The 138,432-nt window shown below is 39.9% G+C and overlaps 2 protein-coding genes across 2 annotated transcripts; both read left to right on the top strand.

Annotated features, from left to right (window-relative positions):
* Window positions 1-17,064: 17,064 nt before the first annotated feature.
* On the top strand, window positions 17,065-66,566 carry LOC121870165 (tryptophan 5-hydroxylase 1-like). Its single transcript, XM_042371928.1, is given in 18 exon segments — window positions 17,065-17,232; window positions 17,458-17,656; window positions 40,760-40,915; window positions 41,345-41,454; window positions 41,456-41,553; window positions 43,470-43,570; window positions 50,182-50,249; window positions 53,316-53,345; window positions 53,347-53,364; window positions 54,790-54,888; window positions 55,327-55,360; window positions 55,362-55,374; window positions 55,952-56,087; window positions 57,377-57,503; window positions 63,482-63,520; window positions 64,594-64,784; window positions 65,152-65,308; window positions 66,241-66,566. Coding segments are annotated over 17 exon segments (1,542 nt in total). The 5' UTR covers window positions 17,065-17,232; window positions 17,458-17,575; the 3' UTR covers window positions 66,325-66,566.
* A 25,165-nt stretch (window positions 66,567-91,731) lies between these two features.
* LOC121870164 (tigger transposable element-derived protein 4-like) lies at window positions 91,732-100,526 on the top strand. Its single transcript, XM_042371927.1, has 2 exons — window positions 91,732-91,872; window positions 99,009-100,526. Exons 1-2 carry the CDS (start codon window positions 91,790-91,792, stop codon window positions 100,384-100,386), a joined length of 1,461 nt encoding a protein of 486 aa, XP_042227861.1. The 5' UTR covers window positions 91,732-91,789; the 3' UTR covers window positions 100,387-100,526.
* The last annotated feature ends 37,906 nt before the right edge of the window (window positions 100,527-138,432 follow it).

Below are 138,432 nucleotides of genomic sequence, written 5' to 3'. Positions count from 1 at the left end.
TTGACAGTATTTGCTCCTTCTATTATTGGCGCGCCAAGAATTTGCCAGTATTGAATCTTCATTTGCCATTTTACCACCACCTTGCAGTTTTATTTAAATCGTAGGGTATTTAACTTCCTCAACTAATCTGGGATGTCTTCATTTTGGTGTTATATATCCGTAGAAGTTATTAAATGTCATTTGATCCTGGTATCTGATCGTTTGTTGATTTGAACAAGAGGAAGCCCAGTATCGACCTCTTGGGGTAAACCTTTCTGCACTGGTTACAGTTGTCTCACTCTAGATTTCAATAATTCATTCATTGGATCTTCCAGGTTCTATCGGTAAATGGCAATTTTATCCTAATCCAAAATCCTCCTCGATAATTGCTGAGCTCTTAATCCTTCAGTAGTTCTGATGTGCATCTATCAAAACGCTTCTGCCAAGCCCATGCAAATAACAGATCAATCTTTTGCCACATTCATTCTTACTTCCGAAGACTCTCCTGGTAAAACGTCATTGATTTTGTACAAGATTTCTCTCAAACCTCTTTTGCTGAATCAGATAATTTGTTTTCTAAATGTGATCGGTATTATTTATTAGCACTCGATTCAAGAAATTTCCATCACTTTCACGTCAAACCACTAATCGGTCGGTAATTTGACGCTGATAGTTTCTGTCACTCCTTTTAACAGGTACTATTTGCTCTGTTTCATGAAGTCTGGCAGCGTTCCTGTGTCGAGCCATCTGTAAATAAATCTTGCTGAGGGGTCCGCTAATCTGTTCTTTTTACACTCGGCTTCAAAACTGAGGGAAAATTTCATCAGGCCCTGGATTTTATTCCTCTTTAATTTATTTATCTTCAAGAACATCCTTTCTGATAGTGATATTCTTTAATTTCTCTTCTTCATTCCCTAAACATTGCGAATATTCTATGGAAGGTCATAAATATTTTTTTCCCAACACAGCAAATAGATGTATATGGTCGAAAGTAAACTATTTATTTGACCATTATACTTCTTACTTGGATTCATGTAGTTAACTTTATAGCATGTGCTACATTATCTCATCGGTTTAGTGCTGGTCACTTTGACACTTGCAGATTGAGGTTAAAAGGAGTTACTTCCACCATCACTTACAAGACACTTCCTCACCGCAAACTAAATCCTGCATACAGCCTCACCACTATAAATACTTCTCTACCACCACCACTTCCACACCACCACCACTACAGACACTTCCCACTCATAGACACACTCTCCTTCCATTTCTCACCACCATCACAGACAGCTCCACCAATACAGACATTTCACCTACCACTATTCTCCTCAGTGACCAACTGATACCTAAGATGGATTCTCATTGTCTGCTGGCAATATTTGACTGGTTTAGTAACAAGGTAAATACCGCTTTTTATGACTGGGAGCAGAATCGTGCTCTTGGTTTGTCAAGAGGTACCATGAAATCACGAAGATGGTGGGCAGTGTTCTAATCTTATATCACCTGAAGATTTCCAGACCACCCCACACTCTCTCTCTTCACTCAATCACTCAAAAGTAACTTCTAAAGGACAAGTAAAATCTGATTAAAAATGCACCTTCACGTGTGACATTAAATGAGCTGAGTTTAATAAGTACTTGAGTGTTAGGTTTTGCATTATATACACAAGTTTTATTTCAAAAGTGCCTATATTTTATTCCTGTATGATATATAAGGATACAAAGTGGAAAATGCCTCTGGCTTGTATATCTTTATATCATTTGGTTATTAATTATGTAGCAGGTGCTATTACAGAACATGTATTTTTCACCTCTATACACGTATTTATTAAAAATTGTCATTATGTATATAATTATCAGCATTATACTTTATGTATTCAGTTTAGGAATGCTGGGCAACCAGATAGGCCAGTGGTAATACATAGATAGATGTGAAGTAGTTAAGACTGAGTCTCTAGTAAAGTCACAGGTTTCCTGGTGTCCACTGTAATATCTCCGCAGAGAATAGAACCTACTTTAAAGATAGTCAAAAGGTTTGTATATACCTCAGTAGTATAGAACATCTTGGGCATTCTGTATCAGCTAGATTCCTGACACAATCATAGACCATCAGAACACTTATGAATACACCAACAAGATCAATAAAGAATGCACATAGTTGAGACATCTCTGTTACGATGATTGGGGAACAATCTACCTTATAAGGTTTGGGACAGATTAGGTGTTAATCTAATGTCTAACTTCTGTGTCAAAAGTTGTTGACCTTATAAATGCTAAACCACCGATAATGTATTCTGATGATAATAGTCGGGTTAATTAGTGCGGTCCCTTTGTTCATACTTAACCTTAAACCTCTAAGCAACCAAAATGAAGTTGAAATGGATTTCACCCCAGTGAAGTTTGCCGAGACTATCTAGTATAACGGCCCTAGCCATCAAGATCTCCTATACAATTAATGTGGCCATCGAATTGATAATGGATTGAGAGAAATTGTTGTAAGGGTAATATACAGCGAAATACCTTATATTTTCAACAATTAACACACACATGATATGTCTGTATTTTTGGTAATCCCCATAGCTGGATGTATTAATTAGAAGCATTTGTAAACGCAATTTTAGCTCACACATCCACTAACTGGCCCTGACTGTCTCACTACTGGCTTGCCTCCATTCATGTCCCTGATTCAAAGTTTCCACATCTCCACTAACCACTGAACCATCTCCAGTACTCAACATATGCCCTTGTGTTGAAGACGCACAGGGTGCTGTCACTTGCGTAGTTTAGTAATAACACGACCGGATGGTTATGCAGTTATTTGTTTTGTTTAATGACACTCATAAGAATGTACTGATACTCCTTCCGAAAGGATAACTGAGAGCGCCTGACCTGTGACATTCTTCGAAACCACCCGCCTGAAAATTTCATCTAATTTGTAATGATAGGACCGGATATTGCATGTAAATGTTCACTAACAGAAAAATTGAGTTGCTTCTGCAGGAAATAATGGCCGTGAGACGTGAGTTAATGTTCGACTGATGACTCGCTATTTGCTCCCAGAGAATATCAAAATCATCAAATATTAATTTATTTTTCTTTCTAGGGTGTGTAGATGGGGTAGGGTGTGTAGGTTGGAGGTAGGGTGTGTGGATGGGGAGGTAGCGTGTGTGGATGCGGGAAAGGGTTTGTTATTTATTTTAGATTGTTTGGCTCTCTGAGGCTGGCTTGAGTTTTACGGCTGACTAGCTGAAGTGAACGGCTGGCTGGACTGAGGTGAATGGCTGGCTGGACTGAGGCAATTATCGGCCAACTAACCATCAACAAATAGTTTATCATTTAAAAAATGTTAACTCTGGTTTGTTTAATAATTATCCTGACAGTGTTACAGCCGAAAAAAGATCCATCAATCACAATCACCTTTACATACAACCTTCCTTTACCAAGTATTGCCAGGTAAAATTGCTAGCACGAGACCCAGGGTGGGGTCGGTGCAACTTTGACTGACTGTACGTACAGTGTTTCGCCTGGTAAAACTATTTATTTTCTCTAAAAAGACATTTCGTAAATAACTGGGATGCCTGTCATCTTTTTTCCTCTCAACCAGTAAAATACCTACTGCAATGCATCCTTCATGCCATGGTTTAAACCTTAAATAAGTTTGTAATGAAATGCAATATTTATCTACTCCATACTCCATCATAATTTTATACAGTAGCCTTACATTCTTGGACACATTGCCAAGATCTGTTCTTTCATTCAAGCACATTATTGTACGGGACAGCCTATTATCTCCTCTCCTAATGGTCCTAAGAGTTGCGGCTACAGCTAGTTCCTTTCCTCTATGTCCTATACTTGGTAAATCTAACTCCAGTCTCATTATTTCATTTCTAGTGTTCCGTTGACAACCTGAAACGATTCTCATGGCCTCGTTGTGTATCACTTTCGCTTTTTGAATAACTTTTCTTACTTCACATTATATGACGGAGCTGCATAGTCAATAACTGAAGGTATAGTACTGGATATAAACCATCCTTAAAATAGAATACCTGCGCCATTTCCCCTTCCCAAGCCAAGGCTCTTAAAGGTCTTAACGTGTCCTTTCATGCATTCTCCAGGCATTGCAGATCCTCATGTACTTCACTGCTACCTTATACACAATGTACATCCCAAGGTATTGCAAACATCAACCTTTTCAGCTTTAATCCATTCAAAATAATTCCCTTTTTTCATAATTCTGACCTGATATTTAGTTTTTTCATTGTTAATTACAAGGCCCATTCTACAACAAAGTGTACTCAATGCATTTAAAGCCTTCGTTTGTTTCTCATACCTTTACACTGTATATAAGTATATCATCAGCATATATTATAACCTGTGTGTTCCATGAAATTGTACCGAGACATTATGTTCATCAATATGTTAAAGAGAGTGGGGCTAAGAACACCTCCTGTGAGTCCCCAACAACACTACCTCTTCCTTCTAGTACCAACCCTAAACCATACTCTAGCCATTCTTGTTACTTAAGTAATCCACAACCATTTCAGCAACTTCCCAGAAACCCCTAAATTAATTAGTTCCTCAAGTATGAGTTCTTTATTTGCCCTATCAAAGGCCCCTTTTAAGTCTTCAAAAGTCCTACATGTAGCCTCGGAGTTCTTTAAACACTTCACAACACAGTTTGCAGTACTTCTCCCTTTCATAAATTTATGTAAATTGGGCGCCAAGAGATTCTCCACTTTATACAACAACCTGTTTAATAATATTCTTTCCATCATTTTACTAAAACAAGAGGTCAAAGATATTGGACGAAGATCTCCATTGTTCTTTGGTATTGGTACAATTACTGCTTTATTCCACTTAAGAGGGATGCAACCTCCATTACAAGACATATTAAACAAGTCTAACAGGGCCCCTTCTCTAATACCAGCCACACAGTTAAGGATATCATATGTTATTCCATCATCACCGGGTGCAGTAAACTTTCCCCCTTTAATCTCATATATAATAACTCGCCTCTCGTTATAGGCACACACGTATCATCCTCCAGTGTACACCGACTTTATACTAACTCACGCCTAAGTCTACTCTTACTTTGTAATGAGGCCTGCACACTCTGAGGTATCTGGCGTAGGTAAACTGGCAGTACCAGCCCATATTTCCTATAAGTTGGCTGGCCCTGCCCTGTGGGTCAGCGTAGCTGTTGCACTTTATTCACTTCCTTCCACATGTCACCCAAGGTCTTGCCTTTAGCGATTCTCCCTAAAAATGTCTGTCCAGTATTTACTCCTCACCTCTTGCTTGATTTCATTATCATTTGGATTTGCACTTCATTCTCTGCACCTTTCTCAGGAGTTTACTCCAGCCCTGAACCAGTTTGTCATTCACATACATATTACGTTTCCTAAGATTTATTTCTCCTTTATAACTACACTCACTTGTCGTCAAAACAGAATTAATAATATGTAATAAATCATCATAAAAGTTATCAACATCCTTTGGTTCATAATCTGTATACCGATCCTGTATAGTAGTGATCAGCTCCTGTTACGTGTCTTCCGGCAACCAATATCTTTTCCGCTTAATTAACTTCTGCATTTTGTATTCGTAATGCAAAATGACTACTAAGCAAAGCCCTAACAATGTCAGCGTTCGCTCTTATTCCACATGTATTAAAACATACTGCATAATCTAACCTTCCTCCATGTATGTGGGTAGGCTCATGATTCCCCAATATTTCAATATCATCAAACCTCCCAAGAAGTGTAACCACCTTCTTCCATTAATGTTGCTGGGTCCCATAGTACCCAGGACTTCGTGTCTAGCATTAATATCACCAACCATAACACAAGCATCATTAAATAGGCACTCAGGCATGTCATCAATATCCAAACCTTGAGGATGTACATAGCTGTTAACAATACATATAGACCTCCTTTGGACGTAGATTTTAACACAAACTTTCAACCCTATTCTGCTTGTCAGCTATTACCAATTCAACCGGTATTATTTCTATTTTTAGTTGGTAAACAGAAACATTGATAATCACGTAAATTCATCAAATTATCATCCTCCGTGTCCGTCTCTTGTAATGCTATACCATCCACCTTATATAACAGTTGTAGAGGCGCATGCAATATCAGTGGTCCTCGGACGTAAGCTTTTACATTCCATGAAAGTATACTTAAACTAGTGTCCTCCATTCTTCCTATTAACAACAGAAAGAACCCTATTCTCTCATTCACAAACTGTTCCATTACTTCTTTCACTCGAGCTAATACCTTATCATGTAATGCTTCGGGGATCTCACCCCACTTGCGGGTTATCTCTTCCCTTATGTCTACATTTCCGGTCCCCCAAATCAAAGATGGTTTGCCAGATTTTATTACTGTATTATACTCAACCTCATTTCCTTTTAGTTCAACATCCACATTTCTATGTTCACAAAAATGGGTAATTACCTTCTCGTTGCCCTCTACCTTTTTTCTAAGTATCTGAATTTCTTGCCTGAGTTGATCTACTACACCATACACATCACCAAACTTGTCATTTACCTTCTCATCGCTCAGGATTAAACACACTGCTCCTCTGCTCAGGAATACACACACTGCTCCTCTGCTCAGGATTAACACACTGCTCCTCTGCCAGGAATACACACTGCTCTGCTTAGGAACACACACACTGCTCCTCTGCTCCAGGAATACACACACTGCTCCTCTGCTTAGGAATACACACACTGCTCCTCTGCTCAGGAATACACACACTGCTCCTCTGCTCAGGAATACACACACTGCTCCTCTGCCAGGAATACACACTGCTCCTCTGCTCAGGAATACACACACTGCTCCTCTGCCTAGGAATACACACACTGCTCCTCTGCTCAGGAATACACACACTGCTCCTCTGCTCAGGAATACACACTGCTCCTCTGCTCAGGAATACACACTGCTCCTCTGCCCAGGAATACACACACTGCTCCTCTGCTCAGGAATACACACACTGCTCCTCTGCCCAGGAATACACACACTGCTCCTCTGCCCAGGAATACACACACTGCTCCTCTGCTCCAGGAATACACACACTGCTCCTCTGCTCAGGAATACACACACTGCTCCTCTGCCCAGGAATACACACACTGCTCCTCTGCTCAGGAATACACACTGCTCCTCTGCTTAGGAATACACACACTGCTCCTCTGCTGGAATACACACACTGCTCCTCTGCTCAGGAATACACACACTGCTCCTCTGCTTAGGAATACACACTGCTCCTCTGTAGGAATACACACACTGCTCCTCTGCTTAGGAATACACACACTGCTCCTCTGCTCAGGATTAAACACTGCTCCTCTGCTTAGGAATACACTGCTCCTCTGCTTAGGAATACACACACTGCTCCTCTGCTTAGAATACACACACCTCCTCTGCTCAGGATTAAACACACTGCTCCTCTGCTTAGGAATACACACTGCTCCTCTGCTTAGGAATACACACACTGCTCCTCTGCTCAGGAATACACACACTGCTCTCTGCTTAGGAATACACACACTGCTCCTCTGCTCAGGAATACACACACTGCTTCTCTGCTCAGGAATACACACACTGCTCCTCTGCCCAGGAATACACACACACAATGAGGGATCTTCTTGTATTCTTCAACTCCACTTCAGCATTATACAGTCTCTTAGGCTGGATCACTTCCAGTGCCTTGGAGGACCCTACCACAGGTTGTCCGGTTGTCTGGCTAATTTTCGTCTGCCTCCGCCTCTCCACTTACCTGTGTACAATACCTCGCATGGTTCTGCTCCGGAACTTCACATCCGCTGACCAATACCTGATCTGGATATTCATAAACCACTTGAGCACACAAACAAATATCCAGGCTACTGAATATGATCAAGTTTGTGACAATCACTTTTGAGGTGCCATTTCAGTCACATTCTTAAGTGTTGTCCATCAGCTGGTTTCTTTATCTCTCAGCTTTACTTCACTGCATACCCCACTCTCTCTCTTCCCCCAATTTACTCTACTTGCCATTCCTTTCCCCTCTGTCCGCCCCCTTTCCCTTCACTCCTGCTTCAACCATTCTTTCCTCCTCGCCCCTTTTCTCCACTTTCACTCCCCTTACCTCCTTCCTCCCCATATCCCCTTCCTCCTAGCTTCACCTGCCTCCCCTTACGTCAGGAGAAAGATCAATTGTGTCTTTTTCCACACCGTCGCGTCGCCTCCCGTGGGAACTTACCCAAAGAATCCGTCTTCACAAACTCACCTCGACTGTTTTAGATTAATGAAAAACCCGAGGATTACCCGAAACCTTACTGATGAAAGTACAAATATAGGAATGTTTCTACCCTTGGGGTCCAGAAATATTGTCTTATTTACTGTATATGGTCCAGCAACAAAACTCTGCATAATACATATTTATTTTGTTTAATTTTATCATCTTATTTTTAAAATATTGGGTTGTTGAACCATCTCAAGAAATAATATTTTATCCGTGTACATAATTATACTCATTTAAAATACTTGAAGTTCATCTCCTGGAAGCTTTTTGTGTTTGGTTGATGTAAGTCAACGGTTGAAGTGACAAGGTCAAAGGTCACTCGTCTGGTATCTTGATGACATAAACCACTGACTCTTCAGGCTTCTACGCCCTTGACTCTTGAGACATAAAGGCAAGCATGAACTTAGCATGCTTCCCTGTTGGGCGCTGTAAACGCTTCTGCGCTTCACCTTACACAAGGATGTAGGGGAGTGCCCAATAAAAAAATAGTGAAGATTGTTTAACATTGTGTGTTTAATGATAAAAGCAACATGACTAGCATACAACTGGAGAAATGTGTTGGGATGCTTTAATCATCATTAACTCGAATACGCTGGATAGCTTCAAACATAGGTTGGATGCTTATATGAGCAATAGGGGTTGGGTGTAAACGGGACTGCCCAGTATGGGCCAACAGGCCCGCTGCAGTTTCCTCCATTCTTATGTTCTTATTTAATGATTAGTTTAACAGTTCTGAGCGATTCTCACTCCTAAACCTTCTCTTCCTCCTACTGCACAGTGGACCGGGTGACCATGGTACACTCTCTGCTCCTCACTGGTGTCTCATTTCAAAAGTTTGTGTAAAAGTGACAGTTATTGTATCATAGCTTGAATCATGGTTTACTATTTCCTTCATTTTAAACGTCTAGTCATCACAAGTTTTTCTGTGATTTTGTCGGCCAACTGTCATATGCACACATGAACAATAACAGCAACAATACAATATATAACAACAAAAGCTTCAATAACAACAGCAATCATGCTATAAGAGACAAGCTAAGACTACCTCCTGGTGGTCAAGAAGTATTGTACACATAAATAAATCTCTCTGGTGTTGTAGATATGGTATTAAGAGTGATAGAGAAGCTGTTCCTGACATGTGTACCCAGCACAAGTAAACTAACACATTCTGTACACTGTATGTGTATGAAAATATAATAATCCTACTCGCTGCTTGGCGCCTCGTGATATTTACCGAAAAATACAAAATATTCGCTTTATGAAACACTCCGCCTCAAGACGTTGGACATCTATAGAGACACTGTAGACGGGTCTCAGCTCTCCTTGTGGTTATTTCTGCACTCCTGTATGTGAGTAACAGTAAAAAATAAGTTACAATTATTTACAATACTTAAATGGTCATGCTTAACATTGGCAATATAATTATTATTATGTCCAATGAATAGAAATGAAACTATAAAATATAAATTTATAAGATGATAATATAAGCGGCATTTCTTTAACTGACCTCCTCCAACGGCCTTAGCATGAACGACATGTGTCTTAACTCCACTTACTCCACCTCCCTCAGTATCACCCCAGTGACCGAGGCTCCTGCCAAAGCTGTGGGAGTCTCATGGCTTAACACCCATGTTTACATTCATTGTGTTATAAATATTTATCTTTTTGAGAATTTTTTTTAACTCGTGGAAAGTAAATACAGTAAGGCACTAAATTAAAAAAAAGTAATTTAGGTAATGTAAAACAGAAACGTCTAAGCCACGCATAAATTCCCTCTTTTTCCCAAATAAACACAAAAAGAAAAACATATAAAAAAGATACTACCGTCCATACGTCTATATGGTGAAGCAAAGCAAAAAACGGTGGTCAGCTGATAGTAGGAGGCTCTCACCATTAAGAGGGCTCCGTAATGTATACACCACCAGTCTCTAAATGATTCCCTCCCACTCCTGGAAAAAAAAATATTTTGGAAATATTCTTAAAATAGATTCAGTGTTATTTACTGTATACTTTAGAACGTTATTCAATAAGAAAACGTGAATATCATTAAAAATATTAAACATAAATATTACATTATACTGTACTGGCTCCTCCTCTTAAAGACTATATCTTGCGCTTGTGAGACCTCACTTGGATTACGCAGTTCAATTCTGGTCACCGTATTACAGAATTGATATAGAATCCTTGGAAAGAAAGAATTCAGAGGAGCATGACAAAACTAATCCCGGACATTAGGAACCTTGAGTACAGAGACAGGTTAAAGCGTCTTAATTTGCACTCCCTCGAGAGACGTAGAGCAGCGACATGATAGAGGTGTATAAATGGAAGACAGGGCTAAACAAAGGTGATATAACAAAGGTACTCAAACTATCCAACCAGGGCAAACTCCTAACAATGGTTTTAAATTAGACAAATTTAGATTTAGGCGCGAAATAGGTAAACATTGGTTTGGAAATAAAGTAGTGGACGAGTGGAACAAGTTACCAAATATCATCATTAACTCGAATACGCTGGATAGCTTCAAACATAGGTTGGATGCTTATATGAGCAATAGGGGTTGGGTGTAAATGGGACTGCCTAGTATGGGCCAATAGGCCCGCTGCAGTTTCATCCATTCTTATGTTCTAGACGCCGCCCAGGGGACACCTTCAGCACCTGTTATAACTCTGGTTACGTCATCAAAACAGAACATCGACCTACCAACCCTGAAATAAATATGTGTATAGTTATTGAACACTAGTTGCGGATTCACAAATGTTATGACATGGAGAGTTTACAATAAAAACAAAATTATGGGTAATAATAATAATAATAATAATAATAATAATAATGATATTGTTGTTGCTGTTGTAGTTGTTGTTATTATTATTATCATTATTATTTATATTATTATTATTATTATTATTATTATTTTATTATATTATATTCATATATATATATATTATTATTATTATTATTATTATTACTTTTCCCGATAATATTTTTAATTGTAAACTCTCTGCCTCCTGGAGAAAATCTCTTGCAAGAATGAAGAAAATATTACAGAAATTTCCCTTTGTTATTCAGAAGTCTGCACCAACCTGTTATTGTACTGAAAGAATACTATACGATACACACGAGTGCTTGTAAATATACACTTAAACGTATGGTAACTGATACTTACTCCTACACACATGTCCAGTACACTTACACAAAACACACAACCTTATACTACACATAGCCATGTAACCAAAACATGTAGATTAAATCACACACACACACACACACACACATACACACACACATCTCCACCACTATCCTCCTTATCCTTCCCTTATTTTTCTTCTTCCCTTTCTCCCATCCCAGGCCCCCTCTCTCCTTTCCTATGGTTGCATCATAACACAACCATCGTTGTATTATTTCACACAATAAGAGGCACCAGTATGACGCCACTGGCCATTCACAGCCTAGTTAGGCGAGTTAGAAATTCTAGCACCCACTGCCTCGCCTCACGCCACCTTATTATCCAACTTTGTATCCTCTTACGAGCCAACCAAAGAGCAAAGTCAGTCGCTCCCTGACAAGATTCTATTAGATCACTGATTATGTCATGGGTAGACTTGGGAACAAGGATTTCCAAATTGATGATGTTAATGATAAGTGATATGCTGTGTAGTCATAGAGTGAAGGAGCAAAACAGAGAGAGAAATTCTGATATTGTCTAGCAAAAACAGATCTACAGTTTATGTACAAAAAAAAGAAGAAGTGGTTTTTGGACACAAGAACTCTCTTAAGATGAGGATTATGTTGAATCCCAGCACATGCTCATGGGGAAGTCAAATAGAACCAGTGTAGTAGAATATATTATGTTTCTGAAGCTGTTGCTTTGGTCTACGAGTTCAGTGCCAATTTTTTTATATAAAATAAAACGAAACAACGCGACAGATAACATATTTTCATGATATAAAAATGAAACATCCATAAAAAACAAACAAAAAACATGAGATTGTCAGAAAGGAAACCAAGCACTCGACGAGGATTAACGAAAATCTCGAAAACACAACTAAGTATATCCAGTGAGTGACTTGTATGGTGCTAACACAATCATCTATACAGAACAAAGTATACCCTTCAGCTGTACATGTCCCTCTGTGATCTTAGTATCTTTCATAACATAAATGCAAGAGTTATTCTAACCATCAGAAACAAGGTCAAGGTTTACCCTGCCCAACAGGCGGGTGTCACTTTACTCTTGGGGTCCAATTTTCATTACATCAGAGGATCAGAGAAATGATATGGGTATTATTGAAAAGTGATGTGTACGTGGAACGAATCCAGGAAAAAAGTCACAAGAAAAAATCACATAAAAAGGCACGGAAAAACCTAACTTAACCTACGTGCAATGCCATCATATATATAGTGTGTGTTGTCAATGTGTACAAGTCATGTGACTTTTTTCCTGCAGACATTATTTGTCCACCCGTGGAACATAATTTTCTTCCTTCTAATATATAGACGACCAGATGTCTTGGGTTTACTTCTTTACATATCACTACCAAGATTAAATTAAATAGGCCATAGAATATTTTACTTTATTTGTATATGAAATTAAATCGTGTAACTAATATATATATATATATATATATATATATATATATATATATATATATATATATATATATATATATATATATATATATATATATATATATATATATATATATATATATATATATATATATATATATATATATGCATACAAATAAAAGAGAAAGATAGAAACAGAGAGGAGGTAAGTGGATTTGTATGTAGGTTTTCCACGTCGCTGTCAACAGTCACACATGCAACTCACCACAGCAGTACACAGTAACCATCAACACCACTTTAATACTCCATGTGTGTACAGTATATGTGCTCCCATACTGATCTCTGGTTACAATGTTCAGTCTAACTAGTTCATATCCTAAGAGAAGACAATATCGCTGTATATCCCATATGAAAGACAATGTAAAAAAATTGAGACATTAATGAATAAAATTTTGTTACAGGAGGCTTACCTCCACCTCACCCCGCCCGAAAACAACCTATTCACAACACAACTGCTAGATACTGTACCTAGCTTATATTTCTAATAAGAAGGGTTATGAGTCCGTTATGTTGTTCAGTTATAAATTGTGTAACTACTTTGATAATTGTTTCAAACACAGAATGCAAAGCATTGACTTGTCTTCTCTCTTAAGCAGGTCTGTTCTCGGTGCTGTCATTGTATACAGCCTTAACAACATCAACCTAGAGAAGTCGACTTGTGAAAGAGACCTAGGGTATTGTAAGCCCGGACCTACGGCCTAGAAAACAGTGCGTTAATGTTCGAAATAAGGCAAACAGAGTTTTGGTTTTATATCTAGAAGTGTAAGTAATAAGAGTGCAGAGGTCTTATTGCAACTATATCTTGCGCTAGTCACGCCGCACCTCGATTATGCGGTTCAGTTCTGGTCCCTTATTATAGAATGGATATCAATTCACTAGAGTCGGTGCAGCGAAGAATGACGAAAATGATTCCGACTTAGAAACCTTCCATATCAGGATAGGTTAAAGAAACTAAACTTGCATTCTAGAAAGACGAAGAGTGCGGGAGATATGATAGAAGTATTCAAGTGGGTGAAAGGAATCAATAAAGGTGATATAGATAAAGTTCTTATAATATCCGAGCAGGATAGACTTGGAGCAACGGATTCAAGTTGGATAAGTTTAGGCTTAGGAGGGAGATAGGAAGGAACTGGTTTACAAATAGGGTGGTGGACGAGTGGAACAAGCTTAGCAACTTTGTAGTAAGTGCTGGAACGCTGGAAAGTTTCAAAGGGGGCTGGATAGATTCATGGATGATAGAGAGTGGTAGTAAATCTCGACAGGAGCTGCCATGCACAGGCCAACCGGCCTATTGCAGACTCCTTATTTTCTTATGTTCTTCCCTCCGACTCACACTAGGGATCCCATTATTCTTCAACGAACGGAAATAAGTTTGTCTCGTACGTGGAAGCACGTTTAGTCCTGGTAGTAAGAGGTCGATATAATCATTATTAGTAAACTTTGTCCATAGTGTTTGTCCGAAACTGTTTATTTTCCACGTTGATGCATCACAAGTCGATGATTTGAGGGACAGGTAAAAGTTTAAGGATATCTTAAAAGGGAATTAAGTTAAACCAGCTTTTATTTTTGTTCTTTCGTTCACTTCCACTGACAGACATAGCTATGGCATGTATACCCGTTGCATGAGCTTATTGTGTTCAGAAAAAGAAAATGAAAAAGCATCGGTGGATGAAAGAGTGATACAGGAAGAGACATCACTATAGCCATGGAAAGTTGTTAAAGGATATGAGAGTCAGTGAACCACAGGATTTCAAAAATGTTATGTGTGCATAATACATTTGATGATTTACCTCAATAATTTCCAAAAAACACTGCCATTCGATGTCATCCGAATTCACTTTCCACAGTGCAGGTAAATCCCTATAATCTAATGCATTCCACTAGTAATCTCCGTTCATTGTCCTTGTGGCAGACACGTTGCTGCGGCGAAAGTAGCAGAAACACAGCCGGGTTATTGCGCAATATTGCACTCACATGAGACAGAAGTACACGCATTGGGCCATAAAAATCAAACCGATTTTGATTCCTTCAATATATTGTGTTAGTCTTCAATACTGACCCTTAACGATGAATATCATTGCGCAAAATGGGTTTTTGCGCAATAATATTGGTCGTTTAGGGCCGCATTTAATAACTATACTGGTACGTCACGTTAAAGAATATTGTCTTTATTTACGTACAAAAAACATATTTCAAATTCTTCTGTTGTTGTTCACATTAGTTTGCAAAAAAAAAATTAGGCCTATTTTACCTGAGCCATTTTAAAATTGTATTAAAAACTTTTTCTACATCTTATTCCATCATTCTGCTCCTCCTTCCCTGACATCGCTAACTGTCCCTCAGATATAACCATAGCCTTGGCTAAGGTATTCTTGTACTCACAATTCACCAGAAAATTTCTCATTTTTTTCTAACTCTATTTTCGATTATACGTTCATGTAAGTTTACAGTACAGTGATAATGGAGGACTCGCCCACTGTGTGATGAGCAAATATTATGAACATACCGTATGATAAGAATAAACTCCACGTGATGTTTCAGTTGTTTTGTAGTCAGTGTCCCAGGAGAGTCCAGCTGATCCTCAACAGCACAGTCCTTTATGATGTGTGAATGTCTGTGAGTTCTGCTGAACAGAACATTCTCCTCTACTTCAGGTTCTCTTCTGGGAAGTATCCTCCCTCAGGACTGTTATCATGTAAGTAATGTTTTCCTCTGAATAAAGTTCTGTTAGGAAGGTTCTCTTATAAGGAAGGTTCTCCTTTAGGAAGGTTTTGCTCTGAGAAAGGTTCTTTTCTCAAAGGCTCTACTCTAATGAAGGTTCATCTTTACAAGAGTTCTTCTCTATGGAAGGTTCTCTTCTAAAGAAAGTTTTTACTAGGGAGGTTCTTTAAGAAAGGTTCTTCTAGAAAGAATTCACTTTTAAGGAAGTTTCTCTGAAAAAATTTTCCTGTTTGGAAGGTTATCTCTAAAAACGATAATCAACTAAGGGAGCTCTCTAAGTTTGGTTTTCTTCAAAGGAATTTTTTTTCTCTGGCAACGTTTTTTCCCCGAGAAGGTTCTTCGGTTCACCTCGTAGAATATTATATTCTACGTAGTCGTCTTGTCTATGAAGGTTTTCCTCTTGAAAGGTTCTCTTTTAAGGTTTTCTTTTGAGAAGGTTACCCCCTCCCAAGGACTGGTCCCCTCTAGTGAAGACTCTCTTCAAATGGAAGTTTTCCTACAGAATCTATGGAAGTTTCTCATTAAAGGAAGGTTTCCTCTAAGAATGGTTTCACTCTAAGGATTTGCTCCCCTAGAAATGTTCTCCTATAAGCAAAGATATCATCTGGGAGGATTCTCAAATATAGACAGTTCTCCCCTGCAGGAGACACTCTTATTGTTAGGTTACCTACTTGTCAAGTTCTCCTGTTATAAGGTTTTCTTTTTGTAAGGTTCAACTCTGGGAAGGTTTTCCTCCTATAAGGTTCTTTTCTTGTAAGGTTCTAATTTAAGGTTACCTAACCAACTTAGAGTAGGTTAGGTTAGGTAAGGTTAGGTTTTGCCTTTTCATCTTATTTGTATATTGAAGTCCGCGCATATACCGTAGTTCATTTTATAATCTTTATGATAATTATCAATTCAGCAATTAGAGAAAAAAAGGGAAAAGGTCTTTTATTCACAGTATAAAATTGTTTGAACTTGACTTTTCACAGGGTGGCGAAAAGCTACTGTTCGTTTAATTGTTTCCAGTATGCGAGCGTGGGCTGTCGCACCTCACTAATGTGACCAATGAGGCACGCCTCCGTACCAAGAACACCAGCCAATCGGACACGCGCGATGACTCCTTTCCACCAATCACGACCCATCCCGATCGGGTCGTGCGTAGGCTGGAAGTCAATGCCAAAGTATCGTGAATTACGAAAAAAAATGTATTCTGCTTAATTGAGTCTTTATTCCATTCTTTATTTATATCGAAGTTATCTTTAAGTTGTATTACTTGGCTTATATGTATATATGCATAACAACTTTGAATTCCATCGAACAGATATATACAAAGAAGAATGCGGAAGACTATGCATTCCCGAAGTGACCAATGATGAGTGAAACATCGGGAGTGTTGAGGCGCGCGTGGGTGGTAGCAGGAGGCCAGCACAAGACCTGGTGGGGCTATCACCACCAGTTCCAGAGCTTGTGGCCTGAACTCAAGCAAGCCGGTCAGGCGCACCAACCACCTGTTGCGTCGAGGCCTCGCCGCCGCCACCGACCCACTCTTGTGTCAACTCTTGTAGTGTCCTCCCCAGCATCCACCACAGCCGGAGTCTCTATCCACTCCTCGTCCTTTGGAAGAAGTCTACGAGTGTTAACAAAAGTAAGAATTTACAGCTTAGTATTTTTAAAGTTGTATAATAGTTGATTAGCTCTGAAGAGTTGTGTCATACTTGGGTATTTTATTCTGGATAACGCCAGACGACTTTATTCAGCTGAAAGAAACCCGTTCATTTACTGGATTAATGCTGTAAATGTGTATTATATCAATTGTATCACTTAAGTGGTTAGAGTCAATGTTATACATGGGTGTTTCCTTTGCTTTCAGAGGTCATAAACACTGCCTCTTACACACGGAGAAACTCGAAATATCTTGACGTGCGGAACAGTATGAAAGAGGAAATAAAGTGTTTCTGAGAGAGGGGAAGTTGCTTCCTGAAGGAGGCATGAGTGCGTCCGGCAAAGGTTTTCTTGGCTTATGGCTGTACAAGACCGGGGAGGAATGGATGCTGAAGGATCCACTAAGAGTAAGTACTGTATTACCTCGTGTTTCCATACGATAAGAGAGGTCAATTATGACTCTATTTCCGCAATATGATTCTTATGATAGAGTCTTCGCCATATAATTTATCATTACAAGTTTTAAGCAATTGCGTTGGCAGTGAACAAACTTTCTTTTAAGAAGAATATATCAACAACAGACAAATAAGTTCCTTGACTGTATCACATGAGAGAAAACGGAAACCAAAAACCCAGATAGAGATGAGACCAGGAAATATGGAGGAACAATGGGCAGGGGACTGGTGTAGTGATATAGGCTGGTGATCATATATATATATGTATATAAAGAGAACATTAAAGAATTGGTGTCCCCGGAGAGGAGATCCACTACATATATCACATGACCCGCTGGTGGGTTACTCCAGCAGGTTTCTTTAAGCCTTCGAGGGTGTGTGAGAGTTAAATTTAAATGTAATTGTATATCTTTCTTTTTTTATGGGAGAAGTAGAAAAATATTACTTATTTTAGATAAAGAAATAATAATATAACAATAACTACTAAGAGCGAAATTGAGAGTAGTTATAAGAGTGTCCTAAGTGATTCATTGGCTACATCATCGTTGTCGTGTTGTTGTGGAAGTCTCGCGGTAGCCGGGTATTAAAGAGCGTTACCAAAGACACCATCTTGATACACTTATTGTCTTGTTTCTGACAAATGTAAACAATAATAGTTGTAAATCTTACGTAACAAAATTCTTATCGCTGTGAATAAATTGTTTGTAATTTATTGCTAAGTCGACGTTCCTGAACGAAATAAGATACATTAGTTGAATGTTACTTGTGATCTTAATGTTATCCTCGTGTCAGACACATTCAGAATATATTGTGTACACTGAGGCAAGGTGATTCGTTATGAGATTTTCTCACTGACATCACTGGTACAGGTTTACTTCTGTGAGGCGGTAAATACAGTTATCTATTGTTCCTCTTTGCATTTTATTTAATTTCGAAAATCCATCGCCGTCTTCCTTAATGCACCGACAATATTGTTAAAGGAAATTTTATTTAGAGTCCGTGTTCATCCATTAATCAGGCAGCCACGTCTGTACCTCCTCTCACAGGACGCGAGGACAATCCATCCTTGGAGGAGAAATAGTTTTCCCGCGATGTTCCTGAGCTGTCTATATATGCTACGAATGCCCCATATAACACACACGTTCTCTTAACTCCAGGAAGACTATAAGTGTAAACTAACAGAATGAATTACCAAAGATAACATGGGCACCTTTATAATACAAGGTTGTAGAGGTGGTGTGGGGCCAGGCATCCCACCCGGGGCTCTGGGGTAGTCCTGGGAGTGAATAATTGCTCAGCTGTGTTGCAGTAATTATCTTGCTCCCTCAGCCATAAATCCTCCTGCAAGAGATCGGAATCAGTTGTTCCTGAATTAAATCTGTCATCTTTATCAGTTCTATCGACATCAATGCAATAGTTACAGACCAGTTGTGCAGTCAGCCATATCGCTAAGTATTATTATAACATTGGTAATTATTTTCTCATCTACGTGTATTTATCTCACTCTCCCGAGACAACGATAATGTAAACTTTACTCGGGATACACCACATGAAGCTCACTAGATATCTACACTTTAACTCAACACACACATACAGTAAAGTGCTGATGACTTTTTCACGCCAATATTATTTATAACACACTTTACATGACAGATTATTAGCTTTACATGAATAACAATATTAATGTAAATTAACCAATTCAACTTATACATTTTCATCGTAAGATGTTCGTCTAGAAAATTTAGAAAGTAATATATAGGCCTACACTACAGTATATATTACGCTATATAGGGATAATTGCCGATAATCGTTAACGTCTGTATTTACTTTTAGGAAACTTTTGACCTTCCATAAACGTTCATGCAAAACAAAAATACATATAAATAAATAGTTTCATAAAAACCAAACCTAACCTAACCTAACCTAACCTTACTTAATGTAATCTAGATATAATTTTGTTAGCTTATGATAGTAAGCGACTCTTAAATGAAACAGAGCAAATTTTACCATATGCAAATTAATTTTGATTGAGTTATAGTAATAAACACCAAAAGTTATCCTTAAACTGTAAAAACTTCAGTAGCTCTCTAAAGGAGCAACGGCAATTATTCCTATTTAGTGTAACATATATTCTGAAACACTCAGTCTGGTGAATTATAAGATATTTTACCAACTACGTCTCTAAAGTAAGTTAGTCATCGTAACATAGTGAGCAGAAAATAGTTTGAATATACACTACTTGGTCTGGTGTTCGCTAAGTACTGTTGAGGACTTCACATGTTGAACTTTGACCTCACAATATTCTCGTTGTTGGTTATTCAAACTTTAGTGTATTTTTATATCGGGACATTTTTGGATATAAATTATTTTTTGTGATATGACTAATACGGTAAAAGGTTAATATTCGTTTAATGGCTGCGGCAAGATCTTAGGTTAGGTTAGGTGGGTGTGGTTGGTTAGGTTAGGTTAGGTGGGTGTGGTTGGTTAGGAGAACTTAATTATTAATACATGTTTGATAGAGGTTAGGTTAGTTTTGGTTAGATTAGGTTTCAACTGTGGTTTGGTAGTTGAATTCTAATAACAAAATGGAGCCACAACCATTAAACGAATATTTACCCGGTAAAGTTTACCTTAATACATTCTTGTCATGACACATCCTGTAATACATCGCACTGGGAGGCTCTGGTGTTGCAGTTTTCTGTCGGATATTCTAAGTTAGTACGTTACTACCGAGAGCCGGGACGTTCTTACAGTCAGACAAGAGGTAGTAATGGGCTCTCTGAAATGCCACTGAACGCAGCCAGTTACCTCCTCCAGTGCGGGTCTAATGCACGGGTCCTGTAACGCCATGATGGACGCGCGCCTCCTGACTCCTGCACAATGGATCAGTTGTCTACTGAGCCGGGACTCAGGGCATGTGAGGGCACGGATGTTGTTCATTGACTATTAACATTATCTTAACATGAAATATTCCTGAATACTTAACTGTCGTGCTGTTTGGGTCACTTATACTTTAGGTTTCTCGGTGCTTCAGCTAACAAACACTTCTGAATTGTCTTCTTCAGCCTCTCCCACACACAAGATTGACGTATACATATTTATTTTCTTCGATGTTTATTAAAAGCACAAGAACAGCCACCGTAACAGCAGGGAGGCTGTTAATAGAGATACAGTTTGTGTTGTAGTTAGACCTACTGTGAGACCTTGTAGACAGAGTGTAGCAACAATCTGAATTTGTTGCCATCTTGTTTCCTCCGAGGGAGATGGGTGATGTGGGGAGTCACACTGCTCGACGTGCGGCTCAGTGGAAATAAGATGACGTCAAATTCAGTATTGCAGAGCATTTCTTACATTATAATCAAAATAATGATGACTTCCCAAGTATCTTCCACTATTATAGGCAATCACCTGTTTCCCTCGGGAATATTACTCACCGTCATTTTCTATAGTGATAATTCCTAGATGAAGGAAGAGGAGGTAAGCAGCCTACTGTACGGCCATATAACTTATCCGACGCCAAGATGATGATGGTGTAAATTTTCAACCTAGACGACTGACTTTATTTTCACACACTCTCTTGTCTGACCTATTGCTACATCCAAATGCACAACTTCCTCTCATAATGTAGAGACAAATCACTCCACTATCCATCTAAAGCTGTGGTCAGATCGCAACTGACTTATGATCAGGTGGGCATGAAGGTGGACACAAAATGGCGTCCTGTGATCACGTGATGTTATTTTCCGGGACCTTCGATGACGTTACTCTCAGTAAATAGGGACTCTGGTTTGACCCACCTGATGGAAATCAGTGAAAACTTTCCCTGTGTGACATATAAACTTTTTACAAAGCGCGTAATGGAAACAAGCTAAGGTTAGGATTGGTCGTTGTTTGTATTTTCGTTTATGTGTCCACAGTAATATATTGTCAAGACCCAAAACTACTCTGGGCTCAACACTGATAGAGCTTTACATAAATGTTTCCAGGGTGATTTTTATTATTCGAGAACCCTAAATAACTCCCATTCACTAAAAAAAACCCCACATCAGTTAAGACGTGATATGATCCTAAGAATTATCAGATATGTGAGTAAAAGTTGTTCCCCGTAGATGATATTATAATGAAACATTAGTAAGGTTGAAATTTTGAATCTATTTACATTTATAATAGTTCTTAAATCGGGTAACTTCAGATATATACTGTATACGACGTCTTTATATAATCATTTTAATATCAGGAGAATATATGATGGTTTTGTTTCTTATTAACTGTGAACACATTTTAGCTAATGCTATGTTAGTACTTTATTATAGATTGTAGTTAAAGATATAAGGTATGAAAGAACAGAATACTCCCTAAGGTGATGGCTAATTAGGGAGCGACGCCAGGTATAGGTAATAGCACAGGGACGAGAAAGGTTGAGAAAGAGATGAAGAGAAGGGTATATGCGCCTCTGATCCACTGTACTGTGTCTTAACCTAACCTAACCTAACCAAACCTAACCTAACCCTACCAAACTGCCCTGATCCACTGTACTGTGTCTTAACCTAACCTAACCTAACCAAACTGCGCCTCTGATCCACTGTACTGTGTCTTAACCTAACCTAACCAAACCTAACCTAGCAACCAAACTAACCTAACCTAACCTAGCAAACCTAACCTAACCAAACCTAACCTAACCAAACCTAACTTATATATAACGAATGACCATTTCGAATGTGTCCCAGTCCTAAAGGTTAGATTTCGTTAGGTTAAGTTTGTTAGGGTTATGTTCGGTTGATTCAGGTTAGGTTAGCTAAGTTAAGTTTGGTTAGGTTAGGTTAAACTTGTGCCACAGTAGGACAAAGGCCTACTAGGATTGGAGCGTATTAAAATTGACCTGCAATTAAAAGGAAGGAGCCGATAGTAGGTAAGAAAAGCTGATAGAGCAGTAACAACGAAGCGGAGGCAGGAAATATGAGAAGTGTAAAGAGAAGTGGACAAAGACGGAATAAAGATGATGGACAGAAAAAAGGAAGGGAAAGAATTCTTTGGTATTGTAAAAGCAACACAACACACACGACATAAAGCTTCGTTCTCCTGGGTATGGATATCGACCAGCGCCCCTGTGAGACAACACTTTTTCCCCTCTCCTTCTCCTCCTCGTTCTTCTTCTTTTCACCTCACCACCATATTCTCACATTAATTCTTACTTGTATAATATTCTTATCTACTATTAACTTCCTTCTTTTCCTCCTCTTCTTTTCTTCCTCTTCTTATTCTTATCTACTATCTTAATTTTCTAATAATCTCATCCATCATTCTTCATCTTCTTTTGCCTATTCTTCATTATTATATTCAAAGCTCACCCCCTGGCCTTCAGTGGACACCGAGATAATCGTCGATAACACAACGTCTAAAACATGTAAAAAGTTCCATTGGATCAACTTTGTTCTAACCGTGAAATTTATTCTTACTGATATGTTTTCTTAGGTATGATTTTTAAGGATACTCTCACGTGTTAACACATTTAAAACATCACAATATGTGGCAAAATTATTATTATTTTTTTACTGTGCAAGTGTTTGGTGCAATAGTTGAGGGGTGAGTATTGTTTTTACGACAAGAAAAATTCACAGAAGATTGGGAGTTCACTGTCACCATAGCGACCATTACTAATATTTTGGCTGACACTCGGAAAGACTTTTCATTTCATGTACCTCTGTCCAGTTAACTGAAACAAAGCAAAACATGGCATGTGTATATAAGTAATGGAAAATCTATCTAAAATATCCTTTAGTCTCTTATATGAACACGCTAAATGTTGTGAGAAAGACATAATAGATGTTTAATATATATTAAGGGTGTGGAATACCATTACATTCCAGCAAATACATGTATTTTACGGTATCACAAGGTTAATTCAATGGGACTTTTTACATGTTACGCTAGCGGCTAAACCATTAAAAGTACTGTATATATAGTAACAAGACTAGCGAGGTCATCCTAAAACTGTATCTTGCGCTTGTGAGACCACACCTGGATTACGCAGTTCAGTTCTGGTCACCGTATTACAGAATGGATATAGAATCCTTGGAAAGAATTCAGAGGAGAATGACAAGACTAATCGGGCATTAGGAACCTTGAGTATAGAGACAGGTTAAAGCATCTTAATTTGCACTCCCTTGAGACGTAGAGCGAGGGCGACCTGATAGAGGTGTATAAGTGGAGCAGGGCTAAACAAAGGACATTAAAGGTACTCAAACTATAACCAGGAGCGAACTCGTAACAATGGTTTTAAATTAGACAAATTTAGATTTAGGCGTGAAATAGGCAAACACTGGTTTGGAAATAGAGTAGTGGACGAGTGGAACAAGTTCAAATATCATCATTAACTCGAATACGCTGAATTGCTTCAAACATAGGTTGGATGCTCATATGAGCAATAGGGGTTGGGTGTAAACGGGACTGCCCAGTATGGGCCAATAGGCCCGCTGCAGTTTCCTCCATTCTTATGTTCTTAAAATCACCTTTATGTATTATACGGGAGGGCTCCGCTCCATAAGCCACCAGAAAATTCTTGGGCTATAAATCAATTTTAAGAAAATAGTCGACTATGCTCTGACAACTAAATTTTGTTCATCGCCTTATAAGCAGACTTTGTGTTTTAGTGATACAATGAGCAGCTTACACACAATGATCTAGACAGAGAGTCATTATTGGCTGGATTCTTTGTTTTCTGTGATATTAATTGGTACTTGACAGGAATAGCTGCCCGGGGTAAGAGGGTTTAGTTCTGACATAACCCAGCTGATCCTGGACTGTTGCTGCAGATGCTGTGAGATGAATGAATGGTTCGGCATAGATGGTTACTGGATGGGAATGATCCTAAGTGAATGGTGGATGATGTATGGTGGATGGTGAAGGGTTGATGTTGGATGGTAGTGGATGGTGAATGGTAGTGGTGGTGAATGGTTGATGATGATTAGTAGTGGATGGTGAATGGTTGATGTTGGATGGTAGTGGATGGTGAATGGTTGATGATGGATGGTGAAGGGTTGATGTTGGATGGTAGTGGATGGTGAAGGGTTGATGTTGGATGGTAGTGGATGGTGAATGGTTGATGTTGAATGGTAGTGGATGGTGAATGGTTGATGATGAATGGTAGTGGATGGTGAATGGTTGATGTTGGATGGTAGTGGATGGTGAATGGTTGATGTTGGATGGTAGTGGATGGTGAAGGGTTGATGTTGGATGGTAGTGAATGTGAGTAAAAAATACTCTCCCTTTTTTCGCTATATCTATCTATTTAAGTGATGGCACCAAATTATTTTATAGACAAATTCTCTCCCGCGAATAAACACATCATTAAATTCTTGGCCAGTAAGAGTAATTTACTTAAGTTATCTTATTTAGGTATCTAAGCCTTTGCCCTTGTGTCCATTGTAAATTTGTTTGACACTCATCGATATAATTAATAGCATTCTTTTGATAAGACAGTTCTTAGCTTTATTTAGAATATATAAGTATATTTTTTATATCTTTAAAAGATGGGGAGCCTTAAATAATATTCCTTAATTTAATAACATCATGCAAGTAAATCACTGTAGGTGCGCGTGATCCAGGTATATGCTGATAACCACAAGGAAACAAGAAAACACGAAGTTCCCAAACGCTTTCGTGTAATTCACATCTTCAGGGGTGAGTACAGACTAAGGGGTAATACTTGACAAGGCTAATATATACAGTAGAGGAGAGTGAGATCAAGTCCCTAGGGGACAGCAGGGGTCCACAGTGTTCCGGTCATAAGGCAGTGACCCTTACTAATCTTCTTAATAAAAATATTGACCATGCCATCTCTAAGCACAGCAGCTGTCCGTAGTCAGGTCATAGGGTAAGATGACCAACCTTCTCACCTGGTTACAAATCTTCTTAATCACAAAATTATCCAGTTTGTCCATGCCATTACTCAAACTCATGTTGACATATTCGGTATGTTTAATGAGACTGGATTCTATAATGTTCCTACTGACAATTGAATTACAAGGTAATATTGAGGAGGCATTATCCCGGTCAATGCAATGCTTATTATCTCTCATATGAATGAACAGATCATTGGATCCCTGGCCTGTCCTAACACTATATTTATGTTGTTTAAGTCTAGTTATAAGATCTTTACCCATCTGGCCTAAGTAGAACATATTACATTCCTTGCAAGGAACCTTGCAGTGCATGAGTTTTTAAAATACATTAACGTTCCAGGTTTTCAGTTGTATAGGAATTTGAGAGAAATTTGTGTTAAATGGTAATACTAAGAGATTCTTATTGGCATGGGTGGGCTTGGGATCAGTTCTATAAAAAGATTTCTTAGTAATGTTAAGGCATTTGTCTATAAAAGATCTAGGGTACTTAATGTTCAAGCCAATATTATAGATATATTTATATTCCTCATCAATGAATTCCGGGCTGCATATTGATGAAAATACTGACTGTTTGACTCTATTATGGTGGGCAGAATAATAATGAAGATATGAACACACATTAGTAGGTTTCCTATAAATACTGAACTTAAAGGTGTTACCTATTCTGTGGATCAGACAGTCTAGGAATGGCAATTTGCAGTCATTCTCTAATTCCACAGTGAATTTGATCGACGGGGCTAAGTTGTTAAGTTGTGGTAGAAAAACTTTTAGGTCCTCATTACATGGCCAGAGACATATTACATCATCTACGTATCTAAACCAGACTGCTGAAGGTGGTAAAATATTACTTAATAGTTTCTTCTCACAGAAATCCATATAAGTTGCTTAATACTGGTGAAAGCGAATTACCCATTGCCATATCAAATTTTTGAGCATAATATTCTCCATTGAATTCAAATTTGCAATCCTTAATACATAGTTTGATAAGTTCGATGAAATCATCTTTCGAGACGGGCAATGAAATATTATCCAGGGAATCAGTGAGGAACTCCAGTAAATCATCAACTGGGACCTTTGTAAAGAGTGATGTTACATCAAGAGATTTTTTACTGAATAAGGTTAATATAAGTTTTGTTGAAAGTTTTATTAGCCAGATTAAGGGATTTTTTCAATGCAGGTTTTGGGATACTTCGAGTTAAATCCTTTTTTCCCATAAATTTCACTTATTTTATCATCCATAATGTAGACTATGTAGGGGTAGGGGCCAGAGGGACGACTGCTAGACGATTCCCCGTCAAGTCGTTTGCCCGTTACCACCAGTGAGGTTGACCCGTTCTCCGTCACCTCCAGTCGGTTCCCTGTCATTTGCCGGACGATTCTCCTAACTAAACCAGAGGTGACGAGAAACTGGTCGGGCTGGCTGGTGGTGACGGGAAAACCATTTGAAGTGGAATCATCTCGACTGTGGTTAAGAATGCAGGCTGTTTAACTCTTTTCTGGTGAGATGAATATAAGTGAACATATGAATACACTTTTGTTTTCTTCTGAAATATACTGATTGTGAATTCATTACCTTTTCCTGAAGAACACAATATAATAATGGCAAGGAAGGTTCAACTCTAGTCTTAAGAGTAAATTTAATTAAAATTACTTAACGCGGGAAGAAAAATATCAAGGTTTTATTTTTTTGGGCCACAAACCATTATGCAATAAGAGGTATTAGGTGCACTAAATAAAGCCCATAACAGAGATCACTTGATACAGGGCACAGCGGGACACAGTCTTATCTGATATACTGGTATAAGTGTAGTTCTTTCCTGTTTACACTCATATCTACAGCCATGATGCAACATACTTAACATGATACAGGATCGTGAACTAAAGGAACTAATCTATAATAGTTACTAGAGAAAACATGGATAACCTTAATTTGTTATTAATTATTTTATTATTATAAGTCCTTGGACTAAAACCTCGACGTTTGTACTGGGATGTGGTGTAAGTTTTGTCTACATCCTCAAAGAAAACAAAGGGACTGAAAGGTGCAGCAGCTAGAGCTTTGTGTGTACAGATTTTTTTTAGTGATGACGTCAACGTATACGCTAGGAACAGTATGTGGATTCACACCCAACCTTTCAAAATACTCTTCAAACTTTGCTCAAATAATATATATACCTGTATATACACATATATATATATACACACACATTAAAGACGCCAAACAATCCTCTCAACTATATATTCATCAGGATCTAACTTCGCATCGCGCGATTGAATCCCAACACCGTCAACAAACTCCTGGAAACTATAAACTACATAACCCGGCCTCCAAAGTTTGCCTCTACGAAGAGAAGAAGAGGGTCAATTAATGGCATTGGAAACCACACTTGAGGTGCTAATCCACTTAGATCACGTAAAAGGACATCGAAACCTTTCTCCTGTAATTGAACTTTCCTTCGTTTGTTTGTCTGTGACCATAGACGAGAAACAAGTGCTTTGGTCCTGATTGTCTTAGTCGGCAACTCACTCTCATGAGGTCTTTTGTTACATTTGTTGTTGTTTACGTACTTGGTATTTGTCGTTATTGGTATTACATTTGTAAACTTAAAAACTTCTTCTCTGTGTTTTTGTCATTTAGCTTTTATTTGTTTCTCTTCTCGTTCTTCTTTAGGTTAATACTTAAACTTATATTTTCTATATTTTTCCTACATATGACCTTACTTTTCATCCTACCGTCCGTCGTCCTTCTCTTTTTCCTCCTATTCTCACTATTTTCAGTCCTACTACTACACTACTACTACTACTACACTACTAGTGTACTATTAGACTACAACTACAAGTGTACTACTACTTTTTTTAATGACCTCCAGCCTCCCCCAATAGCCACACCTTCGCCCCCATTTTATTACCGTAAAATTAACTATCCTAATACATAAGTAGCTACCCTGACTGTGTTAGGCTGAGCCGCAGATCTATGGGGCATTCAGTGACTGTTGCCTCGTAGTCAATATCTGCAACTGTTGTCGGCTTTGGGGCCGATGCTCTCGTTCCCCTGAGGCAGAAAAGCAGACCTAAGGAGTGAAGGACAGTCGACATCTCATCCAGGTTATAACATAACTTCTGGGCTGCTGCTTCTGATCGGATAGCGCCTCCGCGAGTCTGGCGTAGAAACATCTTGCACTTGGTCCCATCCACCAGAGGTTGTGAACACTAGAGGAGTGAAGTTGCCTTGATCAACGTTCTGAATTCTCTCCCCTTATGCCCTGATCTTGTGCTGCATCGAGAGCTAGGCTACGGTGACATGCGGCCATGGGATCGAAAATCCTTATGTCAAAGAAGGCTCACTGTCCCCGCGTCCAGAATCCTCGAGCACTGACGTCCACACGGGCTTCGTTGGATGTGTTTGAAATCCTGTGATGGAAAATCTCAACGTCCAATGGAAGGAGGGTCGGGTCTACCCTGACATCATGGCAGATTTCCTTCAACATATTTGTTGTGAGATCCCTTACTTCGTCATACTACTACTACTACTACTACTACTACTACTTTTGTTTTTCGTGGCCTCCAGCCTCCCCCAATAGCCACCTTCGCCGCCATTTATTTACCTTAATATTAAATATCCTAATACATAAGTAGCTATCCTAGCTGTTAGGTCAGGTTAAGTATGGTTTTGCTTAGTTTAGTTTAGGATAGGTTAAGTTAGGTTAAGTTAAGTTAAGTTAAAAGTTAGGCTAGATTAGGTTATGATACTATGACAAACATTTTTAGCTACTATATATTTTCTAGTTAAGGAACACAAATAAAACACATATAAAGGGTGCTTCTGTCAGTGGGCGTGGCTCGTGCTGCCGCCGCCACCATCATAAGCTTCAGCGACCTTGACAAATCCTGTTAACAGGATATAGTAGGGTCGTTCGGGCAGGCTGGGATTAATAGGAGAGAGAGAGAGAGAGAGAGAGAGAGAGAGATCCCCCCCAGCCACTCTCACCCTCCTCAGCTCATTACGGTTCGTCTTGTTAGGTTTATAGTAGTAGTCTGAGAGGTAGCTGGTCGTCGTTTGTTGAATCCCTGGTCGTAGTTTGGTAGCTCTTCCCGTATAGTTTGTTAGTTTCCTGGTCGTAGTTTGTCACAGACTTGTTCGTAGTTTGATACGTACTGATTTGTTCGTTCGTGCAGGTACTTAATGGTAGTTGACTAACTCGCTCTCTGTGGCTTCTTGATGAGAGACTTAGATGAGGCAGCAGTGTTTGTATGTCTTGAGTGTCCATTTTGACCAAGAATCTAGACTTGATTTACCTTTCGTGTCAAATTCTTACATTTTGTGATATAAATTTCACTCCGAACCATAAAGAAATAAATTTAAACATTAATATTTTTCTTTGCAAAAACTCCAGTTATATATTGTCGGCGAAAATAAGGATTACGAATTGTAGTATTTACATTGTTGAGTGTAGTGATACTATAAAGGGCCAAGAGGAAGAGGAAAGAAGGAAGAAAAAGAAGCCCAGTAAGAGGCCAAGAGGAAGAGGAAAGAAGGAAGAAAAGAGCCCAGTAAGAGGCCAAGAGGAAGAGGAAAGAAGGAAGGAGACCATAAGTCGGTGGGATAATCGTGAAGGAATACCAGGTGTGAGGCCGAGGACACGACCCTCCCATCCTCCCCATCCTTCCTATCCTCCTCCAAGGTAGACTAGTGATCTATCCCTTCTATCCTCCCCTCAAGAGAGACTAGTGATCCGCCCTTCCTATCCTCCCCAAGGGAGACTAGTGATCTATCCTTCCAATCCTCCCCAAGGGAGACTAGAGATCCATCCTTCAATCCTCCCCAAGGGACACTAGTGATCCATCCTCCCCCCCTCTCTGTGTCTCTCTGGCTGTCTGTCTTGCTCTTGTAGCCTTCCATCTACCTGAGAGTATACCATAAAGTGCCTCCAGTATATCACAGATGAACGTCGGTCATCCAGCCTCCAGCATTTGGAGAACAAAATCAAGATTCACAGAGACGAGATGAAAATGCTTGTAGAAGACCCGCATCTCTATAAGACGATCACTGAGCCCTGAGTACTGTAACAACATAGGTTATCTTATTCAAAAGGCTAAGGCATCATATTTAAGGGATTATTTTAATCAAGGAATAATATCTCTAATTCACTGTATTCAATGGGTTAATATCGTACTCAGTGGGTTAGCATTGTATTCATGGGTTAGCATCATACTCAGGGGATAGCATTGTACTCATCGTGCTCAAAGGGTTAGCATAGTACGTAGTTAGCATCGTACTCAATGTGTTAGCATCGTACCCGAGGGGTGAGCATCGTAATTAAGGGCTAGCATCGTACCCGAGGGGTTATTATCATACTCATAGGGTTTCCATAATATTCTTTTGTTTACATACAGGAGTGAAGAAAATCATCTTTGTTTAAACTTCAGTTAATATTCACTACTTTTAGTTGGTAAATTCTCTTGGTCGTATAATAACAAACAAGATTCAATGACATTAATAACCTAACCTAAACTAACCTAACCTAACCTAACCTAACCTAACCTAACCTACTAATTCGTAAATTGAGGGAACTTATGACGACGCTCTTATACATCAAATAAACACCAATGAGAGTTTCATAACATTAATGCTAACTAACATTTACTGTTGTCTTTCTTAATTAAAAAAAATATATCTTATCCTGGGAGACTTTACTGGCTACTTAAAGAGCCTTAGTGTTTAAATCATTAAGAACTTCCTAGTCGAGAAATTCAGTGGTTCTTAGAGACGATGGGGAGGGTAAGAGAGCCTTAGTACCAGCCCTTATTGTGAGCCTCTGAGGACAGGCCAGGGGACGCCTCGCCTCCGGGAACACCAACACAAAAGATGGTTTAGTTCAGGAACACAAGATGTAAATTACCTGAGTTAAGCTGTTGGTGCTAAGGACGGAAGGGGGCGTGAAAGACAAGAGGGAGAGTGGTGGGGGAGGGTGATGAAAGACAAGAGAGGGGAGAGTGGGTGGGGGGCGTGAAAGACAAGAGAGGGAGAGTGGGTGGGGAGGGAGGAAACATCGGGAGAGGGGAAATTGATTTTTGATTCTGCCACTTACAGCGGCTAGTAAATTGTGCACCCCGTAATCATCCGTGAGCGATAGCGCAACAGGATTACAGAGTAGAGTTCATAAAGGGTCAGTATAACTAACCCCCGTAGTCAGGATATTATGGCGCTGAATGTTACAAGAATATTTCAAATAAATTCTTTGTTTAGTTCTGTATATAAAGGGTAACGTATTCGCAACTGCGTGAGTACAGGAGTGTGAGGCAATATGTCTGGCCGCACACTTTGTTATTCAGATTTGCGTGAGAGGTATTCAACCACATTGTGTGTTTGTTTCTATACATAGGAAATAATATAGCTACTAAGTACAAAAAAGTGGATACGATCTTAATATATCAGCTATCTTGCCATTAGAGATAAAGTGTTGTGCCATTTCACATGTGTTAATTTTAACCTAAAAGAAATATAAAGACAGAGCTTAGACAAGACCGAGAGAGGAAACATTGATGCAAAAACAGGAAAAGAAGACGGCCAATACGTCCTTCTTCACCGGGAAAATATAAACAACTCTTGCAATATCTGTAAAAAGAAAATTGAAGAAGGAGAAGGAAGTTAATGGGATGGACGTCAGGAGAGGAGACCCATCAGTTGAGAGGGTCATTGATGAGGTCGTTATGCTCGGGGTGGGGGCCAGGGTCGTGTTTGTCTTGTTATGCTAGGGTCGGGGCCAGGGTCGTAGTTTGTCTTGTTATGCTCGGGGTGGGGGCCAGGGTCGTAGTCTGTCTTGTTATGCTAGGGGTGGGCCGGTCGTACTGTCTTGTTATGCTGGGTGGCCAGGGTCGTAGTCGTCTTGTTATGCTCGGTGGGGCCAGGGTCTTCTGTTATCTAGGGGCCAGGGTCGTAGTCTGTCTTGTTATGCTAGGGGTGGGGCCAGGGTCGTAGTCTGTCTTGTTATGCTCGGGGTGGGGCCAGGGTCGTAGTCTGTCTTGTTATGCTAGGGGTGGGGGCCAGGGTCGTAGTCTGTCTTGTTATGCTAGGGGTGGGGCCAGGGTCGTAGTCTGTCTTGTTATGCTCGGGTGGGGCCAGGGTCGTAGTCTGTCTTGTTATGCTAGGGGTGGGGCCAGGGTCGTAGTCGTCTTGTTATGCTAGGGGTGGGGCCAGGGTCGTAGTCTGTCTTGTTATGCTAGGGGAGGTGGGGCCAGGGTCGTAGTCTGTCTTGTTATGCTAGGGGTGGGGCCAGGCCTCTGCCAGGTCGTAGTCTGTCTTGTTATACTAGGGTGGGGCCAGGTCGTAGTCTGTCTTGTTATGCTGGGGTGGGGCCAGGTCGTAGTCTGTCTTGTTATGCTAGGGGGTGGGGCCAGGGTCGTAGCTCTTCCCGGGACGGAGGAGAGCGTCTAAGTATATGACATTACTTTTAGATGAAAGTAATTGATGCATATCAAAACGTGGTCGAAGGTTGTACCATAATACTGGTGGTGGGTCATGATATATGTCATTATGCTCTTGTGGGGTCGGAACTTAGTGTCATTATGCTTGTGCGGCCGTAACTTATTGTCATTATGCTCTGGTGGGCCATAACGTAGTGTCATTATGCTCTGGTGGGCCATAACTTAGTGTCATTATGCTCTGGTGGGCCATAACTTAGTGTCATTATGCTCGGGATGGGGTCAGTGTTGTACCGTGACCTGACACGTGAAAAGTTTGGTACAGTGACGCCACATCAAGAATGAGGGATCAGTGACGTCACATGAAGGGCCTGGTTAGGTGACTTCATATATCTAGACAACACATCAAGGGCAATGTCTAATGATGTTATACCAAGACTTAAGTTCATTGACTTCTTGGTTTAGAGGGAGGGAGATGCAAGAGACGTTACTCCCCGATTACTAAAAATAAATATTCACCCCCATCTCAAATGACGTCATAAAAAGACGTAAGGATAAAAACAAAATCCCATCAACAATGACTTCAGACTGATAGTGAAACGGTGTGACATCTATATCAACAGTTAAGTTCTAATAATAATAATATAAAAGTGATGTAATTATCGCAGAATGACATCCTATCAAGAGTGACGTCAGTGTGAGCGTGGTTGAGACATCGGTGAAGTACAGTACATCAAAGGTTCGTGTCACAACAATCACATCGACTTCACAGTGAGGCAGCCGCAGTGGTGAGGTGGGGGTCTTGGAGGGAGTAGTGAGGGAGGGAGGAGTGGGGAGTGAGGAGGAAGGAGGCAGCTAGGAGGCGAGGGGCGTAATAAGGGAAGGAAAGGGAAGGAAAGGAAGGAAAAGTGGGATGGAGATGATGAAGGAAGGGATGTAGTGAGAAGGAAGGTGATGAAAGGCAAGGGGTGTAATAAGAGGAAAGGAAGAAAGGAAGGAGGGAGTGAGTGTAGAAGGGTAGGGGAATATGATTGTGCAAGAGACGAAGGGGACTAGAATGAGGGGGGGAAAGGAGGAGATCAGGAAAGTGAGGGGGTGAGGGACGAAGGGGAAGGGAAAGGGGCAACAGTGAGTGGAAGTAGTTGATTGAGGAAAGGAATAAAGGGGAGAATGGAGAGAGAACTGAGAGAAGGGGATGAGATGGGTCAGGGAGGTGGTAGATTGAGAGGGTAGGGGGTGTTAAGGTGGAGGACTCACATAGAGGTAGTACGTGGCTGGAGAGTTGCGTAAAGGTAATAATTGATTATATTAAAGATGACGAAATATACCGAAATAGTAAAAAAAAAGTCTCAATTTACTACCAGGAATGTAGAATTTGAGAGAGAGAGAGAGAGAGAGAGAGAGAGAGAGAGAGAGATTGCTAAAACAAATTACAAAGCTACCACTACCACCACCACCACTATACGACCCCTTACCAAGGTAGCCATTATTCAGGACTCGTCAAAGTGATTTACAAACTAACAATCATAACTACTTAAAGATCCATTGGGTTTATTATCTTAATTAAGTACGTCCCCTCCTCCAAGTCGTCAATACTCATGAGTCTCTGGTGATATACGACTCAAGTTATGACTTCCTCGACGCCCAGAGAATATTTATCTCAAGTTTGGGAAGCGTTATATTGCGTCAAATTAAGGAAGATGTAACTGGAGGCGCCTCAAGTAGCTCATTATGTTATTATTCTCAACTTTTGTATTTTCATCATTAATTTTCCTTTTTTATACATAACAAGATCCTTACAATGAGTTATTTACAACATTAAAGTAATGTCTAAAAGGAGAATGAGAATACACCTTTTTTATCATAAGACCCAAAAAAAGGCAATTAAAAATACGTATCTTTGAACCCTGTAATGTATTTAATCGAAGTTAATGACGATTTTTTTTTCTCCTCTGTCCATCATCACCATTATATAAATTGGCTTCCTGCAAACTGTTATCAATTTTTCTCTGATTTATAAGTTTACGGAGCGACCCACAAGTAAGGTCCTATCATGAAAACTCGATTAAGGAAGAAATTTATTGACTATACTTCTTGACGGCTTCCTCCTCCTCCCCCTCACCTCCCCGACTCCCTCCTCACCCCACTACTATACCACCTCACCCCTCCTTCATGCCCTCTACTCCCCCTCCTCCCATCACTCCCCCCCTTTAACCCTCTATTACCCCCCCACCCTCTGCCCCTCTCACCCCTCTACTCCACCTTATCCCTCAACTCCTCCTCCTCCCTCTACTCCCGTCACCCCCTCTACTCCCCCTCACCGTCCTGCTTCCTGTCACCTCCTCTACTCCCACACCAACCCCTACTCCCCACTCAACCCATCTACTCCCCACTCAACCCATCCACTCCTCCCTCTCCCCTCAACCTCTGACGGAGTACTGGAACACTTGGTGATAGTTGGCCTCTATTACCTCCCACTATAAAATGATTATATCTCTATTAAAGTATATATTACACTGTACCTATATTGATCTTCTCTATATCATCTTCCTCTGTAACAAATATGGTTTTTACCTTCATTTAATATACTGTACATCGAGCATTTGCCCTAAAGTATACTGTCTTCTTCAGCATCATGTAACGTCAAATATTATCTACCTGTAATATAGACAGTTTGTAAAGGTGTGTGAATGAGTGAGGGTTTTTTTTTTGGGTGTTTATGTGTATGTATTTTACTGTCCCTCACAACACCACTTTAACCCGGGCAGGAAGGAATACTGAGTCGACTCCTTTTTTTTTTTTTTTTGTAGAAGCCTTTTAATGGAAAACCGTCTGGGTGACCTTGATAGTAATCTGAACTGTATTGGAGAACTCTCGAGTATTTCCTTCGTTTATCGATCTTCTTATGGGTCATGGTTATGCACACACACACACCTGACTGTCTGGCACGGAAGCAGCCTGGGAGTCAACAGAAAACAATAACAATGAATAAAAATGGTGCATAAACAGTGAAATGGTTGGTGGAAACTCTGCGTTATTTCGGTCAGTGTTTACAATGTAGGTCCAGAGGTGCGATACCCGTGAGAACCACACCACCAATGAGGTAGGCCTACAACCACGTGTTTCCTCTCCAACACCACCAGTGAGGGAGGCCTACACGTGTTTCCTCTCCAACACCACCAGTGAGGGAGGCCTACAACCACGTGTTTTCTCTACAACACCAAATTATCAACAACTCCTATATATAACACCATGTTAACTCTTCGTCTCATTTTTGTGATGACGATTTTTGTTAAACATCTACTCCCTAATGTCACTGAACTGGCCTTAACCGTTGATTCTTGCTGGGTTAATGGGCTAAGACATGTAAAAGTATATAAGGTTTTAGTGCAAACCCAACTGTCTTTTCTGTATTAAGAAAATATATTATATACAGTTCCAAGTGTATATCACCGTAACTTAATCACTGTAGCTATGAGTGTTAAGAGGAGGACGGAGGCTATGGCCCTGTTAAGTACGTCCTGTCTATGATGAGATAGCTGAGTGAGAATGAGTAGGAACCCATCGAGGGAGAACGGAAATATATCCGAGGGAAGACGGAACCATCCACGATTGCTCTCAATAACGTCTTCCTCTAGGGAGTGATATCAAAACTGCTGTCCGCAAGAGGTGGCCAGAGAGCCGGTTACTTAATGCTTAACTCAGCACCAAGTGACGCAACTTCCCGTGGCCACACCTTAACACGTGCTGTGAACGCTACCTCATAGCTAGTGGAAAGTTACAGGGGATGATAGTTATACAAGTCTAATGTAATTAACCCATTTATATAAATGCTTCTACCTAGAAGACAGGAGCTAATATATCACTATACCTAGAACTGAATGAAAAATTTTGGAGGTACTACTGAGGGAGGAGAGTTATTCAGTAGTGACCATGACAACACACACACACACACACACATACAACAAGTGAGTGTGAATGTGTGTGAGCTGAATGTGAGTGCGTGCGAGTGGTAGTGTATGTGAGCGTGTATGAGTGTGCAAATGTGAGTATATGCGAGCGGAGTGTGAAGTGTGTGTGTGTGTGTGTGTGTGCGAATGTGTGTGTGTGTGTGTGGAATGTGTGTGAGTTTGTGTGTGTGTGTGTGTGTCACGGCCACTAATGAATAACTCCGTCAGCAATGCCTGAACTCATAGGCTCATTAATCAGACTTATGCCGCCTCTGGCTGACAGTTGAGGATGTCATTTAGTATAACTCAATTGTGAAGTCACATTCAAGAAGACCATTCATTAAATTGTGCAAAGTGAATCAGGAATCAAAGAAATACTAATTCATAATAATCAATAGCATAAATAATAGCATTGCATAGTCCTGTGACCCAAGTAGTTGAGTAATTTATCTTTTTAATCCCATAATATACTGTAGCTCTTCCCCATTCACAAAAGAATCACACCATCATTCACTCTTAACACTCATGGACAAATCAATGCCAAAACATAAGATGTATAATGGACGGAATACGATTACTGTTTTACTTTCCTGATCACACAGTTGTTTCTGAGCTCTCTTCCCTCCAGGGTAATAGAGTCCATTATTTTTTACATTGAATGTGAGTTATATTATTTCTATAATTTTATATTGAATATATAATATTGTACTTATAGTTTGTTATGAATATTTAGATGTACTGTTTGTTTACATTTCTGAGACCGAAATGTAAACAAACAGTACATCTTTTATAATTAGAATATTCATAACTTAAAATATCTTTATATAAGTACATAATATTATATGATTACAATAATATTAGAAATTATATAGAAATAATATAACTCACATTCAATGTAAAAAATAAATAAATTATTACAAAGGATATGCAGCTTTCATATTTGCTTCCTTCATAGAAAACCTCTCTTGGTGACTGACCCCAAATGAGTCTACAGCATACATCTTAATATTATGTAAATATATAGACATATGTAACATTGTGTGTGTAAGTGTGTGAGTGCTTGAACATATGTGCGTGTGGACACATTCACTCCAGTGTTCAGTAGTTGTTTTTTTCTAACCATCCACTGACCAAGAGTATGTTAAGAGTCTGTGGTATCGACCCAAACAGTGCCGTGGTGCCTGCTGGTCTGTAAAGATGCCAGGATGATTTGTTATTATTGGCACTCCACCGTCCACTGCTGCTGATAGTGCTGCTGCTGCTGTGGACATGCTGCACTTAATATTTAAACTGCTGTTCATTGCCGTTGTTATTGTTATTGCTAATTAAACTGATACTGAGTTTTGGGGATGTCTACAGCTGTCTTTTTACTGATAATACTGATGCTGATAGCTAGTTGTCACAGCCACTACTGAATAAGCCTTCTCTTTCAGCAGTGCTCCAACTCCTATGCCCATTAATCAGACTCATGTTCGCAAATAACAGCTTTGGTTAACAGACCAGAACCATGTAGACAAACCTTTGCTACCTCCAGCTGACAGTTGAAAATACGTCCGAAATTATCCATTAAATCTCGTCATCAGTTCAAAGTAATACCAGCTTATAACAATTAATATATATTGTATTAACGTAAAACAAAATAAAGAGTTAATACTACATGGTCTTGTGACCCAACTGATTTAGTAATTTATATATCTAATCTCATAATATGGCTCTTCCTCCATTCACAAGAGTATCACTTAGTATTTAGCCCAAATGCTGGTGATTAAATTAATGCCAAAATGTAGGATACACTGTGGTGAAACAAGATTACAATCACTTTCCTGGACTCACATCCACACCCTATATTCATCCATGGAGGAAGGCAGTTCCTAAACATAAACAAACAATACCTCTTTACAATTAGAATATTAACTCAAAACTTCTTCATATACGTACATAATATTATATGATTACAAAATATTAGAAATTACATTGAACCAATATAATTCACATTCAATACCAAAAATAAACTAATTATTACAAAGGACATACATCTATTATATCTCATTTCCTTTCATAGAAAACTGCTCTTGCAACAGTGACTGATACAAAAAGAATATACAGCACACATCTTAATATTATGTAAATACATAGACATATGTTACACTGTGTTGCTGGTCCTGTAGACGGTCTCGTCTTATTGCTGTTGTTGATGGCATTGTTTTTGAGTGTTGTTGCAACTAATCAATTACCCAGCAACACAATGCGAACCTTTGAAGCTACAATCTATTTATTTTGTCCAACAGCAGGAAGTTTCTGTGACAATTAAAGGCTACTGTAGCTCTCTCTTTCTAATTAGTAACATTTGGATAATCTCGTATGTAATTTACGTAGAAACAGTTTATCTGGATTCCCTCCTCTGATTATTCTGACTTGGCCTGGGTCCATCTTGTGAATTCAGGCCTTGAAGTACATCTTTAAAGTTGACAAACGTGCTAATTACTTATTCTATTTTATACTTACTAAAACTGAATACAATTTTAGAAAATGACAGTTCTCCATCTGAATCGGCACATTCGTTTGTGACGATATTACTGACCATTTTCAGGGCAGGATAGGTGTATTGTACGTACTTTACTTAAAGAGACCTCCTAGTGTAGGGCCGAAAGCGAACAAAATTCTAAAGAATATCGCCACACTGAAAAAGATATACTGGTTGTGTGAAGAGAAGTTTGTTAGGCTATAAAGATATTAGTGATGTATCCAGAATAAAGGCACCATATGAATAATGTTACTGCTGTGGAAAGGACTGCATCTGCAAATAACTCTCCACCTATACTGTGTTTATTATAATTATGAATAAACTATATATACTGGACGTGAAGGTTACACTCAGTCAGGTGTTCACTAGTAGACCTCTCCAACACAACGTTCGGTGTCTCCAGTGACTCATGAATCTAGTTCGTGTAATTTCTGTCTTAAAAAATACAAAAACAAAAACATTTACAGTGAATCAAATACATTACACTGTAGTTATAAAAATATATCGCGATGGCAGCTGTATACTCCCTGTATTTTGTTTTACTAATTTCTTACTCAGATTCTAAATAGTAATCAATAAAGATCTAGTCTGATTGTACATGGTTAAATTTATTCTTCACTTACGCAAATAAATATACCAAAAGAACTTAGTAATGTTCATCTTATCAGCTTGACATACATTAGCCACTTGTGACGTAGACTAGAAATTATACTCATTATTATTGATACACAAGATAATCCACAGCACAAGTCAATGTCAGTTGGGGGTCGGACAAAACCCCACGGACAAAAAGCGCAAAGCCATGGACAAAACCCCCTCAGTTAAAGTGCAAAGCAGGACAAAACCCCTTCAGTTAAAGGTGTAAAATGGGTTAGGTTAGATATGGTTCATAAACTGTAAACTGTAAATAATAAATAATAAAAATGATACAAAATTCTTATTATTATTTGTTATGGCCTTGTCCTCGGGGGGCTTTGTCCTTGGGGCTGTCCGGGGCTTTGTCCGGGGCTTTTGTCCTTGGGGGTTCTTGACCTTGGGGGCTTTTGTTCTAGGGGACTTGTGTCCTACACTCGAGTCAGTTACATACTTGATATACGATTCACTAAAGCTAATTAGCCTGAACACAACCTGATACAGGAACTATAATACACACCAATACAGATTATATACTGCACTCCAGTTTCTAATTTACACATTGTCTAATATTGGCACCAACTACAATTTCAAGTTACTAAACATCAATTGCTCTCGTCCACAGCAACAGAAGTTAGCTAAGTCCAGCACCTCGTCCCCGCCCAAGAAATCGAAGGCCCCGGAAACCAGCGATGAGGTGTACCATCCCGCCCACAACTCTGTCGTCTTCAATCTCAAGAACCAGATCGGAGGTCTCGCCAAGGCTCTCCAAGTTTTCCAGGTACTGTACGTTTAGGAAGACACTCTAAGAGATATTCAGGTACAGTTTGTTTCAGCATCTAGGCACCCATATGCAATGGGTTATGTTATGCTTTCAGTAAATTCTCTTTTGGGTAGCTACTGTACTATTAGAATACAGTATATCTGTATTTTTATCAAATGTTATGAAATATGTAATTTCTACTTCTTGAGGAGAAAGAAAAAGGAAATAGAGAAAATCAGAAATATAGAGAATCTTGGATTCCAATGAAGGTGGTGACGGTTTAAGTAAAAATGTGCATTTGGTTGGTGTTGTGTCTAAAGTTTCACACCGATCGTGTTTATCAAAATGATGATCTCCAGTAAACACATTACTTCACCTGTGTATGACGTGACAATGTTTATTACGTTAACGTCTATGTACTGTAAACATATCACCTTGTGACCCCAGGACCGCGGCATCAATGTGGTGCACATCGAGAGTCGTAAGTCTCGTCGTCGCAACTCAGAGTACGAGATTATGGTGGACATCGAGTGTGACAACTCCAAGATGGACGATCTGACAACTCCTCCAACGAAAGATGTCTTGTCTCAGCCTCCACGACTACGACAAGGGCGAGAATTTCCCCCCACCCACTCCCATGAGTCAGGAGAGCTTCGGTGAGTGATTCCACGAGTCATGAAGAATCAGATGATCAGGAGACCTTTGAGGATTTGTTACTAAAAGTCAATAAAGCTTTAGTAAGTATAGATTTAGATCAAATTGGGTGAGTATGATGGTCAAAATGATCAAAGAAAAAATCGCTGAGTCAAGCATATGATTTTTTTGTGTGTATGATGTAATAGGATGGCAGCTTAGTTTGTAAATGTTTTCTCTTTCCTGACGAATTCGAAGGTTGATTCTCTTTTTATCATAGAACATACATTAGCACTTCTGAGCATACATTATATTTTTGTTGATTGTTGATTTTATGAACTTTGGAAAAATGGGAAGTCTTCATATGTGTCTTAGTTTGTAAAGTAGAAAATCTGAAGAAATACTTCTTACTCGTGTGACAGCTCACAGGTAACTGAGACACAAGTTGGAACTTGTGTTTCCACGTGGCGAGGACCCACCGGCTCCCATCGACAGGATTTTTACCTGTAGACTTCGGTGGTCGGTCTTCTCTACCCCCCACCCCACACCTTGGCTGTTGCATATAGCCTGGTGTACTTGAAGTCTTGAAGCTCCGGCCGAAATAGCCTAAAGGCGAAGTGGCCAGTAATCCCCAAAACAAGTTCAAGTCTTGAACAGTTTGTGAGTAAAGCTGCACCTAACACCTCTCCTGCTCGTGGTCTTGCTCTCTGGGTCAACGTTTGATCAGTTTAATTTGAAACATTTATTTGTTGTACTTTACTGTGTAACATTCTCAGTGAGTGTTTGTTTTGTTGTTGTTATAATGTTATTACTGCACTTTGACAACTAAGGTCTTTTAGCGCATAACAAAGGTAGTAATTACATTTTTAACATAAAAACAATCACTTTTTAATTCCCAAATTGTTACCTAGTGGATGCATTTATGTCAGTAAAACAACATATAATGTGATAATTGCATTTTGTAATGCTTGGTTTAATTTAATGTCAGAAGAAATAAATAACTGCTTAATATTTTGTCCCAAATCGTGTTTAATTATGCCTTACAAGTTCATTAAGACTACGAGCTATATTTCACCATAGTCGTCAGTGTGATGATGTTAACAAAATTACCCAGGGCAACTTGATTGATCGGTCACTAAAACGCGACCCTAACAACTTTTTAATCGAAAACTATAAAGTAAATTTCAAACGTTTAATAGATCAATACTTCCCCAGCCATCACCCACGAGATATTCAGCTCCGTATTTGTTTCTTCTCCTTCCCTAAAACGAAAGCCTCGCACAAACTATGACACTTCAATAATAATAATAATCATTGTTTCTTCTCGAGACTTCATTAACAACTAACGGTAGCTAATATGATCATGGAAACTCCTCCTTCTCTCATGAGCGAAGATAATCTCGTCCATTTCCCCTTAGTAGGTTAATTAACTACAAAAGCTACGTAAGTTAGTTGATAGTCACTCAGTCTGGATTATCGAAGGTTTGTAATTTAAACTTTTTGTCCTTAAATTATGATGTAAGAAAGTATCTAACAGGCTTCTCAGAGTAAGACATCGAGATGGAGCAAATTAGCTTCAACATTGCTGTGTGTTAACCGAAACGAGATGGGTTCACTTAACACACATCAGGAGTAAATACACAGATCAAGAGACAGTGTTTACTGGCAGTGTCGTTAACCAGGAGTGACGACACGGGCCGTTCAGGTGTCGAATGATACTTCACATATTCTGGACGTATTAGTTTTCAAATTTGACCGGATGTGTATTAAAATTGACTTCTAATACGCAAACTGTTATTTTCTTAAAAAGGGAAGACCTTATATAATAAAACTTTTAACTAAAATAGGTCATATAATTTTCTGTACAATTATGTAAGGTATATTATACACGACTATAAGATGTATTATTCACTGTTATTTGTCTGTGCCGCTGATACAGACTTCAGTGACTTGTGCCCCTGGTTCCCCCGCAAGATCAGTGACCTCGACAACTTTCAGAAGGTTCTCATGTACGGCTCAGACCTCGACGCTGACCACCCGGTAAGTTACTCATTCATCGTGTATGTTGTAACAATGAGACAAAAATCTTTATCATATGTTTTTACAATAGTAGTGATATAAATATATAGATATAACTATTAATATGGGCCAGTAGCTCCGATGCCGATGATCTGTTTGTATTGCAAAGGAACAATAAAAGTGGTTAAATTTTTACTTGGTGATGATTTTTGAGGAAATAGTAAGGGATAACATCAATTATTCGAGTGGCAGTACAAATGAATAACGTTTTAATAAGGTTATAATCAATTACTTGACAATGATCATCACTTAACACTCGGCGAGCGACGGCTGCAAATTGGCCGCATCATCTTGTTAAATTTCATGAGGGATAACAAGAGTGATCTGCTGGATTTTATGTTTAAGGTTAGATTCGGTCATAGTAAGTTAGGAACACTTAGAGCCATAATAATTGTCTAGTCTCCACCTAGATACAAGTGGTATCAATACTTTCTGCCTGTTTTAATATATCCTTTTATGGTAAAGATGTTTAGGTCACATAGACTGGAATCACCAACAATTAATGGCGATTTATTAAAAGAATATATCTTTCATTTCTGGCGGAAATGAATAGCTATGGAGATAAGACCCAACCCCGCTACTTATGATTTTGAGTGTACAAAGTGACAAGGCTTTGAAGCCGAAGGAAATTGTGAGGTAAAATTGTTAAAAAAAACTGACTAAACCAAACCTAAAGAAACCTGACCTAACTTTCATAAGCGTAGCCTTACTTGACCTTTGTCTTGGCGATTTTGCGCCTTTATCCAAACCAAAAGAATTTACCTTCACGATAATAGCATCTGTACCACACATTGGACGCGAAACACCATGAAGTTTGAGAAGGTCAATAACAGCTGCAATATTGTCCGAAACACACTGAATGGTTCCCACTCACACCGCAGAACACCTCTAACACAACAACAAAATATTGAGACTGAAGATTTCCATTTCAAATTCTTAGGCACGTACAGATCTCTCATGGCAGATCGAGGCTGACCATGTGAAGTTTACTTGATTGAGAAGTAAACATTAAAATCAGCGAAATTTACGCCAGCAAACTGAAAACCCACCAAAGATGATAAAAATAACACTAAAACTATAAATTTCTGCCCAAAACGCAATAAAGTATCCCTATATGTTTAAGCTCTGTCATCCTAAAATTAATATTGGTTCCCGTCGATGAACTCTTTCGAATCTTTGCCCCTCTGACTTTTAATACATTTTCTTTAATCTCCTTTATTGTACACACCAATTTGCATCGTTTTTTTTTTCCTTGATGGTCGTATTCGTTTAAGGTTCATCTGCAAATCGAATGTATGCAAATTGTGCTGGGTAACCTCTGACGCGTTTCTTATGCTGTTTGTTCAGTAACATTATTGGCCGTCTTAATGAAACCAGCACTTCATTCTAGTGTCATAACCACTTGCTGAAGATCTATATTATTTACCAGTCGTGTGGTTGCGTGTGGCGTCATCAATACGGGGAGGCTATTTTCTAGGTATAAACGTTCGTCACTTTAAATGGAATTCATTTTGTTGCTGAATGTTAGCGAACTTGAACACTAGCGAATTTCAACACTGGTGGATTTGAACACTTGCGAATTTGGACACTGGCGGATTTAGTAGATTTTAAGCTCGGTGATTGCTGCCTAGTTGTATCAAGAAGTTTACAGGGGTTGGATAAATCACGAGTTTACATTAATAGCTTTATTTACAATGGATATTAAGATCATTAATTTACAGCGTCTTAGACTTTTTTTTTGACAAAGATAAATCACGTTTTCAATGTTTTTGATTTTCAGTCTAGTTTTATTTTGATGTTTCATAAGTTGTAGAAAACTCGACAATTAAATAAACTTACAAACTATTGAACATTAAGTATATGATTCAAGTTGTCTGTGTAAGTTTGTGTTTCCTTTCCTACCACATAACCTACTTTGGTTATGTGAAGTTGACTCGATCTTGATAGGCTAGGTTAGATCGGTTGGTTAATGATACGGATGTTGATTATTTTTTGGTTGGTTAAGTTAGATTAGCTACGTAATGATGGACGTCTACATAATGATGCTTGTGTAGTGCACATAAAAGTACTGTACAAGCTATCCTGTAGTGTACATATGTTACGTTGTATGAACACTCCAATTTAATTATTGTGGCTTTTTACTGTTTGTTCACTCCATTTTTAATAGTATTTCTGTGACATTTTACTGTTTTGAGAACTTTTAAAGTTTATGTGAACTCAATTGATTTGTTTGTTGTCCCTTAAAATTTTATATTTAAATGCTTAGTAATGTTTTTTTTTTGGCCATGATATGAATCTGTGTACAATTTTTCCTTATGTTTTATATTTTTTTAATATGTCAGTCAACAGATTAACTAAAACTGAACTATAAATCAAATATAGAGATTCCTTTGTTACTATTACTATCAGTCAGGTGGCAGGACCAGTGAAGGGGGTTATAAGGTATTTTGGTTGATGCTGAGACTCTTGAGTTGTTTGTTGCTGGAAACTACTTCAATAGTACCTTGTCGCCCCGGAGTAATTTTTTTGAGACAGTGAAATTCAAGATGCGCTTGTTAGCTATAGATCAATAAACTACAGTACTCCAGCACCGCCTGATGTGTTTCTTGATGACGCGTTCTATTAAAGGTTCCCCTATAAAATAAAACCCACTCCCCATTTTCTATATGAAACTCTTCATCCCATCAAACAGAAGGAGAGTTAATTTCACTTATAATCCCGTGTGATCGATCAGAGGACGTAGGAAGCCCCACACCATGGCCGCAGTCTGCTCAAGGGGCCTTTGATGTAGAGTTAGGGGCCTCCTGGCATTGATTAACCATATAGAAAGTTCTTGGTGGCTCCATAAACCTGAGAGTTTCAAGTATTAACAATAGTAGTACTGCACCGTCAACAGAGAAGCGGTAACTGGAGCTCACAGTTTCTCCATTTTGGGTATTTTCTCTGTTCGGGATTTTTCAGTTTATTTAAGTGAAGGTGTGAATATGTCGAGAATAAATAAAGGAATCCTAATAAGTGGATCACAACTTCTCACAATACTGCACTACTAAGGCACGAAAAGTAAAATATCCTGTAGAATTATATTGTAAAAAGTACTTTCACGCAGCTCTATACATAATGTTGATATATTCATAGTTATAATATTCTTATTAGAACAAAAAAATATACCTCTCACGAAAAACATAATATACTTCAGGGAAAAATCATACACAAACTAAGTCAGAACAAGACAACACTGTAATAGATTAAACATGGGTTTAATTTCTTGACAAAATAAAAGGAACAGAAAGTTCATTATCCTTTATAAAGGTAAAGAAACTCTTTTGTAAGACGTCCATAGAAGAAGTTTCCTGAATTATTAATTTACAATTAATCTTTCTTGATTTTAAGTAGGCATGCCGGTTCACACTTAGCTGTTCAAAGGAGCGAATCTCATTTAAAAATGCTGATTTTCCATTCAATATGCATTTCTAACACACACACACACACACACACACACACACACACACACACACACACACACACACACACACTACTACTACTTTGCTGTCACTAGGAATCAGATGACGATGATCGAGCTATGATATTATATGAGTTATTAAGGATGTCACCTAGGTTGATGAGTTCTGAAGTGACTAAAGAGGCCGATACGGGACCGGTAGTGTCGATCACAGATGTTGCACACGTGGGGGGCTACATCTAGTGGGGGAAGGGCAGCGGCAGCGTCTTTCCGGCAGGGTCTTGTCTACCTCGTTATGCAGTCGGGCTAACTCGAAAGTATTGACACACACACACACACACACACACACACACACACACACACAGAAGACAAACACACGTACAAGCAAGGATATCTCTCCCCCTCTCTCTCCCACATCTCCCCACTCCTCCCCTCCCCTCCAGACGGCGGGAGTAATACATCTAATACATCAACGGTGAATTGTGGCCACTGGCGGGGGATGTAGGTAGAGGACGGGGAGGACAAGGAAAGGTGCAGGAGGGAGAGGAGGGGCGAGAGAGAAAAAGAGGAGGAGAAAAGGAAGAAGGGGAGAGGGACGAGAGGGAGGAAAATAATGGAGGGATAGGAAATAGAAGAAACTGAAAAGGCGAGGAGAGGAGAAAGAGGAAAGAGCAAGGGAGGGAAGGAAGGAGGAGTAAGGGGAAGAGGAAAAAGAACGACAGGAAAAATAGGAGGAGAGGAGGTAGAGAGGGATAAGGGAGTAAAGGGGAGGATATGAAAGAGGGAATAGATGGAGAGGAGATAGGAAAGGAGGAGGAGAGAGTGGATAGAGAAATGGAAGAAAGATGAAGAAGAGGTGAAGCCTAAGATAAGGTCTACTCTTTATGGATGGACAGGGGAGAGAGAGAGAGAGAGAGAGAGAGAGAGAGAGAGAGAGAGAGAGAGAGAGGAGGGTTAAAACTGGGAGGAGGAAAGAAAGGGGTAAGGGCAATATATTGTGTGACAGGACAGGTATTATTCTTCTCTTATTCTACTTCTCTCTCTCTCTCTCTCTCTCTCTCTCTCCACCAGCTCTCTTTCTCTTTTGTCTTCAGGTCCTCTCTCATCTGTCTGTCTGTCTCTATTTCTCTCATCTGTCTGTCTGTCTCTATCTCTCTTTTGTCTGTCTGTCTGTCTTTTTTTTTCTCTTACGCTTCTCTTTCGTTTTTGTTTCCTTTTCTCTTTTGTTTATCTTTTTCTCTTCCTCCTTTCCACAAGCAAACATTCCTTTACCGGATTTAAGAGTAGTCTATTTTATTCAGACTCTCCACATTCCAGTTTCCAGCTACTGTACACTCATATTGCTGTGCCAAGCTGTTGTGATTAGCTGCTGTACACTCATATTGCTGTGCCAAGCTGCTGTGATTCTACTGTACACTCATATTGCTGTGCCAAGCTGTTGTGATTAGCTACTGTACACTCATATTGCTGTGCCAAGCTGTTGTGATTAGCTACTGTACACTCATATTGCTGTGCCAAGCTGTTGTGATTAGCTACTGTACACTCATATTGCTGTGCCAAGCTGTTGTGATTAGCTACTGTACACTCATATTGCTGTGCCAAGCTGCTGTGATTAGCTACTTGTACACTCATATTGCTGTGCCAAGCTGTTGTGATTAGCTGCTGTACACTCATATTGCTGTGCTTGAAGCTGCTGTGATGCAAACTTAACACAGTGATTTTTACCATCCTTCTATACGTTATCTGTACGTGAAATTCTTTTGAATTTAGCCTAAAGTATCGTTCAGAACTTAAGGTTGGAGAAGTGAGTGAATATTTGATTGTGGCTGAGAGAAAAAACAGTTTTAAATAATGGATATAATAGTGATATACTGTCACGATATAAAAATGTTTACATATTCTCACTATACAGAATATGTATTTACTGTACAGTGTATTAGAACCTGTGAAAGACTAAGTTGTATAAGTATTTTAGTGAACTTAATCATGTGCCTTATTTTATTATTATTATTACTCACTCAGTAATTTCACATGAGTTTCTACCACCTTAACTATGTATAAGGAACTATATCGATCGTAAACATTTTTATTTTTGACAATTCTTCGTTGCTTTAATGTATATCAGACTCTGAGTATAGACGTTATTTTTGTATTACATTATTTCTTAGATGGCCTCAATACTGAACTACTGCTCGTGCTTCAATGTTAAGGCTTCATGGTCCACCACAAACCTTTCAGCTGAGACAGGTGCAGGAGAACATGTTGAACGCTGGCAATAGTTACACAGATTTTTATACTTAAAGGAAAATAATATCCTCTGCTTACCTATATAAAAGTTAGTTACTTATTCAAATGGAATGTTGTTAACGCTATAATGTTATTACTGCACTTCAACAACTCATATCTTTAACCACATAACAAGTTTAGTAATTACAATTGTCTGTCAACTTTTAAAAACAATAGAACTCTCGGCTGAAAAAGTCAAGTAGGAGACAAGTTATTTATTTGACATTCGGAGAAAACATGACTGGCTTCAAGTAAATATAGCCTGTACCTCCACCGGGTCATATGTGCAGTATAAATACTCTAGTTTTGACCATTGGCCTATGTGGGGTTTGGTGACTAACAAATACTGTATACATGAAGCCAACCAAGTTTGTCTCTGAATGTCAAATAAGGTGTAACTGTCATACGAGGTTGAGGAAAGATATTTATAAATACTGAATGACCTATATTGGTTTTTAAATGGAAAGAAAATCACAGTACCATAACACAGTTCCCACGAATAAAAAAATACGATAAGGTGAATCAAATGAGTCTCAAGATAAATTTAACCAGAAGTTCGTGTTCGAATCGTAACTAATATAGTTACCCCTAATTATCTTTTAACACTCAAAGAAAACGGAAATAAAACAAGACTTACCGGGGATCAGAGGCTAAAACATTCCTACTTTGACATCCCATCTGGGTATACGAGGATGCATCTAATAAACATTGAAACATAGTGTGTAATAATGACATCTTAAATTTAGTGGGTTAGATATATTCTTAATTGTTTACTATTAATATTATACTTATCGTCATTATTTTTTCTCCTTCCTTCCTCATCTAGGGCTTCAAGGACCCAGTCTACAGGAAGAGAAGGCAGATCTTCTATGACGTGGCTATGAACTATAAATTGTAAGTACAAAATAGTTATGTCTGTCTGTGTTATTTCCCTTATGGTGAGTGTGTAGTATGTGGTATGTGGTGTGGAGTACGTGGTAAATGTAGTATCTTGTAGGTATGTTGAGTGTGATGTGGGTGTGTGTGGAGTGTATTACGTGTGGATAGTGTGTTGAGTGTGTGGACTTATATGGAGTGGAAATGTTGTGTATGTGGAATGGACAAATTGTATATGTGGAATGGACATGATGTGTATGTGGAATGGACATATTATGTATGTGGAGTGGACATGTTGTGTATGTGGAGTGGACATGGTTTCGTTCACTCTTCCTTCTGTTGGGTTCTCGACTAATAAAACTGTTTACCATGGAACGTTTTTAAAGTCTGGTTATTCTCAAATATCAGTGAAGCAAAACCAACAAGTAAAATAACTTAAAATAAATAATATAAAATATTTACAATGCATACAAGAAACAATAGGAAGTTTGTTCAGTTCGAGAATTTAGTCCTTGACAAAACAACAGTGTTAAACCTACAATTAAATCAATTACAATACACAGTACTTAACCTAACTGGAGCAGGAACATTTATAACACAAGTGAAGACAGTTCACATAATACAAATAACAATGTACTCATCACTGTGGAGGCGAAGGAGGTGAGACCCACAGCCGGCATCCATACTGGCCACAATCTGACTGGCTGTTCTCGGGTGGTTAGGTTAGGTTAACCCAACACCAAACCTCGAATGAATGAGACGAAACATTAACAAAAGCTTTAACTCATCCAGTATGGTCAATAAGACACTCATAAGACAGTCCAGTGTGGTGACTCTTGGCACTCCTCATCATACGTCTATACTTAGCCAATAAATGGAGACATCTACCAGAAAACCTTATGACTTGCGGTTTTATCACAATGATGAATGGATACACAGATTCAGTACACAATACAATAGGAACAAATATAACATCTCACACAAATGACACGCGAGTAGAAGTTCATCATTCCCCATAACACAACATACAAATAACAGAATATACATATGAATTTAAGTTGCGACTCTCGTAACATATTTGTGTATGTTGACTGAACATATTGTGTGTGTGATGTGGGTATGTTGAGTATATTGAATGGACATGTGTGTAGAGAGGACATGTTGTATACTGTGAAGTGGAGATGTTGTGCCGCCTCGTGTATGTCTGTTGTCATGCATGTATTTACGTATACATAGTATTTATCACTGCCTATACGTGTGTAAATACAACATTACAAGAAAATACAGACGCTTGGTCTTATTGAGTGGCCTTCATGCCATGACAATGGCATAGGGATTTTTTTGTCCGTCGTCTTGCATCATCGTTCTCGTTATCATTGTCGTCGTCGTCGTCGTTATCATCTTTATTGTCGTCGTCGTCGTTATCATCTTTATTGTCGTCGTCGTCGTTATCATCTTTATTGTCGTCGTCGTCGTCGTTATCATCTTTATTGTCGTCGTCGTCGTCGTTATCATCTTTATTGTCGTCGTCCTCGTTATCATCTTTATTGTCGTCGTCGTCGTCGTTATCATCTTTATTGTCGTCGTCGTCGTCGTTATCATCTTTATTGTCGTCGTCGTTATCATCTTTATTGTCGTCGTCGTCGTCGTTATCATCTTTATTGTCGTCGTCGTCGTCGTTATCATCTTTATTGTCGTCGTCGTCGTCCTTGGTATCAATGCTCCGAGAATCATCACTTTTAAACAGTTCCTCCTTGTTGCAGCTTTTGCAGAGTGACTCTGTTATTCCCAGTCTCTTGAGTGTGCCCGCCTCCCCCCTCTCTCTCAGGCCACTTAGGTCATAATGGACTGTAAATTCTCCTTCTTTAGGAAAGACTATTTTTCCTGCAAATTCTTCACGACAGTAGTAGTTACGTGGAAATGGCTGGGTAAATTGATGGATTTTATTTTTACACTTGATTTTCGCGTCTACTCTTTTTTATACGTAAATTGTTGAAGTCACCAGTAAACAAGGTTTACACGTTGACACACACATGGTGAAATAATTCTTTTCTTTGTTCACTTTATGTTCTGTTTTCTCTGGTTATGTAATCCGATATCATAGGAAGGTAAAGTGTTTTCGAGGTTATCTAGGCCCCAAGACACTTCAAGGTGTAGCCATGAGGGGCACTTTGGACACAGTCTCTCTCAATACAACACACAACATGGACGTCAATCAGCTGAGCAGTTATATTCTTTCTACACTAAAGCAGTGGTCAGGTGAATGAAAGAGAAGAGGTGTTATAAATCTTGAGTCCTTTATATAAGCTGTCAAAAGATCTTGGCCTTGCTTACGCGCAACAACAAGAAATAAATATGTTAAAGGAAGCAAATATTTCAGTGTAGATGGAGTCTGGGTGAGTATTATGCTGGGAGAGCAGGAGCAACAAATACGGAACACACATAAGGAGTTGTGGAGGTGATATGAGTGTTGGAAAGAAAGTCGACCAGGTGGCTGGGAAGCAATAAAGGAATGAGAGGGAAATAATTGGTATTTAGGATGTACGAGTATAACCCAGATGTGGATGGTAATGGAAGAATGGGCTGGGGGGTGGAAGCAGAGTTTGTGTTTATGATGGTTGGGTAGTTACTGGGGATGGATGTGGCGTAGATATGTAACGGTGAGGTGTACTGTGACGTGACAAGGGTGAACTAGATGGGTATGTTAATATCATGTTAAATGAAACACCAAAACATGATAAAATTAATAAAGCAACATGTGTGTAAATTATCCAATAATACACATATAAAATAAACATGTGTAAAGACATAGCTTTAGAGCCTTGACTGTCTTTAGCTATAAGTAAGGAACAAAATTATGATTCTCATGAAAGCTCAGAATATAATGTAAATCATTTTGTTACCCCTTTTAAGATTTGAATTCTTATTGCAGTGTTTTACTATTTTATAATCGATGTTATTCTAATAGACCTTCTCTGGCTGTCATTCTCACTCCGCCCATTGTCTTAAAAATGATTTATTGACGAAATATTAACTCAGACAAATGTTCACCTATTAATTCCTATTCTCTTCTTCCTATATTAGTGGACACGAGATCCCCCGTGTGGAGTACACGCGAGGAAATAAAAACCTGGTATGTATGTTTATGTGTGTATACAGTATTCTTCTCTATACAGTATATTTGAGTCGTATATGTGTATTATGTATACATATACGTAGTTTTCAATGTATATGAGAACACTTTATGATAAGAATAAATTATTAATGATGCTCCAAATATTTACCCCAGATAACCTGTGTAACGCCTATAGCGGAATAGTCGTACAGGGTGTGAGGAGCAATAGTTACAAAACTCCTCAAGGAATTCTTCACTAGTACCTGAACCTTCATATATGAATTCCTAGATTATTATTATTGTTGTATTATTGTTATTATTATTTTTATTATTATTAAAGTTCCTTTTGTAGTATTAATATCAATGAAATTATTATATTATTTCCTTCCTCCTGTAACATAATTTCTGAGAATTTAAATTTTTGAAACAAATAATTCAATGCGACACCATTCAAAATCTTTCGCTCCAATTTCTGAATGATGTTTCAATAGGGTCTTCGACCGATTTAGGTGAGTTATCAGTTCGCCTGGCTGGAGGAATAGGATATAGTGTACGATCATCCCCTAGGCCTGCACCTCCCTACCAAATTTAAGCTCTGTCTTTAGAATTATCCATCCGCGGGTGGGGAGGTCGTGAACGGCCTTTGCGCGTGTGAGTGTGTGTGTATGGTGTTTGGAGAGAGAGAGAGAGAGATATTTGACAATTTAGTGCCAACTCACCCAGGGACAGGTCACAGGTGGGTGAGCTCTGTGTTCTAGATGTAATTAAATGAGAACAACGGTGCCAGCCGAGACCAAAGTCAGTCAAGTTGTCTACGAACACTAAAGTGCGGTATTCTGGTAGGCAATGTCAGTGATGGAGGTGGTGGTTACCCTGATATCTTAAAGGTCAAAAGAGGGACGAGAGGGAAATGAAAGCAGGAGGGATCATGAAGGAGGACCAGCCACCTGACCTTTTCTGTATTAAGACGCTGTAAAATGTAATGGGCAGTGAAGAAGCATTACGTCTGTGGTTTGAATATCTGTGCTAATACTAAAACACCTACACCAATGAGCTTCCCCCCACCACCCCTTCCAGTTACTATCAAATATCCATTTTCCCTCCCATCACTCATCCATCCCTTACCCACCCGCCACCTATCCACTTACCATTTCCACTTCCGTTGCCCATGTGGTCCCTGACACGTCCGCCTCGTGATAAAACAAAAATAAATAAATAAAAATATAATAAAATTGCAAAAGCCTATCCAGAAATTTGCTTCCTTGTGTAAACCATCACACTCATTCCTATATAATAATCCATTTATTCTTACCATCAATCCACATAGACAGAAAACAACACAAGTACTCTGTCCTTTCTTAAAGTTCCTTTGTTTCTGTCACACGTAGACTGTCAACTCTTGCCATTCCTCTGTCACCACCACTAAGACTCTCACCACAACAGGGGCACCATCTTCAAGGAGCTGTTCCGTCTATACCCGAGTCACGCCTGCAAGGAATACAACCGCAATTGGCCCGACCTGGTGAAGTACTGCGGCTATAGGTAAGAGACAGACAGACAGAGACAAAGGGTGGATAAAAAGAAGAAAGGAAAATGGGAAGAGTGATAAAAGGAGATAGAGGGGGTAACGGAGTAAGAGGAGATAGGAGGAGGATAGGGCAGACAGAGAGGCAGAGAAAGAATCAGATGAGACACACCGAAGAGAAAGACACAGGCAGACAGGTAGATAGAAACATAGGAGAGAAAGAGATATAGAGGTGAGAGACAGAGAAAGATAAAGGTAGAGGGAGAGAAAGAGAAAGATGGAAATATAGAGAGCGTTTGATTATCTCACTCTATATAAATCTTAAGCGTCAATGATTTCATATAACGTAAACCACAACAAATATATAGAATAAATAAGTGAATGAATAATAACAAAGGGATATAAACTAACTTTCATCCTGGAAGACGTAAGAATATAAATTTTTTTTTTCCCAGGGAGGACAACATTCCTCAGCTGGCAGACATCGACAAAATACCTGAAACGTGAGTCTATTAACCTCTACGTCCGTCCTGAACCTTTAATACTCTTTTCCGTGCAGCAAGATCCTGTCTCCTCATCCACCACTTGTCTGGTGTAGAAACTAAACCTTATGATCTGTGCTGTAAGAACCTGGTAGATGAAGCACCTCATTACAACATGACAACAGTAACAACTAGTTTGTATCGGCTAATTGGGCATTCAGTATAATAATAAGTCTTTGGTGTTATTTATAGTCACCCAGCCTAAACATTCCCTGGACTCGCGTTCTGTCCATAACCTCGCAACAGACTTTCACTAATACGAAATGTCATCCCTACTACAAGTCTTTTATCTTGTGTGATCATAAAGGTCTTTCCATCCCTGCAGTCTCATTATACCTTCCTGTCTCCCTCAGTATACAGTATAATCTCTCTTTTCTACCCTCGAACACCTGGTCTCCACACACTTCACTCCTTAAGTTTTCACCTCTCACTTGAAGGTACTCTTGAATACCCGCTAAGTGAATCATTCTCCACCACTATTTATTTTATCCTTTCATATAAGGACTAATTGATTCTCCTCGTGTTTTTCCCCCTACAGGCACGACAGGATTCTCGCTGCGTCCCGTGGCTGGGTACTTGTCTCCCAGGGACTTCCTAGCAGGACTCGCCTTCAGGGTCTTCCACTGTACGCAATACATCCGCCACTCCTCAGATCCATTTTACACGCCTGAACCGTGAGTATCCGTTCCTGACCTGTGATATCCAGCCCTGAACCGAAAATATCCACCGCTAGTATAACAGAAGAATTATACGGGATCCACCTGTTACTTTGGTCGCTGTCAATATTTTATAACAGATATTTATCAGTTTTAAAGATGGCAGTTAGGTATTTTTATAACATTAATCCCACTATATCCAGGTTTCTGAACAAGAGTACTGCCATAGTTTTCTAGTAACAGGTAGAACCCTGGACGCGGCTGATTTAATGTAGTTAACTAGGTTTGGGTCAAATATTTTTGCACATATTTATTTCTCTGAGAAGATATTACGGTCTCTTATGATCTATTAGATGCTGGTGTCTTCTGATTTGGAGTTGTGAAATCCACGAGAATGATGTTGATCATACATTTCTGAAAAGAGATGGTGACACTAAGGGGAAAAAATGTGTGTGTGTGTGTGTGTTTTGTGTGTGTGTGTGTGTGTGTGTGTGTTTGTGTGTGTGTGTTCCAAGTTTACAGAATACGGAAGAGACAGTTCCTACGTAGTGATACTGAATCTTTTTGTTACCAGTTGTCTACATCAAAATCAGAGAGAAGATGATGGAAATTAAACTAAAAGACAGAAAATACGAAAGTACTGAAATTTAGACATGTAACTCGGTTCTAGATTAGCAAAATTACAATGCTGTTGAGAGGAATTTAGAGACTTCATTTTCGTTCATATTTAACTTGGTGCAAACACAAGATTTATTTTCACAAGACCAAAATGTGTCACTGTACTGGTAGTTCAGATATTTGTGAATTTAGATATTTAATCAGAGTACCGTCTTCATATCTGAGGGTTACACCACAGTCCTCCAATCTAAAGGTTCTCGGCTGTTTTTACCAACCCTCAAGGTTTTGGTCTCTGGGGAACCACTATAATTTCATTCATCCATCTCAGTCTCTGCCTCCTCTGGCCTTCTACCCTAACTTGTCCATTAATATTTATTTGATATCCCTTCAACACACTTTATATAATATTATTATTATTTTTTTACAATTCTATGAAATTTTGATGGCACTACCAGCGACTTATCGTTCCCGATGTTCACTCTACTTTTGACCATCCTGAGTTAAAGGGGAACATTATCTAATTGGGTTGACTTATTAATTTTCAGAAATGTACAAGACTATGTATTATTAACATTTTACTCTAAACAGCTCCTTATCTTGACCGGACACAAGAGCCACTTTGCTGTTTTTTTTTTCCCTTACTTAAATATTTAAGTCACTTTCTACCAAGCATGTTCCTCCTCCTACAGGGACTGTTGTCACGAGCTGCTGGGTCACATGCCCATGTTAGCGTGTCCGTCTTTGCCTCAGTTCTCCCAAGAGATCGGTCTGGCGTCACTCGGGGCTAACGAAGAGGACTTGATGAAGATCGCTACAGTGAGTGCATCAGTGTCCATCATTATATCTTCTTATGGTTCTTAATTTTAACTTTGTGGGTGCTCTTGGGATTATAAAGTGGTTGTTGAGATGTTTACGTGATGACACTGTAGTTTGCGTTTTACAGTATCGTAAAGTTTGTTGAGAACAGCTTTAGTGGACTTGTCTATATCACTCTACAAGGTAGAAGTGCAGAAACTGGACCTTGGGAATATCCTCGTTGGGCTCAAAGTCATCTGCAGACGCCTTTGAGGTCCTCTGTGAATAACTGTTAAACTGCTTTGGATTCATCAGATTTTATTAGTTCGATTCTTGAGGTTTTGCGTCGCATTTCGCAAAATCTTGAGAGGGTGATCTTCTCAATGAGATAGTTTTTAAGAATATTTGAGTCTACCTGTGGTAGTGTTTTGGTTGGGACCAGTAATGTTTCCTGGTTTTTCCCACAAAGACTTGCTACATCTTATATTTCATAAGTAAGGGTGTATGTATTCCTGAGACACAAATAAAATTGATGACTAAATGACCATATTGTCAGTTCTCAATAGTTTCAGAGTTACAGCTCATGACAGGTTTGGTAGGAGTGTGATGAAGCCTGCTACTAGTGATGTTTCTTAACAATAATAATGCCATATGATTTGTACTGGTATTAACATTTAGAGCAAATGTTCAGAGTTCTGCCCCTCTTGCTCAATGCAGGCTTCAGCCCGTCGTACAAATGACTGACTGTTGCACTAGTTTCTTTGAACGAGTGCGACGTAACATCCATCATCACTACATATAACACCATCCATCATCACTACATATAACACCATCCATCATCACTACATATAACATCATCCATCATCACTACATATAACACCATCCATCATCACTACATATAACACCATCCATCATCACTACATATAACATCATCATCCATCATCACTACATATAACACCCTCCATCATCACTACATATAACAACATCCATCATCACTACATATACACCATCCATCATCACTACATATAACACCATCCATCATCACTACACATAACACCATCCATCATCACTACATATAACATCATCTATCATCACTACATATAACACCATCCATCATCACTACATATAACACCATCCATCATCACTACATATAACACATCCATCATCACTACATATAACATCATCTATCATCACTACATATAACACCATCCATCATCACTACATATAACCCATCCATCATCACTACATATAACACCATCCATCATCACTACATATAACATCATCATCCATCATCACTCATATAACACCATCCATCATCACTACATATAACACCATCCATCATCACTACATACACCATCCATCATCACTACATATAACACCATCCATCATCACTACATATAACACCATCCATCATCACTACATATAACACCATCCATCATCACTACATATAACATCATCATCCATCATTACTACATATAACACCATCCATCATCACTACATATAACATCATCATCCATCATTACTACATATAACACCATCCATCATCACTACATATAACACCATCCATCATCACTACATATAACACCATCCATCATCACTACATATAACACCATCCATCATCACTACATATAACATCATCATCCATCATTACTACATATAACACCATCCATCATCACTACATATAACATCATCATCCATCATTACTACATATAACCATCATCATCACTACATATAACACCATCCATCATCACTACATATAACACCATCCATCATCCTTCATATAACACCATCCATCATCACTACATATAACATCATCCATCATTACTACATATAACACCATCCATCATCACTACATATAACATCATCATCCATCATTACTACATATAACACCATCCATCATCACTACATATAACACCATCCATCATCACTACATATAACACCATCCATCATCACTACATATAACACCATCCATCATCACTACATATAACACCACCCATCATTACTACATATAACACCATCCATCATCACTACATATACCATCCATCATCACTACATATAACACCATCCATCATCACTACATATAACACCATCCATCATCACTACATATAACACCATCCATCATCACTACATATAACACCATCCATCATCTACATATAACACCATCCATCATCACTACAGATCGGTAAAGTAGTGTCCGAGATTCTCGTGCGGACACACACACAAACAGACATACTTCTTTGTTTTATATAGATAGATTATTATTATGAGACACTACATGAACTGGAATATTATGTGTTGCTAGATACAGTAATGAAAAACTTTAAATGATTATATGTTTTTATAGAATGGGCAACATTTTGAAACTCAAAGTCTAGATTGACATAAATTTCATTTCTGTTGAAATATTAAAACATAATAGTCTTAGCAAATAAAAGAATATAATAAACAAATCTTAATTGATGTAAGTTGTTTTTTAGTAAAATATTTAAGTATTTGAAATATATGTCATTATCATAATTCATTTTTATATAATATTAATTCTCCTCCACCTTTCCATTTTATACCCTTTTTTTATTCTTCTATGTTATCTTACCTATGTTATTTCCTCATCCTCATCTTCCTCTTCATAATCATTTCTCTCTATCCTTTCAGTATTTCTTTCCAATCATTCTTCTTCAAATTCACAATCTATTCCTACATCCGTTTTGTTTCCCCATAGGTCAACAGTTTCCCCTTTAAACCCTTTATAAAAACAATCATTATTTTCCTCTTTGTATTCTCTAAGAATTTTACTTATAGTTACAGCATACTTCTTACTTACAGTAGTGGTCTTATTTGCTGTGGTGCTGAACAAATATTATCCACAGACACATCTGAATAATATACACTTTTAAATAGGTCAAATATAATATTAAATTACCCTCATGAACTCTAATACAATTTAAACTAAATGAAATTAAAGCTTTCACAGGACAATTATTTTGTCTTTGAGTATTCACAAAAGTTTCTGATTCGAAATTTACCACATTCGATAATTTTCAATTCCTTTTACACATCGATATTACTTTTAGTGGTGGTGGTGGTGGTGGTGGTGATGGTGGTGGTGGTGTGGTGGTGGTGGTGGTGGTGGTGGATGGTGGTTTGATAATGGTGGTGGTGATGATGGAGGATTATTGATGGTGGTGGTGATGGTGGTGGTGGTGAGTGGTGGTGGTGGTGATGGTGGTGGTGATGGTGGTGGTGGTGGTGTTTGGTGGTGGTGATGGTGGAGATGGTGGTGGTGTGGTGGTGGTGGTGGAGATGGTGGTGGTGGTGGTGGTGGTGGTGGTGGTGATGGTGGTGGTGGTGTGGTGGTGGTGGTGGTGGTGATGGTGAGGTGGTGATGTGGTGTGGTGGTGGTGGTGGTGGTGGTGGTGGTGATGGTGGTATTGGTGGTGGTGGTGGTGGTGGTGGTGGTGATGGTGGTGGTGGTGGTGGTGGAGATGGTGGTGGTGGTGGTGGTGGTGATGGTGGTGGTGGTGGAGATGGTGGTGGTGGTGATGGAGATGGTGTGTGGTGGTGGTGGTGGTGATGGTGGTGGTGGTGGTGTGGTGGTGGTGGTGATGGTGGTGGTGGGATGGTGGTGATGGTGGTGGTGGTGGTGGTGGTGATGGTGGTGGTGGTGGAGATGGTGGTGGTGGTGGAGATGGTGGTGGTGGTGGTGGTGGTGGTGGTGGTGGAGATGGTGTGGTGGTGGTGGTGGTTTTCATAAAAGTATAACAGTGTACAGTACTCCCAAATTAATGCGACTCACTAGACATTCGTCTTTATATTGTGGGTCTCTGTTAGAGAGGATATCCTTACATGGGAGAGGATATTTTCTTTTTTCTATGGGGGTCTACGTACATTAAATCGCTCCACTTGGTGGGCTGAATTAAATTTTCAACGTGGAAGTCGTTTAATTCTTTAATTAACATATCAATTAACTTTATCTGTCTCATTTTATGAATATCATCATCGAATTCTATATTAGAAACTTTATTAACTACTTCTTGATAATTCCCACTCCAGAAAAAAGGACGACACTTTACTTCCAATAGATGAACGTTTAATTCTCTAAGAGAACTATCCACAATAATATATCTTTTCATCTTGTTTGCAGATCACATTTGTGGAATCCTAAGTTTCAAAAGAGGTTGAAAATTATTTGGTTCTCTATGAATACACCTGTTAGTGAACCGAGATAATATAGTGTCCATATTTACTTTATTTTTCAACTGGTTTTCTCGAACCGTCACCATAGGGTTCAGGTGTTGGGCTTCGTCGGGTAAAACACTACGAATTATTGTCGGGGGCAACGTCTGCCAGGACGGCCTCTATCATGCTCATTACTTCTTCTCGTTTATTATTTAATTCCATAGTACTAAAATAAATTGAGGGACTTGGAATCACTTCAACATTGTCATAATATACCGACGTATTTCTCGTTTGAGGTGATGTAAGGTTGATGGCGGCTGCTGCTCGATGATGACGAATGCGATGATCGTGGTGACGGTGGGCGGTATAAAAGTTGTTGGGAAAAGAATTGTTGTTGTCTTTTAGTAACTGGAAAAGTTATCACTCAAAAATTTTATGTTTGTGTTTCAGCGGTTGTTGTGTATTGAGGAGGATAATGAGCCTCTATTTCACCGACCGAGTTACTAACTGATTGTTCGGTTATTTGTTTAGTCTTAGTTTGTCTGTTCAACGTAATCTAAAAAAATTATTAACCCTGCACCTTGGAAAAAAATAGATACGAGTGTTGAAAATCCTCTGCTACTTACTCAACCGGAATAGATAGATTCTGAATAAAAGAAGAAACTCCAAAGAAAATGGAAACATTTCTTAACCATTGGTGAGTTAAGGTTGAGGCTGTACTGGATGCTTTGTAGGTCTCTCCAGTCCATCTGCGGGCCATATGCGTTCACTGAGTCCAACGTCAGTGAGGAGACAGGTGCAAGGTGACGTGGAGGTGTCGATGATGATATTGCCGGCGTGGAGGTCCATGTGGCCGTAACCAGCAGCATGAAACTCGTCGAGGGCAACGCAGGTTCCGTCGTAGGCCTTCTGGCGATGGTGGACGTCGTACTTAAAGCTGCTTAGAATTGATGAAAACAGCACGCCCCGGCAGTACTGCATGACGATGGCGTGGGGCTCGGTTATGGCGCCGTACAAGATAGGCGCCCCGCCGGCCAGCTCGTGTAGGACGCGGGCCTCCTTGGTATTGGTCTTGCCGGAATGGAGGATCTTCACTACCACGTCCGTCACGTCCCCATTTCGGTGAGCTGACCATGGTGGCTCATCCCGTACACACCAGAGCCAACATTTCTCGCAAGACGAAGGCAGTCCCAGATGAGCTGTGGCAGATCTCGTCCTCCAGTGGTGGAGTAGGAAGGGGAGAGAATAATCTTGCATGCCTTCTTTGGCACTTTGTCTAGGTGTTTCCGTTGTGTGGCATTTAGGGAGGAAGACCAGGTAGGGGAGGCATAGGTGAGTTTGGGAAGTATGAATGTTGAGCAAGCACTGAGGAGCTCGGGTGGGAAATCCGAGGGATTTGAGTCGGCGGAGGAGGTGGAGACGGAAACTGGAGAATTTGACAATTATACTAATCTGTTTTTCAATTTAGTTTGTTATCTATAGTGACGCCGAGGAGCTTAGTGGAGTCCACAACTTGGAGTTCACTTGCTTGTGTGTGTATAATTTTTTTTAGTATTAAGTGATGAGCTTCTGGTATACAACAACTCGGGATTTTTCTCTATGCTAATTATTATGTTGGTCTGAGAAAATGTTACAGTAAACTGCTACGATCTGCTGGGGAAAAAAATAGTCACCAACCACTTACTGTTCATAGTAATCTGAAAATCTGTTACAGTCTTAAACAGTCACTACTGCTCTCTATCACTCTGGTATTGTCTGTCGTTACATAAGTTTCACAGTCAATGTTTCTCTCTTCAATTATCTAATCATCTGTTATCTTGCAGCTGTACTTCTTCACTGTGGAGTTTGGGATGTGTAAGGAGGTAAGATGTCCTTCAGCTCGTGTTGTCAATGTGCATGTCTTAAATATCTAGATCTTCATTTGACGTCAGTATTTCAAATAAGATTTTCTTTTAGATTCCAAACAACCATAAAAGTGCACCTATTTTTTGTGAATTGATATTAAGCTTTAATTTGAAAAGAGAAATCATAAATATTGTTATTAGTGGAAGCATTATATAATGGGTTGATATTTCCGGCTGGTTTTGGAGGTTTATTTTGCCACTGATAAGGTATAAGTTAATCCCATGTTCCTCGGTAGTTAAACCAAATTAATCGGACTCTCTGACATTCTCACTATAATTCACATAACATTACTCGGTTTTAGTATTCAGTCTTGACTTTTTATCCTGATCTCTGCTTGTTGACCATCATGTAATATTGATAACAACAAGCACAATAAATTTACTTAGGTTCTCTTTGTCAAAAATCGGTCTTTGATTTAGATTTTTAGCGTAAATTAGCTGTAAATTATATTAACAGATTAATTACAAAAATATACTTAGATGTTCTCCTTTACCGTTATTTCAATTGTTTATTAAATGAGTTTCTGTGTTACCTTTACTAGTTTTTAATTTGTGCATTTAAACAGTTCTTGACTACGTGTGACTGCATTTCTTCCAAGTCACTCTGGCTGCTGTTAGTGTAGGTCATCGTAATCATCCTCTTGCCTCTTGGGAGTTTGTTATTTTCTCTTATGACTAAAATATGTCTTTTTAAAATAAATGGAACTTGCCAAGACCCGGTCGGTACTTAACAGGACTGTAACATATGTGTGACTTTCTCTTCCTTCTTTTATAGCTGTAAAGTATACTGTACTGTAATTATCTATACTAAATAAATGAATATATCTATTAATTCAATCAAGTAAGTTAACGATAATTTAAAAGTTTAAGAGACACAGACCTTCACTAATCTTTAATTGTTGGTCATATAGGTCACATATAGGTCAGAGTTGTTCAACACAGAGATGTATTAATGTCTCAAAAACTGAAACGTACGGGCGGCATCTCTTGCCTGACCTTCTATGGTCTTGACTGTGACTCATGACCCGCAGGATGGTAACCTGAAGGTGTACGGGGCGGGGCTGCTCTCAAGCATCGGGGAGCTGCGTCACTCCCTCTCCCCGGCAGCCAAGGTGGAGCCCTTCGACCCTGACCCCGTGTCTACTGTGCCCTGCCTCGTGACCACCTTCCAAAACCAGTACTTTTATACCGACACCTTCGAGGAGGCCAAGGAGAAGCTCAGGTAAGAACGAGGAAGTCAATAGAAGCTCAGGTAAGAACGAGGAAGCCAAGGGGAGTTCAGGTAAGAACGAGGAAGTCGAGAATGCTCAGGTAAGAACGAGGAAGCCAAGGAGAAGCTCAGGTAAGAACGAGGAAGCCAAGGGGAGTTCAGGTAAGAACGAGGGAATCAAGAAATGCTCAGGTAAGAACGAGGAAGTCGAGAGATGCTCAGGTAAGAACAGGGAAGTCAATAGAAGCTCAGGTAGAGAAGCCAATGTTGACTCTATCATCACTGTTATTTTTGTTTATATTGTCATTGTCATGAGCCCTTTCTTTACCTTCAGTCTCTTCCGTTTATTTTCTGACTTTTATTGTCCTTTATCTTTCAGGGCTTATGTGTCCAAGATCCAGCGTCCATTCGGGGTGCGGTACAACCCATACACGATGAGCGTTGAGATCCTCAGTAACGCGGAGAAGATCGCCGCATTAGTTTCCGAGCTGCGAGGAGACCTGTGTATCGTCAGGAACGCCCTGCAGAAGATCCACGTGAGTCTCATAGTGGACATAAGTGATACGTGTCATTGGTAAGAGTGAAAGTGTTCTTAAGTGTTAATAGTAAGGGGCGGTGTGAAACATCTGGTCCGTTGGGTGGAAAAAGGGCGTTCGGTTAAAGGTCCATGTGTCTTACACGTACAAGTCATCAGTTAAATAGAAGTGAGAAAGTGTACCTTGGTGTTCACTGTCAAAATATGATTGTGTGAAATCTCTAGTCCATTTGAGTGGAAGGCTGGTACATACAGGAGGGTCAAAGGTTCTATTGGACCGAAGTTGAAATCAGCCAAACTCGGGTGTTATCTGTTCGGTCTAGTTCGGTCTTAAATAACTTCCGATTGAATATGTTTCATTCCCTTTCGGTAAAGAGATGCGTCTGGTACTCCAAAGGTCTGTTCAGGAGATACCAGAGTCTGAGAATATACGCCGTACACGGCAAACCAGTGACAGGGTATAAGACATTCCATGAAGATAGAATTAGTGTTGATATATTAACAAGGTAGATAGTTGACATATAATTGGAATAATTGTATCATGGATGGTCCTTGGAACTAAGAATTTGTTAATTGTGATGGACTAGAGGCGACACACATGAGGGTGCACCATGAAGCTTACGAATCAAAGGGCGTCTGTCATGTAGGCTTTGCGTCACATATCACAGAAAAGTTGAGATAGGATAGGCAGTTATCCTACTTTAGGATGGATGTCTGTGAGTCAGTTGGGAATTTAGGACAAGCCGGGAATGATATGATGATAATAGTGGTACTGACTCTTACTGGATATAAATCACACATTGACTCAATGAGAATTTGAATCCGAGACGATTGACTGGTTGAACGATACTTTATCATCATCATTATTATTGTAAATTATATTGTTAACGTTTTTGTTACTATTATTATTAATATTATTACTATAATCTGCAGGAGAATGATGATGACGTTGACATCGAGAATATCACCAGCATATTGACATCTGCCCTGAAGACTGAAGACAGTACCAAGTCATAATTCATCCCTCTCTCTCTCTCTCTCTCCCATTTATTCATAATATTATCTAGTTAGTCATATGCAAAGTTTTGAAGAAGACATCGATAAGTTGGGGAGAAGTGTATTAGAGTTTATACATGTATGGATTACTCCTTCTGATTTAAATAATGGAATAAGAGGTAAATTATCCTGAGCTTCCTTAGCTATAGAAATACTGTCATATATACATAAGGCTGTCATAATACACCAGACACTGTCATATATACACATATCAAGTGTCATAATAACAGACACTGTCATATATACACAAGGCTGTCATAATACACCAGACACTGTCATATATACACAAGGCTGTCATAATACACCAAACACTGTCATATATACACAAGGCTGTCATAATACACCAGACACTGTCATATATACACAAGGCTGTCATAATACACCAGACACTGTCATATATACACAAGGCTGTCATAATACACCAGACACTGTCATATATACACAAGGCTGTCATAATACAGACACTGTCATATATACACAAGGCTGTCATAATACACCAGACACTGTCATATATACACAAGGCTGTCATAATACACCAGACACTGTCATATATACACCAGAGGTCATCGACTGGGCAGCCATTTTACTAGTTCGTCAAATGGGTTCCCAACCTAAACCAACTCGACCTAAAATAACCCAACCCTACCCGATCGATCCCAACGTAACTTAACCTAACCTAACTTAGCCTAACATACTGTATTAAGGTTAGCTAGATTACGTTAGGCAAGTTTAGGTTGGGTTAAAATAGTTTAAGTTAAGTACGTTTGGGTTGGTTTAGGAGATCATTTTACGAGGCAGATATATGAGAAAAAAATTCAGGATGTCCTAAAAGCAGGAAACTTTCAGCAGTTGTAGAGGATTATATTGGACTATATGGGGTAACTTTGAAGGTGGCCTAGTTTAGGAATGACCACCAAAATAGTGGTATGATATTTCATATATATTGCTTAAATTACGCGAGATATTAAAGTATTGTCAATGAAACTTTCTTCCTTTGTATAAAATGTGTAATCCTGGGAACTCAGTTATAAACTTGAAAATGTGAGTAAAAGTAAAAAAAAAGTCTTCACATAGCAATGGTTGCTTTTAGGTTACTGGGACATTGGCTGGCCAACCGTGGATGGGTAGAGGCACTTATAGCTCAAATTGCATCTGTTGGCACCGCGAACTCATTCATTAAGGCATCACATGTAGCGAAAACAAGACATATCCACCAGGTCACCCTCTGCAGTCTCCATATCTTGTTGTGAGAGACATACCAAAGTGCTAATACCACTGAACCATTAGATGGGTGGATTGAACGCAGTAGGAAAGAAAGTCCTCTGTTTTATTTCTGGATGACAGTGTCAGATCGAAAAAACTACTACTGGTATTTGTGAGGTCCATCAGACAAGGTAGCTTTGCCTTATATGCAAGGTAGAAGTCGGTTCATGTTCGGGACATGGCTAGTCAGTGGCAGACCCACCCACTTGTGGCAAGTCAATTTGCAAAGGGCAACTTCGTTGTAAGGAAGTCTCAGAGGGCATTCTCAGCAGTCTCTTATAGATCAAACCACGAACAGTATACAGAAATGCGCTTGTAAAGGGTGATGGAGGTGTAATAGGAATTACACAAAACACTAAAGCACTGCATCGTTGGATGGTTTGTGAGCCTGAAATTACCAGAATTGCACAAGAATTTGAAACTCAAAGCATTGCTGAAACACATCATACTGTACATCACGAACAGAGTGCAGCTACCCGGGCAAAGTTTACCAAACACGTCGTCAACAGTTTGACAGAACCTGTCAAGGAATTTGACCTCCTTTTCTTGAGGAGAGTCAGGATCTGGTAAAGCTGGACACCAGATAAATTAGGGATCCTGGTGTAGCCAGTGGTGTCCAAAGAGCTTACTAAATGGGAAGAGAGCAATATGAATCATTTGTAATTGACCGAATTGTGACAAGATCCAAGCCAATCTGTGACCCAATCCAGAAAAACAAGCTGTACTTCATTAGCAACACCCCTGCAAGACAAGTCTCGAGCAAATGCACGATTTAACAGTACTAAAGAGCGAGTGTTCATTGTTCCTTCGGCTTTTCATTTCCTGCCAGAGAATAGACAGTTATTTGGAAATTTATTTATTTTTTGTTTACGAGAACCACCCTTTCCCACCACCACTTTCAAATAATGGCGATCTGTGTACTGGCACCATATTCAGTCTTCTTGGAAGTTTGGTGTCTCATGTAACAAGTTAGGATTTACTGTAGAACCAGATGTTGATCTCATTGTACTGGATGGTGCAGCTGTTATCCATATGCTAAATACCATTTCCTGTCATACAGTTGGTAATTGCGGTGCCAAGGTATTTTGCCTATATGCAGACACAGATTCAGAACTGCCAACGTGTTGACATAATTTGGGATGAATATGTCCCCAATAGTTTGAAGGAAAGTTATCGAATGTCACGAAGGACAGATCTACGAACACGAGTTGAAGACCACTGTGCCATACCGGGGAACTGGCAGACCTTCTTAAGAGTCTATGATAAAGAAGAGATCTGTTTAGATTCCTTGCAAAGCAGATACTGGCACTTTACACGAATGAGCAGGTAATATACTGTAGACTATTGGGAAGGATGTCATCTGCTTGCAAAGGTAATCATGAGGAGGCCAAACGAAGGATCTTTTTACATGTTGCAGATGCAGTGCGTACTGGTCAGAAGAGAGTCTTAGTTTGAACAACTGACATTGATGTGGTGGTACTTGTAGTGTTTGCAGTGTATACATTGGATGTGGAAGAACTCTGGATTTTGTTTGGCACTGAAAAATATCTGCGATACATACCTGCTCATGAAATTGCCAGAAGTACTGTATTGAACAACAAATATCACGAATCCTCACCATTTTCCATGCTTAGCTACACTCAAGCGCTATACTGCGCTACTATATGTTCAAACAAGCCCCGTTAAATCCGTAAACGATGCACGCAAGTTACTGCTCACTCAAAAAGGCAGACAAATAGAGAACATTCCACCACCAAAGGTAGCTGAGTCAACACATACGACGCACAACGTACCAAGGTGCATTCATCTGGGGATAGATTCCAGAAGCCCATGTATCTCTTCCGCACCCAGTAGACTGAGGATGGACTAATGCAGAAAGCTGGAAGCCACTCTGGACAACCTTGCCTGAAACTAATGATGCCTGCAGAGAACTTATATCACCCGATTGCAAGAAGGGATCTAAATGCAGCTCTCATGTGTACAGTGCCCTGGAGAGTGTGACAATTGATCTCAGTGCTTTGGGAAGTGTGACTTGTTTCGTACTAATAGAGAATTATATTAACATGTATCATTAGATTTCAAGTGTTCTTTGTATGTTATGCTGATATTTTACACGATGTTTCAGCGCTTAACATATCACCACATATTGCTCTGTTAAAATTTCAGATAATTTGTATTTTTCTCTTAACATCTTTTTAAAGATCTATTGTAAGTGTTCAAACATTCTGACTGACATTCTTATCAAAATCACTTTTTAATAAAGGCTTCCAAGTTGCATATACTGTAAGCTTGAAGTTGTGAATCAAATATTTTGGGGGCCATTTTGGAAAATAGCCGTTACTCCTAAACTATGCTGTGGTCAAGGCTCCATATCAGAAACTGATCACAATATGGTCCTCTACAACTCTCTGAAAGTTTCATGCTTTTATAACATCCACTAAAATTGGCTGCCCAGGTCATGAACTGGGTAATTTCACATATACACCAGACACTGTCTTATATACACCAGATAAATACAGTATAGAACACATGTGTGTGTCGTTGCTCTGATGAGGTAGAGTAGAGTTATGTTCTTCGGCTCTTTGAAAACCATACTGAATCACAGTAGATAGTTACCTCGTTGAACTTTGTTATTCACTTAGCGGTTTCATATTGTTTGCCTATAACATTACCTCTGACAATAATGTAACTTTCTTTAAAATGGTAGTAACAAGTGATGCAAGTTACTTCACCTTCTCTAGGTACAATAATTATATTATAATCCTACAACATATTTTTTATTATTTTTTTTATTTATATAATTGTCTTGACTAATTCATTCTATGACGGAAGCTTGACTAATAATCACATTAGTGTATTAGACGGATCAACCTTTGTGGTGATTTAAGTCGTTAGGTCAACATGTACATAATTACAGGTGTCCAAGTAAGGGAGTGTGTCAGTGTAGTGATACTAGTTACTAACCTCACGTGTAGCCCAGGACAGGTAGTGATGTAAACAACCAAACAAGCACAGATGTTATGTAGTGCAAGTCTTTAAACAAGTGACTGTTAATGTATAGTGTCCGTCCCGTGAGGTCACAAGGAGGCTGGTGACCTCAAAGGAATGACTCTTGTTAATTATCTCACATTGAGGGTTGACCTTTCATGTTGGTCACTTGGACTCATAGTTGACCTTCGTGTGACTTACCTGTCATGAACGTTAATGTTGACCTTGATATGACGTTCACAGCAAAGTAAATGTAATTTGAGTAGGAATTGTTATGTACAATTTATCCCTTAACAACAGACTCCTAGACTTCAATAGAGATGGACCTTATTTGGACGTTTACCATGATGGATGATAAACACTGAAAGAGTTTTAACCAAATGTAGAAAACATCTTTTACATGAGTTCAGTGAAATTTGACTTTGAATTGAAGATAACCATTATATATACAGACACAGTATTTATGATACATGGTAGATATCAGCAGGTGTTTTCAGAGATAGACAGCCTTAGTATCTTTCTTTTGTGTCAATCTCTCAATTATTGATACTAAGGCCAGCACTGAGGGAACTGTCATGGCTGCTTTCTGTACACGACATTCTGTTTATGATGGCGAGTACTTGAGGAAATGGTGTTTTCTTAGTGTGTGTAAACGTTACGTGAAGAACAAGCGAGTATCAGTGTTTATATGTCTGTTGTGACGGTGACACACACCTGAGGACTGTTGTGACAGTAACACACACCTGAGGGACTGTTGTGACAGTGACACACACTTGAAGGACTGTTGTGACGGTGACACACACCTGGACGACTGTTGTGACAGTGACACACACCTGAAGGACTGTTGTGACAGTAACACACACCTGAAAGACTGTTGTGACGGTGACACACACCTGGACGACTGTTGTGACAGTGACACACACCTGACACTGTCATGACGGTGACACACTGGACGACTCTTGTGACAGTGACACACACCTGACGACTGTGACAGTGACCACCTGGACGACTCTTGTGACGTGGCACACCTGACGACTCTGTGACGTGACACACACCTGGAGGACTGTTGTGACAGTGACACACACCTGGACGACTGTTGTGACAGTGACACACACCTGGACGACTCTTGTGACAGTGACACACACCTGGACGACTCTTGTGACAGTGACACATCTGACACTCTTGTGATGACACACACTGGACGACTTGTGACAGTGACACACACGACTCTGACAGCACACCGACACGACATGACACACACCTGAGGACTGTTGTGACAGTACACACACCTGAAGGACGACGTGACACACACCTGGACGACTCTTGTGACAGTGACACACACCTGAAACACTGTCACGACGGTGACACACACCTGGACGACTCTTGTGACAGTGACACACACCTGGACGACTCTTGTGACAGTGACACACCTGGACGACTCTTGTGACAGTGACACACCTGGACGACTCTTGTGACAGTGACACTGGACGCTCTTGATGACACACCTGACGACAGTGCACACCGACGACTCTTGTGACAGTGACACACACCTGGACGACTCTTGTGACAGTGACACACACCTGGAGGACTGTTGTGTATCTGTTGTAACGTTAATTAACTTGTCTAGGGTTATTTTGGAAGTAAACGCTGTTCATGTTTCTGCCTCCAGTATACAGCAGGTGATTAACACCACCGTCAATGAGCGCCGTAATAAGCAAGACGCTGGACCAGGACGTGAAGGCCTGCATCTCGAGGGTGGTAGATATACCACTCTGGCGGCCGCTAAGTCTCGAGAAACCAACTTACGTTATTCGAGCCTTATACTCAATCAGATATTTCTCGATTCAAACGTAATTCAACTTACCTAACTTACTTCTCAGTACCTAATTTTGCTGTCCTTACCAAACTTATCTTTCATACTCTAAACTTCCTCTTCTTGCCAAAAAGTATCTGTATAGTACATTACCAAATTTACGTAGAGTAATAACAGTTTATCATAATAAAGAAACTAAGGCAACAGTTCACCCAGTAAAGAGAAGAAGACTTGACCGTTCTCCCTCACTCCGTGTGGAAGATTTGACTGACTCATTTATTCACCGTGAACCAAGGATGAATTAGTTTACTGCAGAGTCTCGTGTGATGGACCAACAGATAGTGAAGGAGGTGTAGCCCTGGCGACACACCACCGCCTGTAGTACTTGCTGGTACACTTTTACATTTCAACTAAAGATTATCATATATACACTACAAGACAGTAAAGATACAACCACCAGGAGTTAAATGTATAAATATATATCTTAGTTGATTTTCGATTAACTTAGGATAAAAAGGAAGTCTTGCTTATAGGAGGTGCATACTTGGAGTAACTGCCGGAGATGCTCGTGTATAGTGGCTGGCAACTGTTCGTGAAGTACTGAGTCACAAGAACAAACGAGCCACGGGTTTGTTTAGTCGGTCAAACAAATGCATACGAAATACGTGACTATTCTCGTCACTCCTCTGTTGCTTCTCATCCCGAATTATTTATTTATTTTATGATTCTCTAAATCAGCTTTGATAACGAGTAACTTACTTTTTAAAGGAATTAATTATTAGGTCAAATAAGTTGGAAGTTTCTCTTTGTTTGTTCTCGAAAAAACAAATCTTATCTACCACATAACATTGCAGTGTCTAGTGTAATCTCTTTGTGCAAGTCTTAGAAACATATCAGACTTAGGAATAATTTTACACCAGTGTTTCAGTAGTGATGACACTTATGAGTAAAAGTTCCACAGAATAACTGAGGTCTAGCCCCACTTCCCTTAGTTATGTTACACTATCACTAAAAACAGGAATAATAACAACGACATCTTCATCTCTTCCCTGAGAAAAGTAACTGGAAATAACTAAGAATTGTCTCCCTAACATTAAAAAAAAACTCTGCAGTCTACTGACACTTCATCCACCTAATAAATAGATCACACTCAGTGAAAGTAATTCCTCATAACTAAGGTGTCTTATGGGATCAAATTATTTTGGTTAATTCTGTCAAAATCACTTGCAAGTGGTTTTAATCACTTAGAAATATTTGCAATGTATAACCAGTATATGGAAAATGACATATACTAACTTAAATACTGTATAGGCTTTAGGTAAGACAATATATAACATTTATTGTATATATGACACTAAATAAATCTATGAAACTATGTGTTTACAATTATTATCTTAACATCACAAAAAACAGACTAGATGGGCGTTGATCACAGTACAAGACAATACGCTGTGCTGCCCGCCCACACTGAACTACCGCACCCAAACGGTAATCATTAAGACGTATTTACAGACCACTAACACAGGAAATATGTAGCAAACAATATTATTAAATAAGGATTTGTTCTCAATGACAAACTGGTTATCTTTTTTCAGAGAGACTAATATGGTTCAAGTTGCTTTGACGTTATTTAGGTATATCTATTCTAAAATGTCTATTACTTACATGTAAAATATAGTCAATTAACCTTACATGGAAGAGGACTCCCCGCCGCCATCTTCTCAGGTGTTGGTTCGACGCTTCACCTTTGTTTTTCATATACATCTTCTCTGTTGTTGCCATTATCAACAACAACAACTCTTACACAAGGTTAGTTGCTTTGTTATCTTATGCGAACTAAGAAGCTAGTGAAAGGGAACTAGAGAGAAAACAGCTAGGAAACAGTTGACAAGTTATTGTATCTGATGTAGAGGCTGTAATATTAGCGAACTGTTGATGACTGCCTAGTGCTGTTGGAATGCTGTTTGGTGCTGCTAGAGATTTTATTGTGCGTTTAAAGATTGTTTTTGATATTCGAGACTTAGTTGATTCCGTTAGAATGCCGGGAACTGCTAGTGACCTCTAGTTCTTATATAGAATTACTGTGATGTAACATTTATCAAAAACAAAATAATGAGACCAATATTCGGTGAAGATAAAGAATAAACGATGGGCAGGACGTGAAGGATATCAAGAAGTTATACTAAATAATAAAGTATTAAACAATGATAAAAGTGCCATGTCTGTCAGATGATGTTGCCTCCGACCTGCCACATTTACGTAAACATTACCACAAGGGGTAAAGGAGCTCTTTGAGACAAATGTACAGGGGAGCCTCGACTCTCTCTGCTCCTAAGAGTAAGCCTTTAACTAATGGTGACCTTACTGTCAAGATGCTGGAGGCTCTGGTATTGGATTTAAACAAAACTAATATTTCATTTATGAGTCTGACGTTCGATTGGCAGAATGCTAAACAAAACTCTCTTCGACGCAATGACGAGGAATATTAATAGGTCAGATCCTTAATGAACAGATTATCTACAAGTTTTAAAGCCAAAAGTTCACTCAACTATTAAAAGATCAAATTAAGTGGAAAGAAGTCCCATATACTATATTGTTTCCACAACACAGGAGAAACACGCTTGTAGGAGACACACACAAGAGAAAAACAGAATTACAACAATTTAGAAAGTTGATAAATTAATGTATTTGTGTATGTTGTGTTTTGTGATGTTTAATCTTTAAGATGTGCCATACAAAATATTTGACTTAATATTATAATAAAACAAATCAATATTACAGTTACTGATATACGATATATAACATTCCATGACCTTACTAGAGAAAAAATATTAAAATATAGAGTAAAAAATGAACTATTGAAGTTACAAATGCTAATTATTATTAAAATAAGAGGAAAGGAATCAACGATATTACATATAAATTAAAAACAAAATAGTTGTAAAATCATTAAGAGGAAAAAAACTAGGAAGCCAATGAACTTTACACGAAGACAAAAAAAGAAAGCAGGTATCTAATTCTTTAATAAGTAAGAGAGAGAGAGAGAGAGAGAGAGAGAGAGAGCCTGCCTGGTGGTCGTCTGGAAGGGTTGTCAAACACGACGTGGTCTTCCTGAGCCAACTCCTCCACTCTGGCTCCTGATTTCCCTCGAGATTTGCACTTTTTTTTATGGCAGGTTGTGGTGGAGTCGCTGAGGGAGACGGTGAACAGGAGGCAGGAGGGTTGCGTGTGTGTGTTCTGCTGATGCATTGTTCTTTGGTGAGTGCCAAGATTAAGGTTAAGGACGAAAATGTTAATTTGTTCATGATTGTATCTGTTGAGGTCCTGTCTTCTGCTTCAGTCTGGGAGATCCATAAAGTAGTCTTTTTTTTATACAGCCGACTCGTCTTGTTCACCTGTACTAGTATGGTAGCACATCTTAGACCAGGGGTTCTCAACCAGGGGGGAATTTCCCCCCTCAGGTTTTCGGGGAAACTGATACTAATATGGAAAAAATAAAGGATTTTCAGTATTATATGCATAGTATTTGGAATGTACTTTTTGAGGCAGACAATCTTGGAAAGGAGGGGGGAATGACATTCTGACATATGGTGAAAGGGGTGCATGGGGCAAACAAGGTTGAGAACCACTGTCTTAGACGATGTCCTCCCAGACTTAAGTAAGATACTGGAGAAGCTAGCATGTAGTAGACTAACTCATTCTGTAGTGACAATAACATCCTTACAGATTCTCAGTTTGGATTTTGAACTAGAAGGTTAACTGAGAGTGCTCTGCTCTCCCTTACTAATGACATCTAAAACTCATTTGATGATAATCAGTTCACAGTCGGAATATTCCTGGACCTCTCTGAAGGCTTTGATATATATCAAATTACTTCATGAAATCCTGCATATCTTGCGGTAAATAACAAATCGTAATTTGACATGAAAGTGAAGAATAGAAGAAAGTGATAAGGTCAACATTATTTTACGCATTTATATGATCGGTGGAATGTCTATGAAGAACAAGGGCGTGGCCGAGTGAGGGTGAATGTGTTACGGTTGATGACTCTACGGCGTCGGGGATGTCACAGAGATTCAGGGGCAGTTTAGTGCCGAAACATATGTTGACACCCTTAATGATTTTTTTCCCTTCTCTCCACGAGAGATAATTTTCTTTACCTCCCGCCCCGCAATATTAGCTACTCCTGATACTCACAAGGTAGACTACTGCTACAAACTGCCATACAGCAGTTAACAGTTTAGTTAATTACACGGGTAAACTAAGAAACGCCTAACATCTTATCTTTGAACACCTTTCATGATTTAGGTTAAAGGTGAATGACTTTCCTTGGTTTGTCTATACAGTAGTCTGTTTAAAATATTAAACCACACATAAACCAGACAGATGTGTGGAGACTGTTGGCATCTTTGGTTCAGTCGTGGTCGTGGTCATGGTTGCTCGTCATGAGGCAACACGCACATGTTCGAAAGCGTTGACTTTCGGAATAAGAAAATAATTTTAAAATGGTCATATGGTTATTTGTTATGTTTAATACAGATTTATCTTTTTTTTCGTTTGTTTCCCGCTTGTTTGTTTGTTTTTAGCAAGCAGATAAGGCAGGATAAACAATATAAACAATTCTGGACATTTTTTGTCACCAGTTGACTGACACCACTTTGAGACATTGATGACGTGTTTCGGTGGGTTCAGGAACAGCTTTTCGATACATCAGACGCAATCATCCAAAACGAACCATTACATGAACTAAAATATTGGCATATAATCTTGTGTAATACATTGCCTTATACTTTATAATAGAACAGATAAAGACAAAGATTTATATAGTTAATGGACATGTGTGGAGAAACGAATAAGTAAAACACGATCCAAACTTAATTCGTTATAGCACTAGGATGAGGTTTGGTTAGTTCGCTTTAGTCTCGAATCTGCCTCGTTTCGCGGTTTCGGATTTATGAGAATACCAACAGAGGCCTCAAACATAGGCAGCCGCAGTTCTGTCTCTGCCTTTGTGCCGGTAAGGATGTACACGGAGGCTTATAGACAAAAACAGCCGGTGAGGTGAAAAGACTGAAATTGAGGAAGATTGCAAAGTATCGCCAAGTGTTTGACAGAATAGTAAAATGTTTGTAAATGTCAAGAAGTGTTTGGAAGTGCCAAAAAGTCTTAATACGTGTCGTAAAGAAATTTTATGTGTCTCAAAGTGGTCTTAAATTTAAAAAAGTTATTTTAAATGCCGTAAAACTTTCATAAGTATAGTGAAGCAATCACATGTACCATGACGTGTTCGTAAGTAACGTAAAGTGTTTATAAGTATTGTAAAGTGTTTGTGGTATGAAGTTGTATAGGTGATGTAAAGTGTTTGTGACTGACTTATAAGTATCACGAAGTAATTTTGGGCGCCAAAAACACCCATAAGTGTCATAAGAACGGTATAAAGTGTCGCAAATTGACCTTAGGGGTTAGAGTGCAATAAATAGTCACATTTTCACAATGACGCATGCAACATCGAAAAGTTTTATAAAGTACTCTTAAGCGGCAGTAGGTCTGATAAAGTGCCACTAAGTCTGATAAGTGTTGTATAATGTCATAAGATATGGTGCATAATAAAAAAAGTGCACTAAAGGGTCAGAGGTGTCATAAAGTGCGCTAAGGTGTCAGAGTGTCCTAAAGTGTCATGAAGTGTCCTTAAGTGTCATGAAGTCTCCTAAAGTGTCAAGGAAGTCTCCTAAAGTGTCTTGAAGTGTCCTACGGTGTCAAAGTATCAAAAGTGGCATGAAGTGTCTTAAAGTGTCTTAAAGCATCGGTGGCCTAAAGTGTCAGTGTAAAAGTGCCGTAAAAAGTCATATAATTTCAAAGAATCATAAAGTGGCATAAAATCTCGAATTCTTGAATATTTATAAATAATTATAAGGTATCCACCCAACATACAATAGAGTCATACATTGGCGAAAAATTCCGTGGAGTGTGAAGCCTCTCAAAGTGTCGTAAAGTGCCATTGATGTCATAAAGTGTCAATGAAGTGTCAATAATACTTTAAAGTCTCGCAAAGTGTCGTGAAGTGTCATTAATGTCGTAAAGCGTGTCATGGAGTACAACAAGGTGTCATAAGAGTGTCAAGATGGTGCGGGAAGATGACCCTGTATGGCGCCAGGGTTTCCACGACCACCAGCACAAGGTAATTACTAATAATACTACTGTTGTGTTCTTGACATATTGAACACGTGCTCTTCGTCATCCATTTGGCGTAAACTAATGCTTAAGATCATTGGTTCTGCCTGAGTTGTTCCTGTAAGTTAAGTGTGAATAATCATATAGGTGTGTGTGTGTGGGATGGACGGCAGGTAATGTCAACTGTATTTTTCCTTTCTTTTCCAGGTAAGTGAGTTAAAACAGCTCTTCGAGGGACACTAACACACCATATCCCAGGTACGTCCAAGTTATCATATTCAATGATTATCGTTTTATTCATCAGCTAAGTCTGGAGTCCTTCGCATCCCACAACAGTTTTAAGGGAACGTTACGCTTTTCCCTTCCATGTTTGAAGACGTCGGTGTCTCTCCCTTATCAATAAGTCAACGTGATGCCCCACTCGTTCACGCAGATGTCAAACCCACTCCTTATCCTTACACCGCCTTTGTGGTCGCCTGTGGTCCTGTCCTTGTCTGTATGAAAATCTCCCCCTCCTTCACGCCGTCTATGAGGGTATCGAAGTCCTCCCCCTCTTTCCTGTCAGTGCCTCACCTTTTTATTTGAAGTGGGTACAGTGATCACACTCACCTGTTTTAAAGACATCCGTATCTCTCCTGGAAAGTTCTTGCTACAGAGATAAAAGACCCTCATCATGCTGTCATGGTTTCATTTTCATTATCCTGCTTTGCAGGCTATTAGCCAATCTGCTTCGTGTTTTGGAGGCGTCATGTCTTCTGTATCGGCTTTTGAGAGAAGTTGCAGCTGTTCACGTTAGGGTTGTCGGAGGCATAGACAAGATCCCAGTTAGCATTCGATAGAGTTTGTTTGAGGAGCATGTTGTCGGTACCAGTAGTCTCTGTATTGTATTGAGACTCTACTAGACCTTTCAGGTCTTGTGGCTGTTTTATACATAGCAAAACTGGGAAGTGACCTGAGATATGGTAATAAATAATTCTACTTGCAAGATTGTTAGGAGTGTTGTTAGTCCAGATATGATCTATCACAATGGCAGAGGTGGCAGTTACTCTATGGGTTTGGTTATAGTGTTGAAGAAGAGTTTAGATAACAGGTAGCAAGAAGGTCTAATACTGAGGTGTCGGTATCTGATTTTACTAATAGATCAAAGGTTGAAATCTCAGCAATGTAGCATTTCCTCTCCCAGACTTTGATAGTGATAAGCTCCGAAAATTTATCAAGAAAATTTCTTACATTAGTGTGGGGTCTTCATATAGATTACTCCTACGAAGATGTTCGTGTGTCGTTACGTAATTCGTGAAAACACTCTCCATGTACTCATACGAACCTTCGTCTCATCTCTTACAGAAGTGTTATACTTGATCTCAACATATAGGGCGACACCACCTCTGTGTCGTGACACAGTGTTGACGGTACAGAATATATATAATTAGGAGAATGTTATACAAATGTTCAATATTGTTAGTAAGTTTGAGGGTCTCCTGAAACCCAAAGTGCATCAAATTTGTGGGCTATAGAAGATAAACACTTGATCTAAAAGGTATCTAGATGAAGGGAATACACTGATGTTATAGCTAATCAAGGAGAAGGGATGGGGTGAAAGTAGGAGACTAGAAAGTAATAATTACAGTTGGGGTTGGTGTAACCCAGTGAGTTTTAGAGAAAGGACATCAGGGTCGATATAGGGAGAGTATTGTGTCGACACCATGGGTAAAGGGGTGTAACACATACGTCTAGCACATCTAAAGAATGACACTAGCATCATCATTGTGGGAACACTGATACTGATTAAGGAACAGTAAACTTAGGAACATGAGAGTGTGAAAAAAAATCTGGGATTATAATAGTGGGGGTAACGTACTCACAGGTGCCACAACCAACAGAATTACAGTTGGTACTGTTGGTGATTGAATGCACTGTAAGTGGAGGTGCGCCTGTCACTCGATTTGAGGGTTGCTGGTTTTTCCTACAGAGGGTAAACGTGTAGTACTCAGGTTGGCCAGCAGGGAGAAACTCCTGGGTGATAGCGACAGTGGCTGGTTCCCCCTCGGTGGGGAGGGGGGTTCTCCAGGGGAGCTTGGTGGGGTTGGTGCAGCGGGTGGGTGGGTGAGTGGGCGGGTGTCCGCGCAGATCCCTCACAACAAGGGTTTTATGACTGAACGTCTACGTGTTTCTTGGTTTTCTTCGCTGGTCCATTTGCTGTAGACGGGCTTTAGTCGTGTCTGGGCGAGAGGTCCTCGTTGACGAAGATAGTGGTGCTTTTCAGTTTGCTGCGTTGATAAAACACTTTGTCACGGTCAAGGGGGATGAAATTTGTTATGATGATGATGTCGCAGGGGGGCCGGAGGAGTTGGGTTTCGACGCGTTAAACTACAGTCCAAACTTTACTTCAGGAAGTTTAAAATGTTCATTAGCAGGCGAAATTTTGAAGCTGGGATGACTCCCAGTTCTCGTGGATATCTTCAAGTTCCAGCAATCACAAGTTGTGTCGCCGCCCTATGTCATCCACATAATCCACCCGGTCTGCTGTTGTCGATAGTTCCGTTTTGAGCTTAGAATTCTCCTCCTCAGCTGTTGAACTTGGGTCTTGGTATCAGTTCTTTGGCTTCGCATCAACTTTGCTTACCGTCACCAAACCTGCGAAATTCAGAAGCTTCTTAATCTCCTTGGCTGGTCAGTAAGACGCCGGTCAGCTTCTTCACAAAGCTTCCTGGTGGTCTCTCCTTATTCATTTGTTGTATGATGTCCTGTGTGAAGTCGTTTGGACTTCCATTATCATCAGTCAGCTGTTGTCCGTGATATTTGAATGTTTGACACGAGCAGCACTGCTGACATGTTGATATGGGGGGGCGGTTTGCCTCTCAAACTCCCTTCTGTCTTTTCTTATTCTTACTTCTCTTGTCTTAGTTCCTTCAATTGTTCCTTCTACTTACTTCAGTTCATGGTAATACATAACCTCAGTTCTTTGGTAGCATGGCGAGGATCAAAGCACGTGGGTATTGTAATTCTGATATCAGGGCATTTGGACGGAAATAAAGGTGAAATACTGCAGGGAAATGAATACCCCTAATGTACTCTAATATATCATTAACATACAACTCCAAGGTGCAACCCCTCGGCTTTACTCAACTGCAAATTACTCAGATACTGTATTCTTATTACACACAACCTTACTGGTGTTACATTATAGTTACCAGGATCCAATTCCTTGGCTTTACTCACATTACATATAGACACATGGCAACTCCTTGGCTTCTCTCAGTCCCAAGTGGACAAGTTTACTTCTCACACATTACTGGTGATAAATTTCATTGCATACATGACCAACTCACATATGGTCCCCTTACTAACTGTTGGTAGTACATATGAGATGCACTCTCAACACACAACCTGTTATTACTGAAACCAACTCATACATGGGTCCACTACCCAACATGGAATAATTATTTCCAGAATTATCCCCAAACATATACAACAAATACTGGGGCCTTATAACTTCCAGGGAGCGTCCCAGGGTAGGACACTGGTGGCTCACGACCGTTGTTGTGGTCGGTTACACTCCGACACGAGGCGGGTCTGGGGTCCAAGTCCCACGAGGTTGATTTGCAGTAAGTTAATCATGTCGAATCAGCGCCATCGCTCATATATTGCTCCCTGCTGGTTATCCACCGGCTCCAGACAACCGGTGGGTGTTCAAAGAAGGACACTCTGGAATCTGAGGAGCAAATTTGGAGCGTCACGGGAGGGAGGACGACCTCATCTGCAAATTTGGTGAGAAGCTTCTGCACCATCTGACACCGGCTCTTACTACCACCCGAGATCCTTTGTCCGAGAATTGCTGTTCGACACCACAACCACATCCAGCCCATACGAGCACGAACTGATCGCTATAAGAACAGCCCAGTCCCAACCATTGTAAAAATTATCAATAACTTGTAATAAACCAGTGTATTCACTCCAGTAAATACTACTTTGCTGTCACTATGTTGAAATGCACTGTAGTTTGAGCTTTTCCCCATCTAGTTATTATATATCTTATTTTATCACTTATGTTACTTGTATATTATTTGTAATTCAAACCCATTCCCCAAATATGTAACTGTATATTCTCAGGCTTCACCTTAAGCTCTTTCAATAAACCAATATTTAATTATTATTATTATTATTATTATTATTATTATTATTATTTATTATTATTATTATTATATGACAGAAATTACAAACAAACCGACTGTTTACATTCAGAGATGACTCTCAATTGACAAAGGTCTGGCGAATTACTTGAGTTGATTTACATAAACTAATTCAAGATTGAGCTTCCCAGGAGAAACTGGAATAAAAACGTATTGACAACTGTCTTCACAAAGGTGGGGCTTAGAGAGGGATCCTGACTGTAAAACGAATGGGAAAAACGCGTCTCCTCTTAGGGATAGCTAACCAGTTACCCACTCATGTTTTGCGTTCGTGGAGTAGAGTAAAAATCAATAGAGTTAAAACAGACAAGCCATCAACGTGACCATGACAGCTCCTTTCCCCAAGATTCTTATTATGCGGTAACGTTAAGCTAAACATGTACAGTAGTTACACAGATTCTTTAAATAACTGTCACCTTTCATCACGGTGTCACACTAAATTCACTCATAATAACACATCGGGTCTATTACAGGCATCTGGCACAAAAAGGCATACAAAACAAGAACACAATGGTTACATACATGGGATAAATGGTAGTTAAAAAACAATCTAACATCACTGACAACATTGCATAGGGAAACAAAATACAGGTAATTAAACATACATAGGAGAATAATGTAATGATAGAAAAAGCATAAAAATGGGGTTACATAGATAGCATAAAAAAATTTGTTACACAATACACACTCTGGAGATACAGTTTCTCATATCAAAAGTTTCAAAGAGGTTGATCAAATGCTTATTCGACACCACTGAGATTTAACTTAGACTTTTCAGGCTAGGACGTAGATGAACGGACCCCATCCAGCCGAAGGAATGATTTGTTTGACTTTAAACTAAAGAGTTATGTCCTACCCGTGAGAGGCAACAACCTTCGAGGGATCCCGAACGAGCGGCGATAATCCCCAGAATACGATGCAAAACGAAACGGTCCTTATGGGAGCACAACCAAACCCAAAAACTGTCTGTACTTATGGCTTTTGCCATTTAGCGAAATCAGCGCCAGGCTTAACCATGCCCGACTCCACCTAAAAGTCACGAACACTACTCCTATACACAACAACAAGCCTGATCAGGACTTAACTCACAAAACTTGAGAACTCACAACTGGTATCTTTACTCAACTGGTAACAGATACCCATCAGATGGTTGCATAACAGCCAATCCATCTTCCAGTCTCTGTGTCTTTACTGCAACTTGACAATACCTCTCTGGAAAAAAAGAGTAAAAAAAAAAAATCACAAACACCAACATACTCACAAACATTCCCATTGCACCACATTCCACACCCATGGGCAAACAACATACTCACTTTCCACAGCTTACTGATGCAAGGCAACAATACATTCTCTCACTTACTAGTTGTACTTCTCAATTTCAACACAAATATGCAAACATCACTCTTGCCATCACTCCAATGCATTCCAGTCAAAGGTCTACAACCCTTTAAAGAAATCTCGGCAACACTGATGCCAGTCTCTCACATAACTAGCAAGAGAGGCATTCCTAACTCTTCCCACAGTAGGTAACTCACCCTAGGAATAGTTCTGACAAGACTCACGTGTACCCTGACGTAGGCCCAGTGGATGTTGGCTGGGCTCTGTCTCCCTGTGGGGGTCTGCTTAGCTATGAGGACGGGGTCTGGTCGGAAGTTTGATCTCGGGAGGAGAGGCGTGACTCTGTGCGAGTGGACAGACTGATGGCCCGGATGGGAGAGATGACAGTAACCAGATTGACAGAATGACACGGTCAGAATCCCGAACAGAATAATGCGTGGGCAGGACTGCAGGCCTTTATATGGGGGAGGCCCAGCCGGTATTTGACCTTAGCCCAATTAACAATAAACTGGTTAGATCTGGACAGCTGTGTTCAGGTGTGGTTATGCCCAGGTGTTTTGGTCAGATGAGGTCACCAGCTAATTCAGGTAATTAGCGGACTAGGTCGCATTCCTTCTGTCTTGGGGTGTGTCCACCTGGTATGTGGTGGTACCACGAGGTCTGTAGTGAACTTGCTGTTATATGTGATGTAATTCTCGGCTGTAAGCTTTGGTCGTATTCAATCAATACAGTTACAAGTGTTACAGGGATATAAAGCTGGTCTGTTACAAGTGTTACAGGTATATAAAGCTGGTCTGTTACAAGTGTTACAGGTATATATAGCTGGTCTGTTACAAGTGTTACAAGTATATATAGTACATATTTTGTTTCAAATATCTGTCTCGGGCTTGTATTATAGTGTTACATGTGCGTGTCATAAATGTTGCATTTGTGTTGCAGGTATTTTATAACTGTTGCAGACATTTTCGTAGGTGTTACTGGCGATCATCTTAGGTGCAGTAGGTATGTGTCATATGTAATGCAGATGTGTGTCGCAGGTGTTGCAGGGATGTTTGAGAGACATAATACTCTAGTTGTGTAACAGAAGTGTTGCGCATCTTATTAAATGTATCGAAGGTGTGTGTCACATTATTGCATTTCTGTGTTACAAGTGTCGTATGTGCGTGTTAGTGCATGTTACAGATGTATGAAAAGGATTGTAAGTGTGTCACAGCACACGTGTTGCACATGTAAGTTACAGGTATCGCAGGTTTATTTTGTAGTTATGTATGACAGGTGTTTGTTTGACAAGTGTTGTACATGTATCACATGTGTGTGTGTGTGTGTGTGGCAGGTGTGTCGCAAGTATGTGTCACATGTGCGCATCGCAGGTATGTGTCACATATATGTGTCACAGGTTTGAGTCGCACGTATGTATCACAGGTGTGTGTCGCCGGTGTTTGTAACAAAGCTTTACACATAGGTCACAGGTATTACAGGTGGTTGTAGAAGATAATACCTCGTGCAAGAAGACCGTCAGGTGTGTCAAGTCAAACATTCTCCTGAAAGGTCACTGGGAGAACAAAAAACTCATATTTCCACATTATTTAGACCAATGTCTTAACGATTCGTTGGTTTATGTGTCGTGTTCTTAGTGGTTATATATCAATAAATAATTGAAAAATAACATTACGTAGATATTATTTACTTTCGTCGTAGCAGCAAGAGTCTGGAACACAGTAATGTTAAACAATATACATATTCATCTCTTTAAAATTCTACACATTGTCGGCCTCAACACAACGTGGGATAACGTTGTTGGCTCACGTAAGCTCAAGGTTGTGTCAAGCCTCTGAGAAAACAGCGGGACATTTTTTTTAACAGATTCATTCGTATTAGTTTCTACTTCGGTTATATTAAAATGTATCGAGTTCCAGAGGATATTCGAACTAATATGTCAGCCATCGCCATATTATCAGCTATATTTGGATTGCGGTAGATGCGTATTTGTTTCCTTCAGGTTAAGGAAATTATATAACTTGCGATCCTTAGTGAGTACAGGTCAGAAGATACGTAAGGTTAAGGGAAGTGATACAAGGTTTATTGTACTTCATTAGCCCATTAGGGGTGAGGTGTTGATTATATGGTTTATTGTATAGCTCCCTGAGGCTAATGATTCAGGCCTCTGCCTCTATTGTTGTGATGAACATTAGTTTGGTAGACAAATAGATAGTTGATAGACACTGGATAGATTAATACAGTCAGGAAGACACAGTAGAGACGATGGATTAGTAAGGTATATTATGTCGATTATTTATAGATAAACATTGTAAGGTGGTGACAGGTGGCCTCACATACCACCTCCTAGGCCTTTACACTTCTTAAAAATATATTGTGTGCCGGGAGTCCATATTATTTTTTATTTATTTTTTATTTTTTTTTACGGGTAATAGCCCACCCGGGCACAGATCATCTACCCACAGCGGGGTCTAGGGGGCGAAAAAATAGGACCAAAAACAAAATAAAATAGAAAAGAAAAAATTATATTAATCTACACCAAGAAAATGCCGGAAAACCAACTTTTTGAAGCGAAACAGCTTGTATGAGTGTGGACACACAAGAAGGCGGGGCATTCCACAGTTTGGCTGTATGAGGAAAGAAGGATGTACTGTAACGGGTTATTCTAGTGTGACTGAGATCCACAGAGAAACGGTGGGCAAGACGTGTGTTACGAGCCACAGCCTTGCCGGCGGTACACAGGATACCAAATCCACCGAACATTGCCCGTTAAAGTACCTGTAAAGGAGAGAGAGTGAAGCAACATTGCAGCGAAGAGAAAGGGAAGAAAGATTATCAACTAAAGGAGGAGAATCAATAAGACGAAATGCCTCTGATTCCACCCTATCTAACAGTTGGATAGAAGAAGAGCCACCCCAGATAGGGAGAGAAGTACTCCAAGTTAGGACGAATGAATCCCTTATAAACTTGAAGCAACTGCTCAGAGGTAAATGAATTACAGCATCTGTACTGCATTCCCAACTTTCGGGAGGCAGCTGTAGCATAGTTGTGGATGTGTGGCTTCCATGGCATATTAGAGGAAATGGTGAGGCCTAGCATATTTATTTTAGAATTTGGCAGAATGACAGCGTCTTGAAGTGTGATTGGTGGGAGATCACCTAATTTGGAAAGTGTAATTGGTAGATACTGTGTTTTATTACTATTGAATTTAACCAAGTTTCTACCTCCCCATTAGGAGATGCTGCACAGATCCGCATTGATAGATGAAATGATATCAGCTCTAGAAACAGATCTAGTTTAAGAATTAAGGGGAAGGAAAAAATGTGAAGACGAGTGAAGAGTAGAGTCATCAGCGTAAGAATGGACAGAATTAGTCGTAGTGTGAAGTAAATCATTGATAAAAAGAGAAAGAGAGTAGGTGAAAGAACAGAACCTTGTGGGACACCACTATTGGTAAGAGAAAAGAGCGAGAGATCGATCCTTCGACAACAACTGCCATGGATCGGTTCTCAGGAAGCTGGAAATTAGAACCGAGTGGGGAGAAAACATAAGAGGAGTTTAGAAAGCAAAGACTTGTACCATATCCTGTCAAATGCCTTGGGATGTCGAGAATTACACTGAAAGTTTCCCATAATCCCTAAGAGAGGATGACCAAGATGGGTGTAGTAGGAGAGCAGATCACCAGTAGATCTCGCCTGGCGAAAGCCATACTGGTGATCCGACAAAAACAGATGGCGTTCAAGGTGACGGAGAAAATGAGAGTTTAAGATAGTTTCAAACATCTTAGTGAGGGATGAAGTTAGGGCAATGGGGCGATAGTTAGAGGGATTGGAATGATCACCTTTTTCCGGGATGGGCTGAACCGAGGCATGCTACCAAGAAGAAGAAAAAGTTAGGGTTTTGAGGCACAGGGGAAAGAGGCGAGCAAGCACAGGGGCTAGAATTTCAGCACACTCCTCCAGAGCACGAAGGGTAGTCCGTCCGGTCCATGCGCCTTACTCAAATCCAACCTGGATAACACACCAGCAACCCTACGAGTGATTATAGGAAAGTGCATGGGTTCAGTAGAGGTAGCAGGGTAGGAGGGAGAGTTGGAATCGTCGAAGGTGGAGTTAGAAGAGAATAAGGTGCCAAAGAGATTGGCTTTATCAGGGAGAGTTGGCTATAGAGTTATCAGGTCGGAAGAGAGGAGGAAAAGAAGGCGTGCCGAAGTTATTACTGATGTCTTTGGTTAAGGACCAGAAGGATTTACTAGAACAAGAGTTAGTCAGGACAGCGGTCTTTCTTTTTATAAAATTTCGCTTAGCCCTACGAAGAATACACTTACAACGATCCCTAGAATAGAAGGAGATAGTCTCATAACTTGATACGCCCTATTTCTCTCCCTACACGCAAGAGAACAGGAGCGATCAGACCATGATTGTAAAGTAAAAGTTTTGGTAGATGGGATAAAAACCACTCATACCACCCTGTATAACCCCAGCAATGCTGTCAGCACATACCAAGGCGTCCTGAGTGGAAAAGCAACACTCATCCCAAGGAAAGTCGGAGAAGCATTCTCGCAAGGATTGCCAGTTTGCCCTCCGATAGTGCCATAGTTGACGTTTAAAGGAGGGTGGTGGGGGTGGTCGTGCCCAGTTTGATTTAATAAAAATAAGATTGTGATCAGAAGACCTAAGGGGGCAGAAATTGAGTATGAATAGTGTGGTGTTAGAGGTAAAGTAAAGATCAAAATGTTAGTAAGTTGATCGTGTCGATCAGGAACGTGTAGGGTGTTTTAATTATTTGTTCCAAATCATTAAGTAAGGAAAAACGAGTGCCTCAGCTCCTGGGTCATCCTTGCAGAGCCAAGCCACTCTGTGATGTACATTAAAATCCCTAGGTAGAGGATCTCGGTGTTGGGGTGTGTGGATAGCAACGACTCATGGCAAGAAGTGAGATAGTCAAAGAGTTCCAAATAGTTGGTAGAGTTGGGAGAACAGTATAGGAAACAAAGAAAAATAGTCACAGTAGGTAGAGATTTTGAGCCAGATGACATCATAAAGGGGAGATTCGTGATCTGTGTGTTGTAGCAGTAGGTTTGGGTGAAGCTGTCTTTGGTCAGTTGATGTTCAAATAGTAGTAAGAGGTCGGGGGAAGAGGTTAATAGATGGTGCTACACAGAAGAAAAATTAGATCTCGGGCCACGAATGTTGGAAAAATGAAGTGTGAAAAGAGCTTATCTTCCAGCAACCGTGGTGACGTCAGTTGAGGCCCCAGTAGTTTGATGATGATCAGGTTGGCCCTGGGGTCTACAACCTTCCCGACCAATCGGACCCTTCCTAGAAGGTCCCTATATTATTGTTAACTGATATCATCTGAGAATAAAAGAATAGATAAAAATAGAACAGATCAAGAGTTAGAAAGGTTATATATGTTGTGTTGTCAATAGTAAGAGAGACAATTGAGACCCTGCAATTGTGTGTGAATGAGGCAGAAAGTCAGATCAGCAACCTGGGACTTGGTCACAATTTTCGTGATGCCATATGGCAGCAGGGTCTACCATTAGACAACACATTATGCTTCCAATATCTTCCTAGGCAGTAGTTCCTCCCTGCTTGGTAGCTGCCTACTACCCACTACTTGCAGTTTTAATGCTTTCAGTAAAAAGCTGCTATATTCCCCAAAATTTAAGTAATGTTTATTCAGCAACAGTCACGTATATTATGTGCAGAGTAACTTGCATATGAATGAAGCACAAACTCACACTAGGTTGTAATAAGTCAAGCACTGTAGCTGCCTCCTTCTTTGGAGACAGAGGCTTCCGACAACCCCATTCACTGGACAATGAAACCACGAGCAACTATAAAGGAAGAGCACCATAACTAACCTAGTGAGCTGACCTAACTTACGTAAAGATTCTGTATTTGGAAGAAATTGATGCTTAGAAAGATATTATTGACTTATTAACTCTAAAAGTCGTGACGTATTGTATTCATCGGACCCCTCCTGAAAGATACTTGTTTTTACATATATATATATATATATATATATATATATATATATATATATATATATATATATATATATATATATATATATATATATATATATATATATCAAATCACTGGCTGATCTAGGTATATCGATACAAGAAAAGAAGTCCAAGCGCTTTCTGTTTCATCTTTTCTCTAATAAAATATATATATATATATATATATATATATATATATATATATATATATATATATATATATATATATATATATATATATATATATATATATATATATATATATATATTTAATTAGCCTTTCCGAATTATAATATGTTTTCATATTAAAATTAAGTCCAGTTGAGCATTGTTATTGTAATTAAAAGTTCAAATTTGGTAATTGGTTTCACATTTTTGTGTCGCGATGAGATATTCACATTTACGAGCTTCAGGTGATGTAGTGTTTGTGTACCAAGATAAACAGGGCAGTCAGTAAGCAAGGCGCCTCCTGCAAAATAACATTACCCTCATTTTGGTCACTTCATGGTCACTTTCCCGGGCACTGTGTACGGCTTCTTAAGTCTGCATGCTTCCTTAGTGGCGGGGAGGAGAGGGGAGGGGGGATGTTAGTCAGTGGTGAGTTCCAGTGAACGAAAAAGTGAGTGTTAGATCGCTAAAGGTTGGTCTTGTGGTGAGAGCTGAGTGTGTGACAGAGTGGGAGAGGCGTGTTTTAGATCGCATTATTCCTCACTAATGTGTACAACAACTGCCCTCAGAATCTGCCCTGTTGACCTTTCGCTGTGACCATTAACTCGGTGTCTTTGAAAACTAAAATTCATTTCCTATCACCCAATGATATTGTTGTGTTTCAATGAGATTAATCCAGTGTCGGTGATGAGTCGATTTTCTGCATTTTTTTACTATATATATATATATATATATATATATATATATATATATATATATATATATATATATATATATATATATATATATATATATATATATATATATATATATATATATATATATATATATATATATATATATATATATATATATATATATATATAAATATTTGGAATTAAATTGAAAGTTAAATAAGGCTGCTGCAAATACAAAATAATTATTACCTTCAGCAACAGGGAATAGTGCTGATGATTCTTAACTCCAGCGAACATAACACGCGCGTATCGCCTGGCTCAGTTTCCTGAGTGTTTTTTTTTTCGTTTTCCTGCCGTTTTCTGTGGTGTTTGTACGCACCCAGTTCATGAAACACCTATTAATGATTTTCCAGAAAAACAGTTTCATGAGTTATTAAACATTGTATGAACATCTGATAATCTATGACATTCCAAAAGCCTTCTGCTATCTATTGATTATTAAGTTCTATGTCTATGATGCCATACAAATGGTGTTGTGGTGTGTGTTTTAACCTTATGATTGCTGGAAGGAATGATAGTGTTTGGGCTTTGGGTGTGATTGTGCTCATTTATCACATAATCTAGTTCTTCAATAAAAAACGCACACAACTCTTTCTTTGCATAATTAAAACAGGAAATTTAAAGCCATTAGACAACTGGACCATCAGGTGGGAAGCACCGCGGCTCGACGGCTAGCTCGAGTATCGTCTGTACACCGTGCTGTTAGGCAACCAGTAGAAGCAGCGAGTCTACGTACAGTCTATTCAAGATGGCAGACAGAGAGTTTGAAGAATTTCGTCAGTATTTTGAACAGCTACCCCAACACATTAAGGCTCCATCGAACTGCTATACGTAAGTACTATCTCTGAAGTATTGATCTGTCTGAACAAACACACTCCATCCCCCTCTGACAACCATAGACGAGAGAAACTGGAATCTCTGCTCCCCTCACTCAGACACAACTATAATTCCACATGTTTCCTTAAGATATTAAATTTATTTTACAGTAGCCTATCGTATAGGTTGAAAAAGTGATAAATTCCTTTAAAGATAATCTCATAGTGGACATCTGTACCGAGTGAAAATTACGAAGTGGATATATGACAACAACTAGTAACACTGGGAGAGGCCGTGTCTGTATCCCCTACGTCACTCCATTATTATCCTTATTTTCTGTTTTTATCTGTATTTGGTGTAATGAAAGTGAAGATAACTAGTGAAGAATTTGCTTCACAGAAAATTTTTAATGAGAAGCAAGAGCTTGTAAAAGTGAAATTGTGCTAGATGTGTGTATGAAAAAAACACGAGACAGTGCATTTAAGCTATATAAAATGCCGGTCAGTGCTTATACTGTACAGTATGGTCAACGATATGTAAATTAGATCAAAGAGAGTTGCCATCCGTGAAATAGACATACATAAATGCGTTAGATATTGAACGTTTGTGACTCATATTACAGAACATCACGAGACACACTTGGGTGGAAAATCTTCGTTTTCTATGATCAGTCGGGCGGCTTCAGAGAAAATGGGTTTGCATGCATTCTGTATTGATTGCAAAAAAGAAGTCTGAAATGGGTCGATTTTGATGTTGTGGGCGTGTGTACCACGTGGTGTGTGTAGCTTCAGATCGTATAAACATTTGTTAATTAATTATTTGACACAGTATGTAGTTAGCATTATAACAAAACAAAAAATTAGTTGGAATTAGAATTTGAACCACATGTTTATCTAAGATCAAATTTTCAAGAACTTCATTTGTGTTATCATTGTTTACATTAATAAAAAGCCTGATAATTTGGATGAGTAAATTTAGTGAACAGAAATTGTTAGGAATACATACGCTCACACTCTCTCCCTCAGTACTACCACGCCCTCTGTCAATCTTACTCCCTCCACAAATGGTAATACGACTAATAAGACATCAACTGCTACTACTATTACTACTAATATTTATTTGAGTACTGTTACAACTACTACCACCACTGATCACTACTACTAGCTCCGTCTATTGTTAAAATGTACCCTAGAAGTGCTATTAAGACTACTCCTACCATGTCTACTACCTCACCTGTATTATTATTATTATTATTATTATTATTATTATTATTATTATTATTATCATTATCATTATTATTATTATTATTATTATTATTATTATTATTATTATTATTATTATTATTATTATTATTGCCACTACTACTAATAATGTTATTGTTATTATTACTACCACTACCACCACTATTTGTACAACAACAGTAACCAATACTACTACTACTGTACTACTATTATTACCTTTGTTACTACTATGACATCTGATGTACTATTATATCTATTAATTTTACGCATAACACTACTACTACTACTACTACTACTACTACTACTACTATTACTAGTCAAACACCCTGCCACAGTAATTAATACGCCTCCCAGTAATAACAACAAACAATACTTAGAGTGTCAATATCAAAGGGGAACCATAACATAATACGCAAGCTCGGTGTATAGTGTTAATCTTCAGGGGACTCTCTCTCTCTCTCTCTCCTCCACCAAACAGTAGAATAAGATTAAGCTCAATAACAAACCTACGGAATGTTTCGGTCTCACTTAGAAAATTGAATTCTCTTAACCTAGCGCGGTGTGATGGTCATTACCTGGGCGGCTAAGGGCGGTCGTACTGGACTCTCGGGGCCGATCTTTTAAAGTTTTGATCAGTTTTCGTGGCACTAATGCCGATATGAAGGCCAGTTAGGGTGTTTTATTTACGAATTACCTACTTATATATTTACTTTTATTTCTCCGTCATTTTCAATCAGCAGTATCGAGTGGGAGAATAGAATGACACAGGTCATTTAAGACTGTGACCTGATTTTCTATTTAAAAGCGTATGAGCCAGAGTTGCCTTAGCTGAGTGGGCCTGTCACTCTCCTCCCACTCTGGTATTTTGTTGTAATTTTGTCTGTAGTTGTTTGAAGACTTATGTACACCCATTTACATGTCGTCAACCGTGTTCTGTTTTTAGCTCGTGTAACCCACATGGATGTACAGAAGTGTGCATCGTTGATCTATATATTCACAGCACTTACTTACTGTTTGTTTGTGTAAAATCCTCAGCAGTTATCTTTTTTTTTACGGGGATTAGCTCACCCGGGCACAGGTCACTGACCCACATCAGGGTCCGGGGGGCGAAAATGTAATAATAATAATAATAATAATAATAATAATAATAATAATAATAATAATAATAATAATAATTCCTAGTAAATAAAATTTATAATAAAAAATAAAAAATAAAAAATAAAATATTCAAATAATAATTATAACAATAATAATAATATCAACACTTTAATAATAATAATAAAGGGCCATGAAGAAATACAAAAATGAAAAAAAAACAGTAGTGAGAAACGATACGAATAAATGTATGTTGTGTTGCCTCACGTTAGAGAAACAATTGAGACCCTGCAATTGTGTGTAAATGAGGCAGAAAGTCAGATCAGCAACCTGGGACTTGGTCACAATTTTCGTGATGCCATGGTAGTAGTTTGTACATATGTTCCTCAGTAGTTAGATATAAAGGTCTCTACCATAACTGAGAATGTACTCACTTTACTTATAACTATGTTAATTATTGTGACCGCCGAGTGGCTGTATCACTCGCTTCCTGTCTTCAAGGTCTCTGGTTCAACTCCCAGTAAACTCAGCTATGAATGGGTACCTAGCTGTACAGTTGATGAATTGAAATAGGTCGAGTGCAACAGCTGGACACACTGTCCCCTTGTGTAACTACATAGGGATCAATCTACAGTATGTTGTATCTGCCTAGGCAACAAATGGGCCGCCACGCCTGCGGGGCTCACTCACACTTTCAATTATGGCGATAAAGGAGCTGGAATATTTGTTTTTTTTTTCCCTTAGTTACAAATATCATAGAACTGAGTTTATTATATTTTTTAACTATTGTATATGTGCGTTAGTCAATCTAATTAATTATGCTACCAAGAGCATAATTAAGTATTTTCCTATCCGTTAAATGGATCAGTGGATAATAGTAATGAGGTCACTGTAATTGTTGAAGGTAATTTATCTCTTGTTAAGAACATTCTACCCAATATTATAGTAATCCGCTTAGTATTAAATATAATGCCACAAGACTCCCGACTCTGCTAGTGGGGTAATACGTGAAGCTTCAGGGCGGAGAAACAAGTGAACGTCACGAGTTATCTTTAAGTAAATTTCCCTTAGATTTTAGTAATTGTATTTTGGTGTAGAACTTGACTTACTGATCTATTTCTAAAGACGTTAAATTCGCAAGCACGTTTATAATTAAGAAAATAAGTACAGTATATCTTTCATTATAAGTTAAAGTTCCTGTTTGGTTTAGGAACTGAATCGGTATTTCTTTCATACCTTAAAATTTTGCCATCTGGTGTAGAAACTGATCTCGTGGTCTTTGCTTAGAGAACTATTACTACGGCGGCTAGCAAACCTACTACCTATTACTCATGCGACTTTGGTAGTATTTGCTCTGCCCCTTTTATTTAGTGTTTACAGTACATATTGCCATCGCCTACTGTACAGTCAACTACTAAGGTTCGTTCGCGTCTCCTCTTGAGCCATGAAACCCGAGATTCAGACACCATGAACCTGAAGCAGTTGATGCATTATTCTGTCCATAAATGCTTCGGATTTATGAGTTTGAATCTCGCGGTTCACGGCTCAAGAGGAGAGGCGAACGGACTTAAGTAGTTGACTGTATTGTACAGTTCTCATGTTGTACCTCTAACAGATTGTTCCTATTCGTCTGTTAATAGTATCTTTATTTGTGTATTTTGTAGCTTTGATTAATTAGCTCATATTTTTTTTAATTTATAGTTTTAACTGTATACGGCCAGTGTTTCGTGAGCTATTAATCAACGAGTGAATAATATTGCTTATCTATGTACTTGAATATAATTTAAGCGCATTTAGGAATTATTGAAAGGGTGTGAAAAATTGGTCTTCGCCATCGGACTCACTTGCGGGTAAAACTGAATGAGAACATCGCGTGAACTTAAGCATCAATTGGCTTTGTCCTAGACACAGTTTAGATATAATTTCCAGTGTATTGTTGTGATAGTTAATGCGATTTATCCTAAATTATGGTAAAATGGTGTTTTGTTACGTCACAGAATGTAGTGTAACATGGACAAAACTTTCCATATATGATATTTTGTGAACCTTTCCAAGTATTGATAACTCTCTCTCTCTCTCTCTCTCTCTCTCTCTCTCTCTCTCTCTCTCATATGTCGTGATATTTTCCACTCTTCTTTTTTATTTAAACTGATCTGGATATAGAGACGTTCATGTGGGTATACATTGTACAGTACATAATCATAATACAAAATATAATTAAATAACATCATTGTCAACCTAACCTAACCTAACCTAACCTAACCTAACCTCACCTTTGGTTACATTATAATAATCGACGACGTCTTATATGATAAAATATATTATTCTACCTTACCTTAACTAACTTCCAATAAGTTGTGTCAATAAAAACAAAATGTGATCCCTACTTGGCATAATTATAATTTGTTATTTAATACTTAATCGGACAAACATCCCAATTTGTTGTGGCGGACACACACACACACACACACACACACACACACACACACACACACACACACACACACACACACATATACACACACACACACACACACACACACACACATACACACACACACACATACACACACACACACACACACACACACACACACACACACACATATATATATACACACACACATACACACACACACACATACACACACACACACACACACACACACACACACACACACACATACACACATATATATACACACACACACACACACACACACACTAAATATGCATAAGCTCCGATTAAACTTTAAAAATTAACTGAAGTTTTAGTCATCGGCTGATAATTAATTGGTATATCGTAATATCATATAACTACAACATGTTGGGTAAAGTTAGGTTAAGTCTTATATAAAACTATTCACTTATACACATAAAAATTACAACTATTATTCTTATTTGCTGTATATAAAATAAACGTGGCTATATTGTCTGTTTCAAACAACATCGATGGTGTTTAGCTTTGTACCTGCATCAAGCTGACCACATCACCCACATTAGCAGTAGTTTTTCCTGTCTGTTTGACCTTTTAATGTCAGACGGAGCCCACTTAGGGGTAATCTATCATGTTGGACTGACGTTCTTCGCCGTTTTAGCAGTGATGTCCCTCATTTGTTTCGGAGACTACCCCTAAAGGAATTTCATTAGCTCCCTCCTGCTCTCTGATATGGTCGTCAGCAGCTGGTTTATAGTCACTGTCTTCTAGTAAATGGCTTCTTGGTTCATAATGTTGACTGGTTATCGTGATAATGAAGTCTGGGTACTTGTCCTGTGTTCGATAACTGGTCCATGCCTTCACTCAATCACATAGAAAATAAGATACAGAATTTTACATCAACATAACAACTGTCGCTCATATTCTTACTCTCAGGGGTGAAAGTGTTCTCATCTGAAGACTAAATTTCTTCGATTTTATCTATGATTTATTAGAGGAGACATAATAACATATGTTCATCAGAATAATTAGTTGCGAGCAAGATATAAAACAGTATGTACTTGCACCTTCGCTGAAGCTCCGAGCTCTCCCGGTTAGACAGCCCGATACTAGAACTAGTGGTGGGTGCAAGGTTTTATACGACATAAACCAGAGACTCTTGACATAATCTGGTTCCCGTTGCTTACTAATGTTGTAAGCGATAGGGGACCACACTACCCTGGCTCGCTCCCACTTGCAAATAAATCCTCTTTGAGCCTTCTGTCTAAAATTTGGTTGAAATCCTGAGTCAGATTCAGGGAAATATCTATTTGATTTGACTATTTACTCAGAGTGAAGTACATAGTGTAGTATGAGGCCACACTACCAGAGAGCCACACTGGGAGCAGCAACCTGTGACGCGTGTTAGTGACCAGCGTGACCAACTTAATTTATGTCACCCATATAATGTTTCTACGTTACAGCTTTATATATTAACCTTGTCTTTGTGTCTTTTATAAATGTTTGTTTTGTGTTTACACTTAAGTATGATAAATAATTTTAGGTATATTTTTCAGAAAGTCTACATTGAGTAAAGCTACCTTACTATGTGACAGTCAGTAATGTTGTAACCATTGCTAAGTATTCACATTTTGTCCTTAATTATGATATATATGTGTAGTACAAGGAGGATGTTATACAGATATCTTCAACGTCCCAAATTCCCAGGTGTAGTTACGTGTGTGTGTGTGTGTGTGTGTGTGAGACATTGGAAGTTATAAGATTCAATGATTGTATTAAATTTTGTATCATTGCTGTACAGTCACATCGTTGTATGGGTTATGTGGGCATTGTACTGTATTGTTTTCTTAATAACACTCAAGTATTAGGTGGTGTACACACAGTCTGATATACGACTTGTCTATTAGAGGCGAGAAGTGATGATTATGGTCATGGAGTGTTATGATCATGGTAGTTATGGTTGTGGATTAGTTGTAATCATGGCAGGTATGGTATGGTAGGTATGATGATGGCAGGAAATTGATAAAAGTTTCATAACCTAATTTTAGTGTTGTTGAAATGAGACAAATTGTTAAAGGATTTTTTCACGGCACACATATTGATACTGCTATTAGTTTTATAACATATAAATATTAACATTAATATTCTCATTAATATAATTTCTATTACTGTATTAGTGGCCAATCCAGTTCTTCTTAAGAGAACGTTGAATATTAAATCCCCATTCTGGTGATGCTTTCCTGTTTACACGTTTAAGTTTCCGTGATTCTGTGCGTTGCGTGCGGTGTGCGTGATGTGTAGAGAATGGGTGTGTGGCCGCTGCAACCACTTCACACGCCATTTCGTCCTTCTGATTCACGACACGTCCTGGTTTTCAGCTCCAGTGTTGAGGAGACCAAAATCACCAAAGAAGAAGCCAAAATCACCTATGGGGAGGAAAAAATAGCCATCGAGGAAGTCAGTGTCGCTACTGAGGAGCCTCAAGTCATCAGTGAGCAGGCCAAAGCCACCTCCTTTGAGGCTGCACTTGCCAGTGTGGAGCCTCAAATTATACGTGAAAAGGCCAAAGTCACCTACTTGGAGATCGGCGTCAGCTGTGAGGAACCTCAAGTCGTCGGTGAGGAGGCCAAAGTTACCTACTTAGAGGCCCAAGCCGCTGACGAGAAGATCAAAGCTGCCAGCCACGACAACAATACCTTACCCAGCGTCTCCACCTCTCCGTCTGATGTCTTGGCCCACTATGATCCAGATAACATCTTTTACGCCGGTGAATTTGGTATCTACTACCTTCTGGTGCCAGAAAGCCGCATGGCAACAAAAAGAAGGCAGTTTTATGGCGTCCTCAAGTCCAGGAAGCGCTTAACTGTTCTCCTCGGGGCCAACATGTCTGGTACTGAGAAACTGCCTCTGTTGGTGATCGGAAAGTCAGCCACGTCCAGATGCTTTAGGGGCGTCCAGACTCTGCCAGGGTCATACGTGAGAGACAGAGAGGCCAAACTGACACCTGGTGTCTTTGAGAACTGGTTAAGGGAACTCGATGAAGTTTTTTATCAGTCCAAACGTAGCGTCGTCATGGTTGTCAACAACACTCCCGCCCATCCACACCTCACGGACCTCAAAGCCATTACTCTGACCTTCTTACCTCTGAAGTCCAGCAACCAGCCACTGGAACAAGGAATCATTCGACAATTGAAGATTCACTATAAATTGGGTCTACTGGAAAAAATGAGCGACTGTATCAGAGCAAAGAAGAACTTTACCGTTTCTTTACTCGATGCGCTGTATCGCCTCCGCTTCTCCTGGGCTGCTGTGACGCCTACAACCATCATCAACGCATTCAGAAGCTGTGAGCTGATATCATTCAACTACCGTGAGCCTGAATGGGAATCCTTGATCAACAGTTTCATCCAGGAAATAATAACTCAAAATGGGCTGGACATTAAGGATTTCAACATCTGCGTGTGTGCTGATGATGACCTAGAGACTACTGATTCATCAGAGGCTGACACGACGGAAAAATCTGTCGGGAAGGACTCCGAGTCTGATGAGGTTGACGACGGTGACAGCGAATCCGAGCCCACGCTGCCACACTCTCCAGGTGGTGTTGATATGAGGGCTGCCTTTGAGACCATACAGACGTACCTCCAGATGTGCCCAGAAGCTGATGAAATGTTGGATCACTTGGTAGATATTCAAGTCTTCTGTAAACAACAAAATTTACTCAAGAATTTGCATTCTAACGCCAAAGAAATGTAAACTTTATAATTATTTTTTATTGAAAGTCAAAAGCAACATTGTAGGAAAGGTGAAATGAAGTGTTTGTGTTGTGGTTCTTATATAAAGAAGGCATTTAAACTAAAACACAACGTAAAATTATATTTTTCTCAATTGTTTAATTCTTCAGTATAAACATATCAGCGATTTTAGCGATTATTGTTCTTAGTTTTCATGTCTTCAAATATTCACATTACTTAACTGATTAATGCAGAATGGTTTTATTCACATAGATACGTCTTCTACTGTTGACTTTTCTCGTTTCATTAAGAGACATTAGCTCTGTAGGTCAGTCGGTGATGAAGATGGCCTATCATTAGCGGTCGAGGGTTGAACGACCTCAGATGTAATTAAAGTTTTAATTTATTTTATGTCTGGAAGTGACGCCAAAGGTTGTGAACTCAGTTCCTCATCCAGGACGACTGAAAAAAGTTCCTTAGCATACATGTACGCTCGTCACGGCCAGGCAAGAGAGACGTAATGTATTGTACTGTACATACAAGGTGTGTGTGTGTGTGTGTGTGTGTGTGTGTGTGTGTGTGTGTGTGTTATGCAATGGTCAGACGTTAGGGACACATGTGTCTCACGCGCTTCAGGGATAATTCCAATGTATTTCTGATAATTGTAAAAATTCGAACTTACTGTACAGCATAATTCAATCTAAAATTAAACAGCATCAATGTTTCTCTATAGGTAATGTTTCTCTATAGGTAATGTTTCTCTATAGGTAATGTTTCTCTATAGGTAATGTTTCTCTATAGGTATATCAAAACAGGGAAATCATTCGTCTGGGTTCTTGTTGGAGGTCTTTTCTAGCTTTACTGTCTTCACGTGTGGTCGTAAGGTTCAGTTCGGTTAATATGAGGGAACTTTCATTAGTGATCATCAAGGACTAAAACTGCTAATATATAAGTGTCACCAGAGACCAGGTTAATGATTTTGGTTGTGTGGCCGCCAAAGCCTTTGTTTTATTACGGCCGGAACAATCTTAAGTCTTGGTCCTGATTGGTTGGGATTATCTCTGACTCGATCTATTGGTGGAGAAAGTGGGTTAGTGGCTCTTGTTGTGGAGGTTGTCGACTGTCACCTCATATTAGTGACCCAAAACCTTGGATTCTGTATTAATGATAAAGAAACCAAGTGTTGAACTGAGTGAGTGTTGAATTTCTTTGTATCGTTAATGAAACAGTGTTGTAACAAGGCAATTACTGCGTCGTCAAGCAGGTAGTCCCAGAGTTGTTACCCCATCACTGTCCCAATAGACCGTGGGGTGACAATAACCTCTCTCACCCCTTTTGCTTATTTTGCTAATGACATTTTCTTATAACTTAGTCATATACAAATAGAATTCTGTTTGTTAGCACCTGTAAAAGTGGTGGAGGAAGTCACGGCAGCATGTTTAATATGGATAACTACGAAAATCCTAAAAATTAAGAAAAAAGACGAAGTAATCTAACAGTCCCAGAAATAATTCGTGTGCGCTACATTATTTTTACATTTAGTTTACCTTCAACAAGTCATTTATGCAATGAATTATGAGTTTCGGGAAGACTAATCATATTCCAAATGGCGGCCATGCAGCGGGAGCGTACATAATATATCAGTCACATCATAAAACTACTGTAAAATCCTCTTTCGGAATATGACAACATTAACAGGTCCATTTCTTTTGTCAATAACTATAACCATATAAATTACTATACTATATTCAAAACTATAGACGTCCATTATCGCTGCCATTACTAAATGATAAACATTTCCGTGATATATATGGTTAATGATGATCAAGGTTATATTTTATGTACATACTTAGAGGGAAATTAAAATCAGATTGCTGTAAAGTAACCAGTTTATTCAAGAATAATGTGCTATGGTAATTGGTAATTAAATGCTAATTACAGTTTTTATAACTGCTCTTATTTGTGTTTATATTTTTAACAAAAGTATAGCATAGATTAAGTGAACAAACACATTTGTTCAAATTGTAAGAACAGACTTTTGTATTAAACATAAAATTAATGAAACCTTTGTCACATTAATTACATAATAGAGCTCAATCATCAAAACCATCATATTCCCCCAGACTCACAGTTCTGTTCACCTGAGCGTTTGTTAGTGACCAATAAATCGACCAGCTCAGTTGGCATACTTTACACGATCCATTTTTGAGCGAGGTGACCAAAGGAGTCCATTTGCCAGCCATTATTGGTAGCATCAGGGATATATGGCTGTGTATGGGTGGCAGTTTTCTATGTAAAAACTTGATAGTTTGCCCCGAAAATGTGTTGTTGCAATGATGCTTGACAAGGAGGCAATAAACTGATATACACAACAGTTGAACTACTGATGAGGGAACCATGGGGAGAGAAGGACTGCACAATTTCTTTATATCTAACTTTGTTGACCAGGCGGTCATTCTGATATCCATAAATTTTACAAGTAAAATTCTCCAATTCATTAAATACTTTATCAGTTAGATCTGTACGTTCTCCCATTTTCTGAAAACATTCCATGAGGTTTGGATGTTTCACCAGGTAAGTCCATGGACGAACTTTACGGGCAAAGGCACTCGCACTATCGCAGCCCGTGAATGCGTGGAGTCCAAGCAGATCTCTCCCAGTTTTAGTGACAATGTTCTCTACATCTTTCATAACCGTTTATCGCCTGCTCCGGAATCCTTCATGACTTGGGTTTTGAGATTGTTTGCAGCGTAATGATGGACCAACAGACATAACACATCTGTGTCAGATGATCTGTCTATCAAAGGTGTTTTATCAGACTGCTTGGCGGCATTCATGAGATGCGGGTATCTGCCCCTTCTTGTGTTGAACACAGTTCTTCACACTCTTTTACCACAGTTCTCTTCCCATCTGACTAGCTGGAATGAAGCATTTGTCTTTGTTTGTGAAGTACAGTTAAACTTCATGGAGTTTATTTGAATATTCAGGTTTGGACCACTCTTTGAGGTCAATGACTTGTATTTTATTACTGCTTTCGCTTAAGAAATTCTTCCGGTTTGTGGGGACCCTTGTCAATGGTCCGCTGATGCTGAATCCCTTTCCTCAACCGCGGGTTGCTCTTTATTGATATTTGATGCTCAATCAAACCTCATAGATTAAATTTTGTTTAGAATTGTTTTCACTGTGAGCAGTTTAGAAAAACAACTCATTAAATATTTAGTTTTGGGTGTGGTAGGTTTGGAAGGCTGTGCTCACCCCCTCCACCACTTTTGAGAGTGCTAACAAGTGGGTTCATATTGCCTCGGGTAATTCCAAATTAGAAATAGTACTTAGCAAAATAGACAAGGGGTGAGGAGGGTTTTGGTCTCTGCCCGCTGGACTATAAGGTGTAGTAGTGTTTACGTCTGGAGGTGACACTTGGAAGACACAGGAAAACTGGCCAATAAATATGGGACTTGAATTATTCGCTTTTCTGATGTTTCACTATATGGTGGCCGAGTGTCTCCTGAAATACTTTTATGGTCAGGATCAAACTTCAGAAAATATTTACAAAAAATACTTGTTTTCAGTTCTGAGATGTTTTGAGCTTACACACATGAGAGGAGATTTCCTTTATCTTCGTGTCAATCTTAACGAGAGTAACGTAACTGTAACGAGCTGATCCTCAAATTTCTCCACATATTTGTTTGGGAACGTTTCGTCACATGACTGGTTCAGGGCGACTTTTATTCTTCAGTTTACAATTGTGTTCCTTCATCGACGTTGGTGAAAAGCTGTTTACGCTCAACCGACCTTTAATAAGATTGCCTCGTGTCATGGGATTAAAAAAGAAAAAAAAGTAAAAAGAAAGCAAACACGTCCGCTGCTTTCATCGTAAAAGTGAACTAGCTGATCACTGTAATCAAAGGCGTCTCGTTGATTGGTCGACTGGTCGTAGTTGTTACGTCGGTAATGACTCTTCTGTCTGATGAAAATTTTGGTTCCACCACACACCCCGGAGGCCTCGCCCATCAGCTCTGGTGTTTTAGGTGAACTCTGTGAGCAGCCGCCGGCCGACGCAAACTGTGTGGGATGTGGTGGTGGCTGGGTGTGTGGAAGGAAGGGAGGGAGGGAGAAAGAGGGCGGGGCAGGAAAGGGACAATAAGGGAGAGACAGGAAGGGAGGATAAGGGAGGGAGAGGGAAGGGAGTGCAAGGGAGGGACAGGTAAGGGAGAATAAGGGAGGGACAAGGAAGGGGAATAAGGAAGGGCAATATTGAAAGGAGATGAAAAGGGAGTAAAGGAAGGGACAGGTAGGAGAGAAGGGGGAAAAACTGGAAAAGTAGGAGAAAAATTGAAAGGAAAAGGAAGGGAAGGAGGAAGGAGAAAGTAAAGATTAGAAGGGGAAAGGAGAAAAGTGAAATGAAAGGAAGAGAAGAGGAAGGAAAAGGAAGGGGAGGGGAAAGAGAGAGGAGAAAAGGGTGGCCCGGGAAGATGGACGCCGAGCAGAGCGAAAGATAATGAGGTTGAAGAGATTAAATGAGGGAGATCAAGAAGGATGAGGGAGATCAAGAAGGATGAGGGAGAACATGAAGGATGAGGAAGAACATGAAGGGTGAGGGAGAACAAGAAGGGTGAGGAAGAACAAGAAGGGTGAGGGAGAACAAGAATAAGAGGGGAGAAACATGAAGGGTGGAGAGGAAACAAGAAGGGTGAGGGGAGAACAAGAAGGGTGAGGGAGAACAAGAAGGGTGAGGGAGAATAAGGAAGGTGAGGGAGAAACAAGAAGGTGAGGAGAAACAAGAAGGTGAGGGAGAACAAGAAGGGTGAGGAGAACAAGAAGGTGAGGGAGAAACAAGAAGGGGAGGAGAACAAGAAGGTGAGGGAGAACAAGAAGGGTGAGGGGAGGAACACAGGGTGGGGGAGAACAAGAAGGTGAGGGAGAAACATGAAGGGTGAGGGAGAGAACAAGGGTGAGGAGAACAAGAAGGTGAGGGAGAAACAAGAGGGAGAAAGAAGGGTGAGGGAGGAACAAGAAGGTGAGGGAGAACAAGAAAGGGTGAGGGAGAACAAGAAGGGTGAGGGAGAAACATGAAGGGTGAGGGAGAACAAGAAGGTGGAGGGAGAACAAGAAGGTGAGGAGAACAAGAAGGGTGAGAGAACACTAAGGGGAGGGGAGAACAAGAAGGGTGAGGGGAGAACATGAAGGGTGAGGAGACAAGAAGGTGAGGGAGAACAAGAAGGGTGAGGAAGAACATGAAGGGTGAGGGAGAAACAAGAAGGGTGAGGAGAACAAGAAGGGGAGGAAGAACATGAAGGAGGGGAGAACAAGAAGGTGAGGGAGAACAAGGAAGGTGAGGGAGAACAAGAAGGGTGAGAGAACAAGAAGGGGATGAGGGGGAAACACGAAGGGTGAGGAGAACAAGAAGGTGAGGGAGAACATGAAGGTGAGGAGAACAAGAAGGGTGAGGGAGAACAAGAAGGTGAGGGAGAACACGAAGGGTGAGGGAGAACACGAAGGTGAGGGAGAACAAGAAGGGTGAAGGAGAACAAGAAGGGTGAGGAGAACAAGGAGGGTGAGGGGAGAACATGAAGGTGAGGGAGAAATAAGGAAGGGTGAGGAGAACATGAAGGTGAGGGAGAACAAGAAGGGTGAGGAGACATGAAGGGTGAGGGGAAACATGAAGGAGGGGAGAACAAGAAGGTGAGAGAGAACGTGAGGGTGAGGGAGAACAAGAAGGGTGAGGGAGAACATGAAGGTGAGGGGTAACATGAAGGGTGAGGGGAGAACAAGAAGGGTGAGAGAGAGAACATGAAGGTGAGAGAGAACATAAAGGTGAGAGAGAACATGGAGAAAAAGACAGGGAGATTAAATAAAGGTTGATTAAATTTGACAAAGAGAGTAAACACTACAGAGCGGCTAAAACGACAGGGAGGTTAACACGACAGGAAGGTTAACACGGCAGGGAGGTTACTACGCAGGAGGTTCACGGCAGGAGTTAACGCAGAGGGACGACAGGAGGTTAACAAGAGGGAGGTTAAACGACAGGCAGGTTACGGCAGGAGATTAACACGGCAGGAGGTTACCACGGCAGGGAGGTTAACACGGCAGGAAGGTTAACACGGCAGGAGGTTAACACGGCAGGAGGTTACGCGAGGACAGCAGAGTTTAACACGGCAGGGAGGTTAACACGGCAGGAGGTTACCACGGCAGGGAGGTTAACACGACAGGAGGTTAACACGACAGGAGGTTAACACGACAAGGAGGTTAACACGACAGGAGGTTAACACGACAGGAGGTTAACACGACAGGGAGGTTAACGACAGGCAGGTTAACACGACAGGGAGGCTAACACGGGAGGGAGGTTAACACGGCAGGAGGTTAACACGACAGGCAGATTACCCGTAAACAGAATGTATAACAAAACCCGGAGATAAAAAGAGAGAGAGAGAGAGAGAGAGAGAGAGAGAGAGAGAGAGAGAGAGAGAGAGAGAGAAGTCCGTGATGAAAAGGGATAGTGAAAAATAGATAAGAGAAATATTATTGTAAAATTGACTGACAGAAAAGATGAATCAAGGATCGGTTTATTTTATTAACTATTTGTATATATAATTTGTCTTCGTAATAATAAAAAATAATAATAATAATAATAATAATAATAATAATAATAATAATAATAGAAGAAAAGAAAGATGTTTGTCAAATAAGAATAAAGTTAATAGTTATTTTAAATTATTATACTGAAAAAAACTGACCCAAAATAATTAAAACTGAAAGGAGGAAAAAATAAATTACACACAATAAGTGATGGAGAAAATAAGTGAGTTGTGTTGTAGTAAAAAAGGATATTTAATTTTAGATGAATTTAACTTAAAAAAGAAACATATAATATTAACAATAATTTAACGAAGAAATAAATAGATATCCCGTTTAAATAAGAGTGAACGAGAAGGAAAAAATGTATTCAAAGGAGAATGAAAATAGCTGAAAAAAAGAGATAATGAAGAGGAAAAAGACTAGTTATGGGTTGAAATAGAGAGGAAGAGGAGGAAAATAACCCCAAATCTGGAGGAGGTTGCAGAGAGTTGACGTGCAGTGTTGCCAGTTTTGTTTACCTTTGTGCTGGAACAAATAAAACCCAGGTAAATACTTGGTAACACTAGTTTATTAATGTTCTTGACTGTGGATGATTGTGGCAACATTGTATTTTGGATGGTTATGCCAACAATAAGTATTGGATGGTTATGACAACACTGTGACTTGGATGGTTATGGCAACACTGTGTCTTGGATGATTTGCAACATTGTATTTGGATGTTACCAACAAGTATTGATGGTTATGACAACACGTGTCTTGATGGTTATGACAACACTGTACCTGGATGGTTATGGCAACACTGTGACTTGGATGGTTATACAACAATAACTATTGGATGGTTATGACAACACTTGTGGGTTTTAAAAACTTTGGATGGTTATGACAACAATAAGTATTGGATGGTTATGACAACACTGTGTCTTGGATGGTTATGGCAACACTGTGTCTTGGATGGTTATGGCAACAGTAGGTCTTGGATAGTTGTGGCAACAGTAGGTCTTGGATGGTTTTGACAACACTGTGACTTGGATGGTTGTGGCAACAGTAGGTCTTGGATGGTTATGGCAACAGTAGGTCTTGGATGGTTATGACAACACTGTGACTTGGATAGTTGTGGCAACAGTAGGTCTTGGATGGTTATGGCAACAGTAGGTCTTGGATGGTTATGGCAACACTGTGTCTTGGATAGTTGTGGCAACAGTAGGTCTTGGATGGTTATGGCAACAGTAGGTCTTGGATGGTTATGGCAACAGCAGGTCTTGGATAGTTGTGGCAACAGTAGGTCTTGGATGGTTATGGCAACAGTAGGTCTTGGATGGTTATGGCAACACTGTGTCTTGATGGTTATGGCAACAGTAGGTCTTGGATGGTTTTGGCAACAGTAGGTCTTGGATGGTTATGGCAACAGCAGGTCTTGGATAGTTGTGGCAACAGTAGGTCTTGGATGGTTATGGCAACAGTAGGTCTTGGATGGTTATGACAACACTGTGTCTTGGATGGTTATGGCAACAGTAGGTCTTGGATGGTTATGGCAACAGTAGGTCTTGGATGGTTATGGCAACAGCAGGTCTTGGATAGTTGTGGCAACAGTAGGTCTTGGATGGTTTTGGCAACAGTAGGTCTTGGATGGTTATGGCAACAGCAGGTCTTGGATAGTTGTGGCAACAGTAGGTCTTGGATGGTTATGGCAACAGTAGGTCTTGGATGGTTATGACAACACTGTGTCTTGGATGGTTATGGCAACAGTAGGTCTTGGATGGTTATGGCAACAGTAGGTCTTGGATGGTTATGGCAACAGCAGGTCTTGGATAGTTGTGGCAACAGTAGGTCTTGGATGGTTATGGCAACAGTAGGGCTTGGATGGTTATGGCAACACTGTGTCTTGGATGGTTGTGGCAACAGTAGGTCTTGGATGGTTATGGCAACAGTAGGTCTTGGATGGTTATGGCAACACTGTGTCTTGGATGGTTATGACAACACTGTGTCTTGGATGGTTATGGCAACAGTAGGTCTTGGATGATTATGGCAACAGTAGGTCTTGGATGGTTTTGACAACATTAAGTTTATGGATGGTTATGGAAATGCTGCATTATCATTACTAAGGTAACACTACCTCACGGGTCTGCTTAATAACACATCATGTCTGGCAACACTTGTCGTTGGCCTGGCCAGCAACACTGTTCCTCTGAAATACATAATTTAAGTATTGCATTTAATGTGTAGTCACTTATAAGATCACAATTATATCTGTTGTGTGCATATTAGAGGCTTATTGTAATTAAAGTTTGTAAGAGATTATTACAACTGCAGATTATGAGAATTATTATTGAGTGATTATTAATTTTAAATATCATGAAGATTTGAAATATGGATTTATAATTTAAATTAAAGTTACGTAGAGCTGCTTAGTTTGTAGTGCTGATGTTAGAAACTGTAAGTTGACTTACTAATGCATTACGACAATGGAATTATATATATATATATATATATATATATATATATATATATATATATATATATATATATATATATATATATATATATATATATATATATATATATATATATATATATATATATTAGGTGTGTGTTAGTTACTTTGAATATGATTATGGTAACTGAACATTTTTAGCCACACAGTTATTATTGTAACCCTTTATAGTATGAGAGAAAATAGTCATAATACTCGTAGATAAGTTATTATGAATAGTCTTAGTTTAAGATATAGTTTTATAAGTTAGTAAGATACGATCATGTGTAGTGATATATTCTTCTGGAGGAATACAAATGAAGCAAATAAATCGGTGCTAAGTTTTATGGTGTTTTATGTGAATCAAAACTTTCGGTGAATATAACTTGGGGTTGGCATAAACCTTGGTTTAATAGAAACTACCCCAGTGTGGTAGTACTGTTGTTCCCAGGCTTTTACCGAGTTCGTCAGTGTCTGGTTTTTTTGTAAATATTCGTAGCGAATTTACAGAGTATAGATGGATATAAGTAAAAAATAATATATTGTCTAATATTCATGTACAAAATAAATATTTGATCTCAAAGAAATATGAAACTTTTAAGAAAGCCAAGGAACCTGACTAAAACCTGTTTTTAGTCTGAAAAGGTGTGGTTCCCGTTACTAACAACACCTTGGCTCTGCTAACTTCTGTTAACTCTTCTGTACATTTAAATACGAGTTATAAAAGAATTGTTCATTATTTATTCCCATTTACAACAAACAAACAATAGCTTATATTCATATATTTATTCCAAGCCTTCCTTCTCTCATAAAACTGTCTAAATATGTACAAATTATAGATATAATTTTAAACGATGACGTCACTCAGCTGAATCAAGCGAGACAGGATGATTTGACAAAACAATTGCCTGATCCAAAACGTCATACACTAGTGACTCTGGCCTAGAAACGTCATACTAGTGACTGGCCTAGAAACGTCATGCACTAGTGACTGACCTAGAAACGTCATACACTAGTGACTGGCCTAGAAACGTCATGCACTAGTGACTGGCCTAGAAACGTCATACACTAGTGACTGGCCTAGAAACGTCATGCACTAGTGACTGGCCTAGAAACGTCATACACCAGTGACTGGCCCAGAAACGTCATACACTAGTGACTGGCCTAGAAACGTCATACACTAGTGACTGGCCTAGAAACGTCATACACTAGTGACTGGCCTAGAAACGTCATACACTAGTGACTGGCCTAGAAACGTCATACACTAGTGACTGGCCTAGAAACGTCATACACTAGTGACTGGCCTAGAAACGTCATACACTAGTGACTGGCCTAGTGACTGAACATATTACAGATATTGAAAATCATGATAAAGAACCGGAAAAATCCGGGTTGTGTTTATGTGACAACTACATCGAACAGGTACAAATTAATTACGGTTTTTGTTATTCGAAGCAAACAGTCGTATGGAAAATGGTCGAAGCTAATATACTGTGCCATACTTATCATAACATGGCACCTGTTAGTCTATACACAGATTTTCTTCGTATTTCTACTACTTTATTATGAGCTGTGCGATGTGTCAAGATTATTCCACTAACTACGGCGGTCACGGGGTTAAGTCTGAATATTTTTGTAAGTGTTTATATAATATGCAAATGAGTTACGTTTGGTTTAATTTTAATGATTTACTTGTACATTAAGGGAACGGCTCTCTGCTGAACCTAGTTATGTGTGTGTGTGAAAATTCAGTTTAAATTAATTTGCTTAAATGTTAACTGAGGCAGGACAGAGGGGTAACTGGGTAGCTCCACTAGTTGTGTATTTTAGATTAACAAAATACGGATTCCATTTTCATCATCCTAAGTTATAAAAAAATTACCCCAAAAGATTCCCCAGAACCCAGTGGGGATTATATAAGCTACTAGGAAGCTGAGGAGACATCAGGTGTATTATCAAACACACATTTCATATTTTATTTGATTAGAAATTCCAGAGAGTAGAGGCTTGAGAGGTAAGGAAAACTGACCGACAAATTTTGGTAGAACATTTTATAAGTATATTTTAATGGAGTCATTCATTCCAAAGCTTGAATTAAAAAAAAAAATCTATGCTAACAAATGTTTTGTAAAATTCAAGTTCAGGTAAGTGGTAAAAAAAGTTATTTAGTGGTGAAATAAAAACGTTACCCATCGTGTTATCAAGATTGTTCAGTCTAAATACACATAGGTGTAAAGTAGTGAAGTAACTAGTCTTAAAAAAGATAATTTACCTTTTTAGAAAATAGTTATATTTTAAACAACACTTACAGTAGTCTAAATTAAGTACAGTTAAATTAACGAAAAACTTCCCGGACATTTGATACATTTCCATAGTAACCAATCACACGACACAGAATTACGGGAACTTAAAGAAGGTGGATCAATCTTCATTCTAAAGTGAATAAGACTTGACTGCAAGAATTGTGAAGCTTAATTATTGTTAAAACTTAAAAAGTTCTTCACTTAATAAATTTGTTGTTCATATACACTAATTCCCCCTCATTCGCCAATCCATAATTAGTAATCCCTCATAATTCTTTCAACATTTCAGCTATTAGCTAATCCAAATATAAATAGTGAATTAAAATATTATATATATATATATATATATATATATATATATATATATATATATATATATATATATATATATATATATATATATATATATATATATATATATATATATATATATATATATATATACTGTATATCTCATCAGTCCATATTACACGCAGAGTTCCATAAACAAACAATACCTCACGAATCGGAAATCGAACCCTGGACCTCTGCTTGTGAACAGGGGTCGCTACCACCGCGCGCAACAAGGACAACAAGAGCAATTCTAAGCTTTGTTTTATTTAACACAAAGCCTGTTCTTTCGTCTTATTTTTAAGTAACGTGGTTGCCCGTGCCAACTATGTGGTCGGAGTAGCATTTTACCGAGTCCAGCTAGGAAACACGAGGCTACACGTGTATGTGGACTGGTAAGATATATATTATTCAGTCTCATATTATTATAGTAAATTGTGATATATAAACTAGTAATAAAAGTTGATATAATATGCAAATTCCAGCTAATTATATACTATGATTATAAACAGTTGCTGACAAAACTCCTTTGTCACAAACATTAGAGATTTTAACATGAAACTACTACGTAATATTTACCAGATACTGGCTAGTGTCCAGGGGTCTCCTGAAGCAGCTGCAGGGGGACATGTGTGCACTAACCATGCTGTGATTATAGTACAGTGAGACAAGCTCTAATTAAAGAAGAGAACTCCAGTGACCATTACTTCACGGACACTTACAATTTAATGCGATTTTTTTGGTGATATTTTAAAGTTTTGGTTAAGTAGACTTGAGAAACAAGGAATATAGTAAAGACCAGATCAACACACAACAGCTGGTGATAGTTGTTGTAACCAACAGCTGGTGATAGTTGTTGTTGTGACCAACAGCTGGTGACAGTTGTTGTTGTGACCAACAGCTGGTGACAGTTGTTGTTGTGACCAACAGCTGGTGACAGTTGTTGTTGTGACCAACAGCTGGTGACAGTTGTTGTTGTGACCAACAGCTGGTGACAGTTGTTGTGGTCAACAGCTGGTGACAGTTGTTGTTGTGGTCAACAGCTGGTGACAGTTGTTGTTGTGACCAACAGCTGATGACGGTTATTTGTAACCAACAGCTGGTGATACTTGTTATTGTGACCAACAGCTGGTGACAGCTGTTGTTGTGAGCCAACAGCTGGTGACGGTGTTAGCGATAACAGCTGGTGACAGTTGTTGTTGTGGTCAACAGCTGGTGACAGTTGTTGTGGTCAACAGCTGGTGACAGTTGTTGTGGTCAACAGCTGGTGACAGTTGTTGTTGTGACCAACAGCTGGTGACAGTTGTTGTGGTCAACAGCTGGTGACAGTTGTTGTTGTGGTCAACAGCTGGTGACAGTTGTTGTTGTGACTAACAGCTGGTTACAGTTGTTGTGGTCAACATCTGGTGACAGTTGTTGTTGTGACCAACAGCTGGTGACAGTTGTTGTTGTGGTCAACAGCTGGTGACAGTTGTTGTTGTGGTCAACAGCTGGTGACAGTTGTTGTTGTGACCAACAGCTGGTGACAGTTGTTGTTGTGACCAACAGCTGGTGACAGTTGTTGTTGTGACCAACAGCTGGTGACAGTTGTTGTGGTCAACAGCTGGTGACAGTTGTTGTTGTGGTCAACAGCTGGTGACAGTTGTTGTTGTGACCAACAGCTGGTCACAATTGTTGTTGTGACCAACAGCTGGTGACCTGTTGTTATTGTGACCAACAGGTGGTGACAGCTGTTGTTGTGATCAACATCTGGTGACAGCTGTTATGACCAACAGGTGGTGACAGCTATTTGTTTGGCGATCAACATCTGGTGACAGTTGTTGTTGTGATCAACATCTGGTGACGGTTATTTTGTGACTAGCTGGTGACGGTTGGTGTTGTTATCTTATATGAGGTGACAGTTGTTGTGACCAACAGCTGGTGACAGTTGTTGTTGTGATCAACGTCTGGTGACAGTTGTTGTTGTGATCAACATCTGGTGACAGTTGTTGTGACTAACAGCTGGTGACAGTTGGTGTTGTTATCAACATCTGGTGACAGTTGTTGTGACTAACAGCTGGTGACAGTTGGTGTTGTGACCAACAGCTGGTGACGGACCTGTTGTGACCAGCAACTGGTGACAGTTGTTGTTGTGACCAACAGCTGGTGAGAGTTGTTGTTGTGACCAACAGCTGGTGACAGTTGTTGTGATCAACATCTGGTGACAGTTGTTGTGACTAACAGCTGGTGATAGTTGGTGTTGTGACCAACAGATAGTGACAGTTGTTGTTGTGACCAACAGCTGGTGACAGTTGTTGTGACTAGCAGCTGGTGACAGTTGTTGTAACCAGCAGCTGGTGACAGTTGTTGTGACTAACTGCTAGGGACAGTTGTTGTGACTAACAGCTGGTGACAGTTGTTGTGACTAACTGCTGGGGACAGTTGTTGTGATAACAGCTGGTGACAGTTGTTGTGACTAATACTAGGGACAGTTGTTGTGACTAACTGCTAGGGACAGTTGTTGTGACTAACTGCTGGGGACAGTTGTTGTGACTAACTAAGGACAGTTGTTGTTGTGATCAACATCTGGTGACAGTTGTTGTGGGCCTAAAAGAAGCTGAAGTGACAGTTGGTGTTGTGACCAACAGCTGGTGACGGTGTTGTTGTACTAACAGCTGGTGACAGTTGTTGTGACCAACAACTGGTGACAGTTGTTGTTGTGATCGCTCTGGTGACAGTTGTTGTGACTAAAAGCTGGTGACAGTTGGTGTTGTGACCAACAGCTGGTGACAGTTGTTGTTGTGATCAACATCTAGTGACAGTTGTTGTGACCAGCAACTGGTGACAGTTGTTGTTGTGACTAACAGCTGTTGAGAGTTGTTGTTGTGACCAACAGCTGGTGACAGTTGTTGTGATCAACATCTGGTGACAGTTGTTGTGACTATCAGCTGGTGACAGTTGTTGTAACCAGCAGCTGGTGACAGTTGTTGTGACTAACTGCTAGGGACAGTTGTTGCGACTAACAGCTGGTGACAGTTGTTGTGACTAACTGCTAGGGACAGTTGTTGTGACTAACAGCTGGTGACAGTTGTTGTGACTAACTGCTGGGGACAGTTGTTGTGACTAACTGCTGGGGACAGTTGTTGTGACTAACTGCTAGGGACAGTTGTTGTTTTAAGAATTCTCCCAGTGTGCACCCTGCTGATGTTTTGGTTAAGATTGGGAAAAGGTCGGCCAAGGAACTTCATGTTTATATAGGGAGATAGAGCACAAAAAACTATTTTATTACTTTTCCGACGCAAATTTGTATTTTTCGAGTATTTTGGGACTTCAATTTCATTCACGAGCTTAAATTTTGGCAGGACACACTGTTTCTATCTGACTCACGTTAACGTGACCACTTCTAGCTAATCAGAGCTGGCCTCGGTGTCACGTGATTGTCTAGCCATTTAGCGTTGCTCTTGGCGTCAAGTGATACTCCTGTGCATGCTCAGAATTTTGAATTGTAGGTGGCACTTGGCTAATGGCCTGACACAAGATGGCTTCTCTCCGCACTGGTGTTCTATCTCAGCTTGGCAAACCATCCATCGTGTCTTTGAAGGCGAAGCCGTTGCCATTGACATTTCCAAGGCTCGTGGTATTCTGCCAGCCTCTGTGAAGCGCTATAGACGTTCCTACGCAAAATATAGATTGATTGTAGAAGGATATCAAGAGTTTGGTGCTTCGTGCCGGCAATAAGAAGGAACATTATCGTCAACATTTCTCTGAACATGTTCCGAGCCAAATACAACGATCACAAGACTATACTCCACCACTTCCTCCTATAAATAGCATAATTTTATCCTCCAACATCTGTTAATGAAGGTATGTTTTTTACACAACGGAGGTTAGAAGGTTTTGTTAGGTTCCGTTTCGTCAGTTTTTTGCGTGATTTTGCCCACTTTGTGCAACTAATATTGTTTGTAATTGGAGAAGGGGGAGTATAGCTCTATAACGGTTCATTTGCGACGGAAATGAAGGTCAGATTCGCTTGAAACACCATAAAATACACTGCAAGAAAACCTATTTTCTTAGTAATTTTTGTGGTCGACCTTTTTCGAATCTTTACCATTTCTTGTAAATGTGACTTTTATTTACTTTTTCATTCACACATATTATCCAGTTCATGACGTAAGTAAGATTTCACAAACGTTTCTTAGTAAGACGAAGGAGTAGACGTTGTGTGTAAAACAAAGTGTAGAATAACTATTGAGATTATTGTGGTGTCATGGTAGAGTCCCCTATTTTCATTTGGACTTGCTGGGTTCGACTCCTGAGGTATTATTTGTATATTAATGTCCGCATACATTTGGACTTATTAGAATAATTAGATGCTGTATACATAGGCCTATAGTGTGTGTGTCATAGCATCATAATTTACACACAACTGCAGGAAGGGGCTGATAATTATACAGTAAACCCTGGATAAAAATCAGCATTCCCTCGCGGCCGACAGCGTAGGAGTGATGGTGGGGTCCCATACACTGTGTCCTGTTGCAGCAGAACGTCACCAGATAATGATACATCATAACACCTCAAGATGTGAAAGACTCAAGGTAAACAATTTTAACCTGATCACTGTTAGGTTAACCTTTCGTAAGTGTTAGTTCCCAAATTACCAACTTAAGATACGAGTCATCAGGTTTTGCTCACTTATTAATATTAATGATGGATAATGTGATAAAATGTTAATACATTACAACATAACATTAATGACACGTCTGACATGTTAAAAAAGCTACAATCAATACAATATGTAATTCCAAACAATGATCCAACATAATGTGTGAACTTGCGTGGTAATGTTTTTCTATACATTCACGATAAGGGAAGAGAGAAACCAAATATTGTATTCTACAGTATTAGTCTTATAACATTTTTTTTATATATATATTTTTTGGTTATAATATAACCTTGCTCTCACATTAGAATTTTGTGTATAAAGTCACCACGGAGGGTCAGCTCCACCTGTTGGGACACTCGGCAACTGCGAGGCCCCGTGTTGTTTAACTCGTGCTGTAAGAAGGTGGGGGGGGGGCATCAAAGGGTTTAAAATCAAAACTGAACCAGAGGACTCACAGGGTTCGCTGCAGCGGTTCATTCTGATTGCCGAGGACACGGTCTTTTTGAGGTGACTAGAAATGTTACTAAATAATGAGACAATTATTATTACGTTGAAGAATAATAACGATCCTTAGGAAACTGTCAACAGTCACAATAGTGTGTGTGTGCATGAGAGAGAGAGAGAGAGAGAGAGAGAGAGAGAGAGAGAGAGAGAGAGAGAGAGAGAGAGAGAGAGAGATTACTTAAAGAAGCTTTAGGTAGTATATCATAAAGTGAATAGCCTTAAGGTGGCTGGTACGCCTCTGTGTCACGGACCACCTCGGAAGTAAAGAAACTCACCCGTCCTTCTTCCCACACTCTTTCATACTCTCCCACTTATTTGTTCTATCTCTCAGTCTTGAAAGAGTAGAAGGAAGCGGGGTTGAGTGTCATAGGGGAGATATCTTCTTCCCCGGTGTGATCTCTCGAGAAAGTTGTTTAATTAAGGAATTCCAAGACCTCTAATTTCACGGGGTGTTGGGGGGCAGGGAATCTAAGTTCAGTACTCGACCCCTCTAGACTCACCACCACTACTCTATTTTTCTTGCCATTGTAACGCAAGGACGCCGGGTACATTTTTATCGGAACGGAAGAGCGAGCATGAAAAAGTATATCTGAAAGGATTGTGGAAAAATATCAGTTGGGAGAGGTTGGTAGGTGGATGTTGTTGTGTAGGAAGGAAGGAGGAGGAAGATAATATATTGTTATTGTATGAGGAGAAAGGAGGCGAGATAGTTTGCTGTTGTTGTTGTGTTTTAGAGGAAGGAAAAGGAAGGCAGCATGTTGTTGTGTGGGAAGGGAGAAGGAGGAGGAAGACATGTTGTAGTTGTTGTGTGGGGAGGAGGAAGACATGTTGTTGTTGTTGTGTGGGGTGGAGGAAGACATGTTGTTGTTGTGTGGGGAGGAAGAAGACATGTTGTTGTTGTGTGGGGAGGAAGAAGACATGTTGTTGTTGTGTGGGGAGGAAGAAGACACAGCTGTTGTGTGGGGGAGGAAGAAGACATGCTGAAGTTGTTGTGTGGGGAGGGAAGAAGACATTGCAGGAAGTTGTTGTGTGGGGGAGGAAGAAGACATGTTGTTGTTGTTGTGGGGAGGAAGAAGACATGTAGAAGAGTGTGTGGGGAGGAAGAAGACATGTTGTTGTTGTTGTGTGGGAGGAAGAAGACATGTTGTTGTAGTTGTATGGGGTGGAGGAAGACATGTTGTGTTGTTGTGTGGGGGGAGGAAGAAGACATGTAGAGTTGTTGTGTGTGGGGAGGAAGAAGACATGTTGTTGTTGTGGGGAGGAAGAAGCATGTTGTAGTGTGTGTGGGGAGGAAGAAGATGCTGTAATGTGTGTGGGGAGGAAGAAGACATGTTGTTGTAGTTGTATGGGGTGGAGGAAGACATGTTGTAGTTGTTGTGTGGGAGGAAGAAGACATGTTGTAGTTGTTGTGTGGGGAGGAAGAAGACATTTGTAGTATGTATATAAGAAGACATGCTGTTGTTGTGTGGGGAGGAAGAAGACATGTTGTGTGTTGGTGGGGAGGAAGAAGACATGTTGTTGTTGTTGTATGGGGAGGAAGAAGACATGCTGTTGTTGTGTGGGGAGGAAGAAGACATGTTGTAGGTTTGTAGTGGGGAGGAAGAAGACATGCTGTTGTTGTGTGGGGAGGAAGAAGACATGTTGTTGTTGTTGGTAGTGGAGGAAGAAGACATGTTGTTGTTGTGTGGGGAGGAAGAAGACATGTTGTTGTTGTTGTATGGGGAGGAAGAAGACAGTTGTTGTTGTGTGGGAGGAAGAAGACATGTTGTAGTTGTGTGGGAGGAAGAAGACATGCTGTAATTGTGTGGGGAGGAAGAAGAACATATAGAAGTTGTGTGGGGAGGAAGAAGCACGTTAACTTATTGGTTACTTGGGTAGTTGTCACTGTCAGAGGCAAAATTTACCCAGAAAAGTGTGCTGTTCTATAAAGAGTGTGAGTGAACTTCGTCTCATCTACCTGTGTCTCTTACTAAACAGAATATATTATACGGATTCACTGAGATCTGAAACAGGTTAAATTAAGATAAGATAACTTTGAAGAAAATAAAGCATTATCATTATGTAAATTACTGTAGATATATTTTAATGTAGGTATTCAGTCAGGATGAAATTCAGGATACTCATATCATAACACAGGTTCCTCATAACACAGGTTCTTCATAACACAGGTTCCTCATAACACAGGTTCCTCATAACACAGGTTCCTCATAACACAGGTTCCTCATAACACAGGTTCCTCATAACACAGGTTCCTCATAACACAGGTTCCCCATAACACAGGTTCCTCACAACACAGGTTCCTCATACCACAGGTTCCTCATAACACAGGTTCCTCCTACCAGGCCCCTGACAGGCTACTCATACTATAGGTTCCTCACAACACAGGTTCCTCATAACACAGGTTCCTCCTACACAGGTTCTTCATACACAGGTTCCCATAACACAGGTTCCTCATACACAGGTTCTTCATAACACAGGTTCTTCATAACTATAGGTTCTTCACACAGGTTCCTCTCATAACACAGGTTCCTCCTACTGGGTTCCCCATAACACAGGTTCTTCATAACACAGGTTCCTCATCCAGGGTTCCTCATGCCAGGTTCCTCACTAACACAGGTTACCATAACACAGGTTCCTCATAACACAGGTTCCTCATACGGTTTCATAACACAGGTTCCTCATAACACAGGTTCCTCCTTAACCAGGTTCCTCATAACACAGGCCCTCCATAACACAGGTTCCTCATAACACAGGTTCCTCCCATCAACACAGGTTCCTCCTGCACTGGGTTCCTCATAACACAGGTTCCTCACGGGTTCCTCCCATAACACGGGTTCCTCATACAGAGTTCCTCATAACACAGGTTCCTCATGCCACAGGTTCTCCCTTAACACAGGTTCCTCATAACACAGGTTCCTCCTACACAGGCTCCTCATAACACAGGTTCCTCATAACACAGGTTCCTCCTTAACACAAGTTCCCCATAACACAGGTTCTTCATAACACAGGTTCCTCCATAACACAGGTTCCTCATACTACAGGTTCCTCATAACACAGGTTCCCCATAACACAGGTTCCTCATAACTAGGTTCCTCATAACACAGGTTCCTCATAACACAGGTTCCCTCATACACACAGGCTCCTCATAACACAGGTTCCTCATAACACAGGTTCCTCATAACACAGGTTCCCCATAACACAGGTTCCTCATACCACAGGTTCCCATAACACAGGTTCCTCATACACAGGTTCCTCTACACAGGTTCCTCCTTAACACAGACTCTCATACAGGTTCCTCATATCATAACATAGGCTCCTCATAACACAGGCTTCTCATATCATAACACAGGATACTCAAGATGTTTAAGTTGTGTGTTTAATACTTACTGAAAGCTATTTCTTGAGACAATGAATTATTAGAAAGAAAATATCCGAAGCATTTCTCGACACTCGTTAACCTCAGGAGAGTGATTCCCTCCCATCCCACTCTACTGACAACCATCCAATTAAAAGGAGTAATGAAAGATAATTAAACAACGTAATGGTGGCTTAGCTGTTAGGTTCCATCCATGCGCATTGGAGAGGGAAAATTGTGCGAGCGGGAGGAGGACAAAGAACGAAGACAGATAAGACAGTGAGTAGGTATTGGAAAGTAAGGTTTTGGAAGGTGGATGTGACAGAGAAAAAGGTAGAAGTAAGAATGTTAATAACAAGGGTAGCACGGATGGGAGAGAGAACACTGCAAATAGAGATAGTCTTCTTCTCGCCAAAGGGAATTTCCTGGAGGAGGCGATAACAAAGTAAAAATAATCGTTTCCCGTAGAAGTTAGTGAAGTAATTTCATCTTGGTAAAATAGTAAGACGAAAACGAGATTCTAGTAGAGTGGGTCGAGGGCTAACAAGAGCTCCTGTAGGGGGTACTAACGAAGGTGGTAGACACATTCTGGCACAGTGAACCTGAGCATTTTAAGAACTCCTGAGGGTAAGGAACGTGTTTTTGAAGGGTGGATTAAAACGAGAAAAAAAAATCTCAAGAGTGTACAGAAAACAAAACATTCAACCCTTATTGTGTAAGTTTCAACAGCCACAACAAACCTGGCAAAGAAGGGGGCCTATGGTAGGTGTATAACTGTGTTGGTAGACTGGCTGAAACCGTGTTGGTAGACTGGCTGAAACCGTGTTGGTAGACTGGTTGAAATTTGTTGGTAAACTGGTCGAAACTGTGTTGGTAAATGGTGAAACTGTTGGTAAACTGGCGGAACTGTGTTGGTAAACTGGCTGAAACTGTGTTGATTAAACTGGTCGCAAAAACCGTGTTGGTAGACTGGCTGAAACCGTGTTGGTAGACTGGTTGAAATTTGTTGGTAAACTGGTCGAAACTGTGTTGGTAAACTGGTCGAAACTGTGTTGGTAAACTGGCGGAAACTGTGTTGGTAAACTGGTTGAAAGTGTGTTGGTAAACTGGTTGAAACTGTGTTGGTAAACTGGTCGAAACTGTGTTGGTAAACTGGTTGAAACTGTGTTGGTAAACTGGCTGAAACTGTGTTGGTAAACTGGCTGAAACTGTGTTGATAAACTGGTCGAAACTGTGTTGGTAAACTGGTCGAAACTGTGTTGGTAAACTGGCTGAAACTGTGTTGGTAAACTGGTCGAAACTGTGTTGGTAAACTGGTTGAAACTGTGTTGGTAAACTGGCTGAAACTGTGTTGGTAAACTGGTCGAAACTGTGTTGGTAAACTGGTCGAAACTGGCTAAACCGGCTGAAACTGTGTTGGTTCGAAACCGTGCTGGTAAACCGGTTGAAACTGTGTTGGTAAACTGGTCGAACCTGTTGGTAACCGGTTGAAACCAAACCGGTAAACTGGTCGAAACTGTGTTGGTAAACTGGTTGAAACTGTGTTGGTAAACTGGTCGAAACTGTGTTGGTAAACTGGTCGAAACTGTGTTGGTAAACTGGGAAACTGTGTTGGTAAACTTGAAACTGTGAAACTGGTTGAAACTGTGTTGGTAAACTGGTCGAAACTGTGTTGGTAAACTGGTCGAAACTGTGTTGGTAAACTGGTCGAAACTGTGTTGGTAAACTGGTCGAAACTGTGTTGGTAAACTGGTCGAAACTGTGTTGGTAAACTGGTCGAAACTGTGTTGGTAAACTGGTTGAAACTGTGTTGGTAAACTGGTTGAAACTGTGTTGGTAAAGACTGCTAAGGGAGAGAAGCGGGTATAGGTCGGGCCTCCTGAATAACACCAAAGAGTTAGAATGAAAGGCCGGCCATTAGGGTGAGGTGGGGGGGGAAAACATGAACGTGGATTTCTTTTTAAACTGAAGAAAGTTACAGGATAAAGATAAGTGGTGGTTGTTTGTTGAAGAATTTTTGTTTACTCTTGTTTGGTGTTTTTTTCGTAGGTTTCTGGTTGTTTGTTACAGATTTTTCATTGTTTATAAGAGGTTTCTAGTTGTTTATTGTGGGTTGTTGATTGTTTGTTGCAGGTTTTTTGTTGTTGATTTTGCTTGCTGCTGTAATCGGTCCTATGGATGCAGGTTATAACACGGCCTTTTTTGTTTTGATAAATGGTGCTGAATGTCACCAACTTCCTGGCGTTTATTTACCGACATTGTTGGAACGAAGACGCAAAATCACTTTAAGTTATAATTAATTAACCGATATAATAGGGGTATAAAGATAGATTAGGATGATAACAGGTTCAAATAATTACTGTACTTCAAGGTCGATGATATAGTAATAATTAATCAAGATAGCAGGTACGATGAAGTAAGATTAGAGTGATAACAGGTTTATATGACAGTTTCAAGGTCGATGAGGTAATTAACAAAGGCAGCAAGAATACGAATACAGGTATAGATGATACCCCCTCTAGCACTCACACAAACAGACACACTAATATCTCTTTCTCACAGGCAAATAAAGTACTGGGCGCCATAAACACAGAGTGCTGAATTGAGCACTAGTTGCCAGCTCTTCAGACCAGAGTGACTTGCAGCTACTGTTGGGTGAGAGGCTATAGGGTGAATCTTAAGTTGAAAACTATAGGTCTCTTCCTATTCGTAGACGTGATTATTTTTTTTTTAAATAAATTTATGATATTTATTAGAAAATATATAGGCTATGATGCTGAGATCAGGTTTACAGTCCTTTGTTGCTGCCACTATTGACGGGCCAGGTTAAGAAAAAGCTGGTCACTGCGCTGGACCTCTCACTGCTCAGAAGTTTGGTTAACTCCTGATCGCTGCCGTGGTCCCTGTGATCACAATCATTATTATATATTGTATATTACCTGTAAGTTTTGAAAACTTTTTGTCTGTTTCTAGGCTCTGATGATGGGAAATGATTTTCCGAAACGTTAGTGATTAAAGAAACCCAACTGAGTCAAGATGTTTGTGTTTACCCTGGTTCTCCTCTTCATTATGAAACTACGCTTTCCACGTAACAAGTCCATTGCTGAAGTTATATATATATATATATATATATATATATATATATATATATATATATATATATATATATATATATATATATATATATATATATATATATATATCCTCTTTGTGTGGGTGTCTATTTTTGAAAATAAGTTCCTTGTGTATATCCACAGTTTTGAAGTCAGAGAGCTGTAGGGAATGCGGGTGGGCTAGTGGATGGTCGTGCAAATGAGGGGTGAACTAGCTTTGCAGGGGCCGACCACGACCCCCTACCCGCGGGACACAGGAGTGAAGATAGTTCTGAGTTTGGTAAGGAGATGCGGGGGATGATTGTGCACTACAACCTGGGTGGAGTCGGGCAGCTCAACTTGTTCATAATATAACTGAAAAATGTCATTACTGGTACTGGTAAATGATAACTACCCTATAGCAACACTTCGATTTCAAGAGTTGCATCAAGCTCGCTATCTTTTGTCGTAGCTGGTCTAATGGCAAGTGTTCTGGCTTCAGTGCAGGTACCTGTAGTATTCTAGCACCGGATGGGTAGCTTGTGGTCAAAGTCTTGTATACACAGAAGATCAGACTCTGGCGTGGCGGTGGATATCACTCTTTCCCTAATTTTACTTTTATGATCTACATCTGTGAAAACCGCTGTTTAGACTCAGCTGGTCCCCCTGGTATAGTCAAGAAAATGTCAGTGAGTGCCAGGACATTGACATCTTGTGACTAATATTACTCCCTGATCTTTGTGTCTTGGTCATCGCCACAACAGTGTGTTCACTTCTTTGTTTCATAATTTGTCATGCAGGTAGTCCATGCACACCACACCTACCGTGAACATCTACTTAAACTTAGTGAACAGGTGGTTATATAGAAGCAAAGGAAACACAGGGTCAGAGAGAATTGCTTTGGCACGGGACCCTCCCAATAAGCGCGCGGCGTACTCCATGTGTTCATTTTTTGAAAAATTCTATCGTGACGAAACGTCAGGAGTAAAGTTGTTTCTCCGACCCTCAGTTTCCTTTACTATAATATAACCATTTGTCCAGATGAATCCTACTCATAGTGAACAGATATAAGGTCTTTTTATTCAAATGTCAAAATTAGAATGTTCACATGTTACCTGCTTTATTGTTGGACATCATTACAAATGTGGAAAATTGAACCAAATTAATTGACTCAAAACCACATGTTCTATGGCAAGCCAAATAAATTAAACTTTCAAAAACGTTAACATAATTTTAATTTATAAGAATATTGCGAATTTAGGAGCAAAATCTTAATTTTAGATTAAACTACAAGGTAAAATCTTGCTGGACCATCGGGCCCCGGGCGAGAACCTGCTGATAAGGTACTTGCCTGAGTGATTGGACTTGTGCATCCTGGCTAAACGCTGTTGCCGAACTCATTATAAGTGTGACCTCGAGACCACACGGTGTAGGAGGTTAGGAGCTGGTCGGGAGGGGAGGCCGGGAGATGGGGGACAGGACGGAGAGGATGGAGGAGAGGCCGGGGAGGATAGGGGAGAGGAAACAAGAGTGTGAGTGAGGGATGAGTGGCAGTTATAGGAGAGACATGAGTGGAGGAGAGTTAGAGTGAGGGATGAGAAGGTCGGAGTGAGTCGGGCTTTTGAGAAAGTGTCCAAAGAAGAGTGAGGTGGTCACTGGAGTGAGGTGGTCACTGGAGTAAGGTGATCACTGGAGTAAGGTGATCACTGGAGTAAGGTGATCACTGGAGTAAGGTGATCACTGGAGTAAGGTGATCACTGGAGTAAGGTGATCACTGGAGTAAGGTGGTCACTGGAGTAAGGTGATCACTGGAGTAAGGTGATCACTGGAGTAAGGTGGTCACTGGAGTAAGGTGGCCACTGGAGTAAGGTGATCACTGGAGTAAGGTGATCACTGGAGTAAGGTGATCACTAGAGTAAGGTGATCACTGGAGTAAGGTGATCACTGGAGTAAGGTGGAGGTAAGATGATCACTGGGTAAGGTGATCACTGGAGTGAGATGATCACTGGGTAGAGGTGATGCGATGAAAATTAGTCCTTGGGTAAAGGTGATCACTGGAGTGGTGGTCACTGGGTGAAATGATGCTGGATAAGGTGGTCACTGGAGTAAGGTGATCACTGGGGTAAGGTGTGGTCACTGGAGTAAGGTGGTCGCTGGAGTAAGGTGATCACTGGAGTAAGAGTGATCTGGAGTAAGGTGATCACTGGGTGAGTGGTCACTGGAGTAAGGTGATCACTGGAGTGGAGTGGTCGCGGGGTAAGGTGGTCACTGGGTAAGGTGGTCACTGGAGTAAGGTGATCACTGGAGTAAAGACGATCACTGGAGTAAAATTGATCCTGGAGTAAGGTGATCCTTGAAGTGAGTGATCACTGGAGTAAGGTGATCACTGGAGGTAAAGGTGATCCAGATAGTGTCACTGGAGTAAGGTGATCACTGGGTAGGCTGGAAGTGATCACTGGAGTAAGGTGATCACTGGGTAAGTGGTCACTGGAGTAGGTGATCAAGTAGATCACGGGAGCAGGTGGTCACTGGGCAAGAGTGATCACTGGAGTGGGCAAGTGCTGGAGTAAAATCACTTTGGAGTGGTGGTCTGGAGACAGGCCGTCACTGGAGTGGGTGGTGCCGGGCAAGGTCACTGGAGTAAGGTGATCACTAGAGTAAGGTGATCACTGGAGTAAGGTGATCACTGGAGTAAGGTGATCACTGGAGTAAGGTGATCACTGGAGTAAGGTGGTCACTGGAGTAAGGTGATCACTGCAGTAAGGTGATCACTGGAGTAAGGTGATCACTGGAGTAAGGTGGTCACTGGAGTAAGGTGATCACTGGAGTAAGGTGATCACTGGAGTGAGGTGGTCACTGGAGTAAGGTGATCACTGGGGTAAGGTGATCACTGGAGTAAGGTGGTCACTGGAGTAAGGTGGTCACTGGAGTACGGTAACATATTAACATTGATCGTGGAGAGTGACTGGAATAAAAATATGGTCATGAGTTAATTAGAGAAAATTTCATAGCAATATTTGGTGACCTTTGACCTTTATGTTTATTCCATGTTGACCAAAAACGTGCGGCCAGCTGTACAGTTTTCACATAGAGAACATCATGTAGACAAATACAATAAACGAACGAACCTCATTATTATATTTACAAACTTTAGATTTTACCAAGTAACATATGGGCCATTGTTCGCTACTCACCGGAATCTTAGTAGCCAACAGAAAAAAGTGGTAGTTATAGTCGATTGATTTAGTTGGATGGTCATTGGAGTCAGATGGTTATTGTAGTAAGGTAATCACTACAAAGCCAGACCTCCAGTAAGATAAGGAGGTCACTAAAGGGTCGCAATATAAGGTTGTTGTTGGTTTGATTGAAGTATAAGTAGTCACTAGAGTATCAGATTTGTAATAAATCCGAGGGTCAGTGTGATGGCTGTGTGACTATGAGCAATGTAGGAGAGGGGACAGGGAGTTAAGAGAGGGAGATGAAATAAGAGAGGAAGAGGATGAGGAGGCGAGAGAGAAGAACTCGGAAGTAGACAAACAAAGGAAGTCATCCGCCTCAACAGTAGGAGCTCCTGAAGGCCAATAACTCGAGGGTGAGGTGGGAGAGTTAACCACCTCATTGAGTTGATGATTGACCAATTAGAGAAGATGTTTTATATATATATATAGGATGGTGGGAGAGACTACAAGACCCGTTTCGGTGTTAATATATAATTTTTCCTTCGCTTGTATAACTAATTATTCATTTATATATTAAGTATTCCCAGGAAGTGAATACAATTTAATTTTTTTCTCGTGTATTTTATGTAAATTTGAACACACGAGCATTACCTTCATGTTGTAAGTTATTCGAGTAATCCTATAAGCTATTGGGACTTAAATACTTTTTTTCTTGTAATTATTTTTTGCCCAATGTATTTTATTTTACGAGAATCATATACAGGAAATTTGTTCTTTAAATGTTGGTAACTAATGCACATTGAGAAAAAATATATCCAATATATATCACTGTCAACATTGGATAACCTGCTGTCAGTCTCATAACACGGCACCTAGAGCTTGTAATTATTATGAACCCATAAACAATGCAATAGATTATATTTGTTTTCTTCATCACTTTTTATCGTATGTTAATGTTTTACCTCTATGATGGAGACAGATTTCATTTACGTTATGAAAATATGGAATTCCCAGGTTTTATATTTTAATAAGTGTAGCTTCTGACCTTAAGAATAACCCCAGCCTTCTGTGTTGGTCAGTGTCGCACCTACAGCTGTGTTAGGACACTGGCGGGTTTGGTGCCGCTCTCTTGAGGTTAGCCATGTATCCCACGAGTTAACAGTGATTCATATACATTTTGTTTAGTTAAGCATATACAGCTTTTTATTTTATCGTGAGAGCAAATAAAGGTCAATGGTTGTATTCAATTGGCCTTTTAACCTTTGAGCTTGCGATCCAAGTCAATTATTAAATTAAATGTACCGTGGATGACATTCAATATGCAGGATATTTTTGTGTTTACTGTGTGTTAATTAGTTCTGTTGTCGGCAACATTAAAGGTTACACGCTGCGGGTTTTCCACAAAATGTGTCTGACCTTTGACTTTAAATCCTGAATAATTTCGCTAAATGGTATATATATAGTCTGTCCATCATCTGTTAGGGGCAAAATTTAACTGCGTAATATGATAACCATATCACTCAATTCCATAATAATTTAGACATCTACTATATAATAACAAAATAATAACAAAAGATGTGGTTCCATGTCCATACAACTTGGAGGATCAACATCAGAACCACTATATTTTTTTTTTTTATTATCAACTTACTATATAAAGCTTTTTTTTTTAAATGAAATAATGAGATGAAAATTTCTTACTACAGAGAAGCAGGAGTTTGGGGGGTGCATGTTAAGGTGGGTGCTGTTTACTAATGAGATCTATAATTACCCACGTCTAGATAATGAACTAGACCACGGGAGGTATTGTGTAACTTGGGAATGTTTAGGAGTGGGTGAGCAAAGGTGGGGACATCGGGTGAAAAGAAACCAAAACTGACTAACACAGACACATTCCATGAACACCTTTTTTTTTTTTGTTGGAGTGATGATTATGTTGTCACTGTACATAAGATAAGTCTGATGCGTTGTTGTGACGTAGTGAGACACGGCCTTACTTGGTTTATGATTGTGTGTATACCTGGCAGTGAGAGACAAATATACAGACGGAAGGGGGTGGTGTTCTGTTTGTTTTAAGATGGTACTGGAGGAGGATGGTGCTGGAGGAGAGGATGGTGCTGGAGGAGAGGATGGTGCTGGAGGAGAGGATGGTGCTGGAGGAGAGGGGATGGTGCTGGATGGTGCTGGAGAGGATGGTGCTGGAGGGTGCTGGATGGTGAGAGAGGGATGGTGCTGGGAGAGGATGGTGCTGGAGGAGGATGGTGCTGGGAGGATGGTGCTGGAGGAGAGGATGGTGCTGGGAGGGGATGGTGCTGGAGGAGAGGATGGTGTTGGGGAGAGGATGGTGCTGGAGGAGAGGATGGTGCTGAAGGAGAGGATGGTGCTGGAGGGATGGTGCTTTGGGAGGATGGTGCTGGGGAGGGATGTGGGGAGAGGATGGTGCTGGAGGAGGATGGTGGTGGGAGGAGGATGGATGAGAGGAGGGATGGTGCTGGAGGAGGGAGCTGGAGGAGGGATGGTGCTGGAGGAGAGGATGGTGCTGGAGGAGAGGATGGTGCTGGAGGAGGATGGTGGAGGAGGAGGATGGATGGAGGAGGATGGTGCTGGTGGATGGCTGGAGGAGGGATGGTGCTGGAGGAGGGATGGTGCTGGAGGAGAGGATGGTGGGGAGAGGGATGGTGCTGGAGGAGGATGGTGCTGGAGGAGGATGGTGCTGGGGAGAGGATGGCTGGAGGAGAGGATGGTACTGAGGAGGAGAGGATGGTGCTGGGAGGAGGAGAGGATGGTGCTGGAGGAGGATGGTGCTGGGGAGAGGATGGTGGCTGCTGGGGGAGAGGATGGTGCTGGGGAGAGGATGGTGCTGGGGGGAGGATGGTGCTGGGGGAGAGGATGGTGCTGGGGAGAGGGAGGGATGGTGCTGGAGGAGGATGGTGCTAGGAGGATGGTGCTGGTGGGAGGAGGATGGTGCTGGAGGAGGATGGTGCTGGAGGGGGATGGTGCTAGGGAGGGGATGAGGAGGAGGAGGATGGAGGAGGATGGTGCTGGAGGAGGATGGTGCTGGAGGAGGATGGTGCTGGAGGAGGATGGTGCTGGAGGAGGATGGTGCTGGGGGAGAGGATGGTGCTGAGGGGAGGATGGTGCTGGGGAGAGGATGGTAGAGGGAGCTGGGTGGAGGAGGATGGTGCTGGAGGAGAGGATGGTGTTGGGGAGGGGATGGTGCTGGAGAGGGGATGGGTGCTGGAGGAGAGGATGGTGCTGGAGGAGAGGATGGTGCTGGGTGCTGGAGGAGGGATGGTGCTGGAGAGGATGGTGGAGGAGGATGGTGCTGAGGATGGTGCTGGGGAGAGGGATGGTGCTGGGGGAGAGGATGGTGCTGGGGGAGAGGATGGTGCTGGGGAGAGGGATGGTGCTGGGGGGGAGAGGATGGTGCTGGGGAGAGGATGGTGCTGGGGAGAGGATGGTGCTGGGGGAGAGGATGGTGCTGGGGAGAGGATGGTGACATTAGAGTTATTATTATTTGTAATACTTTCATATGTATTTCACTTTAAAAAAATACAATATATTTTCGGCTGAGAATCTTAAGATAGAGCATAATTTCTTGTAAAAAAAAAAGTCGCTTGTTTGACTTTCAAAACTTGTTGTGACACCCGCTGGAAATCACGGAAGAAAAATTATGTGTACGGAGAAGGGAATTGCTTATAAACCTCATTACTTCCACACACTAAACATTTAGAGACGTATCAAGATCCTCAAGTAGATCCGTAACTTTGGATATTTATAGGCCACTGTAGCTCACGTTTAGGAGAGCTTGGCAACGCCGTGCATTCTTAAGACACGTCAACAATGTTCCAACAATTCTCTTCCCTCTCCAAGCGGAACTGTAACCATTTTCAGCGATGCTTATCCTCTCGGCATTGTCCACTACATCACAAAAGATGAAATTAAGATTAGGACTTTCTATTCTATACAACATCGTTTAAAATTTGGGGATGTGGAAGAGATGAAAATACTCAAAATGTGTCGTATTCTCTTGGGTCAGGATAACATAGTAATAGTGTAAAGAATATCTATTATACAATATAATTAAGTAATGCATAGTTCTATATTATATCTTAACTTTCTGAAGGTTTTGTTCCTGAACTGGATGGTTCTGAAAGTGAGTCCCTTAGACCTGACATCTCATTAGTGTCAGTGCAGATACAACATAGCGAATACTTAGCCTCAGTATATAAGGAGACACTGAACTCGACCTGCTTCATTTCCTCAACTTTAAAGTCTTACCTACAATATACTCGTAAAATAAATTATCGATGCAAGAACAAGATCATTATTACAAGGCAAAGTTGGATAATTCTATTACAAGAAAACTTTTGATGAAACTTCTTGATGATTTGATAGATAGCATGGATAGACATAAGAGAGAGAGAGAGAGAGAGAGAGAGAGAGAGAGAGAGAGAGAGAGAGAAATATTTCAAAAGTACATGGACAGGCACCAACCAGCCACAATATGAGGTGACAATGTTCCCACTCTACGCACACACTGGCAGCACGAGCACTCAATATTGTCTTTGTTAGATTCACTTTCGCCCTTCCTCTGCTTGCACTGGCACTCCTTTAAAGTAGGGACAAGCAGTCACAGGGACAAAATACAGAGTAACCGAAGCCTGGGAGAATTATCAGTACAAGTGACAGAAACTTAACTTACACAAAGATTAAGAACATGATGAGTAACTAGAGGAAATACGAGGCAGCAACTTTATCGACTGTGACAACAACAAAAAAAGAATAAAAGAAAACATCAAGACAATAGTTAATACATATATACTTAAACACAGAAACATAATGCATGGGATAAAACAACTACAATATACCCAGTATAACAGCATAGGAGACTGTGTTGACACAAGAGTGTGTGTGTGTTGACACAAGAGTGTGTGTGTGTTGACACAAGAGTGTGTGTGTGTGTTGACACAAGAGTGTATGTGTGTGTTGACACAAGAGTGTATGTGTGTGTGTGTGTGTGTGTGTGTGTGTGTTGACACAAGAGTGTATGTGTGTGTGTTGACACAAGAGTGTATGTGTACAAGAGTCTGTGTGTGCTGACAAGAGTGTATGTGTGTGACACAAGAGTCTGCGCGTGTAAGACACAAGAGTGTATGTGTGTGTGTGTGTTGACACGAGAGTCTGTGTGTGTTCACACAAGAGACTGTGTGTGTTGACACAAGAGTGTGTGTGTTCACACAAGAGTGTGTGTGTGTGTTGACACATGAGTGTGTGTGTTGACACAAGAGTGTGTTGACACAAGAGGCAGTAAGTTGACACGCAGAACTATAAGTTGACACAAAGGACTGCTGACGTTAAGTACTGTGGCAGTGTTTTCAGGTAGTGCTCGGTGTGCTTCTCAGGTCCTCCGTGAGCGTGGTGCCAAACTTGGCCAACCCATTACCAAGAATTTAAGTCTTAGCAACTTCGTACCACCAAACAGCCCAAGTGTCGGCCGGTCACAAAGACCATTATGAGAGCCTTATACTTGCGTTCCTAAAATCTCTCTATGTAGTTCTCTGGAGGTAAATATGTCTTCATACATTTCTGCAGTATATATATATATATATATATATATATATATATATATATATATATATATATATTATATATATATATATATATATATATATATATATATATATATATATATATATATATATATATAACAGAATATCCTGTGGTAATAAATTCATGTAGAGTTTTCATACAATCATTGATATATTTTGGAACTTTTGGATTATTATAATTGTTTTATAAACGTCTAACAGTTGTTTGGAAGGTTACAGATGTTATATATTATGATTATTTTGTTCCATTTATCTTATATTATACAATTTCTAATTATTTTTCCAGGTTAAATCTGAAACACGTATCCCTGAGGATATTAGATGCATGTTCTGACGTACACGTAATTAGTAATTGGAAATATGAGTTATGTGCCGAAAAACCTTTTTAATTACCGTAAGATATATTTGACGTCACATAATGTGGAGTTTTATCTATAAGCCTATATCTGTTGTGCTTTAATATACTGTAATATAACGTATCTGGGCCGTGACGCCACCTGAGAAAGATATCGTGTGTCGAGGTTATACACAGTACTTGTCGTCCTCCAGGTATTAGTAGGCAAGTGATGGCGCCGTATGTTTGGCCAGAAATGAAAGTATTAAATTATACAGACTAACTTATCAGTGTACAAGTGATAGACGCCTCATGCTGACATACACCAAAAAAATCAAGAGTTAACACAATTGCATTTTTATGAATAAAGGTGTTGCACATAACACAAGCTTTACAAAGCAAATAAATTAATTAGAAGAATATGTAAAACACTGAGAAGTCTCAGAAACAAACTGATAAAGAAAGAATCCTTTACGACAAGTAAAGAACTTTACACACTGACGTGTAACAAAAAGTCAGACAGACACGCTTACAGCCAGACAGTCGCCGATGTGCGCTTGGAAATATCCCATGAATACTCCTCTTCGAGAACATCAAGCACTACATAAAAGTAGTAAGATGGCCGTCGTTGTTGTTGAGGGTGGCCACAGGGAGAAAGTGAAGATGGTGGAGAGGAGGGGGGGGGGGTAAAGAGGATGACGAAGGGGCCGAGGGAAGAGTAGGTGAAGGTGAGAGAAGAAGTGGTGCACGACGAAGGAACTATGTGTGGATAAGGAGACAGAATATAAGAGACGAAGATGAAGTAAGTGAGGGAGAGAGAGTTGTTTAGGGTGTAGGAGGAAGACTGGGCGTGGAAAGGTTGGTGTATATAGAGAGAGAGACGTAAGGAGGAGAAGATGGGGCAGAAGAGTTTAATAGTGAGCAGAAAGAGGAGTGAATGAATGAAAGCCTGGAGAGAATGTAGGTATGAAAGAGGTTGTGTGCGTGTGAAGAGGGAGGTGGAGGCGTGGCTCAAGAGGTTGGGAGGGAGGGCCATGAGAAGGAAGGAGAGGGTAAGAAGGAGGCATAAAAGGAGAATGATACTAAGAGTGTAACTGGACACAGAGAGAGAGAGAGAGACGTAAATAATGAAAGCTATGACAGAGGGGGAGGAAAGAGAATAAATCACAATGAAATGAAAGTGAGAAGGGGAGATATGACACAAAACACACACACACACACACACACACACACACGCACAAATATAGGAATGCTCGTGGTGTGATCTCTAGGGTGTGAGCTGATTCGTATACAAGGGCCTTTGAACCTCAACAGAAAACTACCACCTGCTGTTTTTTTTAGTATCATTCTTCTTATTCACAACTTCATCTCTCTCCGGGTTCATACGTCTTGTCGGTTCTTTCATTCATTTATTTTGTGTTTAATTTCTTGATTTTTTTTTTATATTGTATTGTTGTTAATGTTGTGTTTTTATATCTGTTCCCGAGACGAAGATGATGATTTTCTTTGTATGTGTGTGTGTGTGTGTGTGTGTGTGTGTGTGTGTGTGTGTGTGTGTGTGTGTGTGTGTGTGTGTGTGTGTAATAATTAATAAAATTAATAATAATAATAATTAACGGTTTATTGAAAAAGTTCTGCTGCCCGAAGGCTGAAAATATACATTGGACATAAATGACCTATTACATACATTGGTGGTTTAACAAAAGCCTTCATTAGAGAAAGGTAAAGGAACATACAGTGAACATACAGATTAATGTTTACAGTGGAGGTCACGTAGATCATGTGCGCTGAGGTGTTGAACAGCAGACACGTAGTGTAGTAACTCCCTCACAGATGGTGTTATGAGGGCTTGACGTGGTGTAGTAATTCCCTCACAGATGGTGTTATGAGGGGCTTGACGTGGTGTAGTAATTCCCTCACAGATGGTGTTATGAGGGGCATCACGTGGTGTAGTAATTCCCTCACAGATAGTGTTATGAGGGGCATTCCCTCACACACGGTGTTATGAGGGCATATGGTGTAATAATTCCCTCACAGATGGTGTTATGAGGGGCATCACGTGGTGTAGTAATTCCCTCACAGATGGTGTTGCGAGGGCCTCACATGGTGTAGTAATTCCTCACAGATGGTGTTATGAGGGGCATCACGTGGTGTAGTAATTCCCTCACAGATGGTGTTATGAGGGCATCTCCCTCACAGATGGTGTTATGAGGGGCATCACGTGGTGTAGTAATTCCCTCACAGATGGTGTTATGAGGGGCATCACGTGGTGTAGTAATTCCCTCACAGATGGTGTTATGAGGAACTTCACATGATGCTGTAGCAATTCCTTCACTCCGTGGTGTCGGAGCATCATGGGGACACCACGTGGTCTGGTGTCACAGGACCTCACTCACTCAAGTGAGTGAGGTGTTGTCCCAGGCCTCCCTATCGTGGACGGATTAACACATAGCTGGTGTTGTTGAGTCTCAGGGGCAGTTATCACTGGGTACCTGGGACCTCACTGTGTGAAGGTTAGCTTGGGTACGACTCAGCTGTTACTGGTGAGTTGTTTTTCACTGACTGGTTCCATTCCTAAATGAAATAGTAACTTCTGGCGAGAACTTGTTGATATTCCAGTGGGGAAGAGGGTTCAGGGGAGGGAGTTGGTATGGGCCAAAATAACAGTTACCTGCCAGAGCAGCGCCAGGTACGTCTTGACCCTTCGGTGGTCTCAGAATAACTTTCTTTTTATACAGCTATGAATACAGGGCATTGAAAGCCCTGCTTTTACTGGACACAGAAACACAATTATTTTTCCTTGTCCGCAATTTTCCCTCACAGGATATACTGTAGATATAACATATTTTCCTTTTGTTACTGATGACAGAGAAAGGAAAAATAATTTTTTATGTTCATTATTAGAGATAAAAGTCTTCGTTCCTACATTAACTGAATAATAAAACAAGGAAAACTAAATATTTTTTTCTTTTGTTCACTGCGTACAGAAACGTGTAATTCTTTTTCTTCTCTACCCTCAACAACTACAGGTGGGGAAAAAGTTGAATTTTCTTACCTTCGGAGGACAGAGACGGGGAAGGTTAATTATGTGTTCAGTGAGTGCAGACAGGAGAGCGTCTTTACTCTAATTTATTGAGTACAGAGACAATACGTTTATTTTTTGAGCGTCTTCTTGGTAGAGACACAAAGGGGTATTTCTTTCGTGAGTTCAGTGTGTGTGGGAGGAACAGACAGTCTCCCACCACGTCCTATTTCTCTCAGAGCGGCAGTCGGGACGAAAACTTGTTTGTTTTAATCTTATACGTGACTTAGAGATGAAAAATATTGAGGATGGAGCTGAAAAGATGTCGACCTAAAACAAGTGAAACGTAATGGCCCATTTTCTCCCACGAGTAGGTGAAACAAAGGCCTTTTTTATGCTATTATGAACCAACGAGAGGAGGGGAATGAATCACGTTCATGACATTTTTTTGTGTTCAGAAAGAAGGAGGAGGAGGAGGAGGATAAGAACACAAAGAAAGAGGAAGTTAAGAGTGCTGGTCTGTGGAAAGTGAACGAGGGAGAGATGAAGACAAGAAACACAGATTAAAAGAATTATTTACAGAAAGGGGATGAAAGAAGAAAGGATAAGAGAAACGCGTAGAAGTAATGTTGACACAGAGACGATAAAACCAAAAGGCAAGAATCAATGGCTAGAACGTAATATATGAGACTAAATGATAAGAGTCTTTAAATGGTTGGAATGTGTCGGGAGAAAGAGTAAGACATAAGATTAAGACGCAAGAGTAAGCGGTAAGAGTAAGATGCAAGAGTAAGTGGTAAGAGTAAGACGTAAGAGTATGACATAAGAGTAAGACGCAAGAGTAAGCGGTAAGAGTAAGACGCAAGAGTAAGTGGTAAGAGAAAGACGTAAGAGAGTCGATCAGAAAGAGTCAATAGAGGCAGTCTTAGAAGAAAAAAATAATGCAACGGGAGTAAGAGGTAACAGTGTTCATGTAAGTAAAGAGTAACAGTATTAAGAGGAGGATAAGAGACAAGACCGTTTATAAGAGTAAGGAGTAAAGGTGTTAAGAGGAGGGTTGTCAAGTATGAATAAAGGGGGGGGGGGAGAGTTAGAGGAAGGAGTAAGTGGCAAGAATAAGTGGTAAGTAGAAAGAGTCAGAGTAAATAGAGTAATGCATAGAGAACGCCATAAAAGTCAGAGAAAGAGGTAAGAGTGAAATGGGAGGAATCAGCGTAAGAGGGTAGAGTCAGAGTAAGAGGGAATAGTAAGTGGGAAGAATCAGAGTAAGAGGAAAGAGTCAGAGTAAGAGGTAAGAGTCAGAGTAAGTGATGGTCAAGGAAGGAAGAGAACAAAAGTAAGGCGACGTAAGAGGTACAAACAAGAATAAGTGACTAAAAAGATTCAATCAGAACAAGAAATAAGAATAAGTGATAAGAGTTAGAAGCAAAAAGTCGGTAAGATTCAAATGCAAAAAAAAAATAGTCAGAAAAAGTCAGTAAGAGTGAAGGGAAACGAAAGACAGAGTAAGAGTCAGCTGCAAGAGACAGAGTCAGAGGCAGAAAGTAGAGTCATTAAGAGTCAGGGAAAAAAGTGTCAGTAAGACTTCGAGGCAAAAGACAAAGAGTCGGAGTCAAAAAGTAGAGTCAGTAAGAATTAGAGGAAAAAATAGTAAGAGTTAGACGCAAAAAAGAGTAAATATGAGTCACTGACCAGTGAATAGAGTCAGCAAGAGTCAGAGGCACAAAACTAATGAATCAGTAAGAGTCAGAGCCAAAAATAGAGTCAGTAGGATTCAGAGGCCAGAAAATGAAGAGTCAGTCAGAACAAAGGTCAAAAGCGGTAAGAGCAAGAGGTAAAAACAGAGCGAGTCAGGCCAGGAGACGAGAGCAGTAAGAGTCAGAGGTAATAAAGGGATACAGCGCTGAGTAGGTTGTTCCCCTGTTCAAGTGTCAACAGCTGGGGATCATTAGGCCAGTGTGTTTGTGTGTGTGGGGGGGGGTGGAGCTTTCTATCCTTCTTTTAATTGAGCTGGCCCGTCTGGTACTGTATGTGGTGCCCTATTTCCTTCCGTATTATGTTGACAGGAGGTTAATAACAGAACAGAGGAATGTGTAAATGTGCAGAAGAGAAACTGATGTTAGGAGACGGAATAGGGATTGTCGCCATAAATTCGGGAGATTAATGTAAATCTCTCTCTCTCTCTCTCTCTCTCTCTCTCTCTCTCTCTCTCTCTCTCTTATTACCTAGGAAGAAGCTTATAACAGATTGGAACAAAAAAAGTACTTAACAATTTATAAAAAAAAAAATCCGTATCTAAAGTTCTTGATATTACCCAATTGTTTTTTGTACTGCTAAACGTCCCATGTGACCCACAAATTAACGCTAAAACTATATAGATAACTTTTTTTACCTAGAAGCTTTCTTTATTAATAATTCAAAGTAAAGTACAAAATTAAAGAAACATTCATAGTAACCAAGTCGCAAGTTCACCTCAACAGACGTAATTGTTAACCGAGGTGTGGAGGCTGGTGTAAAGTGTGTTCCTTAAGCCTGACGACCCGTTAAGGGCGGTAACACACTGAATACTAAGCCTCATTAAACAAGGAGACTGTGTGGCCGATACTCTTGCGCTCGACTACATTCACGTCTCCAAATAAAGTCAGTATT

The sequence above is a fragment of the Homarus americanus genome, unplaced genomic scaffold, assembly GCF_018991925.1.
Source record: "Homarus americanus isolate GMGI-L3 unplaced genomic scaffold, GMGI_Hamer_2.0 scaffold34993, whole genome shotgun sequence".
Lineage (NCBI taxonomy): Eukaryota > Metazoa > Arthropoda > Malacostraca > Decapoda > Nephropidae > Homarus > Homarus americanus.
Note: the sequence above shows the minus strand (reverse complement) of the source record. Positions and strands in the feature narration are given on the sequence as shown.

Excerpts from the sequence above, each read along its gene's own strand:
- LOC121870164 (XM_042371927.1), top strand. The coding sequence starts at position 91,790 with ATGGCAGACAGAGAGTTTGAAGAATTTCGTCAGTATTTTGAACAGCTA. Across the intron at positions 91,873-99,008 it reads GCTCCATCGAACTGCTATAC|CTCCAGTGTTGAGGAGACCA; the intron begins GTAAGTACTATC and ends CCTGGTTTTCAG.